The sequence below is a fragment of the Bombina bombina genome, chromosome 3, assembly GCF_027579735.1.
Source record: "Bombina bombina isolate aBomBom1 chromosome 3, aBomBom1.pri, whole genome shotgun sequence".
Lineage (NCBI taxonomy): Eukaryota > Metazoa > Chordata > Amphibia > Anura > Bombinatoridae > Bombina > Bombina bombina.
In genome coordinates, this window is record NC_069501.1 from 891781063 (window position 1) to 891925241 (window position 144179).

The 144179-nt window shown below is 38.2% G+C and overlaps 1 protein-coding gene across 1 annotated transcript; it reads left to right on the forward strand.

Annotated features, from left to right (window-relative positions):
• Positions 1-34263: 34263 nt before the first annotated feature.
• EDNRB (endothelin receptor type B) lies at positions 34264-108689 on the forward strand. Its single transcript, XM_053707851.1, has 8 exons — positions 34264-34401; positions 34929-35434; positions 56153-56265; positions 57086-57290; positions 59792-59941; positions 85102-85235; positions 85437-85545; positions 105947-108689. The coding sequence occupies exons 2-8, from the start codon at positions 35006-35008 to the stop codon at positions 106067-106069; spliced, it is 1263 nt and encodes a 420-aa protein (XP_053563826.1). The 5' UTR covers positions 34264-34401; positions 34929-35005; the 3' UTR covers positions 106070-108689.
• Positions 108690-144179: the final 35490 nt, after the last annotated feature.

Sequence of the window (144179 nt, forward strand, 5' to 3'; positions counted from 1 at the left end):
CGGCAGTAAAGGCAGTCTAAGACTATCAAAGGCCTTAATGGCAGTAGGTGACCAATGGAGTGGATCATTCTCTTTACGGGTCATGTCTGTGATAGGTTTGACCAAGGAAGAAAGGTTTTATTAAACTTTCTATAGTAATTGGCGAACCCCCAAAAACGTTGAATAAACTTTAGACAAACTGGGCGAGGCCACTGCAGAGAGATGAAAGACACGAGAGTGCGGTGTTCCTGGCAGCGTCTGCGGACTCGGCAAGACAACCGGAAGTGATGCCGGTTTCAGTGTAGTCTTTCCATAGGGAGCCAACGGAGTGCCGTAGCAGTGGCGAAACCAAGCCACTATGTAGGTGCAGGAAAAAGAAGAATGTGATTTTTCTGTGTCTATTTTTCTCCCCAGCCTTGCCTTTTGCCGGTTTTGTACCTTTTCCTGCTATCTTTACAGCGGTTGTAGCTGTTCACTTTTTAATTGCTACTCCAATAAAGATTTACCGTTTTAAGATATCCTCAGCAGTGCCTGCATTTCTTTTTTTTCCTGAGGCCACTGCAGAACTGCAGATAACTTGTCAGGATCCATGGAGAACCCTGCAACAGAAATAACATAACCTAGGAAGGTTACTTGAGTCTGATGGAACTCACATTTCTCGAGTTTACAAAACAGGCTGTTCTCACGTAGTCTCAGAAGAACCCGTGTAACATCAGAACGCTGAGCCTCAAGTGTGGGTGAGTGTATAAGGATGTCGTCCAAGTACACCACAACACACTGTTGCAACATATCTCGTAGGACATCATTAATAAATTCCTGGAAAACAGCAGGAGCATTACATAGGACAAAGGGTATTGCAAGGTACTCATAATGCCCGCTCCAGGTGTTAAATGCTGTTTTCCATTCATGGCCCTCCTTGATCCTAACGAGATTGTACGCTCCTCTCAAATCAAGTTTAGTAAAGACCGTAGCTCCCTTGAGGCGGTCAAAGAGTTCTGTAATGAGCGAAATAGGGTATGCATTCTTAATGGTAAGATGATTAAGACCCCTATAATCGATGCATGGTCTTAACTTGCCACCCTTTTTCTTCACAAAGAAGAAGCCAGCCCCTGCAGGAGAGCAGGATTTGTGGATGATCCCCCACGACAGTGCATCGGCAACATACTCCTCCATAGCACAATTCTCCACAACAGACAGAGGGTAAACCCGGCCCCGAGGAGGAATGGCTCCGGGTTGCAGGTCTATGGCACAATCGTAAGACCGGTGAGGAGGCAACGTACCGGCATGCACCTTGTCAAAAATGTCTAGGAACTCTTGGTACTCCTCTGGCAATTGAGATACCGAAGAAGTGCACAAGACTTAAACTGGTTTCTGAAGACAAGTTGAAATACATTGCGGAGACCACGACAAAATTTCGGACCTGCACCAGTCGAGACTAGGATGGTGCTTTTGGAGCCAGGGATAACCCAGAACAACCGGAAAATGCGGAGAGTTTATCACCTGGAACTGGAGGGTTTCAAAATGGAGAGCCCCAACAGCCATGGATAATGGAGCAGTTTTGTGAATAACGAGTGCGAGCTGAAGGGGCCTGCCATCAATGGCCTCAATAGCAAGTTTAACAGACCGAGGCAAAACAGGAATGGAGTGCTTTGATACAAAAGCACTGTCAATGAAATAGCCCGCAGCACCGGAGTCAACAAGAGCCTGGGTGACTATGAGAAGTCCACCCAGGAAAGGACAACCGTGACCAAAGGTTTCTCCTTTAGCAGTTCTGAGGATGAGGATAAACCATCCAAGGTCTGCCCCCAACAGGACTTAGGTGTGAGCGTTTCCCGGCCGTGTAGGACAAGACTTCAAAAGGTGGCCCTGTAACCCACAATAGAGGCAGAGCCCCTCCCTCCTCCTAAAGGCCATCTCCACCGCGGAGAGATGCATGAATACCAACTGCATCAGCTCAGCAGTACCTGGTGACTCGGGACCAGGAGGCATGGGAGGAGAGGGAGGCATGGGTGGGAACAAACACGTAGGAGACAACGAAACAGAAGGCTTCCACAAGTGCTCCTTGAAAGAGGGCCTCTCACTTAGTCTGATGTCAATTAGGATAAAAAAGACACCAATGCCTCAAGATCTTCTGGTAAATCTCTGGCAGCAACTTTGTCTTTAATCGCATCAGAGAACCCATGAAAGAATGCGGCAACAAGGGTTTCATTGTTTCAACCTACCTCAGCGGCAAGCGTACGGAACTCAATGGCATACTGAGCAACAGATCTTGTACCTTGCTGAATGGACATGAGTCGTTTAGCAGCAGAGGAGGAGCAAGCCGGAACATCAAATACCCTTCGAAAGGAGGCCACAAATTCAGGGTAATTTGAAATCACAGGTTTATTAGTCTCCCACAAGGGATTAGCCCAGGCAAGAGCTGTGTCAGAGAGTAACAAGATGAGAAATCCCATCTTAGCTCTGTCAGAGGGAAACACCCGAGGTAACATCTCGAAGTAAATGCCCACCTGGTTCAAAAACCCTCTGCACTGATAAGGATAGCCTCCATAACGCTGAGGTAGAGGTGCAGAACCACACATGCACCTGGTAGAACTAGGTGCAGCAGCGGAAACAGGAGCAGTCATAACTTGCGGGACACTTTGGTCCAAATGTGCAGTGCGAGTCAGCAGGGTTTGCAGGGCTAGTGCAAATTGATCCAAGCGGTGATCCTGTTCATCCATCCTGGAAATTATGGCAGGTAAAGGTGGATTATTAGCAATATCAGGATTCATGGCCCTTGCGTAATGTCAGGGTGTCAAGAATCTAACTGAGACGAGAAGTGCACAAATAATCACACCTTTATTAATAGCAAAAAATAAAAAAAGTCCACAAGTCAAATAACAAGCCAGGAATAAAAACCAGAGCTGGTAATCAGACGAGCCGAGTCAGGAGCCAAAGCGAGTAGTCAGACGAGCCGGAATCAGGAACAAGGAGAACAGCAGAGTCAGGAAGGAACCAGGAGGGACGTAAGACAGCCAGGTAATACACAGGAGCTCTCACAAACAAGTCTGAGACAATGCAAGGGCAAAGCATACTGAACAGAGGCCCTTTAAATATTAAGTGATGACATCACAATTCTGAGACTGCATCCTGTCTCACACGGATGATGTATTCCAGTCTGGCCATAAAAGGAAGTGCAGGAAATGAGCAGCAAGAGAGGTGAGTAAAATGGCTTCCAGCAGCACAGGGCAAACAAAACAGGGAAAAAACCCTAAGAGCATTAAGATTAGAGGTGGCCTTCAAGGTCTAAGAAATTAGCATATGAACCTCCTAGGTTTAGCTTTCAACTAAGAATACCAAGAGAACAAAGCAAAAATGGTGATAAAAGTAAATTGGAAAGTTGTTTAAATTTAAATGCCCTATTTGAATCATGAAAGTTAATTTTGGATTTGACTGTCCCTTTAAATTGTGAAAATACTACAAAATGGGCAAAAGCCACTGTTGGCATCCAGAAAAAATATTTTTATGTGTTGTTTAGTATCTATTTTTTCCCAAAGAAAAATAAATCAAGAGATACATGCATTTTCGTCACCTTGTCATAATCTAGCACTTTATGCAGTACGCATAATAATTTAACCATAAAAATACTAGCTAAAAGCAATACACAATTCTAATTTTACAAAGGGGTGGCAACTCATTTTACCAATGTATGTATGTATGATTTTTCTTCTATTCAAAATAAAAAAAAAGTTTCAATGTACAACAAAAATTATGCTATACAGTTTTCCCCATAAGTAATGCATGTATTTACTCTGAAAAACAAGTATACATAAGCCCTGAAGGTCATGGAATTATGGGATACGTACCTTTCAAATGAAGAATGTTACGACATATAAATATTGTAGAGGGTTGCCATGAATGTTATTAAACTAACCAGGACACTTAAAAAAAGAACAATGCCTTTATGACGATTACCTGGCATTTAGATGGACACAGGGCCACAAAGATGAGAACTGCCTATTTCAGATAAGTAATCTAATTTCCCACAATTACTGTTGTCATGGTGATCCTCCGCTAGACTCCTTGAATGTGTCACTATCATCTCAAAACAAAGACGTCTCCTTTTTTAAAAATGCCCCATTCTAGTGCTTTGGGGCCAACGTACCCTGAAATGAACACAATAGGCATTTACTCCTTATTCTATGGCAATCACTTGCTAACAAGAACACTAGTCATTTGAAATAGGGGGGCTTACTCTTTCATATGAAGGGTATTTTGTCTGCTCTAGATTTTTTTAAGGGTGAATGGTGATTGCATTCTATAACTTCTCTCATGTACAAGAATGTGATTATTGACCTGGAGTTTGTATGGTCACATAATGTAGATCTACAGTGCAGCTTCAGGAAGCTCCAGCAGTCTCGTCTGTCCGCTACACTACAGCTAAAATTAATCTTACAAACTACCTGATTAACACCTTCACTGCTGGGAATAATAGAAGTGTGGTGTACAGTTTCAATTAGCAGACTTTGAATTACCAAAAACCAATGGCAAAGCCACGTATATCTGCTATTTACTATGTAAGATATTTCAGTGAGAAACCCAAATTTTGTGAAAAAGTTAACTTTTTTTTTTTTTTTTTTTTTTTTTTTTTTTTTAAATCATCACATTTGGAGGTGAAATGGTGGCATGAAATCAATACCTTGGGATAGAAACTTAAAAAAATATATAGTTTAAATAGAGTGATAGCAACAATGCTAACAATGTTCTGGTATGTTGGGCAAGTTCTTCTCTGAAATTCCTGGTAGCAAAGGGGTTAAATAAGAGGAAGATTAGTTAAAGTATAAGAGAGAACTTTATCTGGCTATTAGCTTAATTGTTATGTGTTTGTACTACAGGAGCTGCCTCTCCAAGTTGAGCAAATTGTATTGCCTCTTTAGAAGTTTGTATTAGCACACAACAGGAATCAATTGCAACACTGCGTGATATTCATACTCTTTAAAGGGAAATGGTTATTATAGAGCAGAATGTACATGGGAAATGGAGCTGTTGGAAAAGAGAATGTTCAAGGAAGTAGTTCTCATAATTAGAAGAGGGAAAGAGAAGTTCTCAGTTGATTAAAAACAATCAATTTGCCAGAATAAGTATAGATGTTGCGGATGTCAGCTCAGAAATAGAGAGGTCTGTTCTCTCTAACATTCTGAATACTCCTTCTGACACAGCAGGATGCATATTAAATGGGGCACAATACAAGTGCTTAATGTTTGGAAATCTATTATAGGGAAGATTTATGCATCAATTTGTTGACCAAATCCTTTGAATAGATCAGTTTGCTTTCTACTATGTGCTCAGGCTTATTGAGTATCTTTGTATTTGAAGGGTTCTGGGGTTGTCCTACAGTCATCATATATGCTACTATCAAATGTTTAGTAAGCAGGAGAGGGAAAGTTCTTCAAGGAACTGTTATCTGAAATAGTATCAGTGCCATGTTCTAACCCAGGAAGGTATATGGAGCTTTAGGTTGTTAATGCATAGCATTAACATTAGTGTAAAAAAGGGGTTTCACTTTTTATAACACTGGGCTGACTTTTCAGTTGGGTACAATCCCTACAGTAATTATAAACAGCACTTAACGAAAGATTGTCGCTTTTCTGCAGGATAGGATGGTTGCTGGGCTAGAGACATTATTAAACTAGAAAGGGAAAAGAACAATTTAAAGGTCTACTTTAAAATTATTCTTTAAATAGATAGATAATCCCTTTATTACCCATTCCCCAGTTTTGCATAACCAACACTATTATATTAATATACTTTTTACCTCTGATTACTTTGTATCTAAGCCTCTGCAGACTGCCCTCATCTCATTGCTATTTACAAATGTGCATTTTAGCTAATCAGTGGTGGCTCATGCGTAACTCCACAGGAGTGAGCACAATGTTATCTATATGACAAACATGAGCTAGCATTGTCTGGCTGTGAAAAGCTAATACAATGCATTGAGATAAGAGGCAGCCTGCTGGGGCTTACAAATAGACAGAAACTTAGAGGTTTAGAAGTTGGAGCATGGGTAATAAACACATTTACTATATTTTTATACAATACACATTTTCAAGTAGACTGTCCCTTTAAACATAAAATGACAGAGAGTTAAATCATTGGAACAGTTGCATCAGTATCAAGTGAGTGCATGGAAAAGGGAAAGGTAATTTTATAAAATTATGTTACTATAAAAAGTTTGTATGGCAAAACCTGACAAGTAAAATGTGGGTACGTGGAACTCTCAGCAGTAAAGGGGCTACATATTAGCAGCATAACTAAAATATGGTGGGATAAGTCATTAACATAGGGGATTATACTTTACTTCGGACGGATAATAAAATAAAATAGGGGGAATATTTGTTAAACTTGACTTGAAACCTACAGTTAGGGATATTAATTATAAGATAGTTGATAATATAAAGATAGTGTTAATAGCTCCCCAGCATAGAGACAGAGAGAAAATCCAACTGCTATTATAACAGGGAAGCCTCCTAATCATACTTGTGTAGTAATTATAGAAGATTGTATTTAACCTCAAATAGAATGGGACAATCAACTAGTAGTTCAGCTAAGGGAGAACACTTTAAAAAGATTATTACACATCACAATTAATAGAGGGATTAATTTGAAATACATTTATCCTGAATTTTATATTTTAAAATAATACAAACATAGAAGTTAAAAGGACAATATACTTGACAATTTTTATTGTTTAAAAAGAAAGATAATCCCTTTATTACCCATTCCCCAGTTTTGCATAACCAACACTGTTATATTAATATACTTAATATATAAATAACTCCACAGGAGTGAGCACAATTGCATCTGCATGCCACACATGAACTAGCCATGTCTAGCTGTTAAAAACTGTCAAAATTGCTTTTAAATCAGTGTGTGCCTACCTAGGTTTAGCTTTCAACAAAGAATACCAAGAGTACAAAGCAAATGTATTGATAAAAGTAAATTAGAAATTTTAAAATTGCATGTCCTATCTGAATCATAGAGTTTAATTGTGACTTGACTGTACCTTTAAAGATAATTTGCGTGTGAGCACAACTCATAGCACTGATGAGAAATGTTGCACTCCTGAGTAATATAAATGTTTAAACTAATTTAAGGGCATAAGTTATATGACAAGGTGTTGGACTTGGAAGGAGTCAAATGTATATATGTATTTGTGCGGATTTGTATGTGTGTACATGAAAATGTGGATGTATGTATGTATGCACATACTTAAGTACACACACATACACCTTTGAGCCCTTCTCAGCCCAACATCTTGTCATACCATATTCCTGTTAAAACACTTACTAATATTATATATATATATATATATATATATATATATATATATATATATATACTGTAGCAACAAGTGAGTGAAGGTACAGCACAGTGTAGCCAAATCAAATCAAACTATATAAAGTGCACGGGAGAAAAAGGGTCCTGCGGTCCCCCAGATACAGACAGAGTAATGGAATACTCCAGGCACTGTTTCTTTAGGAAAACAACCTTTATTGAAGTATCAAAGAATAAAACAACAGCTACGTTTCGGGCCTACATAGCCCTTATTCATGCTGTACAATACATATATATATAAAAGCATGATCTATTTATCATAAGCTGTTCTTATGCTAAAGCGCAATCTATAGTGCTCCCATTTTTAGTTCCATATTGTATGGGAAAATTAAAATGTTGGTACTCAAGCAAAAGCCTAGGGAACGAAGGAAGGAATGGCTAAAAATATCTGTCTTTGCAGATGATAATAAATTTGTGATTAGAACGGAAAAAGAATGTCATTGCTCTGCAAGAAGATTTGCAAGAATTTAAGTGGGCTGGTAAATGGCAAATTAAGTTAACACTAATTTACAATAATTATTATTATTATTATTAGCGGTTATTTGTAGAGCGCCAGCAGATTCCGCAGCACTAATAAATTCAACAGTTTACATGTTAGAAGCAAATATAAACGTATTAGCTATTACAGAGGGGTAAGATGATTTAGGAATCAACAAACTAAATAGTAGATACATGTGTCACGCAGTAGCTTCTAAGGTAAATTTAAAAATATTTTTAATAAAAAAAGTTTATTGATGCAAGGGAAAAAAGTATAAAAAAGTATAATTCTTACCCTGGTAAGACGTACAGTTTTGGGAAGCTGTTATTAAAAAGACGTGTTGAAAAAAGAAGAATGGAGGATTTAATCTATGAAAATAATTTAGCTAAATTGCCTCTTTTTGCTATAGAAAAGAGGATCTTCAACGGTGATATTGTTTGTGACTAAAGGTTACACTTAAAAAGGGACAGTACACTGTAAAATTGTTTTTTTCCTTAATGTATTTTAAATTACTTGTTATACCAGCTGCAGAGTCTAAAATATATGAGAAATTGCATTTACTGGTTTATGTGTTTATGAATTAGCTAGTCTTGTGCTTTTAAACCACAGCCTGTTTAAATGGGTTGAGCTTGCAGGTAATATCATATATTATTTTATCACTTTATGTACACACACTTGCTTCCTTGTCTTATATTTGTTTGTAAACCAAAGCTCAAGAACACTGGAAAATGTTATTATGTAACTATTCTGCACCCCACTAAGAGTGTAATTTCTTCTACTGGCTGTGTTTTCTTAGGCTTATCAATAGCCAATATAGAAATTTTCAGTGTAGGTAAGAATTCCACGGGCAAAATCAGCTATATTAAATGCTGAAATAATAGTAAAGGAGCTACTTGCAAACAAATTAATTCACTCTAACAGTTAAAATGGATCAAAGGGAGATTTTTTGGGGGGTAAACTGTCCCTTTAGGGCGTGAGGAAAGAATATTTAAAGGGACATAATATCAATATCCCAAATCACTTAATATCTGTAAAACACTGGAAAGAAAATATCACATGATCAGCTCTATGTAAAATAGATTTAATTTCTTCTGTTTTCAATAGTAAGTGCTCTGTGAACAGTTATCCTTCAGGTACATGTTGGGAGAAAAAAAAAGCCAATCAGCATCATCAGTGATTTGCTTTAATGTAAATGGTATTCAGATTTCATAGCAAATTTCCTTAAACTGAAGAGGGCAATAACATGACTGCCTGCATATGCCAGATGCATGCTCCCTTTCAAGTCCCGGGAATAGCATCCTGATTGGCTGCTTAAAGTCCCTTTACAATGAGATATGGCTATAGAGGACATTTTGAGGTAAATATCATCCTTTTTTACATAGAGGTGTTCAGGTGACATTTTCTAGACAGCTTTTTACAGCTATGTTGCATCACTTTCAATTGTTTCAACATTTGGGTATCATGCAACTTTAATCTCTGGCAATTTAAAATTTTTTGTCACTGATAGAGCAATGAAGCTGCGGAAATCTTTGCCTGAGGAGGTAGTGACTTCTTTAAGTAGAAAAATGTAAAAATGTATGTGATATATTTTTGGCTAATAACAAAATCCAAGATAACGATTACTAATATTACATGGGAAGGCTTTTAAATTTGTCACTTTTAGTGCACTCGGCCGGATTTTTATTTAAAAAAACAAAACAGTCATCAAAGAGGATTTCAATTTAATGACCATTTTGTCTAATAGCACAATCCTTCATTTAAATAAACAGGGAATGTTGTGTTGATGTTACAAGTGTTTTGATGATGGTTTTTTGTTTGTAGATAGATATATAAATATTTTATTATATTTTTAATTTATTATCACCTAGATTACAAGTTGTGCGTTCGTGTTTTAACGCTGAAAAAAATGGTAATTTCAGCGTTAAAACAGAACTGCAGCCATTACGAGTCTTGTCGGTATAGCTGTACCGCAAGCCTTTTAGCCTGTAATGCAACGTTAGTCCAGCACACGTAAAAATTACGTTTTTTCATGGGACTTCCATAGCGCTGCCATTACGAGTTTTGCGGTGAGGCTAAAAAGCTTGCGTACCGACAAGATACGTTTCGCCATCTGAGAGCAGTAGTTATGAGTTTTACGCAACAAAACTGTTACATAAAACTCATAACTGTCACAAAGTACACTAACACCCATAAACGACATCTTAACCCCTAAACCGAAGCCCTCCCGCATCACAAACACTATATTAAATTTATTAACCCCTAATCTGCTACTCCCCAATCGCCGCTACTAATAAAATGTATTAACCCCTATTCCACCACTCCCCGACATTGTCACCACTATACTAAAGTTATTAACCCATAAAACGCCACCCTCAGCATCGCAAACACTATTTAAATAGTATTAATCCCCCACTATACTAAAGTTATTAAGCCCTAGAATGCCGCCGCTATAATAAACCTATTAACCCCTAAACCGCAAGCCCCCACAACAAAATATACTAAATTAAACTATTAACCCCTAAACCAAAAGCCCCCCACATCTCAATAAACTAATTTAAACTAGTAACCCCTAAACCTAACGCCCCCCTAACTTTATATTAAAATTACAATTTCCCTATCTTAAATTAAATTAAAACCTACCTGTCAAATTAAAAAAAACTAAGTTTAAGCTAACAATTAAACTAATATAATTATTAAACTAAAATTAATTTAACTACCAATTAAATAAAACTAAAATACGCATTAAAAAATCCTAACACTACTCTAAAAATTACAAAGTATCTAATTACAAAAAATAAAAAAGACTAAATTACAAAAAATAACAAACACTAAATTACAAAAAATAACCAACGAAATTATCAAAAATAAAAAAGAATTATACCTAATCTAATAGCCCTATAAAAATAAAAAAGCCCACCCAAAATTTCCCAAAGTTATACAGCTCTTTTACCTGTAAAAAAATACAATACAAATAGGGATGGGCGAATGTTTTGCAACATTCGAAAAACGGCACGAATTTTAACACATTCGTTCGTTCGAATCGAATTTCGAATGTTTACATAACATTCTAACATTCGATTTTCGAATGTTCGGTTTCGAATTTTACGATTACATTCGAAAATATTCGAATTCGAAAAATTCAAATTTAGATTGTAATAGTATTTCTAATGCTTTTTCTTTAAATGTAATATTCGAATTATGCAATATTCGAATTTGAAAAATTCGAATTTAGATTGTAATAGTATTTCTAATGCTTTTAAATGTAATATTCGAATTATGCAATATTCGAATTTGAAAAATTCGAATTTATATTCAAATTCGAAAAATTCGAATTTATATTCAAATTCGAAAAATTCGAATTTCGAATGTAGACATTCGATATAATTATAAACATTCGAATTCGAAAGTGACATTCGAAAACTGTAAATAACATTTGATTTTTGAATTTTTAAGAATATTCGTTCTTATCGACATTCGAATTTAGAATTCGAATTTCGGTAATAACATTCGTTCTACATTCGAAATTCGAAAATTTGCACATTCGCCCATCCCTAAATACAAACAGTAAAATCCATCACCCAACCAGCCCACCAAAATAAAAAAAACCTAAGTCTAACAAAAACCTAAGGTAGCCATTGCCCTGAAAAGGGCATTTAGCTCTTTTGCATTGCCCTCAAAACGGCATTTAGCGAAAAGTCGAAACCCTAAACTAAAAAAAAAAAACACCCAAAAATTTTAAAAAATCCTAACACTAACCCCCGAAGATCTACTTACAGTTCCTGAAGTCCAGCTTGAAGGATCTTCCTCATGGCGGCTCCATCTTCATCCAAGCGGCAGATTAGGGGTTAATAACATGATGTAGGTGGCGGCGATGTCGGGGGGCAGCAGATTAGGGGTGTTTAGGCTCGGGGTTTATGTTAGGGCGTTAGGTTTAAACGTTATTTTTTTTCCTCCATAGACATCAATGGGGCTGCGTTACGGAGCTTTTCTTTCCGCAATCGCAGGTGTTAAGCTTTTTTCTGACCCGCTCTCCCCATTGATGTCTATGGGGAAGCGTGCACGAGCACGTCAAAACAGCGCTTGGCTTGTGTGCGATTTGGAGCTCAACGCAACCATATATTACACACAAGCCGGCTGTTTCAAAACTTGTAATGGCAGCGCTATAGGGGGTGACATAACGCAACTTTTGTTGCATTCGCTAATTTCCCTATAGCGCGCATAACTCGTAATCTAGGTGTCTGTTATTTCATATTTCATCAATATACTGGTCTCAGCCAGAACAGGTATGTCCAAATATTACAAACAACATTTGTTTGGTTTTAAATATTCTGTTTGAATGTTTATTGCATTTTCTCCTTTGCCTCTCTTTAACGGCCTGATAATCTAATATCCTCCACTCAGATGAGATGACACAAAGTGATCCTCCAGCACTGTGAGATCCCTCACAAGATTGTAAAAAGGCAAATTTTGATATACCTCTGCAAGGGCCCTTCCCTGCATTTCTCTATGTGAAGTAGAGACAAGCACAGTGCAATATAGCGCTGCATAATGAGAAGTTTGCTGCATTTACACTTTGTGCTTTGTATTTTATATCACTTTACACTTCAGATTGTGTACTTTAAGTGTTATTACATTTAAATAATGGACTTTCTATATTGTATTATAATGTATATAGATTCCGTCAGGGCCGGATTGGGCCGCCGGGATACCGGGAAAAATCCCGGTGGGGCGGCAGAGGCTGGGCTGGAGCAGCTGCAGAAGTGTGTGGAGAACAGCAAAGTTGGGACTCACTTGTGAGGGAGCGCAGCAGGCTGCCGCTCGGCTATTTCCATAGCCGCTACACTGGTAAGCAGCACACACATTAAAAAACACTTAGGTGACGACCAGGGGCAATTCACTGTAAGGGTTACTAAAACCCGGGGAGGAGCCTCAGGAGAGACAGAGCCAGAGGAGTGAGGGGGGGTCGAGGAGGAGGGTTCACTCATCACGTACTGCAGCCTGCAACATTTTCAACAAGCATTGCTGAGAGCGGCTGAGCCTATCAGACTCAATGATTCAGCCTCCTCCTCCCACAGACCACCCAGTCCCAGTGGCGTCACTAAGGGTGTGTGGCAGCGGACCACACCAGGCTGACTCTGACACCACCAGGCAGACCCTCCAGTAATCTTCCTACTGTGACTGTAGTATAGCGGCGCTGAGAACCAATAAAGAGCGGATACCAGCCACCTGGGGCTGGGGAGTACTCAGTGATGTCGCGGGTCATACAGCATGCAGTGGCAAGGCTATACCTGCATACAGCAGCCTCAGTGCGTCCGTCACGGTACTGTGCCAAGTAGAATGTTATGAATGCTTTTCTCATTCTAAAAAAATTAAAATATGTAGCTGTAAACTCTCATCCATATGTTAAGAATGTTTAAATGATTTTAAGTTTTAAATATAGTTTTTAGAAGTGCTGTGTTTTCCCACTCTGGCCCTGGATTCTGTATACAGAATTGTATTTAGGATTGTGATTTTAGAAATTCTTATTATGCTTTGACAGTCTTGGTGTAACTTTTTCCAAGTTAGAGTCATACTTTGTATATTGTATATCTTTTACAAATTACATTGCACTTTGTATTGCTTTATTTAGCTTCACTACTTTCTAGGGGCTGAATTGACTGAAATATATATATATTATGGATGTGCAGACCAGACATTTTCTTTTCGGATATTCAAGGAAATATATTTATATATTTCCCGGAATATTCATTGCCTGCACTATTTGTTTTTTGTTTAAAACAAATATAAAATTTTTGTTAAACATTTACATTCATTTTCTTTAAACTAATGTAAATGTTTCGAAGCTACAGGTGAAAAGTTGCTACAAATACCTTTGTGCAGGTCCTGGGAACCGAGCCCGCTAAGCCTCCTGTTAGCGCGGCTGGGGCTCTGGCAACAATAGGATCAGGTTATCACACTCCCCTGCACATTAAGATAAGTATTTAACCCTTAACATTTTTTAAAGGAAACTAATGATTACTAAAGAATTTTGTCACTATTTTTCACTTTCTTTAATTTAGTTGGGGTATTCATTCGGATTTACGAAAATGAAAATCCCATTTTTGTGGTGAATGTACATTCATCCGAAAACGAATGCACATAGATAGATAGATAGATAGATAGATAGATAGATAGATAGATAGATAGATAGATAGATAGATAGATAGATAGACAGACATACAGACAGATGGTGATATGCATAGAATAGAAATATCTATTTAAAAATACTTAGAACACATTCCCCTTTGTGGAGTACATTGGTATGGGAAATATTTACAGTACATACACAGCTAAAGACTTTATTAAATATGAATATTGCATAAATATGACTTTACATGTTTTCAGCTATTTACCTGCAAATAGCTCCAATGCACACATATATATATATATATATATATATATATATATATATATATATATATATATATATATATACTGTATATATATGTATACATATGTATTTATGTGTTTATATGGGTATATATGTCTGTAAATACATATGTACACATATATATATATATATATATATATATATTTAGACATGTGTATGTATACATCTCTATGTTAATGCCCTTTGCACGCCTTTTTTTTCCCTTACACCTGAGATCATATATCTTTGAGCCCTTATAACTTTTTTATGCATTTTTTTGAAGTCATGCTAAACCAACGCTTGTTGAATTAAATTGATTTCAAGTGAACATGTTTAGTTTCCACTAATTAAAAACACTCTACTTCCCACACGCATAATGAGCCACGATAAACCCCTTATCTCTCTCACGCAACAGTTAGCGCACCACTAGTAATCTATCCCATAGTGTAGGTGTAACAAAACTCATGTCATGCAGACTGATGCAGTAATATAGTGAGCTGGGCTTGTTTCTCCTTTACATACAGAAATGCAGAGAACACCCCTTAGACTTAGAGAAGTATAGCAAAATTCCTCTGCCTAGAATCTTGAGAGGTCTTGCAGTGCGGGAGAATCATTTTAGATAATATTAGCTAAGTGGAGAGCTTTATGTGAGGGATCTTTCTGGGACTTCCAGGTTCCATCCTTTTTCTTATAGCACTTAGTGAGCTTGTCACTTTTAGCAAGAAAGTTGTAAGTTGTCCTAAGAAGGGCAAATGCTTTACAATGGGATAATTTCAAACTCAGACCAGGTAGGTTTTATTATTTTTATTGTTGGATTTTTGTGGATAGTGAAACTTGGGACTAGTTGAAAGCATTTGTCATTAATCTCATTTGACCTTTTTCAACTGACTTTGAGGATATGTCCAAACTGTTCTTTATTTTTACAGGACAGCTCTTAGCTACAACCTTAGTCTTTTAGCTCTGTCCTCTTGTATTAATGCTCTGTCTTCTTAAATGTGCTGCTAGTCTCAACTCTGAAAAGCTTAAAGCAGCCTTTCTTTCAACACACGTTTCATTGTAATGTGCCTTGAAAATGTATGGTGTGATTGTATAGCCCCAGGATTCTTTTGCCTTCCATGCCCTTTTGGTATACATGCAGCTACAGAAATCATTAGTGCAGGGTTACTGACCTATCAAAAGAAATGTCCTGGAATATGATTAAGCTTATTTATTTAAAGTTGCCCATGATTGTGTGCATTATGTTAATTTGCATGTAATTGTATTTAGTATAGTTATTACAGTTTGACATCAGATAAGTGGAATCAGGGTCGGCTCCAGAACGAATAAAATGGGGGGGCATTTTTTTTTTCACGAGGGGGCACGCATTTACAAAGCATGTATGAGAGTCAAAATAAGAGCAGACCTACATATTCTGCAGGAAAGTGTAGCCATCTTGATATTTAATTTATAGCCAATGCCAGTATTAAAGGAATATATTGTAGAGGAGATGGGAATAATTGAGTCTGGGCAACTTTTCTCTTTTGGCACACAAACTTGTGTGTCGTTAAATTCCGAACTCAGGTACAACTACAACAAACGGTCTGTTATTGTTGCTCAAAACCGAATACACAAAATGAAAATATATACAGGTAACCACATGAGCAACAGCAAAGAAAGGTTTCCTGAAAACAAGTTCCCTACAGCTCACCACACCACTGTATCGTATTACAACAAATATTTTTTCAGTGCAACCAGTGACCTTTACGTCTAGAAATTAACAGTTAAAAGTGCCTTTAGGTTATATAATAGGTCTGACACTTACAATTACAACAAGGCACCAAGGCTGGCATTTACATTCAAACATGGCATCAATGCAAAATCAAACAAGCTCGACTCACCATTAGTATAGTGGAAGTCGACGAGTGTCCGAATGGAACCTCTTCAAAATAATGTCTTTCCACTCATACTCGGTATGCGGGCCACAGTGGTTATAGAGACTTCCACAATCACAGGTAAGATGACGACCGTTCACGCCACTCTGGATCCCCTATCTTCTAAACCTCAAAACAACAATCAGTCTGATCTCCAGTAGACCAAACAGATCTCCTGATTGCCTGTTGATTCAATACCTGATAAAGCAAACAAGATAAATTAAAATCATCTCCTAAGGGGACGGAGCCAACTACCTAAGCGGCCGGATGCGCACGGCAAGAGCTCCGGCTCTCAATCCTGATATTAGGGGTAAAATCATAGTCTAATATATCATTTCACAGCCTTACTGAAGACCCCTACAAGATTGCCTCATAAAGTATCCTGCTAATCAAGTCTGGGCATCTGCATATCACATTTAATCCTAACCTAAGCCTTATAAGGCAGCCACGATGGTACAGACTGCAGGCGTAGTCACTGGAAGACCAGAGATAGCTATAGCAAGACTAGCAGCTCATACCACCCACACGGCGGCTCACTATTTACACCCAGCCTACTGAATTAAGCTTTTGAAGCAGCCTTAGAGGTCATACCAGCTGCGGTTCTATTTCCTCTGAAAAAATGGCTGTTGAGGACTGGGAGTCAATAGCTTTGGGCTTTATTGAGACCACCTTCTGGCTCCTAGAGGCGCAGCTGATCAAGGTTTTTGCTGAGACAACCCATAGCTGTATTCTAACTACTCAGGCCATACAAGGACGAGGAATACATACCATGGGAGAAGATATACTGGACACAGCTGCTGACACATATACTGCCAGTGTGGAGGCACTACATTTTACCGTAAAGCCGTACCAGCAGATTCAAGCCCAAAGATGGAGGACAGTGGACCAGCAGAAATCCTGTTTCTCTCTTGTTTCTGGGAACCCCTGTTCACTTGGTTTTAGCTGCAGTCCTGGAGCGGCATCGGAACTTAACCTGCGGAGCGACATTAAGCTGCTTTACCCATGTACCCCAGAGGAGGCCTAGTGTGAGCCCCAGAACACCTGCAGTAGCGAGATGACCTTTTCTCTAAACGCACAATCAGATCTGCCTATGGAGTTCCATATAATGAGAGGAGATGTGTATAGCTGGCCATTACAGTCAGCCCAAAGAGTATGTCCAGCCTTGCGATATGGTGTGGGGTGAAATATTTCCTCTATTGGAACACTACATCACTGCATTATCACTTACCCAGATTAAAATTTGTCAGTGGGGTCGTGTATGAAAATAGAAATCCTACCATAGTAGGGCAAGATAGAGCTATTTGGGTTTTATTGCAGACTAGTAACCTTATGATAGTCATTGACTTGATGCTGGGGTTTACAACTTCATCAGGCTGTTTAACCCTATTTTATTTGCATGGTTAAGTTTTCTTTTTACTTGCTATCTTATACTGTCTCCAATATTTTAAATATGAAAGCCTGCCACTTATAATAATAACATTTATATAGTCAGAGAGCTACCTAGCTCCAGACCGCCAGATGTGTATAGTCCTCCAGAAAGCCCTAATAAAATTAATACCTAAAACTGGAGTGGGATTTTTTATATAGCGATATTCCATCATTATTCTACACAATATAACAGACTGCTTGCGGCCGGAGCATATAGTAAGTAATTTTATTTCTATATATGGGTAGATCCCACATCAAACTACCCTAGTTTCTCAGGTGTCATTTATAACATAAATGTGGCTGAACAGTATACAGTTGAGTCATACAAAACCCTAACATAATTCAGCCTATTTCAACCGCTATATACGAACTTGTAGCTTGGAGTTCTGTGGTGGACAATTGGTTGGGCTTCTATTAACACTGCATTTGTTTTCTTAACATTTTGATTGTTCTTAAGGCTAAATCTTATTGTTATTTTCCATTTTTAGGGTGTGACACAATGTGCAAAACTCATAACCTGATGTTATGGTCATCGCTATACTGTGACGCATAGCTTTACTTCAATGCATCTGACATGCTTCTAGCGCAGGCTGGACCTGCACTACTGCTATTATTTATGGTCTCCTTACTCATAATATCTTAAATGAGCTACATAAACCATGTCACATCTAAGAGTTTAGAACTTAAGGCTCCACTATGCCAGGTATAACATTAGTTCAGCATGTAATCAGGTCATTTCTATTTTTCCCCTAGTAACTCATATGCATTGCTCATGAGACTTTCTACATGGATATGTCGCTTTGCAATGTTGAAGCTTGTTTATTCTGAGTCATGATGCGACAGCATAGTATATGCTACCTACCGCACTTAAATAACCACCTCCCCCCACATAATAAGCCTCCTAGATTAGGAGGAATACCTATGCTGTTTATCTAGTATATACAGCAACTTTAACTACTCTCTTAATAGTAACTCTTACATTATAACATAGTGTTGACCTTATTTTCCCTACCTAGTTCAGCAAGACTGATCAGCATCACTTACAAGTTGAGTTTAAAATCTTAAATCTATTAATTCATATTTACATATTTCAGCATACCACTCATACACAATAAAACTTGTTTTGTTGCTTTTTGGCTACTGCCTACCATGCTTTTTGTTTATGAGTGTATCCTTGTTTTTCTTTTTCTTGTTTGTATTGCTCCTTGATGTATTCCTTAAATAATATGTCCGGTTTCTTTTTTAAATATAATGCTCCTGTTTTTTAAAATTGATGCTTGGTAACGCAAATGTACAAACCTACTCAGCTATGCCTTGAATATTTGTTATGTTACCCTCAATTTGTCTTGTATATGCATTTACTTTTTCCTTCAATAAAAAATAAACTTTTTTTTAAAAAAAAATAATCTCCTAAAATTCTTATTATATTCACAAATTTGGACATGAAACCCCAGGAACTAAGCCGTTCATTTCAAGTTGAATAGATTCCCTTAATTTTGAGACATGCTCGGTTCATTATCTGCTATGTGTCTTATATCTGTGGTGTGATCTATTCAGTTTTATGGTCAGGTAATTTCTCTCAATTAATTACTCTGGAACATTCTGGTACCTACTTTGTTTTTAGACAATAGCTCTCATTAGTATATTACTTTGGAAATATGTTTGAAAATAATAGAATATTTAGTTAATATAAGTCATGGCAGTTGGGTACAAGCAATTTCAGAAAAGGGACTTTTTTTTAGAAAGCACAGCATACATGCTATATGAATGTCAGTATTAAATGGTAGGTAGGATCTGGCTAGCTTATCTCCCAGTATTAACATTTGGAGAATATGTGCTAAATCACTAGCTAAAAGAATGAAGTCTAAATCCTATGCAGTGCACTAAAACAGGGCCATTAAACTTTAGACCCCAAGTGCAATAGCTCATTTAAAGCAATTCACCCCTTAATCACCATGATCCAATACCCTTAAACTCATTATCAATCATGTCCCCTAAACAGCCATGCACCCCAAACCCCCCAATGCAATAGCAGTGAGGATACTAGGTTTTCAGGTACTAGTCACTTTGTAGATTAGATTTAGCTATACCTGTTTCGCAATAACTAAAGGATATCAGGCCGGGCCTAAGATCACAGTGCACTTTTGAGGCGTCGATAGAAACTGGTAGCCTTTTATAGACATATTTATATGATACAATCATATTCTTATCATGGTCTATTGTTTAAGAAAATGAGTAACTCACGCTAGTTAGATAAAATTAATAGGGTTAAAGACAAGTCCAAAAAGTCTCTAATTAACTTCCAATTCCAAATAAGAGGTTAAGACACGGAGCTCCTTGCAGATGTGTGATGCGACCTCACAGTTCTGCAGATAACTCCGCCCTCAGCATGCAGCATTACATAACAATTCATTATTTTATTTATTATTTTCAAAGTGTATGATCATATCAATATTTTTTGAGGGGGCACAGCATTCTATTTGGAAAGCATTGCCCGTCAATGCCCACCTTGGAGCCGACCCTGAGTGGAATAACTGAACACCACATTTTAACTGCAAACGGGCATTGTAATGATTTAGAGTTGCACATTAGATCTTAAAGAGACATAATATTAAAAAAATGTGACACCAGGAGAACGGCTGGTCTCGTCATATCTGAGTCACGTGACTAGCACTGTTTATTGGATCAGCTGTGGTTTTCTTCTCTGAACCAGATGTGCTTCATGGGTTCTGAATAGCACTTCTACTGTGTGTTTAACTCCTTTGCTGTGGTTAAACACACAGTAGTGTAGAGTCGATAGTCTTAAAATGACATGCTCTAACAAATCAGAGCATATCCTTATGTATTATTTTGGTCTTTATAATTCTTCTACACTATTGAGCAAAAACCATTTTGTTTGACAAAACATCATTTTGTGAGTCCATACTTTAAATAAATAGGAAAGTTCCTCCGTCCATTCTCTTCAGATACTAGGGCAGTGGCGACCAACCAGCATAACTTTTTAAATTTTTTGACGGCAGGAAAGATCCAGAAGCCACATCAAGTCATGTTTAAGTCTCAGGATAGCCTCATTATTCAAAGGTTCCATATAAAGGCTACACTATACTACTAAATAAATGTTGTACTAAAAAAATACATTATGCAAATGAAAGAGCAACATTTAGTTGAAAATATTTTTTAAACAAAAAAAAAATGTTATGCCAAAGTGGTTAAATGAATACAGCAGTATCGGATGTATACGTCCAACTAATTCTCACTGGCTAAAAAGGGAGTTCCCATTACCCTGTTGGAGGTGACTAACATGCTTCTTCATGCCTGATAAAGTACAGGAGCATTCATGTTGAAATGTTTCTTTAGAGATTAAACAGATAATTCTAACTATTTTTCCTATAGCAATATTGAGTTAATCTACTGTTTTTGGTGAAATTAGTGGATTAAGAGGACAAGGGGAAAGTAGTGGGACAACAGGTGTTTTCTAGGAAAAAATAGATGATAGATGTTTTTAGTGGTACTCGTGGCCACCAGCCTGCACGACTGCAGAGACTAAAGATAGAAAACACAGAATCAATGAAAAATAAAGTAACACATAACAAGATCACAGAACAACAAGCACTGGAACATCAAAGTCCAGAAAGCAGAAGAGCAGCTAAATCTATTTTTCTGATCTTGGCCATTAGATTACAGAATGTTGTTGGATAACCTGAGTCATTTTTTTGCATACTACAGGGAAATCCACGTTATAGATACCTCTAACAGGAGCAATGGCAACAGGTATAAATCATTTTACTAATGTAATGTGCAGGAATTTTATTCAAAGTCCAATATTTTTTACATTTTCTTATAAAATGGCTTTAGCTTCATTCCCATAAAAAGTAAATTTATGCTTACCTGATAAATTGATTTCTTCTATGATACGATGAGTCCACGGATTCATCCGTTACTTGTGGGATATTATCCTCCTGCTAACAGGAAGTGGCAAAGAGCACCACAGCAGAGCTGTCTATATAGCTCCTCCCTTGACTCCACCCCCCAGTCATTCGACCGAAGGTACAGGAAGAAAAAGGAGAAACTAAAAGGTGCAGAGGTGACTGAAGTTTTAAATCAAAAAAATATAATCTGTATTAAATTGACAGGGCGGGACGTGGACTCGTCGTATCATAGAAGAAATCAATTTATCAGGTAAGCATAAATTTACTTTTCTTCTATAAGATACGACGAGTCCATGGATTTATCCTTTACTTGTGGGATACAATACCAAAGCTACAGGACACGGATGAATGGGAGGGACAAGACAGATGGCTAAACAGAAGGCACCACTGCTTGAAGATCTTTTCTCCCAAAAATAGCCTCCGAAGAAGCAAAAGTATCAAATTTGGAAAAGGTATGAAGTGAAGACCAAGTCGCAGCCTTACAAATCTGTTCAACAGAAGCATAATTTTTAAAAGCCCATTTGGAAGCCACCGCTCTTGTAGAGTGAGCTGTAATTCTTTCAGGAGGCTGCTGTCCAGCAGTCTCGTATGCCAAATGGATGATGCTTTTCAGCCAAAAAGAAAGAGAGGTAGCCATAGCTTTTTGACCTCTACGTTTTCCAGAATAGACAACAAACAGAGAAGATGTTTGATGGAAATCTTTGGTCGCTTGAAAGTAAAACTTCAAAGCACGAACCACGTCCAAGTTGTGCAACAGAGGCTCCTTCTTAGAGGAAGGATTAGGACACAGGGAAGGAACAACAATTTCCTGATTAATATTCTTATTAGTAACAACCTTAGGAAGGAATACAGGTTTGGTACGCAAAACCACCTTATCAGAATGGAAAACAAGATAAGGCGAGTCGCATTGCAATGCAGATAGTTCAGAAACTCTTTGAGCCGAAGAGATAGCAATTAAAAACAGAACTTTCCAAGATAGAAGCTTAATATCTATGGAATGCATAGGTTCAAACGGAACCCCTTGAAGAACTTTAAGAACTAAATTCAAACTCCATGGCGGAGCAACAGGTTTAAACACAGGCTTGATTCTAACTAAAGCCTGACAGAACTACTGAACATCTGGAACATCTGCCAGACTCTTGTGCAGTAAAATTGATAAAGCAGATATATGTCCCTTTAGGGAACTAGCTAATAGCCCCTTCTCCAATCCTTCTTGGAGAAAGGACACAATCCTAGGAATCCTGATCTTACTCCATGAGTAGCCTTTGGATTCGCACCAAGAAGATATTTACGCCATATCTTATGATACATTTTCCTAGTGACATGCTTTTGAGCCTGAATCAAGGTATCTATGACCAACTCAGAGAATCCCTGCTTGGATAAAATCAAGCGTTCACTCTCCAGGTAGTCAGCCGCAGAGAAACTAGATTGGGATGCTGGAACGGACCTTGAATGAGAAGGTTCTGTCTCAGTCGCAGAGTCCACGGTGGTAGAGATGACATGTCCACCAGGTCTGCATACCAAGTCCTGCGTGGCCAAGCAGTTGCTATCAAAATCACCGAAGCTCTCTCCTGTTTGATTCTGGCAATCAGACGAGGAAGGAGAGGAAATGGTGGAAACACATAAGCCAGGTTGAACGACCAAGATACTGCTAGAGCATCTATCAGTACTGCTTGAGGATCCCTTGATCTGGAACCGTAACAAGGAAGTTTGGCATTCTGACAAGATGCCATCAGATCCAATTTTGGTGTGCCCCATTGATGAATCAATTGTGCAAACACCTCCGGATGGAGTTCCCACTCCCCCGGATGAAAAGACTGATGACTTCCGCTTCCCAGTTCTCCACTCCTGGGATATAGATTGCTGATAGATGGCAAGAGTGAGTCTCTGCCCATCGAATAATTTTGGAAACCTCTATCATCGCTAGAGAACTCTTTGTTCCCCCCTGATGATTGATATATGCTACAGTCATGATATTGTCCAACTGGAATCTTATGAATCTGGCCGAAGCCAGCTGAGGCCACGCCTGAAGTGCGTTGAATATCGCTCTTAGTTCTAGAATGTTTATCGGGAGGAGAGCCTCCTTCTGAGTCCACACACCCTGTGCTTTCAGGGAATTCCAGACTGCACCCCAGCCTATAGGCTGGCATCTGTCATCACTATGACCCATGCTGGCCTGCGGAAACACATTCCCTGGGACAGATGATCCTGTGACAACCACCAAAGAAGAGAGTCTCTAGTCTCTTGATCCAGATTTATCTGAGGAGATAAATTTGCATAGTTCCCATTCCACTGTCTGAGCATGCATAGTTGCCGCGGTCTGAGATGCAAGCGAGCAAATGGAACTATGTCCATTGCTGCTACCATTAGTCCAATTACCTCCATACACTGAGCCACTAATGGCCGAGGAATGGAATGAAGTGCTCGGCAGGTGGATAAGATCTTTGATTTTCTGACCTCCGTCAGAAAAATCTTCATGTCTACCAAGTCTATCAGAGTTCCCAGAAAAGGAACTCTTGTGAGAGGGACAAGTGAACTCTTCTTTATGTTCACCTTCCACCCGTGAGATAGGGCGCCACTGCTATGCCCCACGGCCTTAGAACTACCAGAAGGGACCTTAGCACTTTTGTGAAAATTCTGGGAGCTGTGGCCAACCCAAAGGGAAGAGCCACAATCTGGTAATGCTTGTCCAGAAAGGTGAACCTGAGGAACTGGTGATGATCTTTGTGGATAGGGATGTGAAGATACGCATCCTTTAAATCCACGGTGGTCATATATTGACCCTCCTGGATCATTGGTAAAATAGTCTGAATGGTCTCCATCTTGAAGGATGGGACTCTGAGGAATTTGTTTAGGATCTTGAGATCTAAAATTGGTCGGAAGGTTCCCTCTTTTTTGGGAACCACAAACAGATTGGAGTAAAACCCCTGCCCCTGTTCTGCTTTTGGAACTGGGCAGATTACTCCCATGGTATATAGGTCTTCTACACAGCATAAGAACGCCTCTCTTTCTGTCTGGTTTACAGACAATAGAGAAAGATGGAATCTCCCCCTTGGAGGAGAATCTTTGAATTCTAGAAGATACCCCTGGGTCACGATTTCTAAAGCCCAGGAGTCCTGAACGTCTCTTGCCCAAGCCTGAGAAAAGAGAGAAAGTCTGCCCCCTACTAGATCCGGTCCCGGATCGGGGGCTGCCCCTTCATGCTGTCTTGGTGGTAGCAGCGGGCTTCTTGGCCTGTTTACCCTTATTCCAAGTCTGGTAAGGTCTCCAGACTGACTTGGATTGAGCAAAATTCCTCTCCTGCTTTGCAGCAGGGGAGGAGGTAGAGGGACCACCTTTGAAGTTTCTAAAGGAATGAAAATTATTTTGTTTGGTCCTCATCTTATTTGTTTTATCCTGAGGAAGGGCATGGCCTTTTCCTCCAGTGATGTCTGAAATGATCTCCTTCAGTTCAGGCCCGAATAGGGTCTTACCCTTGAAAGGAATGGCTAAAAGCTTAGATTTTGATGACACGTCAGCAGACCAGGACTTAAGCCATAATGCTAAAATGGCAAAACCTGAATTCTTTGCTGCTAATTTAGCCATTTGAAAAGCGGCATCTGTAATGAAAGGATTAGCTAGCTTGAGTGCCCTAATTCTATCCAGAATATCATCTAATGGGGTCTCAACCTTAAGAGCCTCCTCTAGAGCCTCGAACCAAAAAGCAGCTGCAGTAGTTACAGGAACAATGCACGCTATAGGTTGCAGAAGAAAACCCTGATTAATAAATATTTTCTTTAGAAGACCCTCTAATTTTTTATCCATAGGATCTTTGAAAGCACAACTGTCCTCAATAGGTATAGTTGTATGCTTAGCCAGGGTAGAAATAGCTCCCTCCACCTTAGGGACCGTCTGCCACAAATCCCGAATGGTGTCTGATATGGGAAACATTTTCTTAAAAGTAGGAGGGGGAGAGAACGGAATACCTGGTCTAGCCCACTCCTTAGTAACAATGTCCGAAATCCTCTTAGGGACCGGAAAAACATTAGTGTAAGCAGGAACCTCTAGATATCTATCCATTTTACACAATTTCTCTGGTGGAATTACAATAGGGTCACAATCATCCAGAGTCGCTAAAACCTCCCTGAGCAACAAGCGGAGGTGTTCTAGCTTAAATTTAAAAGCCGTCATATCTGAGTCTGTCTGAGGGAACATCTTTTCTGAATCAGAAAGCTCTCCCTCAGACAGCAATTCCCTAACCCCCAACTCAGAACATTGTGAGGGTACATCGGAGATGGCTAATAAAGCGTCAGAGGGCTCAGCATTTACTCTCACACCGGACCTATTGCGCTTCCCCTGCAACCCAGGCACTTTAGATAAAACCTCAGTGAGAGTAGTAGACATAACTGTGGCCATATCTTGCAGGGTGAAAGAATTAGACACACTAGAAGTACTTGGCGTCGCTTGGGTGGGCATTAATGGTTGTGACACTTGGGGAGAATTAGATGGCATAACCTGATTCTCTTCTGACTGAGAATCATCCTGCGACATACCTTTATCAGCTAAAATATGTTCTTTGCAATTTAAGGCCCTTTCAGTGCATGAGGGACACATTTTAAGTGGGGGTTCCACAATGACTTCCAAACACATTGAACATTGACTTTCCTCAATGTCAGACATATTAAACAGGCTAGTAATGACCACAAACAGGTTTGAAAACACTTTATTTAGTGAAAAAAATAACAATCTTAAAAAACGGTACTGCGCCTTTAAGAGAAAAAAAAGCATACACGTTTTGCAAAACTGCTTTAAAACAATCAAATTGTTTTAAATGTGTGATATAAGCATTCAAACTATGCAGCTAAGTTTGCCCCACAAGGAAAAGAACACTTAACCCTTACTGGAAAAACCGGATAATTAATAAACATTTAAATCCGGAAAAAACTCCCCCTGCACCTCGCCACAGCCCTGCTGTGGCGCCTACCTACCCTCAGGGATCAGGAAAATAGGGTTAAAGCTTTGATTTGGCCCAATATTCTCACAAGGGCCCACCGGAGTTGGAGCTTGCTGCTTGCCTGTCAAATACATCTGCGCAACTGAGGCGCGAAAATAGAACCCGCCCATCTCACTCGATGTCTCTCAGCCCAAATGAATCGCACCAGAGCGGTCTCAAACTGGCCATGTGGGTTCCCAAACCCAAAAAGAAGCCAAGTGTACCCTCTCATTTAAGCATAAAAACGTTCCATCCAAAAACGTTATTATCACTCCCAGTTAAATAAACGTTTTCCCACAAACATTCAAACTCAGTATCAACCATTTTTTCTTAGCCCCTATATGCAAGCTTAGTAATGCCCCTCTATATCTTTTAGGATTACTGCTTACCCTTTCCCTCATGGGGATACTGTCAGCCAATTCTGAAATACCCCAGTCTCTCCAGAAAACAATGACTGAACATACCTCACTGCTTATAGCATGAAAAACGTTCCTCACACTGAAGTTACTTAAGTACTCCTCAGCGATTCTGTGGGAACTGCTCTGGATCTTAGTGACAAATGCTAAGATCATCAGCCTGAGCCTCCAGGCAGAAGTCTTCATCCATCTGCTGCCTGAGAGAAAATAGTACACACCGGTACCATTTAAAATAAAAAAACTCTTGCTTGAAGAAAATAAAAACTAACATTTTATCACCTCTTTCACTTTACCCTTCCTAGTACTTAGAGTAGGCAAAGAGAATGACTGGGGGGTGGAGTCAAGGGAGGAGCTTTATAAACAGCTCTGCTGTGGTGCGCTTTACCACTTCCTGTTAGCAGGAGGATAATACCCCACAAGTAAAGGATGAATCCGTGGACTCGTCGTATCTTATAGAAGAAATATGTATAAATATCTGAAAATTAATGTGTTACATTCATTCCCCAAATTTAGAAGGAATTATTTCCGTTTAGGTGATATGGTTTATTGTTTTTTTATATTCTATTTTTTATGAAAGTTAGAATGAAGTCGCTATTTTCTCAAACCATTTCAAAAGAGTGGCCACATTTTTTTTTTTCTAACCAACAGGGCTAGTGATTAAATGTAGTAAATTGAATAATTTAAATTAAAAGAATATGTTTCTTTATAAACAAACTATCGGCTAGATTACGAGTTTTGCAGTAAGCTGAAAAAGCAGCGTTAACAGGTCCTAACTCTGCTTTTTCACTATCGCTGGTATTACGAGTCTTGAAGGTTTAGGGGCCCCGCACACTTTTTTGGCCTTACCGCAAACCGACTTACGTAAAGTTCATAAAGTCTTTTTTCTATGGGACTTTCCATAGTCTGTCCTGGGAGGCCAAAAGTTAGCTAAACCGCTGCACTCCCGCCTCGCAAACACTAGTTAAATAATATTAACCCCTAATCTGCTGCCCCCAACATCGCCGCCACCTACATTATACTTATTAACCCCTAATCTGCCACCCCTAACATCACCGCAACCTACATTATATTTATTAACCCCTAATCTGCTGCCCCCAACATCGCCGACACCTACCTACATTTATTAACCCCTAATCTGCCGTCCCCAACGTTGCTGCCACTATTCTAAATTTATTACTAATATGATTACTATAATAAACTAAATTATTCCTATTTAAAACTAAATACTTACCTATAAAAACTATTTAATAACTATTCTACCTAGTTAAAATAAATACAAACTTGCCTGTAAAATAAAAATAAACCCTAACATAGCTACAATGTAACTAGTAGTTATATTGTAGCACGCTTAGGGTTTATTTTATATGTATAGTATATATAGTATTTAATTTTAAATAGGAATAATTTAGTTAATGATAGTAATATTTCATTATATTTATTTAAATTATTTTTAAATTAGGGGGTGTTAGGGTTAGACTTAGGTTTAGGGGTTAATAAATATAATATAGTGGCGGTAACGTTGGGGGCAGCAGATTATAGGTTAATAAATGTAGGTAGGTTGAGGCGACATTGGGGGCAGGAGATTAGGGGTTAATAAATATAATGTAGGTGTCGGCGATGTTGGGGGCAGCAGATTAGGGGTTAATATGTATATTGTAGGTGTTGGGGATGTCCGGAGTGGCAGATTAGGGTTTAATAAATATAATGTAGGAGTCGACGATGTCGGGGGCGGCAGATTAGGGATTAATAAGTGTAAGATTAGGGGTGTTTAGACTCGGGGTTCATGTTAGGGTGTTAGATGTAAACATAAAATGTGTTTCCCCATAGGAAACAATGGGGCTGTGTTACTGAGTTTTACGCTGCTTTTTGGCAGGTGTTAGACTTTTTCTCAGCCAGCTCTCCCCATTGATGTCTATGGGGAAATCGTGCACAAGCACGTACGACCAGCTCACCGCTGACTTAAGCAGCGCTGGTATTGAAGTGCGGTATGGAGCTCAATTTTGCTCTACGCTCACTTCTTGCCTTTTAACGCCGGGTTTGTAAAACCTGTAATACCAGCGCTGTAGGTAAGTGAGCGGTGAGAAAAAACTGCTCGTTAGCACCGCACAGCTCATAACGCAAAACTCGTAATCTGGCCGTATATGAGCAATATTTTAGTAAGGCTTAAAGTATACTTGTAGGCAAACCACAATTATTCATAAGAATATACATCAGATTATAACAGAAAGGAACACAATGATTCATTTGCAATCTGGCAGATAATGCTCATACACAATAAATATCTTAAAACACCTAAAACTCTAAGCAAAACTTTCAGGAATAAACCACTTGGTAAGTATGCTTATTGCAACTCCTTTGATTATTATCAAGTAGAACTATTTGTGCATACATTTGCAGGACCACCACTAGACATATTCAAGCCCCTTACTGAACCAGTGGTCGGGGTCCCCTCCCCCTAGCTGAGTGGCATTATAAAGTGGTCAGATAGGGGCATATACTGCAGAATGTATATACTGAGTGCACCATAGGAAGATGGCAAGACATACACACCACACACACATATATATATATATATATATACACACACACACATATATATATATATACACACACACACATATATATATATATATACACACACACACACACACACACACATATATATATATATATGTTGTTCTGAAGAAGGGGAGAATACATCCCCGAAACGTCAATTAAAATTTAGATTTTTTTTAAGAAAATCCTGTGACTTCACTGTTTGTGTGTTGGATGTATTATTGGAGTGGACGTACAGGTGGTTGACCCAGGAGGGCGGATTCCGAAATTGAGTTTGTATATATATTTATATATATATATACACACACACATATACACACACACATATATATTTATATATATATATATATATATATATATATATATATACACACACACACACACACACACATGTATATATAAAGGAACCGAGGAGAGCAGTGGCGTATTTAGGTTTTGTGCTGCCCGAGGACAAATATAAGGAAGCTGATCAAATAGCATTGTAATATATGCTCACATGAATTTACACAGTTGTACTCAAGTCCCAAGCAGGAAGAAAAATATTCATTTGCACCACAGATTCATCCCTTGCTTTAAAGCAGCACATGTGAAGTATGGTGCAAAAGCAAAAAAGTAATCATGAGTGTATAATGAAAAAGGAGACACAGAGGGAAATGTGTGAGGCTTTTAAATCATATTATAAATAATATAGCAAAAGAAACGTAAACTACAATATACACCTCACCCATTTTGAAGCCAAGGGCTTACAATAAAAAAAGATTGCATGAAAATCCTGGCCTGGCTCACCTTTATTACAGGTCACAGCATATACAGCAAGAGTGTGTCCTGCATAAGCTGCACTTATTAGTTTAACTGTCAGAAGGAAGGAGCTAACGACTTTTACTTACCATACAGGGAGCCATTTGTGCTAAGCATCTTTCCGGAATGGTAGGCAGACCAGGTGACAGTTACAGCCTTCTGCTCCTCCAGCCACCTACTCCTCCTTACATAAACCTGCGTGCATTACAGCCTACTAGCGTGCACATGGGTAATGGAAAAGCTAGTCAGGCCAAGGTTTAGCTACTCTAGTTGGTAGCTAGATGCACCCAGGCCCCTGGACCCCTATACTCAGTTACCGCTTTCGCACCTGATGGCGGCCCTGTAGGTTTGTCTACTGTTCAAAGCTCTCACTGTTAAAGGGACAGTGTACTGTAAAACTGGTTTCCCTTTAAAGGGACATTGTACTATACAATTGTATCCCCTTTAATGTGTTTCAAATGGCCTATTTTACCTGCTGGCTGGAGTGTATTTAATTGTTAGCAAACAGCACATCACATTTACCATAATCTTGTAATTTGAAATAGCTGTCTGTTGTATCCCCATCTATACAGAAAATACAAATATTTCCTCTGTAGAAAAGCTATGTAAACAGGAGACAAGAAAAAAACATCCTGTTCACATGCAAAAAAAACCCACGAAGGAACAATTTCCCTTACATTTCATACTCTGCAGTAAGTTTAACAAGTTATTTGGAACACATTAAGGGGAAAACAAATTTGAAAGTACAATATCCCTTTAATGTGTTTTAAACAATATGCCAGCTGCAGAGTTTAAAATGTATGAATGTTTTGCTAACTAAAACCACAAACCAATCAAATGTTCTGAGCTTTCAGGGAGAAGAGATCTTATTCCATTATCTCTCTATATGCACGTAGAGTACTCCTTATCTTATCCATCACTATATACACAAAGATTAATACTTAGATATAACAAGTGACAAAATAAAGCTAAAGGAACTTTTTGTAAAACATTTAATACACCCCTAAAATAGATCATTTGTAACACATTACAGGGGAGAACAAAATCACAGTACACTGTCATTTGAAATATGCAGTTGGGCCAGGTAAACTGCAGCATACTTAAAAAAAACTGTGTAAAACTTGTGCTTGTGCCACTCTCTCTAGAAAGCAAAATGCAAGCAAAATATATAGTTCAATGGTATTGTATTTCTACTAATTTACATTACATGAGTGATTCAGTTTTAAGTGTAATGTCCATTTAATCGGTATGAAAAATTTCTATAGTTGTGAACAGTGTGTTAAAGTAACAATTTAAGAGGTTTTCCACTAGACATGTACATGCGGAAAAAGACGGCTGCTCGTGGCATTCGGCTCTTTTTGGAGCTGGATTTATTCTTGTGAGAGTTCAACACACAAAGAAATGTGCAAATCCAGATCTCAGTGTGTTGAACTTTCACAAGAATAAATTTGGCTCCGAAAGAGAACAGCCGTCTTCTTCAACATTCGATCTAAACAAAGGATCCAATTGGACATTTCTAGTTTCCACAGAGCTTTGTTTACACACTCACCTCTATTACCTATTTTATATTTGTTCTTAATATTCCTCAGCAGGACAAATAGATAAAAGGGAAACATAACATGGCTCTGTCCTTGGTCCCCTTCTCTTCTCAAATACACGTCGTCACTAGGTTCCTTAATAAAGTCCCATGGGTTTCAATACCATTTGTATGCTGATGACACCCAAATCTACCTCTCTGCACCAGACCTACCTCCTTCCTTACTAACCCGTGTCACTAACTGTCTTTCTCACATCTCATCTTGGATGTCCTCTAACTACCTTAAGCTAAATCTCTCCAAAACTGAACTCCTTATTTATCCCTCTTCTTCCAATGTCTCCACCCCCAAAATTGCTATAACTGTTGATAATTCCATCATTACCCCTACCCCGCTTGCCCGATGTCTTGGGGTCACACTTGACTCAGATCTTTCCTTCACTCCTCACATCCAGTCCTTGGCTAAAGCCTGCCGCTTCCACCTTAAAAACATTGCTAAAATTAGACATTTCCTTACACAAGATGCAACCAAGATTTTAATCCACTCTCTCATCCTTTCCCGCCTCGACTACTGCAATTCCGTCCTCTCTGGTCTACCTAGCTGCCGCATAGCTCCTTTACAATTATGAATGCCTCTGCCAGGCTCATCTGCCTTACTCATCGCTCTTCATCTGCTGCAACTCTCTGCCAATCCCTTTACTGGCTTCCTCTTGCCTCTAGGATTAAACATAAAATCCTCACCCTGACATATAAAGCTCTCAACTGCACTGCTCCCCCCTACATCTCAGAACTTGTCTCTAGATACTCTCCCTCCCGTCCCCTTCGATCAGCTCAGGATCTACTCCTCTCCTCCTCTCTTGTTACTTCCTCACATTCACGTTTACAGGACTTCTCCAGACTGGCCCCCATCTTGTGGAATTCCCTGCCTCGCTCCATAAGACTCTCCCCTAGTTTTGACAGCTTGAAGCACTCCCTAAAAACTCTACTATTCAGGGATGCATACAACCAACACTAACCTTTCTTAACGCCATTGCTTTCCCCTTGAACCCCTTAGATTGTAAGCCTATGGGCCCAGCTGTTTACAGATCACTTCATAAGAGCCGACTACAACAGTGAAACTCTCGGCAGGGCCCTCCACCCACTTGACCCCTACAAAAGCTTACCTGTACACCGACTATGTTTACAGCACTGCGGAATCTGTTGGCGCTCTGCAAATACCTGATAATAATAATAATAATAATAATGGCAATTCCCATTACTTTATAGACACTCAGCGCAACTGACAAAACCAACAATTTGCAGCGTTAAATTACAGAAAAAAAGGGACACAATAAATAATTAAAGTATATTGCTTTTTTATTTGTTTTTGCCACACATAATTAAACATATTATATTACAATCTCAAACTGTTTAATGTCCCTTTAAAAAAAATAACTACAAAAAGATTTCCTTTTGCTCATACACTGACGTATTTAGATAGTTGTGCTATTATTTTTAGTTAAGATTTTCAAGTGAAATTGCTAAAATATTTGTGTAAAACTGACAAAGCTATTTTATCTGGATAGTGGAAATTAAACATTCTGATCTACATCTGTGCCCTGGGGATGTTTTCTGTTTCATATCCTTTGTAGCATTCCTTTCTGTGTCATCACAGTAAAAGCAGGACATTGTATTACAATAGTCTTATTCAATTTGATTCACAATTATGTGACTTTTAAAAAAAAAAAAAAAATGTTAAAAACATTTAAATAAGCACATTTATTTCATATAAATAATCTATTGCATCTATTGTAACATCACTGGTTTGAAAATTTGTAGTTCCATTAAATTGGTGTAAAAGTTAAATTAGGCATATACAAACACACACTATATATATATATATATATATATATATATATATATATACAAATTGTCATATTATAATACTGTAAAATATTACAATTAAACAATTACAATATCTGAAATTGATTTTGATTAATTTATTTATTGCTTAATTAAACAACAAATAACAACTTAGGGTGTCAAAACAAAGAGTGTAAATGAATCAATACAGTGTTTGCTGAGGGGACAAATATGCATTCTATACTAAATATGATGTGCAAGTCAAATCATTTTAAAACATGCAATGCTAAATAAATATATTCATTACCATTCATAATTTTCTTATCTATTAGTTTGTGATTTTAAAAATATTTCAGTTTTTAAAATATAATTCTAGCATATTGCAGCACATATACTGTAGATGCTATAATAAAAAGGGATTTATTTATTTATTTTCCCCTTATAAAGTGTATTTTTAGAAACCAGGCTTTCATTTGTGATATTCTAAGAAACTACAGATGATGCTGTCCAGGCAATTTAAAACCAGGGGAAAAAAGGTTGTTGATGTTCTGTAGGAGGGAGTAGGTGGAGTTTGTCACTCACTGATGTACAAGTGTTTGACTAATCTAGTGGATTTTCAGACACAGGCATTCCAGGAGCAAAGTCTGAACCAGTCACTACTGACATGCTATGAAACACATCAAAAGAACTCAGTTATAACAAAATTCAGAGCAGCTCACAGCCTAAAATCTTCTTGGATTACTCTATGAAAGTTTCTTAATAGAACCAAAAGGAAGGTAAATAGCATGTGATTTTATTATTATATATTTACTAATTATACATTAGATGTTATTCCATAACTATATTTATAAATCTTGCCTGATTGTGTTTACATGAGCAGAGCATGTATATGTCCATATATATATATATATATATATATATATATATATATATATATACACACACAGACATATATATATATATATATATATATATATACAGTATATATATATATATATATATATATATATATATATACACACACACAGACATAAATATATCCATATCTCAAAAAATAGTACTAAGCATCACATTTTCATTAAATTGATACATTGCATCATTATTCAAGATCCAGGGAGTACTAGTTATTTTGTTTTATTAATCACCAGTAGCTGCTGCGCACTTGGGGTATTAATTACATAGATTATTTAAAAATTGGTGCCGTAGTGCAATAGAAGTTCTTAGGCTACTTATTCCAACTATTTATTATCATTAGACAAATATTGAAATTATGTTTCAACTGACATTGTGCCTCTTTGTTTAGGTTCTGGTTGGACGGACTTTGCATCTTCTTGTAAATATTTACATAGATTTTCTTACCTCTAAACAATTCCAAAAATCATGCAGAATCCAAAACATTGTATAACTCTGACAACATTGCTATTATCGGTATTTGTAGTATATGGAGACAAGAATGAGTCATCTTTAAAACCATCAGTCTTGGAACTTCCAACTACCACTATAAAGCCATATGTCTCAAAATCTAATATATCAATCTATAATCAATTTAAAAATAAAACCGTTCAAACTGGAAGAACCAAATTACCCCCAATGTGTGAAAAGCCTGCTGAGATCACTCATACTTTTAAATATATAAATACAGTTGTATCCTGTGTGATTTTTGTAGTTGGTATTGTTGGCAACTCAACACTGTTATGGATAATCTACAAAAATAAGACCATGAGAAATGGCCCCAACATACTAATAGCCAGTCTGGCACTGGGGGATCTGCTACATATCATCATTGACATTCCGATCATGACATACAGGGTAAGTACATGTTTCTTTTAATGCATAAAGATAATGGGTAATTCTGGGAGCATTGGCAGATAGTGTGCATCATACTTCATTTCACTGACTTTAACATAAAACAGATATTTTTCTCCAACACATTTAAAATTCATTGTGTAGTCCCCCATTTTAGTTCAGATTTAATACATCATTATATACTAAGAATTTTGCTTATAAAGTAAAGGGAAAGTGTAATACTTCATTCATTAAAAATATGTCCTTATGACCACAGGGTGCCCTCCAGTGATCTAAATCAGCCGTCATTTCATTTTCTCATATTACCAATCTACATCTCTGATTTGCAACACACATAGTTCCCCTCTGCCTCACACACTTTATCAGCAGGTTTAGTATATTCTATATCTGTATCATTTTGTAGTTTTGCTGTATTTATCTTTCTGAATTATTGCTCATTTAATGTTTGTTAATATAAAATTGTTTATTATGTTTTGTTATTAAATGTTTAATTATTAAAAGTAATACTCTAGTACCAAAAAAATGCTTTATCTTGTTGGAATAGTTTATTTTACTGAATTATTTTATTTCACATGTGCTTAACCCTTTTAAGAGGTTAAACACATAGGCAATGTTGCATTTTCCTGTGAAGATTTGTAATTAGTGCATATGCCCATATGCCACTCTTGATGGGCTCACTAGCCTTCTCCTCATCTATGGCAACACAAAAGCACAATTATTGTGTGGGTTTGTCTGTGATTAACCCATTACACATAACAGCACTTATGAAATGCTGCAGTATTTTTCCCTCCAATATAATTTGAAAAATGTGATATTTTCAAGTAAACAAATTAAATGTGGCCCCTCCTTTTAAAACAATGGACATCTGGACATCCCCTATTGTCCTTTATATCTGAATTTACACACAGTTTGCTTAAATGCAGAAAGCAAGACAGAAAACACTAACGTTAACATTTCATAAACACTCAACATGACATACTGTAGTTAACATTATCAGTAATTGCAGTGCAAGTCAAGTGTAGTACGTTTGACCCTAGACATGTATGAAACCTTGTATACACTAAGAATAATATGTTAGCTTTTTTCATTTAGCAGATCCCTAAAACTACCTCATTAGTGTTTATAATATTCTCCTCACCCCTACTGTCTATTTATTATAAAATAAATATTTTTAAAATTTTACTAATCCATTATTTATATAAGTGTCAATTATGTTAATATTCTTTAACAGTGTACAAGCTAATTGTACAATTAAGTCATACAGTTTAAGTTTTACTTTTTTATTCTATAATCGTGTTTTCCACTAATTTACACAAATAAAATGTACATGTAAAAAAGTGAATGTCAGAAAAAAATACTTATATTTTCATTTGAAACCGTGAAGGAGTCCTGGGAATACATTTTAGATTCTATTTTTTTTTTATGTATTTATTTTTATTGATTTATAATGTTAGTTTAGAATTTAGAATGATACTTCGCTTTAGCCATGTTGTTTTGTTTGTTATAAAAAATGTTATGAATGGTGAGTAACCCAAAATTTGGGAAATCAATTTTTATAGTCACATTGGTAAATAAACAAAATTGTATAAGGAAATAAAATATCTTTCCTTTGTGTTAATACTGCAATAACCTCCTTTTATACATTACTTTCGTGTGACTATTTTCATATGAATTTGTTTTCAGCTTCTCATGTATATTTCTTAAAATAACCTTTTAACGAATAGTACTCAGAAGCTGTATATATCCAGAATACATTATAAGATACTTTCCAACATACAATCTGTTTTAAAAGGCAGCTTTCTTTTTGTTGTCTGAACTAAGCATCTTTTATTCGCCCCCCCCTCCCGATACTGACCCCAAAGTATGGAAGCTGTTGCATGGTTTTTATGTACAGTACATCTGACAGGCATACGCTTGTTTGTGGAATACTCACCAATCACAAACTACCTGTGCTCTTAGATTTTTATTGGGTGCATGCACAAGGTTAAAAAAAGGTGAAGGTGCCTTTCAGGACAGCTTGTTTATTGCAAAGTATATTAAACAGGTTTGTACTATTCACAAGAAGATCCCAGTGAATTAGCCTTAAGGTTAGAAGGGATACCATCTTCTCTCTTCTATAGCAATTTAACTTTCTATTTGACATCAAAGTAAACACAAATACAATTAATTTATTTGGGAAATAAAAAAGTAAATTCCACATTAAAGGGACATCAAACCATAGTTTTTTTTTTTCTTTCATGAATTAGAAAGAGCATGCAATTTTAAACAACGTTCCAATTTACTTCTATTATCTAATTTGGTTCATTCTCTTGATATCCGTTTTTTAAAAGCATATCTAAATAGGATCAGTAGCTGCTAATTGGTGGCTGCACATATATGCCTTGTGTGATTGGCTCACCCATGTGCATTGCTATTCAAATAAAGGATATCTAAAGAATTTTAACAAATTAGATAATAGAAGCAAATTGGAATGTTGTTTAAAATGTTATTCTCTATCTGAATCGAGATTTTTGGGGGGTTTCATGCTCCTTTAAGTAGAGCACAATATTGACTGATACATCCATATCAATCTAACGTATAGTAAAATCAACTTGAAACTCTGTGGACCCCTAGTTATCTTTTCTATAAATGTTATATTGTTTGTAATTTACAATATGGTTATTTTATGTAAATGTACTGATGTGTTTGCACTGGTAGTGAAATAGCTAAAAGTGAAGATCTCTGCAGCTGAATTTGTGAAAACAAGCATTTTCCGAGATCCCCCTAGTGTCTATTTACATTAGGATGCATGGAAAACAAAGTACAGACATATCTATGGAAGATTTGCTTTCTTGGAAATATGCCAGGTTATGTTGATGCAGTAATGTAATATCACCATGAATATATTGTAAATGTGGTGCAGGAATGTTTACCTATAATTAGTGGGACACAAATATGGTAGGCTTTTTGCTCAAGAAAGCTTCAAAAGCAATGTGAAATTTAAGGCATCCATCTAGTACCTTCTTAGTACATATCAGTTTAGATCAATAAACTAATATATCTGTTACATCTTTAAACCTTGTGTTACCCATATAAAAAATATACCCTTTAAAAACACTAGCAAATTATTCAATGTTGAAAATGAAGCTAGAAGTTGTGTGAATTTTGTTAAATTTGACCAAAACTCCAGATGTTGATATATATTTGCAGTCACAAAATTACGATGGCCAAGTTTAAAAGATGCTGATTTTAAAAAAAATTGTTTTGCTCTAAGCTTTGCTTTTGTTTTAAACTTTTTGAAAAGCCCTTTGGAAATACAACTTTTAAACAGACTTAGTATACAGCACAGCTGAAAATAAAATACATTTATTAAATTAAAATATAATAATGGTGTATTCAAATGCAATAATCATATTAAAGGGACAGTCTACACCAGAATTTTTATTTTTTTAAAAGGTAGATAATCCCTTTATTACCCATTCCCCAGTTTTGCATAACCAACACAGTTATATTAATATACTTTTAACCTCTGTGATTATCTTGTATCTAAGCCTCTGCAAACTGCCCCTTTATTTCAGTTCTTTTGACAGACTTGCAGTTTAGCCAATCAGTGCCTGCTCCCAGATAACTTCACGTGCACGAGCACAGTGTTATCTATATGAAATACGTGAACTAACACCCTCTAGTGGTGAAAAACTGTTAAAATGCATTCTGAAAAGAGGTGGCCTTCAAGGTCTAAGAAATTAGCATATTAACCTCCTAGGTTAAGCTTTCAACTAAGATTACCAAGAGAACAAAGCAAAATTGGTGATAAAAGTAAACTGGAAAATTGTTTAAAATTACATGCTCTATCTGAATCATGAAAGTTTATTTTGGCCTAGACTGTCCCTTTAAATGTAATAATATTAAATTATAATGTGAAAAGCAATTTAATTACAAAAATTCAAATTTGATTTAAATTGTAATATTACTTTTGTATTTCAATGTAATACATGCATTTGTCAGAATAAATCTACACCAATTGTATGCATGTTTTGCATTTTATTAATATTATTTTATTAGCTATCCTTGATCAAACTGATATCTGTATTTGTTAAATATCTTAACATCTGAGGTGTTCTGTAGTTCCTGAATAGACCCTTAAAGGGACATGTTTTTTTCCTTTCATGATTCAGATAGAGCATATAATTTAAACAGTTTTCCAATTTAATTTTATTATCAAATTTGCTTCATTCTCTTGGTATCCTTTATTGAAGAAGTAGCAATGCACTAGTAGGTGCTAGCTGAACACATCGGGTGAGCCAAGGACAAGAAGCATGTATGTGCAGCCACCAATCAGCAGATAGCTTCTAGTAGTGTATTGCTGCCCCCAGATCCTACTTAGGTATGCTTTTGGTCAAAGAGTACCAAGAAAATGAAGCAAATTAGATAAGAAAAGTAAATTGTAAAGTTTTTTTAAATTACATAGTCTATAAGAATCATGGTATTGTAAAGAGATAAGCCCGCAAAATTACAATAATGGTCAATGAAAAAGTGTTAAATTGTAGAATATCTTTTTTGACATATCTCAGTACATTAGCCCATTAGCCAGAAATTTACAGTCTGTTTTTGTCAAATTTGAAAATTATGAGTGCAGGAGTTTTTGACATAAGCTAAAAATGTCTCAATAAATACATTATTTTTTTCTTAGACTTGTTTATTGTCCCAAGATCCAACTGTTGCAGTATTATCCTATAACTCTCCTCTCTGCAGTACATCCACTATTGAACCTTTGTCCCTTATCTGCTTTCACTCTCACATCCTTCCACTGGTTCCAATGTACACTAGAAATATATTTCCCACATCCAATATATTTAACAAACGATCCTCTAACATTTTAGACCCCGTTTTCAAATACACTCCCTCCTACCTCATTTGATGCACACCCTGTCCTTTCTTCTAAAAATACCTCTTCTAACCGATGCACATAATACATCTCACAATTTACCCCATATCTGTAACTCTCTTCCATCCACAATAGCTCTCCCTATCACATCTACATCTAGGGCCTGATGATCAAATACTCGCTGCTATGGAGAGAAATCGCACAACATTTTGGTGATTTTTTTTTAGACTTTATATTTGAATATAGGAGTCTCTTCTTCACATACAGAACCCTGCATAGTAAGATAAACATCTCTCAATGTAAAACTTGTGTTTCTAAAATGAATTAAATGACCTCACCATACTGGCAAGACTTCTTAGATCATCTCGGCTGCGAAGAGAGCTTGAGATCATTGGGCTCTAAGTCACAATGCTCTAATTTACATATCTCTAAACCACCCATCTCAAAGCCTTAAAAGGACAGGAAACTCCAAATTTGGATAAGAACATACAATTTTAATCAACTTTACAATGTTATTCTATTATCAAATTAGCTTCATTCTCTTGTTATCTTGCAGGCACCAATCAGCAGCTAGCTCCCACTAGTGTAGGATATGTGCGTATTCTTTTTCAACAAGGGACTTTCCTATCCCTTTAACTTTTTGGCAACCCACTTGATTACACTCCATAATAACTCATTTTGTTTTTAATCACTCTTTTGTGTAAAGTTCTCCTTATCCTGAAATGTCTCAGCTTTCTCAATTGAGCTTTTCTGTACAGTAATTAAATATCAACTAACGAAGTGTAATGTGGTCTATCATTATTATTACCTTCCATAGTTATTGCTTTAATACTTAAAAAAATCCTATCCTGCGCACTCTCAGGGATTTGTATTAATAAGACAAATTATTTCCATTACCACATAGATAATTTTCTAGATGTATTAATCAGATTATTTATTTTTAGCCTTTATTGGAGCAGAAATACTGTGATAATTAGACCCATACAGAACTCTTATAAAAACATTTCTTCTGAAATGAAATTATTTTAAAATAATTATGTTAATCATATTTTTTCCTGCCACTTCAACTGGTTATTTTGTATTTTAATGATGTTCTCCAAAAACATTATCACGTATTTAATATGTGATTTTAAAAATTCAGAAAAATTACAGAAAAAAATAATCATTATTACTATATTTATTTACTTATGTATTTTTTTGCTGGTGTAATGTTTCTGAATACCCTCTTAATATCAATCTGTCTGTAATGATTTGCACTTGTACAATATACATTGCCTCCCTTATCAGATGGCCTAATCACAATGTCATTGTTATCACTTAGAATTTGTAAAGCTTGTTTTTCTTTGAAGGTAATATTTTTGGTACTTCTGTTTGATTTTTTTAAGTTTTTCATCTAGATTTCTCAGTTTCTCTTCAAATGTTTTCTGAAAGACATCCAGCACTTTTGGTCTTGCATGGACCGTATAGAATTAGCTTTTTGTCCTTTTATGTAAATGTTTTATATCCTTATCTTGAATTAAATCAGTGCCATCTTGTGTGTTTTCACTTGCAAGATGTTGTAAATCTTGTACTGCACATAAATCAGAAAACATGAGAAATTCATCATTTGAAGTCTCTTTAATTGTTTCTGCTCTCATTTGTGTCGTCTGTTCATTTATACCAAAGAAAAAAATTTTTAACGTAATTTTACGAACGAATTTGTTTACATCTAAAATAGTCTTGAATAAGTTGAAATGAGTGGACGGCACAAAATGTAACCCTTTGGACAGTAGTTTTACATCAGATTCTTTTAATATGATGTCTGATAAATTAACTACATTTTGATCTAGATGTATTTTTGATTCATTTGCCCTTGTGATCTGGTTGCATATTTATTCTGTATTCCCTTTTGATAAGACTGTTGTGGAGTAAAATACTTTTAAGTGTTGAAACTGCTTTTGTTTTTGCCTTTGTTTACGTTTGCTTCCTTTACCCCTCCCTCCTCTGTGTGTTTTTTTCTTGTAGATAATGTCCTGGGATCCCCGTTTTTTGACTGTTGACTAACAGATGTATGTGACTCTATATCGTGTGGTGCTTGTAACACTGTGAGAATGGGTTCCTCATCTATATTTTCGTTATTAGAAGAATCAATGTCGTAAGGGTACAGGTCTCATACATACAAAATGTATTAGGTCATTTCAGTGAAGAACTTGATAATGAATATGAACAAATAGTATATACATTAGATAGCTTATTCTTTGAAATAGATATGTTAAGAAGAAGAGAGACATCAAACTGGAATTGGATATTACATCATTTATGCTATACAGACATGATAAACATACCTAGAGGATTAAGAATGAGAAAATGTCCTTCTTTCACAGTAAATGATTCTGAATTCATAACAAAATGGAATAACATTTTGGATATGTGTATCTTTGACCTAATAGATCTGTTAATTGAATATAAAAGAAAACAAAGAGCAGAATTAATTAATGAAATGAAGGATGTACAGGCCAAATGAAAGGATTTCCAAAAAGACGCAGAATTCAGTAATTATGATAAACAATTTGAGGCTAATATGAATTATTTTAAACAAGAAATGTGGCAATTTAAATCACGAAAAATGCAGAGAGATAAGAGAGATTATGATTCAAAACAAGTATATAAGTGGACTCATAATGAACAAGCCAAAGGGAGATCTAGGTTTTTCAGAGGGAACCAGAGGAGATTTAATAATAAGAAAATTGAAAAAAACAGACATTTTCAGATACAGATTACGACATTGATTTGTCTGATAACGAAAATATAGATGAGGAACCCATTTCTACAGTGTTACAAACACCACAAGATATAGAGTCACATACATCTGTTAGTCAACAGTCGATAAACTGAGATCCCAGGACATTATCTACAAGAAAAAAACACACAGAGGAGGGAGGGTTAAAGGAAGCAAATGTAAACAAAGGCAAAAACAAAAGCAGTTTCAACACTCAAAAGTATTTTACTCCAAAACAGTCTTATCAAAAGGTAATACAGAAGAAATATGCAACCAGATCACAAGGGCAAATGAATCAAAAATACATCTAAATCAAAATGTAGTTAATTTATCAGACATCATATTCAAAGAATCTGAGGTAAAACTACTATCCAAAGGGTTAAATTTTGTGCTGTCCACTCATTTCAACCTATTCGAGACTATTTTAGATGTAAACAAATTTGTTTGTAAAATTAGGTTAAAAAAGCATTTCTTTGGTATGAATGAACAGACGACACAAATGAGAGCAGAAACAACTAAAGAGACTTCAAATGATTAATTTCTCACGTTTTCTGATTTATGTGCAGTACAAGATTTACAACATCTTGCAAGCGAAAGCACACAAGATGGCACTGATTTAATTCAATATAAGGATATAAAACATTTACATAAAAGGACAAAAAGCTAATTCTATCCCGTCCATGCAAGACCAAAAGTGCTGGATGTCTTTCAGAAAACATTTGAAGAGAAACTGAGAAATCTAGATTAAAAACTTAAAAAATCAAACAAAAGAAGTACCTAAAATATTACCTTCAAAGAAAAACAAGCTTTACATATTCTAAGTGATAACAATGACATTGTGATTAGGACATCTGATATGGGAGGCAATGCAGTTGTTTTAAATAAAACTGACTACATTACAGAAGTAACAAAACAACTTAGTGATTCAGAAGTCTACATGAAATTGAAATCTAACCCTACCCAACAATTTAAAAATGAAATGGTTGGTATAATCATATTGGCCAAACACAGTAATGTTATTGATCAACAAACTAAAGAGTCACTCATACCCCAATTCCCTGTCACTCCTATCTTTCATTATTTTCCTAAGTTACATAAAGATCCTATACATCCCACAGAGCGTCCCATCATTGCAGGGATAGATTTCTTCAATGAACCCCTCTCTGAGTTAGTTGACACCTTTCTACAACTCCTAGTAAAAAATCTTCCCAGTTACATTCAAGATACCACCTTATTATTGTGAAAATTGAATAAAATCAAATGGAAACCTACATATAGATTGTTAGCCATTGATGTGGCTTCACTGTACACTTGTATACAACACACAAAGGGAATTACAGCTTTGGAATTTTTTCTGGATTTTCAAAGTAATTATGAACCAGCTACTAAGCGTTTTTTAAGTGCCATGGAATATTTACTAACACATAACTTTTTCATGTTTGGAAGTGATTTCTTTCTACAGAAGCGTGGAACAGCTATGGGGGCAAAATTTGCCCCCTCCTACGCCAACCTGTTCATGGGTTGGTGGGAGCTGTTCCACGTTTTTGGAGAGAAAAAAACATACAAAACTAATGTCATACATTTTTATAGATATATTGACGATTTGTTTTTTATTTTTGATGGTGACAGTGACCAAACAGAGTCATTCTGTCAATATTTGAACGATAACCAATGTGGAATTAAACTGGTGGTAGAGCATAACTCTGATCACATAAATTTTCTTAATGTTACTATCTATGTAAGTAAAGACAGACAATCAGTAGAAACTAAACTTTACAGGAAACCCACATCAGGGAATACAATATTACAATTTGATTCCTGTCATCCTAGGCACATAGTCAGAGGTATCCCAAAGGGGAATATGTAAGAGCTAAGAGAAACTGCTCAACCAATGAGGAATATATTGTACAAGCGCAAATCATTACAGACAGATTGATATTAAGAGGGTATTCAGAAAATATATTCAGTAAGGCAAAAGAAAATGTAGACACAATGACTAGAGATCAACTACTAAAATACAAGCAACCAACCAATACTGATAAAAAACAGAAAGTTAAATTCATCACTACTTACAGTACAGAATTTAAAACCATCTGAAAAATAATTAAAGAAACTAGTCATATTTTGCACTCAGATACAGTAATCAAACAGGTGACACAAGAAGGTTTTGACTTTGTTTCAAAAAAAGCCAAAACATTGGCAAATTATCTTTCTCCCTCTGAATTACCTAAGGATACCAAAACAACTTGGCTTACAGGTAGAAAGGGTTTTAACAAATTTAGAAAAGGTACATGTAAGACTTGCCAATATATATCTGAAGGGGATTCATTCAAATCTTGTACAACAGGACAGAGATATAGTGATGGTGAATAGTTCCCGGCGAACATAGCATGTTCGCGTTCCCCGTGGCGGGCGAACATATGCGATGTTCGATCCGCCCCCTATTCGTCATCATTGAGTAATACTTTGACCCTGTACCTCACAGTCAGCAGGCACATTCCAGCCAATCAGCAGCAGACCCTCCCTCCCAGACCCTCCTACCTCCTGGACAGCATCCATTTTAGATTCATACGGAAGATGCATTGTTAGTGAGAGGAGGGACAGTGTAGCTGCTGCTGATTTAGTAGGGAAATCTAGAGCTAGGCTAGAGTATTCAGTGTCCACTACAGTCCTGAAGGACTCATCTGATTTCTGCTGTAAGGACAGCACCCCAAAAAGCCCTTTTTAGGGCTGCTTTTTTTTCTGTGTAATCTAATTGCAGTTGCCTGCCTGCCAGCGTGTGTGTCAGGCTCACAGCGTATACTGTGCCCACTTGCCCAGTGCCACCACTCATATCTGGTGTAACAGAAGTTACACTTTTTTGACTGCGTTAAATAATAGCAGTCAGTTTCCTTCACACGTGTGCGTTTAAGTGCCTGCCTGCCAGGGCACAGTGTCACCCCAGTGCAACTCATATGTGGTGTAACAGTAGTGTAGATTTAAAAAAAACAACACTTTTTTGACTGTGTTAAATAATAGCAGTCAGTTTCCTTCACACGTGTGCGTTTAAGTGCCTGCCTGCCAGGGCACAGTGTCACCCCAGTGCAACTCATATGTGGTGTAACAGTAGTGTAGATTTAAAAAAAAACAACACTTTTTTGACTGTGTTAAATAATAGCAGTCAGTTTCCTTCACACGTGTGCGTTTAAGTGCCTGCCTGCCAGGGCACAGTGTCACCCCAGTGCAACTCATATGTGGTGTAACAGTAGTGTAGATTTAAAAAAAAAAAAACAACACTTTTTTGACTGTGTTAAATAATAGCAGTCAGTTTCCTTCACACGTGTGCGTTTAAGTGCCTGCCTGTCAGGGCACAGTGTCACCCCAGTGCAACTCATATGTGGTGTAACTGTAGTGTAGATTTAAAAAAAAAAAAAACACTTTTTTGACTGTGTTAAATAATAGCAGTCAGTTTCCTTCACACTAATAATAATAAAGGGATTATCTATCTTTTAAAACAATAAAAATTCTGGTGTAGACTGTCCCTTTAAACGGGGAGTTTGGTCTGTCACTGTGAAGCGGGCGTAACCCTTACACTACCTGATCGATACAACATAATACCTGATGTTTTCAAGCACGTTGTTCCAAACAATTTAGCAATGTTAGGTGATTTATGCACTTTATGGATTAAAACCAGACTCTGCATCAACTATGTAATTTTCCATGGGAGTTTTGCCATGGATCCCCCTCCGGCATGCCACAGTCCAGGTGTTAGTACCCTTGAAACAACTTTTTCATCACTATTGTGGCCAGAAAGAGTCCCTGTGGGTTTTAAAATTCGCTTGCCTATTGAAGTCTATGGCGGTTCGCCCGGTTCGCCCGTTCGCGAACAGTTGTGGAAGTTCGCGTCCGCCGTTCGCAAACACAAAATTTTAGGTTTGCGACATCACTACAGAGATATAATATTAAATAGTATATCAACTGCCATACCACACATGTGGTCTACTTATTAACCTGCCACTTATGTCAGATACAGTATATTGGGAAAACTAAAAGGGCCTTAAAAGACAGATTTCTGGAACATTCAAGATCCATAGAGGATCCAGAATCAGATACACCTGTCTCTAGACATTTTAAAATCATGCACTCTTCTGATACATCCTCATTAACTTTGCAGGGCATTGATCATGGCCCTGCAGGGAAGAGAGGGGGTAACAGAGAGAGCAAACTAAACAAAAGAGAGGTCTACTGGATTTTCTCCCTTAAAACATCCAGCCCTCTAGGAATCAATATGAGGAGGGATCTTGATCTTTTCATATAGCACGTCACTTAAGTTAGGAATGGATAATATGTAGTACTCAAGAATATTAATTAGTACCATTAATAATAGACTCAGCATTATTTTTTCCAATATGTCTATTTAAAATAGAAATTTCCTGCACTCATAGAGTATACTAAAGTAGCTTGTATTTTCTATTAATTGTTAGGGAGATATAGAATTTTTGGGAATTTAATTTTAATTTTATGATATTAAATAGAAATCCCTCTATTTCTCTATTTATTGTTATGTAGGATTAATATTATAATGTAAACTTATGATGTGACCACACATTATGTGAGGACTTAAATATTGTGTATAAAGTAATTTTCATATCAGTCTAAAACTATTTGATCATATAAATTTATATCATAAGATATTACACTGTACAATGTTTACACTTCATTTCTTTTCACACAGGTATTATATATAATTGGTATAAATATACCTTTAAATGTTGAATATTTAAATCTGAATAGTCCAGTCACCGGTATGCATTGACCAAGTGCGCATGCGCACGAAACATGTCTGCGTTAGGACTGTACTACACTTACCTGTGTGTATACTTGATTGCTCTTATGGAGTTTCAACTCGTATGTTTTTAAACTGGATTAATAAATTTTGCGCCGCTAACTTCTCTTGTTTGGCTGGAAGTGAGCAGTTCACCTAAAAGAATCTGTGTGGGAAAGCTCCTTCAAATATACTTTCTCCCCTCTAGCAAAGGCCACTACATACTCTTTACTGTCATACCACACAGCTCATGCCTCAACTCAGAAGCACTCTCACCCTCTTTTTACTCCCTAATTTCCAATATGATAAACTCAAACTCGTTACTTAAAGGGACAGTACACACATTGTAATTACAAGACATATGTATTGTGTTGCTATAGAACAACTCAGCAAAGTCTTAATGTTTTTAAAACAAAATACCATCCTTTTTTACTGCAGTAAGCCAATGTAATATCATTAGTATAAATATCATTGTTTTGTAGTTGTAAGATGATAAAGGGCCAGATTACAAATGGTGCACAAATTAACGCTCCTGCTTGAGGGTTAATTGAGCTAGAAGTAAGCTTTCTGAACCAATCAGGTTGCGCTCGTATTATGAGTTGAAAGTAAACTGTTTTCGCTTGCACACTAACCCAACGAGCATAAAAGCCAAACTTACAATATCAAGTGCACATTCACGTATTCCCCATAGAAGTCAGTTGAGCAAAAAAGTGGAAAAAAAACTAACACCCCACTCTTGCGTAAACCTGATCACATTTTATCATGTGCGCTAACCCGACATGAAAATATGAATATATATGAAGTTTTTTGGTATAAAAAAGCCTAATTTCTTTTTCTGAAAACAGTAGAATGATGGGCCTTACCAAAAAGCTGTAATTTTGTTTTGTCTGTCCACAACACATTCTCCCAAAAAGGATATTGGTTTTCTCGGGTAAGTTTTGGCAAACTCCAAACTGGCTTTTTTATGTTGCTGTGTCAGCAGAGGGGTCCTCCTGGGTCTCCTACTATAGCATCCCTTTTCATTTAGATAGCGACGTAAAATGCAAGCTGACACAAGTTGATTGAGGTTCTTTATCCACCATTCGAACAATCCTTTGTTGCAATCTTTGATCAATTTTTCTCTTCCGTCCATGTCCAGGGAGATTAGCTACAGTGCCATGGGCTGTAAACTTCTTGACAATGTGGCGCACAGTGGACACAAGAACATTAAGATCTCTGGAGATGCAACTTTGAGATAGTCCATGCTTTTCCATAATTTTTGTTCCTCAGAAATTTTTTTTGCTGCTCTTTCTCTTCTCCATGCTCAGTGTGGCACACAGAGACACACAGCAGAAAGGTTGAGTACATTTTTCACCATTTTAACTGGTGGCGATGTGATTTCTATATTGTCAGCACCTGTTTACTGATACATGTGAGTTTAATAACAAACTACAGGAGCATCACAATCTTAGAATGAAATTATTACTTGCAATTTTGAGAAGGTGCCGATAATTTTGTCCAGTCCATTTTTGGAGTTTTGCGTGGAATGTGTCAGATTTGGCTTTTTTTCTCCACTTTTTCGTGTCATACCCATACAAACCAAAAAAAACATGAGAATGCCTAAAAATTTGTAATTGCAACAATTTTCTGGGCGAAGTGGTACATTATCTAACAGAAATGCAGGGGTGTCAATATTTTTGGCCATGACTGTATATATACAGGGAGTGCAGAATTATTAGGCAAGTTGTATTTTTGAGGATTAATTTTATTATTGAACAACAACCATGTTCTCAATGAACCCAAAAAACTCATTAATATCAAAGCTGAATAGTTTTGGAAGTAGTTTTTAGTTTGTTTTTAGTTATAGCTATTTTAGGGGGATATCTGTGTGTGCAGGTGACTATTACTGTGCATAATTATTAGGCAACTTAACAAAAAACAAATATATACCCATTTCAATTATTTATTTTTACCAGTGAAACCAATATAACATCTCAACATTCACAAATATACATTTCTGACATTCAAAAACAAAACAAAAACAAATCAGTGACCAATATAGCCACCTTTCTTTGCAAGGACACTCAAAAGCCTGCCATCCATGGATTCTGTCAGTGTTTTGATCTGTTCACCATCAACATTGCGTGCAGCAGCAACCACAGCCTCCCAGACACTGTTCAGAGAGGTGTACTGTGTAAATCTCACATTTGATGATGGACCACAGGTTCTCAATGGGGTTCAGATCAGGTGAACAAGGAGGCCATATCATTAGATTTTCTTCTTTTATACCCTTTCTTGCCAGCCACGCTGTGGAGTACTTGGACGCGTGTGATGGAGCATTGTCCTGCATGAAAATCATGCTTTTCTTGAAGGATGCAGGCTTCTTCCTGTACCACTGCTTGAAGAAGGTGTCTTCCAGAAACTGGCAGTAGGACTGGGAGTTGAGCTTGACTCCATCCTCAACCCGAAAAGGCCCCACAAGCTCATCTTTGATGATACCAGCCCAAACCAGTACTCCACCTCCACCTTGCTGGCGTCTGAGTCGGACTGGAGCTCTCTGCCCTTTACCAATCCAGCCACGGGCCCATCCATCTGGCCCATCAAGACTAACTCTCATTTCATCAGTCCATAAAACCTTAGAAAAATCAGTCTTGAGATATTTCTTGGCCCAGTCTTGACGTTTCAGCTTGTGTGTCTTGTTCAGTGGTGTTCGTCTTTCAGCCTTTCTTACCTTGGCCATGTCTCTGAGTATTGCACACCTTGTGCTTTTGGGCACTCCAGTGATGTTGCAGCTCTGAAATATGGCCAAACTGGTGGCAAGTGGCATCTTGGCAGCTGCACGCTTGACTTTTCTCAGTTCATGGGCAGTTATTTTGCGCCTTGGTTTTTCCACACGCTTCTTGCGACCCTGTTGACTATTTTGAATGAAACGCTTGATTGTTCGATGATCACGCTTCAGAAGCTTTGCAATTTTAAGAGTGCTGCATCCCTCTGCAAGATATCTCACTATTTTTGACTTTATTGAGCCTGTCAAGTCCTTCTTTTGACCCATTTTGCCAAAGGAAAGGAAGTTGCCTAATAATTATGCACACCTGATATAGGATGTTGATGTCATTAGACCACACCCCTTCTCATTACAGAGATGCACATCACCTAATGTGCTTAATTGGTAGTAGGGTTTCGAGCCTATACAGCTTGGAGTAAGACAACATGCATAAAGAGGATGATGTGGTCAAAATACTCATTTGCCTAATAATTCTGCACTCCCTGTATAGATGATTATATATAGGTATAGATATATACAGATATATATAGGAATATCTATTTATAAATACAAAGAACATATTCTGCTATGTGCAGAATATAGGAATGTGAAATATTTTTTACAGTAAATACATAGTTAAACCCTTTATTAAATATGAATATTGCATAAATATGGTTTTACATGCTTTCATCTACTAAACGGCAAAGGGCTCCAATGCACTTATATATATATGTCTATATATGTATACATATGTATTTATGTGTTTATATGTGTATATATGTCTGTAAATACTTATATATACACATAGAAATATATAAATACATATGAATACATATATAGACATATCTATATACATACAATCCATCTTTAGTGATATATGTATGTATCTCTATGTTAAATTCCTTTGCCTTCCTTTTTTTCCTAACACCTGAGACCTCATATCTTTGAGCCCCTTTAACTTTTGTGTGCAATATTTTTTAAATAATTTTATTAGACAGTGTTATTATGAGCGTAACTATACTTTGTAATGTATTTGTGATGAGTTTTGTACAACTTTTTGTTTCATGAAACAGTTAACTAGAGCTTTGAAGTTGCAGTAATCAATCTAGCATAAATAGCTCAAGAGATCACATTTACTTTCAACTTGTAATATCAGCAGTAAGCATGATGAGCTCAAACAACAGAGATAAACCAGTTATCGCTTGCGCACAAACATTTGTGCTCCACTTGTAATCTGGCCCAAAGCTAATACAGGGGAGATATGTAGCAGGGTAGGTCTTGAGAAGTCAGCAGGTGCATTTCATGTTCTGAGAATAAGAAATTGACAAATTTAGGGTGCTAAATTAAAAACTTAAAGAAAATATATTGTAAAGTTATTTTATTATGCATAACTAAACACTGTATATAAACGCTATCAAGGTGTTTACTGTCACTTTAAAGCAAGGACTGTCATAGCTTTCCCTACAAGGCAAGTAGATCACATCAGGTTTCAGCACATTCTCCTTAACACAGGAGGAGCTACCTTCTTACACCAGGGAGCAGCACAGCCTCATTCCATAGGGGTAATTAACCATTGGTCCTGAGCTGAACATGGCCCGTAGCTAATCACAAGTAACATATGTGCATATCTGCCAATCCCCAGGCTGTGTTTAGCTCTGGAAAGAAAATGTTTTGCCTTTGAGGGGCTTAAAACCTAGGTATATGCAAACAACAGTTCAATAAGAGAATTAGAGCATTTTGATATTTCACTTTTATGTCCCTTTAATATTTTAGTTTTTTTAAAACATAAACCACCATAAAACCATCACAAAACAGAAAATGATAGAATCAGGGAGAGTAATGAAATGAAACAAAGAAGATAACTAGAAAAATACTGAATTTATTTTAAAACTACTGACAGAGTAAGTTGGCATAGTTTTAATTATTTTGCTGTAAAAATACCTGTTGCTCACCATGGTTATGGAACAGGTCAAGTCCTGTAAAGACAAAAGCTTTCCAAATTAATAAAATGCAAGCAAACATTTTTATTCTTCATTTAAGAAACATATCCAATGTTTTTTCAGAACATACGTCTTTAGCAAATCGTTATAATTGCCCTATCTTGCTTCAGTTGCAAATAATAAGCCCTCCATATTTTAACATAACATAAAAATCTGTGGACATTTTCAGAAAGAACTATAATGGATGTTCACTTGTAGTTCACTATTCCTATTCACTGTAATTAATCATAGTCTTCATTGTTATTATAACTAACTCATATGACTTTCCTTGAAAGGTTTGTTATAATTGTCACTAATTGGTTTATATCATCTGGTTAATAAATAACTTTTTTGTATTTTAAGTTTTATTGCTCATATTTTATACTCTAGAAAAAAATATATCAAAATCTTCATAAAGGAGAAAATACAAGTCAACAGCTGTCTAGATTTGATTCAAGGCATTACCACTGTGAATTAAGCAAAATAAAGTGTCTATATTTTACTGAGTGCCTTTTACCATAATTATTAAAAAAAGAACTAGGCAACCTGTAGTAATTTATTAGTTTCTTCTGGTGATATGATGCAGTGTTAGAAATCTTCTGCACCCCAAATCTACTAAATGAGCTCCCACTAATTCAATAACCACATATTCCCCTACCATAATTAATTATTAACCTCCTGGACACTTTACATAAATTGACATGTAACCCTAACACCCATCACCCTATGATCCCTCCAAGCAAAATTTACATAACAACTTTAACACAAACACCCTGAATGCAACACTGCAAATAATTCTTTGAGAGTTGTCTTTTACTGGAAATAATCCCTTGCCCCCTAATCATTTTAGCACCAGGATTTGCATGTAAGTCGTAATGTGTCCCAACAGGAGTCTTATATTATTGACTTAGAAGCTAATGATTACACATGTATTGTTATCAAGGCCAATGTATTTTCATACATTAGGAAAATAAACCAGATGTTGGTGATCACTGTTCTTTTCAGTGTAAAAAGCACATCATAATTTACTTCCAACTGGGAAACAAAATCCATTGAATTATTTTGATTGCCAATAATTTGCTGGTTCTCATTTCATAACAGTTTACTAAATCAAATTTCTCTCTTTGAAGCAAACCTTTGAAGATACATTGGTTTAAAATGTATTGCATGATTTAAACACAATCCCTTTGCTACTTTCCTATTTCTCATATTACATTTTGCAGGAAAAAGGCAAATACAGATCACTTTTTAGTAATGTCTAAATCCCAGCTTGGCTAACAATAATGAAAACATGAACACATCCTTTTTAGTATACACTCCAGAGTGCTGAAATAAGATATGTTATGTATAATTTGCTAAAAAAAATAGTTTGTTTTTTTGTATATTGAAAATGTTATGGAAAAGAAAATCAAAATAATATTTAATATATGGTTACTAATGATGATTGTGATATCTGCCAAACTTTTTTGCACTTTTGCCACTGACCAGTTCATTATATAAGAACATAGTATAACTATTGTACCAGGTTAGAGGAGCATGATGATCACCCTATAAACCTGTTGTCACTGCTCCCACTGTGTGTGTAGGGTTTTGTAAAAGCAAGTATGGTCAGTGGGTCTAGTAAGCAGTCACCAACATAAAAAATAACCCAGTAATATATGCAGCAGAGTAATCAAGTAAGCAGGTTACAGGTATGTTAAACACTTGATGGTCTCTACTCCAAAACACCAAAAGTAAATTGCACACAATATGCTCAAAATGTTGCCTTATTCAATCTATTTTGCAAACTGCAGGAGATTCACAGATTTTAGCTCATCAATGTAGATATCTTATTATTCTACTGTCCTGTAAATATTTAAATTGAATTCATTTTTTGCTCAATAGGTTTGTGTAATTTCAGCTGACTATATAGACACTAAAGGTCAGATGACTACACAATCCCTCAAAGAATCTTAGTCAACTTTTAGCTTCAGAGCTGTTTATCTTGCTATGCAGAATTTTGGACATAAAGGAGAGACACACATTACAATATAATGTAAAAAAAAAAAAAAAAGATTCTGTGATTTCTCTCCATGCTGGCGAGCTTTTGATTATCAGAACCTAACAGAGTTATAGATAATACAGAATATTCATCCTGAGCAGTGCATGATTTGCTGTTTTGAGCAGGGTCGGCTCCAGAGTGAATGAAATGGGGGGGCATTTTTTTTTCACGAGGGGGCACGCATTTAAAAAGCATGTATGAGAGTCAAAATAAGAGCAGACCTACTGTGGCAGTCCAGGGGTTACATTTATCAGATCTCTGGCTGTGCAGGAGTTTATATTTCTGGAAGTGCAGCGGTTACATGTGTCATATCTCAAGGAGTATAGGGGTTACATTTATAATATATCTGGCAGTGCCGCAGCAGTTACATTTAACAGATTTATGGCAGTGCAGGGGTTACATTTGTCATATCTCAGGAATGTCTCCCACATATGACACAGCCAGTGGACACATATACACACACACACATACACACGGTATATATGTATATACACACACATATATATATATATATATATATATATAAACACAAACAATATATATATATATATATATATATACACACAGTGTGTGTATTGTGTGTGTATATATATATATATATATATATATATATATATATATATATATAATTATATAATAAAACAACCTTGGGGACAAATAGGAGATGTTTTGAAACATGTAAATAATAAACATAAGGCTATTTCACTCATTGTCCCACAGCTACATCTGAAGCGTGTGTATTTGAGCACCTATAATCTGACACACATTTTACATTGATCACTGCAGATAAAGCAGGCACAATGCACACTTGTTTTGTGTGACCTGCAGTGGGGAAACCAAGGAATTCCCAATTTGCTTCTTTATCTGTGGCTGCCAAGATATAAAGCACAATAGGGAAGGGATACTACTCACACACACACATTGGTTATATGGCTGTGTTTTCACAAAATTACTTCTGTCTTCCCTCTCACTGAATGTTAGCTTCTCCCAGCACTTCCTGCAGAGGTCTGATGATGTCATCATCTCACTTCAGCTCTGTATTAAGTGGGCTAGCAGGAGGAGGGGCATTGCAAGCCCTAGGTTAACTGTGAGAGCACCAGCAGGGAAATGCAACTTTATTTGTTATCTGGTTGTAAATAGAGGAGAGTAAAGAGATTATCTGGGCCCTCCAGTGGCGGATCTCCAGGGTCCAGTGGCTGCAAATGGTTGATGTGACATTTGGGACCCTGGACGTTCCGTCACTTTTAAAATGTAAAAAAAAAAAAAAAAAAAAAAATTTTTTTAAAAAATCACTTCTTTTGCCCTGGGGGGCACAGCATTCCATTTGGGGGGGCATTGCCCCCCAATGCCCCCCCTTAGAGCCGACCCTGGTTTTGAGACAAAATATATCTCACATCTGTACCCTATAAATTAATGGATTTCATATTATAAACCATAGTTTTAAATGTTAATTACATGTATAAATATAGTTTATCAAATTATATTTATGATATTCATTTTACCTACATTTTCTTCATTTTCTCTTTGAAAAGCTTCTTACTCCAGGATGGCCCTTTGGAGTCGAAATGTGCAAATTAGTGCCCTTCTTGCAAAAGGCTTCCGTTGGTATCACTGTATTAAGTTTATGTGCACTAAGTGTTGACAGGTAAGATTTAGAATCTTTAGTATAGGACTACATTTTGTTTATGTTCTTTCCTTTCTAAAATATTCTTTGACATACAATAGTAAGACAAAAATATATGTTTTAACTATGGTTTAAACTGAATAACATTTTAGTTGCTTATATATTTTTATACAGGGGTTGAAAAATTCACCCATGAGCTAGTGGTCCCATGAAATTTCTTAAAAGGTTCTCTATTTTTCACTTCATATTTTCACGTTTGGGAATGTGTTAAATTCGGGTTAGGGCCAGGGAGATTTATTCATTTTTTAACAACTGGATTTTTTAAGCTGTCTGTGTGTATACAGTATATATATATATATTTATGAATACATTGCCTAGCACATTTGTCCATCAGACATATGTCCGATAGACTATGTTCTGAGTTCGGCCGAGGGCAGATACGCTCTAGAGTGCTCTGTTCTAATCAGAGCCTCGGGCACCACAACCGCCTCTGGTAACCTAATCATGAGTCCCACCCGCCATGTCTTGTGGTTCTCTGTCTGGGTAAAACTATATCTATCCTTATCTATCTATCAATTTAGCTAATCTATCTAATCTATCTATTTATCTTGTGGCCGGATTGTTTGTCGGAATATTATCCATCACACAAATATCAGTCGGACAAATGTTCGTTGGATAACAGTCCGGCCACGATACAGAATATACTGTATATGCTTATGGAGTAGGGTGCTGATTTTTTTGTTTTTTGGGGGGTTTAATAATTAAACAAGGCTAATAATACAATATGTTATTATGATTATTATGATTATAATGATGATGATGATGATTATTATTATCACAGGTATCGGGCTGTTGCATCCTGGAGTCAAATTAAAAATACAAGTCTTTCAAAATGGACAGTAGTGGAAGTTCTTCTGATATGGGTTGTATCAGTTATATTAGCAATCCCAGAAGTTATAGCTTATGATGTTATAACCATTGACTACAAAGGACAGTCCATCTCATCCTGTATGGTTCATAATATACAGACAACAGCTTTCATGCAGGTAAACTTCAGTATACAAAGGTCCTAACTGCTTTTGTTTCTTCTAAATTCAAAATGTGAGTGTAGGAGGCTCAGAATTCAATGTTACATTTCAGGTTTTACAACCGGAATTGAACGTTGTAAAGATTTGTAACATTTAATTTGATTGTGAAATCAGTGGTGTGTTGAGGCTGTGAAACCACAGCATGCCGTTTTAGATCACTTCCAATATAAAATGCATATAAAAAAGATTTCTTTAGCCTTAATCTATGAGATTGCCGCTTTATGCATGAACAGGTGCATATTGGTGTGTGCACATTGTGCATTACCTTGTCTGCCAATTAAGCTTTTGCAGAAAAGCAGCTAAAGACCACACAATTAGAAGACTTTTCTGTTGTCTATAAATAAATTAACATTTCAGCAAAGTGTAAAAACCTTTTGAATGCACTAACACATTGTTTGCTGCATTAGTTTTTTGATGACCAAACTCCCATCCACTGTATTTAAAAGATCCAGTCCATACTTGTTATTGACTTAGACAAGACTGCAGTGTGCCCGAACATTTCTCAGAATTTGAAAACCCATAATTTAGAGTTACATTAAAAGGGGGCAAAATAATGGAAATATACTACAAAGTTTGTATTTTTAATACAAGTTATTAAACACTTTGGGCCAGATTACAAGTGGATCCCTAAATTTCGCATTCACATTGCTTCTATGGGAGCCTCGTTCTGATCACTTCAGAGACGGCATCAGAACTTCAGGGGTAAGTAGTGCAGCGATGGCAGCAAATATAAATATATATGTTCATGACTTTATACATATATATATATATATATATATATATATATATATATATATGTGTGTGTTAATATGCATATATACACATATTAACACATATATATTTGTATAAGCATATACATATATATTTACTGGGAAACACAGTTCCCATAGGCCGCAATGTAAAGGCACTTTTCAGTGCCATTTTTTTTCTAACACCCCACTCCAACCAACTTTAAAGTCTCAAAACTGCCTAGTGCAGTTTATTTTATTAACAAATATATACACTACTTTTTTTTTTTAAATAAAAAACTATAATGCCCTCTATTTTTAGGGCATTTTGGGGCACTTTTAGAAAATTAGCCAGAGATCAGATCTCTGGTTAATTTTCTGAGCGCTAATTGCTACCGCAAGCTAACGGTAGCAATAAACAGCCACTTGTAATGGCTGGTTAATTATCGCGCAACAATTTAGAGCTTTACTTGTAATCTAGCCCTTTCTATTATAATATCAAAGTGTTTCATGTTATACAATGTACTAGTCACCAGTTACTTTTCCCATTTCTAAATGCATGTGCATATTTTTAATACATAAAATTAAACTAATAATTTATAATACTTATTAAAATGATAACTTCAGTGTTTAGACACTTCTGAATTTATAGCAGCGTAAAACTAAAAATGTCCTTGTGCTATTCACTCTGGGCATTCTGAAATCTAAAACAACAGGCTTTAAAGATTTGTTTTTATTATTTGAAAAAAACATACTTAGAAGGTTAAAATATATATTTAGTATCTAAGAAAGCATTGGCTTTTTAGAATCTCTCACTTAGGTTTTTTATATGTAATGAACTGAATCCCCTGTTGTTGAGAAGTCTAGTTAATATGTGTTTAACTTGAATATTCCTAGTGGGAAGGGGAATGTTAGTGTTATAGTATTGTAATGCTCAAAGTTTCTAAGATTCTTTTATGATTTAGCATTAAAACCATTTCTTTTACTTAAAGGGACATAATACTCATATGCTAAATCACTTGAAACTGATGCAGTATAACTGTAAAAAGCTGACAGGAAAATATCACCTGAGCATCTCTATGTAAAAAAGGAAGATATTTTACCTCACAATCTCCTCAGCTCAGCAGAGTTAGTTCTGTGTAAAAAGTTATACTCAACTGCTCCCAGCTGCAGGTAAAAAAAATTAAAAAAAATGAAGAAATGAACAGCAGCCAATCAGCATCAGCAGTGCTGAGGTCATGAACTTTTACTGTGATCTCATGAGATTTGACTTAACTCTCATGAGATTTCATAGTAAACTTCCTTTACCTGATTGGTGAAATAAGATGAGAGTGCACGATGCTCATCCCTTCAGATGTCCCAGGACAGACACACTAAAATGCTGCTTTGAAATCCTTTACAATGGGAGGTGGCTACTGAGGAACTTTTGAGGTAAAATATCTTTCTTTTTTACATAGAGATGTTCAGGAGATATTTTCTAGTCAGCTTTTTACAGCTATGCTGCATCACTTTCAAGTGTTTAAACATTTGGGAATTATGGCCCTTTAATTAAAAAATATATATATTCTTGCAATAGTCATAATAGGACTACATTTATATAATTGCTCATAATTTAAGTATGTAAATACCTTATATAATGTGTTTAAAACAAAAGCACAATATGTGAAATGAAATTTGTCTTTATTTTATGCATCTAGCTTCTAAATACTTTGTTATTTCCTTATTTTACAGAATTACCGGAGTTATAAAGACCTGTGGTTATTCAGTTTCTTTTTTTGCCTGCCTCTGCTTGTGACTGCTCTATTCTACACACTTATGACATTTGAGTTGCTGAGAAAGAAGAGAGGAGCGGCAGTAGCTTTAAATGATCATGTCAGACAGGTACTAAAATCAGGGTATGATGTACTTTAAGGCTTTATGAAGGCCCAATGCTTTGCACAATTATATCTGTGCAGTTCTTAGATTATGGTTGTTCTAAAAACATGTTGGAATTAACCATTTTTAGAGGGTGGTGTTTTGTTTTAATTTGTTTGTTTGTAATAATTTAATACATTTTTGTGACGCCACTCTCCTGCACAGTAAAACTTATTCTGTGGAGTTAGAAGTTAGCGGATGTGGGATATAAGTGTCTTAACTGATTTCAATGGAGATGATGTCACCACTGGCCAAATCAATGAGAGGCAATACACATCTCTTAATCTCACCATTTTCAAGCAGCTTTGTTTTAACAAGATTTTGGAAAGATATGACAAATTTGTTTTTATGAATCTAGGCCATCAACAAGAGGCATATTTGTGTAGCCACCAATCACCAGCTAGCTCCTAGTAGTGCATTCATTATTTTTTGACTATTTATGAATACCTATATACCAATAATTATGAATATTTAATATATTTAAAAATGATTATATATTAATATGATAACTTATTAAGTCTTATTTGTATGACTGTATCGTTTAAGTCTGACATAGATGTGAATTAATAAGTTTATTACATACTTAAAATGTACTTGTGTGTTTATTGAGAGGGGAGTCAGCTGAGTCGATCACAGGGGAGGGTTGCAAGTACAAAATCAGTCTTTTAAACCATCTTGTTAGGGTTGCTAAACAACATACTATGACAAGCTAATTTTCCTCTAAAATTTATCAAGTTGCTGAAAATAGAGGGAGAGTTATTTTTCAAACCTTTTAACATTTGTATAGAATTGTAAAATGTAATTAGAAAGAGTGTAAATGTTGTCTGATAACACTTTACAGCACAAGAAAGAGTTTATGCTTTCTGTCTCAAAGTTAACACCACCAATGGAAATTTAGCTTTAAAGGGATGGTAGATCCAAGCATTTAACAAACGCTAGGATTTATCATCACTAAAAATCAAGGGGAGTTTCATTCATCAGCCTTGTAAAAAAGGTGCAAAACTCGCCCTTTCTGTGCACGGCACAACAATCCTCTACAAATGAGGTGCTGCTTGCAACTCTGAACCAATAGCGGTGCCTAAATACAGAATCCTGTCAGTTGACATGCATCGCTATTGGTTCAGAGGTGCAAACTTCACCTCATTGAAGGAGAACATTGTGCCTTGGCCGACCTGCACCACTGAATTTAGTGCTGTGCAACAGCACAGAAAGGGTGAGTTTAGCTTCCTTTATTACAAGGTTGATGAATGAAACTCCCCTTGATTTTTAGTGATGATAAATCTTAGCGTTTGTTAAACACTTGGATTTACCTGCACTTTAAAGTAGAATTCAGTTTTGAGTCTAAAGTCCTGGTATGCTGATTGAGCTTCCTTGGGAATTACATATAAGACATTACTTGATGTTTAGGATATGCATTCAAACATTGATATTCTTCATGGAATAAACCTCCATTAGAGGTGGTAAAGATACTGGGCTAGATTACGAGTGACGCGCAAGCGATAAGGGTTTTATCTCAGCTTATTGTGCGCGTCAGAAGTAGTGCACATATTACAAGTTGAAAGTAAATGTCTTCACTTGAGCACAATTGAATTTAACTTGTGTTGGGATAACACAACTTCAGAGCTCTGGTTAACTGTTATTCAAGTTAAAAAAGTTTCACAAAACACATCAAAAATACATTTAACAGCACAGTTACATTCATAATAACTGTCTAAAAATAAAAGGCTTGTAAAGGGCATTTAACATATATATATATATATATATATATATATATGTGTGTGTGTGTGTGTGTGTTTGGGTATTACATATATTTACAGGCATATATACACATGTAAACACATAAATACATATGTATACATGCAGACATATTATATACAGTGCCTTAGTAGCTGAAAACATGTAGTATTTATTTTTCAATAGATATTCCTATATCTATTTATCTATCTATCTATCTGTCTGTCTATCTATATATGTGTGTGTTTTTTTTATATATATTTATATATATATATATATATATATATATATATATATATAATTTTATTTTTAATTTTTTTACCAAAAAACATATAAACATATGTATTTAAGAATACATAGAACATATTCTGTTATGTGAAGAACATTGGATTGTGAAATATTTTCATTGGGTTAGCGCACAAATAAGAGACAACGCATTCGGGTTTGCACACAAATAAGGGTGTTAGATTTTTTTCCACATTTCGCACTCTATTGAATCCTATTGGGGAAATATGTTAACACGTTCATGATATTCAAAGTTCGGCTTTTTGCACGCTTCGGGTTACCACTAGTGCGAAAAGTTTTCACTTTCAATATGCAAGCTCCCCGACGCGTGCAAAAATCTTACTTCTAGCAAATGTATCGCTTGAGCAGGAGCACTAAATAGTTATCTAGCCCAGCGGTCGCCAACCAGTGGTCCACGAGAAGATGTTGGTGGTCCTTGACACCATTAAGCAGGAATAAGTTTCCCCTGATGGTGTTGCCCCCGTCACCCCGCAACTCCCTACAGTGCCTGGCTGGACATCAGTGTAAACCGATGGAGGAGGAGTTAAATTACAATCTCCCTACGCATGTTGCGTAGTACTGCGCAACTTGCGTAGCTAGATTGTATTTTGAACTCCTCGTGCACTGCTCAGAGGAAGATGCTTCCATTCTAAAGCAAGCAGAGTTTGGTATAGTCTTGGCTTGAAATTAGACATGTGCGTTTCGATTCGTTCCGAATTGAAATTCTGCCGAATTTGTTAAATTCAGATATTCGGATAAATTCGAATTTCTGAATTACGGTAGTATCGAATCTACCGAATAAATACGAATTAGTTCGGATTTATTAGTTACATTCGGATGGCCATGGATTACACTAGTATTGTACAGTATATTAGGTTATATCACTCTGCTATAGGTTACACCTAATATACAGTACATAATACTAGTCTAATACACAGCACATCCCACCTAACACATACCAAAATTCAGAATTTCCGTATCGAACCATACCGAATCCAGACAAATTTATTTGAATCCGAATGAATCCGAAACGAATCCGAAAAACGAATTAATTCGAATTTTTCCGAATTCAAATCGATCCGAACCGAAATTCAAAAACATCCAAATCGATCCGAACCGAAACAAATTTTTCGGCCATGCACAAGTCTACTTGAAATAGTGGAATTAAAGTATATAAAAAAGATAGGTACATTAAAATGTGTGGAGGGTGGAGTTCCGGAGGAGGAGCCTGCGTTCAGGTTGTGCAACGCAAGCACCTGTGTCCTGCAGGTAACCCACTGGCGGTGATTTCATCGCGCGCCACGGCCCTCTGCAACCGAGGGGAAGACACCTGCATCTGGCTCGAACTGTGTACCGAGCCCTGAGGGATTCCCGCAGTGCCCGTCACCTGCGCTGTCTTAACACAGCTTATTAAGAAAAAAGATGCTGGAGTCGCAATTGTAAAGTGATTACAACTTTTATTTTCATCCGGTAAAACAGGTCACAAAAGTAACAGCCCTTCCATGGTGTACAAGCTTACGCGTTTCAGCAGTTATGCCGTAATCATAGCTTAATCACTCCCTCCTTACCTTGGGCCTAAAAAGGGGTTAAAAACAAACTATTGGTTGAGAGGCTGTGACCAGTTTAACTCTTTCTTAACTGGTGTACTTGGTGTCTCTGTATATACTATGTTAAAGACCTATCTATGCTGCCTGTAATAATTGAGTGTGTCAGTGCTCAGTGTGTGATCTACTTAAATTGATCTATGTATTTATTTGCTTACTTAATTAAAGTGTACTTTTTATAATGTCTAATTTACTCATCCTATGTGGGTCCTAGTATATGTATCAACTAAAGTACTAGACCCTGCTGCTGACCCTAAAGGTTCCTACATCTCCTATTTCGTTATCCTATGTTTGTTCTTTTAGGATTCCTTCTTACTGCAACCACTGCATATTCTTAATTTCAAATAGTGTATTCCTATCACCTTTCATATTGAAAATAAGATCTAATTATATAATTCTCATTATTAATATCAGTGTTGGTACTGTCCTAAACCAAAGGGATTTTATCTTTGGGGCAGTTAGTCCTACTGAGTAAAGAACAATTTAATAGATAAAAAGTGGGGATTATTTGGACAAATAGCCTTGCCTTGCCTAAGTCTTCAATGTGACAGTATATATAATTAAACTGTTTTAGATCCAATGATTAATGAGATCGTAAGCTGAATTAAGTCCTGTGGGGTATCTTGTCTTTAATTTAAAGATCCAGAAGACTTCTTTTTTTGCAAGTACGGATTTTCTGTCACCACCCCTTCGCCCAGCTTCCACTGTTTCTATTATTGTCCATTTAAAGTGTGTACCATCCTTATTATGGAACAATTTGAAGTGCTGGACGAGTGGGGTGGTCAGAGAGCCCGCTTTGATGTCCAACAAATGTTCCCTAATCCGCTCCCTTGTCTCTCTTGTAGTCATGCCCACATATTGTAGGTTACACATGACACAACCTGCTAGGTAAATCACAAAACTGTTTCTGCAATTCATGCACTGTTTGTGATTGAAAAGTGCATTGGTGGCACTGCATCTGAATCCCTCTCCTATTAGGAGATGTTCACATGCTTTGCAAGATTGATTGCTGCACCTATAAACTCCTTTGAACCGGAGCCAGGAGCTGTTTTGCTCCCTCCGTGTGTTTTTTAATTGTGTCGGAGCTAATAGATTACCCATTGTGACTCCCTTTCTGAATGAGCATTTACAACCTTTTTCCACCACATCCGCTAGTGCGTTGTCCGCAGCTAGCAATTTGTAATGTTTTCTTATTATTTGACAAATCTTGTTGTATTGGGTGCTGTAGTCTGTTACAAAATAAGTCTTTCCTCCCTTGTCTCTTTTTGGTTCTGCTTTCTCTAGCAGCTTTCTTCTATTGCAGGAAGTGACTTCCTCCCTTGCTTTTCGAATGACTGATGATTGGTAACCTCTTTCTTTTAAGCGTTCCGCCAATTGATCAGCGTGAAACTCAAATTGCTCAGAATTGCTACAATTGCGCTTCAATCGGGTAAATTGACCCTTAGCTACTGATCTGAAAACCGGTTTTGGATGACTGCTCCTGGCGTGGAGTAGTGTGTTTCCCGTTATTGGTTTTCTGTAAACTTCGGTTTCAACCCCAACCTTGGGAATGCCTCTTAATGTAAGATCCAGGAAATTAATCTGATTCCTGTTTAGTTCAAAAGTGAACTCCAACCCAAGGTCATTGTTGTTTAACCATTGCACAAAGGTCTCAGCCTCCGCCTCTGTGCCCCTCCACACCAGGAGCAGATCATCTATGTAACGCCGGTAGAATTGAATATTTCTCCTGAAGGGGTTCCCATCTCCATAGATGCGGGACAGCTCCCACCACCCCATGTAGAGGTTGGTGAAAGAGGGTGCGAACTTGGCACCCATGGCTGTCCCGCATCTCTGGAGATAGATTGTTTGTTTTTTTCCCTACCTGGAGGAACGGACTATCGATCCTTAACACAGCTTATCTCAGAAGCCCCACGCAGGACACTGCGTGCAGGAGCTACTCTGAGCCCCACCACCTTTAGCGGCAGTCCCCCCTCTCCCACCGAAGCTGCGTGAGAGGGGGTAGATAGCCCGAAGATACCCGTCTGCTTAGAGGATATCGAGCAACTCTCTTCAGCCCTCCCCCCCCACCGGTGCTGCGCGGGGGGAGAGGAAACTTGAAACAAATACAGCACGGTCTGTTTGCAGCCCAGGAGTGTGCCCGTTCGCCTTGCGGTTGGGTCCGGCAGGACCGGCGGGACTGGCGGGTCCATAGGTATCTGTCTCCTCACTGGCTTACTGCCCAGGATCCCTCCTCTACCATCACTACACCTTTTCAGAATCTGGAGCTTTGGAGGAAAGGGAGCAGAATCGCCACTGTCTCTTGCCCCCCTGGATGAAGAGGCCGGCCACCTGTGATCAGCGTTCACAAGCATACAAGAGTCAACGGCTAACATTGAAGGTGGTATCCTCGAAGAGGGGTGAGTGCAGAACAGTTATAAGCCTGCTCTCTTATCTTATTCTACACACATGCACCTTGTGAGCGAGTCTGGCTGCAAAGGCACCTAAGGATTGTTGACTTCTCTTTGTTTCCCTGTTAGCAGTTAACACTAAGCTAAAAAGGCAAAAACTGGATGGAACTATAAACAGGCACAAACTGTGGCCCTAGTTACCTGTTTAAATTTCTTCAACTTGTAGGTGAACTCAAGGGGGTGTTTTTGTAAAATTCCCCTTCAAAATAACTTTGTTTGAGCCAAGGCCTGTATCTACTGGGTTTCAGTGTCCGAAGGTTTGGATTCTTTTGGAAAAATCCTATCTGCCCCAAAGTTAAAGCTATTGCCCTAAAAAGGGTGATCTGGGTCTTTGTAGCACTATCTGCAAATATATGAGGAACATTATTGTGTAAAAATAACTGGACAAGTTTTTTGGACACGGCCCAGGGGGGACTATTCCTCTTAAATCTTTACTCCTTAAGACACAATGATAACATGATACAGCTTTGCTAAGATAAGCATGTTCTTAAGCTATTGTTTTTTTTTTTTCTTTGCTTGAAGTAATTAGTATTGGAGTACAGGCGTTGTGTTTTGATATATTAATTCAGGTAATAGCTCTGAAGCACGAACAGTTAAAACTATACTGAAAGTATATAAGTATATAACTCTCCTATTTTCTTTTCTTTGCTCTCATACATGTATTGTGAGGTTGATCAATATATCTCAAATTGAGGGTGATTATTAATTCACTTTTTCCTTTAAATAACAAATACTCTTATATGTCTTAAAAGGTCAGTGCCATCCTTAGGGTTAAAACTAATATAGGCAAAGCTAATATTACCCTGTGCACACTGTACTCTATCTGAGATATCTAAGCCTAGAAGGCTCCCATTGGGGAAAACCTTAATAGTCCAAAAGGTGCATTAAATCACTAGAGGGCTCTGTTCTAGTTTAAACGTAGCAATCTTATAGTTTATTTTCTGGGAGAGAATAACCCTGGTCGGCCTAGATCACTTCTTTTCTTCACAGCCACTACTAGAACACTTCTTTATATTTTTCTTGGATCCTTCACTTTTTTCTTCACCCCCTTATTTTTTTTTTTTTTTCTCTTCACTTAGGCACTTATCCACTTGAGCTCACTGCGTTATTATCACCTTAAGTCACAGCACATTTTTTCTCCCCCACAGGAGGGAGGGAGACGGAGGAGAGGGGGGATTGACCAATTGGCTCTCTCGCTCTCTCCCCCACTCTGCCTCCCCCTCCTCCCCTTTTTTTTTTTTCTCTTCCCCCTTCCACTCACTCCTCACTTAAGTCCTTAGCCGCACTTATTTATGGATAGATTTTTAATTCCACCAACCACTCACAAAAGCAGTCCGCCGGCCATGGCTTCCAGAGCCAAGGATAGGAAGAACAAAGCCCCGTTAGAAACCTCGGTTGAACTGCACCCTGAACCTAGTTCTACCAGAAGGTTCAGTGTGGGCACAGACTCGCAAGGGCTAGTGAATAGTATCTCGGAAGCTCTAAATCCAAAATTTGAATTACTTCAGGTAGAAATAAAACAAGATCTTAACTTGCTCGCTAATGAGGTTAAGCAATTTACGATGAGAATCGAAGAAGCGGAGCAAAGAGTCTCCGACCTCGAAGATCTCACATCAGTTCAAAGCACTAAAATACAGGCAAATACTAGTTCTATTAGGGAATTACAGAACAAGATCGAAGATCTAGAAAATCGATCAAGAAGGAATAATGTCAGGATAATAGGGGTCCCTGAAACTTCAGATTATTTAGATCTTCAGAAATTTGCAGCTGAATCTCTCCCTAAGCTACTAAACTTCCCACAAGAGTTGCTACCCCTGGTAATAGAGAGAGCCCATAGACTGGGGAGAATAAGGGACGTAGAAGGAAACAAAGCTAGGCCCAGACCTATAATTGTACGATATTTGAGCTATCAAGATAAGCTCAGAATCATGCAATTATCACGTAAGAATTTGCCTGTGCTTTTGGATGGGACTAAAATATCAATCTTTCAAGACTTCGCATATGCTACCTCTCTGAAAAGAAGAGAACTCACCCCAATATGCGACAGACTAATTAAAGAAGGCATTTTTGCCACTGTACTATACCCGGCCAAACTTAAAATAGAATTTCAGGGCCACATATATTTTTATGAGACCGCTGCGGAGGCAGAAAAGTTTTTTATGGAAAAAGTTGCTAAATAGGATAACAGGTTTATTAGTAGTCTAAATATACTTACTCATATTTCTGATAAACAAAAATGATTGGTTCTGTTTTCTTTTCTTTTTCTGCACTAAGTCTTAAGGAGAATTATTTTTCTGGGGACGGGGATGGGAGGGCAATACATTTATTTTTTCTTTTAAGAGGGATAGAGAGAGATAAGAGAGAGGAGGGAAAATTTCCTCCCTTCTCTTTTTCCCCCCTTTTTTTTTTTTTTTTTTCTCCCTCTCCTTCAAATCTATCATGTTATTATTTGTTTATATGTTAATTATTTACATCCTATCCTCAACTTTGCGATGTCTAAAATAGGTAAATTCATTTTAACGTCCTGGAATGTTGGGGGTATCTCCTCTCCAATAAAGCGCAAGGCTATAGTTTTCGCAGCTGAGGAAACATAACACCGATATATCTTTCATACAAGAGACTCATCTTAATGCAGATGAATCGACTAAACTAAAAACCTCTTGGGTGAAAGAGGTATTCTATGTACCTAGCATTGGTAGGAAGCGGGGAGTGGCTATTTTACTGGGGAAGAGACTATCCTACGAAATATTAGCGAAATATCTTGACTCAAATAGTAGAATTTTAATTTTGAAGATCAAACTGGCAAATTCTGTCTATATACTCTGTAATATTTATGCCCCCAATAACTTTGACTCTAAATTTTGGGACTCGGTCCAAACTAATATTCTACAAATGGGGGAAGGGATTGTCATATTAGCAGGGGACTTCAATATGGTACCTCGAATACCCATTGACAGGCATAGGGGAAAAAAAAATACCTGCTCGCAATCTAAGAGAGATAAGCTAGAGGCCAGAATGTTTAGAACTTTAGAGAGCAACTTGGCTCTTAAAGATTTATGGAGATTACAACATCCAGATCAAAGAGACTATACGTGCAAGGCCAGAAACGCCAACTCTCTTTCAAGAATAGACTTATTTCTAGTTAGTGATAAAGTTATAAAGATAGGCTCTACTACTAAGATTGCACAAATAACCATTTCAGACCATGCCCCAATCTTACTAGAGATCCCTATCTGTGGTAAAATGCACCCCTCACGGCGGTTTTTCTTCCCAAAATTTTTATCATGCAATTTAAAGTTTAAAAACTGGCTAATGAATAAAATGAACGAATTTTTTTCTTTAAATTTGGGCTCAGTCAATAATCCAATTTCTTTATGGGAAGCGGGTAAAGCCGTAATGAGGGGGGAGATTATTGCATATATGGTCAAACTAAAAAAGAAAACCAGTCTTAGACAGAATCAAGCATTTAAAGCCTTGACCAATTCTTATAACAAATATTTATCCCATCCCACCCCTCTAAATTGAAGACAATACTCTAATGCCAAGAGAGAGAGAGATACCTTACTGATCCACAACACGGTCCAAGCTGACTTATGATCTAAAGCAAAGTTCTATCGCCATGGGGACAAAGCCGGTAAATTCTTGGCCAGTCTATATAAGAATGTACAAGGGAATTCCTCAATTGACTCATTGCTAGAATCTGACTCTCTGATTAATGATTCGAAAGAAATACTAGAAACTTTCTCAGATTACTATAAAGGAATTTATTCCTTTAAGGAATCTGATATGGTAGCCTCAAGAGGTTTCTGGGAAGGCCTGGACCACCCAGTTCTTACGGAAGAGGCAGTAAATAAAATTAATACCCCTATATCGGACCAAGAGATCCTTCAAACCATTAAGGAACTTCGACCAGACAAAGCTCCTGGGCCGGACTCATTGCCTAATGAGTTTTACAAGTTGCTGGCATCGATTGTCACCCCACACTTAAAGACACTCTTTAATTACTTCTAAATAGAAAGGAACCCTATCCCTATATCCTTCTCCGCCTCCACGACCTCACTGATCTTAAAGCAAGGTAAAAATCCTCTAAAAAAGGAGGCTTATCGGCCCATAGCATTACTAAACTCTGATTACAAACTATTGACCTCGATCCTAGCCAAAAGATTACAGAGTGAGATTGGGCCTCTCATTAATGAGGACCAGGCGGGGTTTCTAAACAAACACAACTTAACAGCTAAAATCAGAGAACTCTTTCTGATCCTTGACTATTTCAATAACTCTGTGGAAACACCATCTCAAGATCAAGTGGACCTGGCGGTAATAGCCTTAGATGCAGAGAAGGCGTTTGACTCAGTACATCATCGGCATATTCTGTCTTCCTTGCTATCCTTTGGTTTTAAGGATAACTTTGTACATTTTATTAAAAATCTCTGTGAAAACTCATCAACCAAGCTTTCCATTAACCAGCTAGAATCTGGTTCAATTAAACTTCAAAGGGGCACCAGACAAGGCTGCCCCTTATCTCCTTTGCTCTTTGACCTAGCCATTGAGCCTCTTGCCCTTAAAATAAGAAAAGATCTCCAAGGTATTCAGATAGGGTCAGTGGAACAAAAAATTGCTCTGTATGCCGATGATGTATTGGTCTACGTCTCAAATACCAGATCCAATATCCCCAAATTACTCTCGATTACAAACTCTTTTGGAGCCTTTACGGGTTATAAAATTAATCTGACCAAATCAGAATTAATGTGGATTAGGAAAAGTGAGACATCTATGACTGACTTACCTTTTAATGAGGTTAGATCTCACTTCAGATATTTAGGCATTAACGTTTCCCCCAATCCACGAGAGTGGTATGATCTTAATATCTCTCCAGTCCTACTTAAGGTAAAGGAGTATATGAAGAACTGGCAAAATTTCCCCCTCTCATTGACGGGTCGAATTGCTCTTTTCAAGATGGTCCTTCTTCCCAAGATCCTCTTCCCTTTGCAAAATGTACCTGTTATCTTGAAAACTAAAGACTGGAAGAGTCTATGTAAGGCTCTTCGGTACTTCCTATGGAGGTGCAAAAGGCCCCGAATTTCGATCTCTAGATTGCATCTGCCCAGGAGATATGGTGGCATGGCTTTACCAGATCTCACTAGCTACAGCTTGGTCTTTTTAGCTCGAACTGTGATAGATTGGCTATTAAATAAGAATTACTTCACGAATAACATTCTTGAAATAAACATATTATATCCGTATAAGCCTACAGCGTTAATTCACTGCCCACTGCACCTGATTCCTAAGGAAGTGAAATGCCTTAGCTCTATATACACAATATTACAAGCTTGGAGAAAATTAGGACACAAATTAGGCATAGACCTATCCATTCCGAGATTTCAAGGATTATGTGGCAATCCGGAATTTCAAAGAGGTACCCAATCGCAGGTCTTCCAGGGATGGAATAGCCTCGGATTGACTTACCTCACACAATTTATAAATCAGGAGGCCTGCCTAATTAAAACTTTTGAGACCTTAAAACAGGAATTTGAACTAAGCAATAAAGACTTCTTCGCGTACCTACAGGCTAGGCATTATCTTTTCTCGCTTATCAGCAAATATGGCTGGTCCTGGTCTTGGGGGAAACTAGATAGCTGGCCTATTCTGGTTAAAAATAACCTATTCTCCATCTCAACTTGGTATAACTTGCTGGTCAGCCAGAAAGGTGAATCTAATCTGGAGTATATAACGCAAAAATGGAATTTACTATCGCAAGATCTAGACATAGACCCCAACCAGGTTGAAAAGTCTATAGCTACAATAACACAAACTACCTTGTCTGCTAGCTGGAGGGAATCACACATCAAGCTATTGTATAGAACTTATTATACCCCGCTCAAAGGATTTAAATGGCATAACTCCAACTTTAATATGTGTCCAAAATGTTCCCTCCCAGCGGCGGACTTAGTTCATATGATATGGACCTGTCCCCGATTAATGCAGTTTTGGCGGAAATTAGAATTTTGGCTTACTAGGGTGTTGAAAATTCCTCCTTTCTCTCTCTCCTTGGCAGAAGTAATTTTCTTTGCTGAACCCCCGTCCACTCATAACTCTAAAAAAATAATAAACATGACAATTCTGGCTGCAATGAATTTAATTCTTAATAAATGGCGAGACACTTCAATCCCGAGTATATCAGAAGTTAAAAACTACATGAAAAAGCAATGTCTCATCGAGCAGCTGGACATAACTCTGGCTTCCGAAAGAGACATAACTCTCTTTTTTCAGAAATGGTCTAGATTCATCAAAATCTTCCCCCAGAAAGAAATAGATAATTTAATATACCCCCTTAGAAATACAGAGACAGTCTTATTAGGACGTTGGTAAGAAAGGCTTTCCCCCTTTTCTTTTTCCGTTTTTTTTTTTTTTCCCCTCTCTCTCTCTCTCTCTCTCTCTCTTTCTCTCGCTCTCCCTCTGTGCCGCCCCCCCATCCCCCTCTTCCCGCAGATGTCGAACAGATAACGGTTAAACTGAAACCTGGTTTAAAAAGTTTATGCCTTTAATTATCTATGTGTTAACAGGAGACCTCCTCTCTTCTTTATTTTTTTTGTATATGTATTTCTGCTGAGAATTGCTGATTATTGTTTATGTTGTAAATTCAAAACTGAATAAAAAAAAATTGGAAAAAAAAAAGTATATAAAAAAAGAAAATCTTAAAAAAAAAAATTCTCTCATATTTAATTTATTTTCTTCCCTTTTACCTGTCTCTTTGACCTAGTTTTCCTAAATCCTTCAGATGGACTTACATCACTGTTTGTCTTCCTCCCCTCCATCTTTTTTTTTTTTTATTAAATATTAATTATTTTTCATTCTAATAATTTCCCTGCGCACAAAGCCATTCCACCTGAATTCCAGTAATTGCCATCCTGCAGATCAGCCATATCCCACCTGTAATATATTAATTGCCAGTAACATCAGTCGTGGTTAGCTCACATTCATATTGAGAGCTTTTTGATATAAACTTTATTAATGACTCCAATGTCTGTCCATGATCATAAGTACTTTGAATAATTCCTAACTGGGGAGGTAACTTGGAAATCGTGTGTTCCTCTTAAACATAATTCTTTTTTTCCCCACTTTCTGCCTCTCTGTTTCCAGCTCAAAAGTTGGCACTAACCCTTCATCTGCCATTTGGAAGCATTCTCTCAGTTCTGTCATTCAGTTAGTTAATTCCAAAAAAGAATTCTTAAAAATGTGTTAATATATACATAATGTAAACTTAGCTATGGTTATACTAGTTATGTACAGTATGTATATATATATATATATATATATATATATATATATATATATATATATATATATATATATATATATATACAATATATATATATATATATATATATATATATATACTGTATATATACATACAGACACATTATAGAGGTTTGTACCTTTTAAAAAAAAAAATCATGTAAGTTGTCCACGGGATTCAAAATTGTGAGTTTAGTGGTCCCTGAGGTCCGAAAGGTTGGCAACCCCTGATCTAGCCCACTGTTTGGTAACTTCAATAATGCCTAGGATAAGCATAATGCTATCCTCTGAACTAATTAAAGGACCAGTAAATACAGTAGATTTGCATAATCAACAAATGCATGATAAAAAGACAATGCAATAGTACTTAGTCTGAACTTCAAATGAGTAGTAGATTTATTTCTGACAAATTTCAAAGTTATATGACAGCCATCAGCCAATCACAAATGCATATACCTGTATTCTGTGAATTCCTGCACATGTTCAGTAGGAACTGGTGACTCAAAAAGTGTAAATATAAAAAAAATTGTTAATGAAAGTAAATTTGAAAGTTGTTTAAAATTGCATGCTCTATCAGAATCATGAAAGTTTAATTTTTGACTTGAGTGTCCATTTAAGCTTACACTTTATAGGAAATATGGGCAGACTTGATGGGCCTATCATTCTTATCTGCCCTTTAAAGGGCCAGATTACAAGTGGAGCGGTCTCCCTCTTGCATGCTAACTCCGTGCACAAAAAGCTGTATTCCCCCATAGAATCAATTTAGTAAAAAAAGTTAAAAAAACTGGACTTCCGGTGGGCGGGCTGAAGAGTGAGCAGCCTGGAGAAGGAGCTCCGGAGCTGAAAATCTTTTAAAAGTGGCATTGCCATCAAAAATATACTTATACAAGTGAGATTTCTGCTCCCTACAAGCCCAAGTGCATACTGGCCTTGGTACATCTGGTGCCTGGCGTTTTCGATGCTGGTATATTTCATCTACCCCCACCGCAAGCACGTTAGCACAGAGAAGTGCATTTGTAAATAGTAACCCCAGTGCTTCTGATAACAGCGGAGGCAGCTGAACAAACCCCTGGAGGCGATTTAGACACTAAGGACTGGACTCTTAACACTCAGGGCAAGAACTGGACTGAACAACTAAGGCTTAATTGTCCCTTGGTCACCGGTCAGTGGTACCGGTGGAGATCGCCCCTTCAACTACCTGAGCTGAGTGGATTGATCTGCAGCCGCCTGCTACACTTACCGGAGGAGCTCCGAGGAGAGTGGTGAGACTGGGAGGCTGGAGGTGGTGACCGGAGTCATCTTTGCCGGCAACATCAAGCGCATATTAGTGGCGCGAAAAGTCCGGTCGCCATCTTGACGGGCAGGCAGTGGAGTGTTCTCCTTCCCCACAGGCTGCGGACTTGTCGAGGCACATGAGAAGTGTCTGTCAGAACGAAACGGACTGCTTCTCCAACAGGCTCCAGCACAAGAGGATCGCTTCCTGGCATCAGCAACTGAGAAGGCAGGGTAAAGTAGCACACACGCTCCTACACATGAGTCCCTCTCACGCAGTTGTGAAGCATATTCTTATCTGACACTGGGGTTGGGGAATCACAGTCTGCTCTCATCATTAACACAGCGCAGCAAGGAACTGGGCCTGCTGCACCTCAGACAATTTTGTGTTATATGGGATCCTGGACATTAGGTGTGTGGCAAAGTACAGGAACAATGCACAGAGAGATTTTGACTTTTTGACCACTTTTTGGGGATAAGGCTACATCCCAGACCCAAGTTACACTAGCTTGCTACTCTACTAGTCTCAGTTATCCATAACTTGACACAGAACAGGAGAGACGCAGAGAAACACTGAACTGTAAAAACTGGGACTTTGTACAAGGGATCCCAGAAGGGTGGAGAGCTAAACTAAATACTTGTGAATGTTGTGAATATTGTACTTCTTTTTGGCACTTTTGTCAATCACCTTCCTTTTATGTTTGTTGTCTTTCTCTTGTTCATTGCCTTATTTACTTGCTACTAAACAAAGTGTGTTATTTTGCACCAGTACATGGATAGGTTTCTGTCTAGTGGCAGAATGTCGGGCAAAAACAAAAATGTAGGCAAGGGTAGGGGAGCTGCTGACCAGCTGCAGGAGGCACCTTCTAGTGTGCTGGAACCCAATACAAGCTCCATTGACACACACGTGGTGGTTCAGCAGCTCTCCTCCATCTTCCTTCCAAAAATAGAGAGTTTGCAAAAAGGGCTGGACCATCTGACAGGGGAAATGAAGCAGTTCTCAGTTAGATTCACAGAAATGGAGGATAGAGTGTCAGGGCTAGAGGACACTTCAGTAACTCATGACACCCAGCTAGACGCCTTGTTGAAACAAAACATAAATTTACACCAGAGGTTGGAGGATCTAGAGAATAGGTCACGCCGCAATAATCTGCGCATTGTAGGTATACCTGAAAACGTTAAGCCTAAAGACCTCATATGCTTTGTGGAAGACACTCTGCCTAGGCTTCTCAAATTGACCCCAGCAATATTTAAGGGTAGTGTGGAACGGGCGCACAGGGTGGGCCCAGAAAGGCAACAAGAGAGGGGAAACACACAACCTAGGCAGGTTATGGTTAAACTGTTACACTTTCAGCTTAAAATAGAGTTACTGCGTGCATACAGAAAGACCTCCCCAGTTTTGTTTGAAGGCACTAGACTCCTGATTTTTCAGGATTATTCCTCTGAGCTTATGAGGAAACGCAAGGAATTCTCCCCAATCTGCTCAGAGCTAAACAGGAAAGGTAGGAAGGTGTACCTCTTGTATCCAGCTAGACTAAAGCTATTGACCTCCTCTGGCCCCAAGTTCTTTGATTCCCCGAGAGAAGCCACAGAGTACCTAAGAGTCAACAGGGAGGGAGAGGGAGCAAACTCACCTAGATCACCCCGCTCAGATCCGGGATGAAAATCAAGAGTGAATACCTAGAGTAATATCACAGCTTACACCCTAAGGGGGGTTAGCCCTAAATCTGATCACTGGTTCTAAATGTTATATTGTTATGTATACTTTTACAGATAAGTTTGATTATTTTGCTATTCTTCTGTGTATAGTGCTGGTTGCACTCAGAATAATGACCCCTCCCTTTAAGTGTTCTTCAAAAGAAAGATTCTTGGACAGGCTCCCTAACAAAATCAGAATTCCGACCCCGAGCTCAAAACCTCCTTATGGGGTACCCCAGAGTTTACTTTTTCTTTGTTTATCAATAGAACAGCAGGAACAGCTCCTGCGTCAACCACACCCATATGGCTGCTACTTACCTTTCTACGCCTGTAGAGCTGGCTGCAACCCATCACCTACTTTTTATATCACAGCTAAACTAATTAAGGACACTTTAAGGGGTGGCACTATAGCTCAATGCCAAAATGGGGCGTACCTGGAACCTAACAGCTTAAATATTTATGATAATATAGGTAGAAAAAGAAACCCCCACTCCAAAGAGCTGTATACTATAATGTACTCAAGTATGAGGCTTCAGATTTCTGGTATACGATGTAGTGAAATGCTAAGGGCAGGGGAGGGAGTTTGGAACACAAATACTGCAAGGGCCCTGAAAAGGGTTAACTTTGAGCCAAACTAACCATGCCTATGTATTGCATCAATATGTTTAATTATGCAGCTAAGATTGTTTATCATGTTTTGTTTTTATTTTATGTTATGTTGGTCACTGGTGATATGGTCACTCATTCAACTATTAGCCTCTGTGAGATTGAACTGTTTGCTCTACACTTCGAAGGGACTGACTCCCAGTTGTTTACCCCAGGGTTGCATTATATTCAGCTAAAGAGTATTTTTCCCCTACTGTTACAACCAAGGGAACAACAGAATCCAACTTTATACCAATCATATTTATTCAACTGTTACATACCCACTTATACCTATAGAATTGTCTGGAACTCATTGCCCAGTTTTCAAATAGACATGTTAGTCCATTATACCTCAAGGAATGGTACACTGAATCATCAGCCGGATGTGGCGTGTCCGGAATACATTAGTTTAAATGCACATGACAGTAGAGATGTGATACAAAATCCCCATTCTAGAGAGTGTTATACCCTACTAGCTCCTGAAGCTGGGCTGTGTGTGACTAGATTGGTTGATGTAGGGTACTTTTTTGTGTTTGTGGAAGAGATGGAAATTTTTTTTTTTTTTTTTTTTTTTTTTTTTTTTTTTTTTTTTTTTTTTTTCTCCCCGCCCTCTATCCCTCAGATCAGGATATGGAGGAAGTCGGAGACCTAGGGCCACTCCCTGATCACTAAATGACGATAAGACTTATGTCCTGGAACGTGGGGGGGATTAACTCCCCCACTAAAAGGAGCATGATCCTGACACATTTGAGACGCTTAGGAACGGATATTGCGTTCCTACAGGAGACCCACCTCTCCGAGGAGGAACACGAGAGATTGAAAAGGGATTGGGTGGGCTCGGTGGAATATGTATCACACACTAGAGCTAGCAGAGGCGTAGCAATCTTACTGGGAAAAAGAAGCCAGACTGAGATACTGACTACCCACAAGGACCCGGAGGGGCGATACTTGATAGTGCAGGTGAAAATTCACCAAAGAATATTGGTACTTTGCAATATCTATGCACCAAATTGCAAGTCAGTCGCATTTTGGACCAAACTTGTCCAGGACTTGACCCCATATGTAGGCATGGATGTGGTATTAGGGGGGGACTTCAATCTGGCCCCAAACCCTTTATGCGACAGAATGCAAGACCCGGATCGCCCTAGGGCAGGGAAGAGGCCTAACGGCAAGGGAACCTTTGAAAAGAAAGTGTTTTCCAGACTCACTGACTCCTTACAACTGGTAGACATTTGGAGGTTGAGAAACTCGGAAAGCAAGGATTTTACTTGCATATCCAGAGCGACCCCAACACTTTCTCGCATTGACCTCTTTATGATCTCCCCCAACATAATTCCGAAGGTCACTAGAACCAAAATACATAGCGTGGTGATCTCAGATCACGCCCCAGTCGAATTGGAATTCTCTGTGGGCCCTACTATCACGAACAAGAACACGCTTAGATTTCCGAGTTATCTCTGCACCTCAGATGCCTTCATCAAATATTTGGTCCATGCATGGAATGATTACTATACGGATAATCAGAACCATTTGGATACACCCGAATTGTTTTGGAATACAGCCAAAGCGGTGCTAACGGGAAACATCATTTCCTATGTTGCCACATTACGTAGGAAACTTCAGGCTAAGCTACAAAGCTTACAAGAGAACTTGACGGGGTCCTACCAGACCTATTGCAGGGATCCTAACCCCTCAACAAAAGACAAATATCTTACTTGTAAAGGGGAATTGGATGCATTTTTGCACCATCAAGCAGTGACACAGCTTCTCAAAACTAACGCCAAGTATTACCGAGGAGGTGACAGATCGGGCAAACTACTGGCCTCCCTGACATCTCAACGGGAAACGCGCAAGCCTATTGCAGCTCTTAAATACGGCAATAAAATTCATAAGTCTCCCCAAGCAATCGTGGATGTCCTGGCTAAATACTTCACCGATGTATACTCTTCTCAGAGGGTTCCTTCCGAGGAGTTTATCTCTTCCTTCTGGGAGGGCCTAAACTTACCGCAGATTAGTCAGGAACACTTAGAGGCTTTAAATGCAGCCATCTCTCCTGAGGAGATACTGAAAACAATCTCCTCTTTATCTAATGGTAAAGCGGCAGGCCCAGACGGGCTGCCCATAGAATTTTATAAGACGCTGAAAACTCAAGTCACCCCTATTCTGACTAAACTGTATAACTCATACTACAAAGAGTTGACTCCCCCCTCAAAATTATTCACCATGGCGCATGTATCCCTGATACCGAAACCTGGGAAAAACCTGGAATTACCTGAATCTTATCGCCCCATTTCCCTGCTCGACTCCGACTACAAGATTCTGATGAAAATCTTGACGGACCGGCTAAAATTTATTCTTACAGAGATCATACACCCCGATCAGACTGGGTTCATGTGCAATAGATCCTCGGTGACCAATGTCAGGCGTGTTTTACATGCGATTGCACATTTCAAGGGTGGGTCGATAACGGAGAGAATACAGGATGAATCAGAGGCCTTCCTGCTGTCACTTGACGCAGAGAAGGCCTTTGACAGAGTGGTTTGGAGCCACCTGTTCGACTCATTACGGCGCTTTGGCTTCTCAGGCTCCTTTTTAAGATTTATCTGCAATGTCTATGAGACACCCTGGATTCATGTCATGGCAAATGGGCTATTCTCTCCTCGCATTGTTTTACAGAGAGGTACTCGTCAGGGATGTCCCCTCTCTCCCCTCCTCTTCAATCTGGCTTTGGAGCCTCTGGCTATCAAATTGCGAACTGTATTTCCTGGCATCGCCATAGGCGAAGCAAACCTGCATTCAGCTATCTATGCTGATGATATGCTTCTGTTTGTAGAGCACCCGGCAAAACATATTCCGAAAATTTTAGCAACAATAGACGCCTTTGGATCTTTCTCGGGGTACCGAATAAATGAAGGCAAGTCAGAGATTTTATGGCTACGAAAGCACCCTGTGCAGACTTCTGCCTACCCATTTAAAGATGCCACCCCCAATATGACCTATCTGGGGATACATTTATCGACAGACATTGATACCTTATATCATAGTAACTTCTCCCGGGTTTGTAAGGACATCCAACAAACGCTAGAAGGATGGAAACGGCTACCTGTTTCCCTATCGGGACGAGTGGGCCTGATCAAGATGGTGATTCTACCACGAATCTTATACCCCATCCTGATGTTACCCTTCCTATTAACAAAGCAGGACCTGGCTATATATACCAAAGCCGTCACGAGTTTTCTTTGGAAAGGGGGTAAACCAAGAATAGCCATCGCAAAATTATACGCATCCCCGTCTCAGGGAGGACTGGGACTACCCAACCTTAGACTATATAATTGGGCGGCCTTGGACCGCCTAGTGTTAGATTGGCAACTGAACACTTGTCATTTTTATGACACTGCACTAGAGGAGTCTGCCACAGGTGACCACAGTCTAACCTACCTAACACATGCTCAACTCAGCAAGATTCCACTGGAAATAAAAGGCAACTTTCTTTATAGAGACACGCTAAAGGCTTGGCAGCTAACGCTGCGCCATATGGACCGGACCTATATGTCATCCAGAATGATCCCGCTGAGGCGGAACGCGGACTTCCCCCCGGGGATAGACACCTCTCCCTTTGCGTTATGGGAGGCGGTGGGCCTGCGCTCAGTAGGAGACTCCTTGGAACTGAATACAAAGAGCATTAAATCATTTACCGACCTACAGAATCAATTTCAAATACCCAAAACTCATTTCTATGCCTATTTACAGATGAGGCACTATGTCAATCAACTAATATCCACGGACCCTCACTTTTGGGAATCCCATGCTCTCAACCCCTCCGTGGTCTCCTTTCGGTTAGGCAGATTTACAATCTCAGGTATATACAAATCATTAATTGGGAAGACCGAAACTAAAAATTTAGAGACCCTAGTAAACATATGGAGTAAGGATGTAGATGTAGAAGATTTAACAACCATGATTCAGGGCAGCTTAGAAACAGTACGAAGGGCGACACTGTCTATGACGTTTAGAGAATCTCAGGTCAGAATGTTGCATAGAGACTATCTGACGCCTCGCAGATTGACCAAGTGGCACACTGACATAGCAAATGAATGCAGCAAATGCAGATTGGGAGACCCCGACTTCCTTCACTATTTCTTTAATTGCCCCCGAGTGAGACAGTTCTGGGGCAGGGTGGTCTTCTGGATAAACAACACCCTAGCAGTCAGAACTGATATTGGAATCAAACAAATTTGCTTTCTCGACTGGGAAGAATTAAGGCCCAGGCTGAGGCCGCTACTCACTACAATAATTCTGGTGGCTAGGAAAGTCATTCTGAAAGTATGGACCCTGACAGAGGCTCCATCATTTATAGTGTTCAAACGATGTATACACCATCAGCTAATGGTAGAACAGCTAGACACCAAATTAGACACGAACAGACGACTCAAACATTTTCTGAATAAATGGCGGGAATACATTAGCACGTTGAATATTGATCAGCAAAAGCAGATTCTGAAGCCATTTGCTCAAACTGAGTATATGCTGACTGCTTCACTGAGAGGGGAGTGGGGATTCTTATACCAGTGAGGGGGCGGGGGGCGGTGGAGACCCTTTTTTTTTTTTTTTTTTTTTTTTTTTTTTTTTTTTTTTTTTTTTTTTTTTCCTTCTTTCATCCACACCACGTACATTACACTCAGACCTTGCAATAAAACACAATGGCCACTGAGAAGCTGAAGACGAAGAGGTGACTAATTTTTGCACTGTTTTGTTTTGTCTCATTATGTTTATTAAAAATTAAAATGAGGAGAAAAGAAGGGAAAGAAAAAGCTAAAGGCAATGTCATAGCGAGTTATCAGTGACGACTGTAAATTATATTGGATCATTACTTTTATATTGTCTGAAATGTATCTTGTATGTTATGTTATCTATTCTCCTCAATAAAAAATATATTTAAAAAAAAAAAGTTAAAAAAACTAACACCCTACTCGCACGCAAACCCGATCGCATATTCTCAAGTGTGCTAAACCGACAGTAAAATATAAATATTTCACTTTCCAATTTTCTTTACATAGAAGAATATGTTCTATTTATTCATATTTTTTCTTCATATATCTGATGGTATTTTGGTAAACTATATATCTATACCTATATATATATATATACAGTGGGGAAAAAAAGTATTTAGTCAGCCACCAATTGTGCAAGTTCTCCCACTTAAGAAGATGAGAGAGGCCTGTAATTTTCATCATAGGTATACCTAAACTATGAGAGACAAAATGTGGAAACAAATCCAGACAATCACGTTTTCTGATTTGGAAAGAATTTATTTGCAAATTATGGTGGAAAATAAGTATTTGGTCACCTACAAACAAGCAAGATTTCTGGCTCTCACATACCTGTATCTTCTTCTTTAAGAGGCTCCTCTGTCCTCCACTCATTACCTGTATTAATGGCACCTGTTTGAACTTGTTATCAGTATAAAAGACACCTGTCCACAACCTCAAACAGTCACACTCCAAACTCCACTATGGTGAAGACCAAAAAGCTGTCGAAGAACACCAGAAACAAAATTGTAGACCTGCACCAGGCTGGGAAGACTGAATCTGCAATAGGCAAGCAGCTTGGTGTGAAGAAATCAACTGTGGGAGCAATAATTAGAAAATGGAAGATATACAAGACCACTGATAATCTCCCTTGATCTGCGGCTCCACGCAAGATCTCACCCCGTGGGGTCAAAATGATCACAAGAATGGTGAGAAAACATCCCAGAACCACACGGGGGGGCCTAGTGAATGACCTGCAGAGAGCTGGACCAATGTAACAAAGGCTACCATCAGTAACACACTACGCTGCCAGGGACTCAGATCCTGCAGTGCCAGACGTGTCCCCCTGCTTAAGCCAGTACATGTCCGGGCCCGTTTGAAGTATGCTAGAGAGCATTTGGATGATCCAGAAGCGGATTGGGAGAATGTCATATGGTCAGATGAAACCAAAATAGAACTGTTTGGTAGAAAGACAACTTGTCGTGTTTGGAGGAGAGAGAACACCATAACTACTGTGAAGCATGGGGTGGCAACATCATGCTTTGGGGCTGTTTCTCTGCAAAGGGAACAGGACGACTGATCCCTGTACATGAAAGAATGAATGGGGCCATGTATCGTGAGATTTTGAGTGCAAACCTCCTTCAATCAGCAAGGGCATTGAAGATGAAATGTGACTGGGTCTTTCAGCATGACAATGATCCCAAACACACCGCCCGGGCAATGAAGGAGTGGCTTCGTAAGAAGCATTTCAAGGTCCTGGAGTGGCCTAGCCAGTCTCCAGATCTCAACCCCATAGAAAACCTTTGGAGGGAGTTGAAAGTCTGTGTTGCCCAGCAACAGCCCCAAAACATCACTGCTCTAGAGGAGATCTGCATGCAGGAATGGGCCAACATACCAGCAACAGTGTGTGACAACCTTGTGAAGACTTACAGAAAACGTTTGACCTCTGTCATTGCTAACAAAGGATATATAACAAAGCATTGAGATGAACTTTTGATATTGACCAAATACTTATTTTCCACCATAATTTGCAAATAAATTCTTTCCAAATCAGACAGTGTGATTGTCTGGATTTGTTTCCACATTTTGTCTCTCGTAGTTGAGGTATACCTATGATGAAAATGACAGGCCTCTCTCATCTTCTTAAGTGGGAGAACTTGCACAATTGGTTGCTGACTAAATACTTTTTTTCCCCACTGTGTATATATATATATATATATATATATATGTATAGATATATTCACATATATTTAAGAATATCTATTTACAAATATTTAGAACATATTTTGCTATGTGCAGAACGTTGGAATGTGAAATATTTACAGTGAATACATAGTATGACACATATGAATATTGCATAAATATGTTTTTCATGTTTTCATCTTCTTGACTGCAACAGGCTCCAATGCACACACACACACACACACACATATATATTAAGTTATCAAGGTCTGTCGGACCTGATCCGACAGTGCGGATCAGGTCCGACAGACCTTGCTGAATACGGCAAGCAATACGCTCGCCGTATTCAGCATTGCACCAGCAGCTCACAAGAGCTGCTGGTTCAACGCCGCCCCCTGCAGACTCGCGGCCAATAGGCCGCCAGCAGGGGGTTGTCAATCAACCCGATCGTACTCGATCGGGTTGATTTCCGGCGATGTCTGTCCGCCTGCTCAGTCTTTGTGACCGCTGCTTTATAACTGCTGTTTCTGGCGAGTCTGAAGACTACCCAGAAACAGGGGCCATCAAGCTCCATCCGGAGCTTGATAACTAGAGGCCTATATATGTATTTATATGTATTTATGTGTTTATATGTATATTTGTCTGTAAATACATATATATACATAAATACAAATGTATACATATATAGACATATATATACATGCATACATACACATATTTGGACATGTATATGTATGTATCTATGTTAAAGCCTTTTGTCTGCCTTTTTTATTTAAATACCTGAGGCCTCATATCTTTGAGCCCTTATAACATTTTTGGGCAATATTTTTTAAGATTTTTTTTATTATATAGTGTTATGAGTGTAACTGTACTTTGTAATGTATTTTTGATGTGTTTTGTGACATTTTTTTGTTAACCACAGCTCTGAGGACGCTTTAATTGCGCTCAAGCAGTCAGGTTTACTTTCAATTTGACATGCACAAACACCTGTGATAAACCTCTTTTCGATTGCGAGTAACTGTTAGCACACCACTCGTAATCTAGCCCAAAATGTTTGTTATTATATTTCATTCATATACTATATTTAGCATTGTTACAAATATTTTTAAAGGGTATGTGTTTAATTACTAGATATGTGCATTCAGATACTTCATTAGTATCCGAATGTGTAAGAAGGCTTCCTCTCATGGCGTTCAGCTCTTTTCGTAGTCGGATTTCTTTATTTGAAAGTGAAACACACTAAGATCTGTGCAAATCCAGCTATTAGTGTGTTGTACTTTCAGAAGGAGAAATCCAGATCGGCAAGCAGCCGCCTTCTTCCACATCCAGATACTAACATAGTATCTATAGTATCTGAATGAGCATATCTTAATTACTACATTGTTTGACAATAAACCCATAATTATAAATGTTTATCACTTTTTCTTTTATTCCAGAGACGGGAGGTTGCTAAAACGGTTTTTTGCCTTGTGCTTGTATTTGCTATTTGCTGGCTTCCTCTGCACATCAGTCGTATGATTAAGTTTTTCTTATATGACATTAACAGTCCAAATAGATGTGAGCTTTTAAGGTAAATTATTATTTTGAGAAATCAAACTAGAATAACCTTAAATTTTGTCACCACTTTACCAGTTTTTCTTCTATACATTTTTGATTATTTTCTTTCTAATCTAACTTATTCGTTATCAGATTCCATTTTTTTATTCTTTGTAATGTTTATACTATTATGAAATCTAATAGAATCTCCAAAAATTGTCTTTATTTTTTACAGTTTCCTCCTCTTTTTAAACTACTTTGGTATAAACATGGCTTCTCTAAATTCCTGCATCAACCCTATTGCACTTTATTTTGTCAGCACGAAATTTAAAAACTGTTTCAAGGTAAGTCCTTTGTTTTACAGCTAATTTTTCTCTGACATAAGAGTTTTGTCTGCAATATCTATCTGGTGATCATTTTTGTCAAACTTGGTTGAAAAACGATAGAACAAGTTTATTACCAATGTTGGACAAGAGGATTATTAGAATGCCCAAGGATGGTAAAAAAAAAAAAAAAAACTTTACATTGATATCTGCGTATATCGCTAAGGGCTGTAACCAATGTTCCCTCTAAGGCCAGTTTTGTGAGCAGCCCAGCAGTGAAACAGTTAATTAGAGCAATTAGCAAACATTACATAATGCTGACTGCAAGGTGTGATTCCTTTATTAACCGTTTCCCTGCTGGGCCGCTCACAAAACTGGCCTTAGAGGGAACACTGGCTGCAACCTACATGTTTTTATACAAAAGATACACATGTGGTACTGTAGGCAATAAAAAAATAAATCACTTTAAAAAACAGTACAATGTAAAATTATGCATTATAACACATAATAAGCATCAAATGTGAATTTACCTTGTGCTATAAAATGTGTATTTAAAGTACAGGAAAATTTATATTTAATGCATACAGTAAAATCATATTTAATGTCCAACATAGTTTTAAATTAAAAAAAAATTGTACCTAAAAGTATAAAATGCAAACCTATCTCCTTTTGTAAAATGATTTTTGCAACGTTGGTGAGTGGGCTGAACAAAAGCATTCCCGTCTAAGGGCGCGCTTCTATTGAGCAATAATTTGTTTGGTGCAAGGTAGTAAACCAATAAATATGCTGTCTGAAGCAATTTCGTGTATCGACTGCTTCCGATGGTGCGTTATACCTCAATATCAACATTTTCACATCCCATAGAAAGTATTAAAAGCCGTTGAGCAATAACTTGTACCAGGTTTCCGATAAAAGTGCAAACCATTAACACACTGTCAGAGTCTGTCAATACATCGAAAACAATTACACCCAGCTCAACTAGGCGTAAAAGAGGAAAAATTTACTTTTTGAGACCTATTTCCCATTGAAATGTTAAAACTTGCAAACAATGCAACTGTTTCAATGTTAAAAAAAAATTGTAATATGTAATATTTATTATTGTCCCATGTATAGGAATAGTTCCACTTTTGTTCTTATATAAAAATACATGCAAACACATCTACAAAATTCAAACTAGACCTATGCCTAGGGCAGCAATACATAGTTCTGCACATTTACTCACTGTACATAATGACAACATGCCCTAATAGTGACCTAACCTGGGTTAGCCCCCCCATATTCAAAATTTTTTACAAACGATCATTCCATTTGTTAGATCTTTGTTATATCAGGTTAGATCAACTGTTTTTTTCATTAGATCTACTCTAAAATATGAAATATTAACAATCTTTTTCAGGGGGGCTAACCCGTAGACAGCCCCCCTCAACAAAAATGTTGACAAAATGTTATTGATTATGAAAGTTCCACGTTAGATCAGGTTTGATCAGCCAAAAGTTTTGTTAGATCTAGTCTAATTACTGAGATATTGCATTTTTAATGAGGGGGGTAGCCCCCCTCAACTGAAATCTGGACCAAATTTGATTGATTTTTATAGATATACATTTGATCAGGTTAGATCAACTGTTTTTTTCATTAGATCTATCATGCAAGAGGCAGTATTCACAATCCAAGTTTGTGTGTGGGGGAGGGGTGATCACGGGGTTAGTCCCCCTCTACTGAAATCTGGACCAAAATTTATTGATTTTGATAGATACGTTAGATCAGGTTAGATCGACTTTTTTTCTGTTAGATCTATCATGCAAGAGGCGATATTCACAATCCTAGTTTGTGTGCGGGGAGGGGTGATCACGGGTTAGCTCCCCTCAACTGAAATATGGACCAAATTTGATTGATTTTGATAGATATACTTTGGGTCAGGTTAGATCAACAGTTTTTTTTTGTTAGATCTATCACGCAAGAGGCGGTATTCACAATCCTAGTTTGTGTGCAGGGGAGGGGTGATCACTGGGCTAGCCCCCCCTCAACTGAAATCTGGACCAAATTTGATTGATTATGAGAGATATATGTTAGATCAGGTTAGCTCAGCTGTTTTTTTTGTTAGATCTATCACGCAAGAGGCGGTATTCACAATCCTAGTTTGTGTGCGGGGGAGGGGTGATCACTGGGCTAGCCCCCCCTCAACTGAAATCTGGACCAAATTTGATTGATTATGATAGATATATGTTAGATCAGGTTAGCTCAGCTGTTGTTTTTTGTTAGATCTATCACAAAAGAGGCGGTATTCACAATCCTAGTTTGTGTGCGGGAGAGGGGTGATCACTGGGCTAGGCCCCTCTCAACTGAAATCTGGACCAAATTTAATTGATTTTGATAGATATCTGTTAGATCAGGTTAGATCAACTGTTTTTTTTGTTAGATCTATCACGCAAGAGGCAGTATTCACAATCCTAGTTTGTATGCGGGGGAGGGGTGATCACTGGGCTAGCCCCCCTCAACTGAAATCTGGACCAATTTTTATTGATTTTGATAGATATACGTTAGATCAGGTTAGATTAATTTTTATTTTATTATTATCATGTATTTGTAGAGCGCCAACAGGTTCCGCAGCGCTATGAACATGGGTGGTATATAAAAACGATTACAGGGATCAAATGGGTGAAGGGTCCTGCCGAGAGTTGCACTGTTGTAGTCGGCTCTTATGAAGGTGAACTACAAACAGCTGGGCCCATAGGCTTACATTCTATGGGGTTTTAGGGGATAGTAGTGCTGATAGGAAGGTTAGTGTAGGTTGTAAGAATCCCTGAAGAGTAGAGTCTTCAGGGAGCACTTGAAGCTTTTAAAACTAGGGGAGCAAAAAAACAGATTAACTGTTTTTTCGTTACATCTATCACGCAAGAGGGGGTATTCACAATCCTATTTTGTGTGTGGGGGAGGGGTGATCACGGGTTAGCCCCCCTCAACTGAAATCTGGACCACTTTTTTTTTATTTTGATATATATACGTTAGATCAACTGTTTTTTTTTTTCGTTAGATCTATTACGCAAAGGCGGTATTCACAATCCTAGTTTGTGTGCAGGGGTGATCACTGGGCTAGCCCCCCTCAACTGAAATCCCTTTCTATCATTTAGCTTAGCATAGCATTTCCATAGAAAAGGCTAAACCAGGGCCAGACTGACATACCAGGATACTGAGAGAATACCCGGTATGTCAGTCTGGCCCTGGTTTAACAAAAATGTTGACAAAATGTTATTGATTATGAAAGTTCCACGTTAGATCAGGTTTGATCAGCCAAAAGTTTTGTTAGATCTAGTCTAATTACTGAGATATTGCATTTTTAATGAGGGGGGTAGCCCCCCTCAACTGAAATCTGGACCAAATTTGATTGATTTTTATAGATATACATTTGATCAGGTTAGATCAACTGTTTTTTTCATTAGATCTATCATGCAAGAGGCAGTATTCACAATCCAAGTTTGTGTGTGGGGGAGGGGTGATCACGGGGTTAGTCCCCCTCTACTGAAATCTGGACCAAAATTTATTGATTTTGATAGATACGTTAGATCAGGTTAGATCGACTTTTTTCCGTTAGATCTATCATGCAAGAGGCGATATTCACAATCCTAGTTTGTGTGCGGGGAGGGGTGATCACGGGTTAGCTCCCCTCAACTGAAATATGGACCAAATTTGATTGATTTTGATAGATATACTTTGGGTCAGGTTAGATCAACTGTTTTTTTTTGTTAGATCTATCACGCAAGAGGCGGTATTCACAATCCTAGTTTGTGTGCAGGGGAGGGGTGATCACTGGGCTAGCCCCCCCTCAACTGAAATCTGGACCAAATTTGATTGATTATGAGAGATATATGTTAGATCAGGTTAGCTCAGCTGTTTTTTTTGTTAGATCTATCACGCAAGAGGCGGTATTCACAATCCTAGTTTGTGTGCGGGGGAGGGGTGATCACTGGGCTAGCCCCCCCTCAACTGAAATCTGGACCAAATTTGATTGATTATGATAGATATATGTTAGATCAGGTTAGCTCAGCTGTTGTTTTTTGTTAGATCTATCACAAAAGAGGCGGTATTCACAATCCTAGTTTGTGTGCGGGAGAGGGGTGATCACTGGGCTAGGCCCCTCTCAACTGAAATCTGGACCAAATTTAATTGATTTTGATAGATATCTGTTAGATCAGGTTAGATCAACTGTTTTTTTTTGTTAGATCTATCACGCAAGAGGCAGTATTCACAATCCTAGTTTGTATGCGGGGGAGGGGTGATCACTGGGCTAGCCCCCCTCAACTGAAATCTGGACCAATTTTTATTGATTTTGATAGATATACGTTAGATCAGGTTAGATTAATTTTTATTTTATTATTATCAGGTATTTGTAGAGCGCCAACAGGTTCCGCAGCGCTATGAACATGGGTGGTATATAAAAACGATTACAGGGATCAAATGGGTGAAGGGTCCTGCCGAGAGTTGCACTGTTGTAGTCGGCTCTTATGAAGGTGAACTACAAACAGCTGGGCCCATAGGCTTACATTCTATGGGGTTTTAGGTGATAGTAGTGCTGATAGGAAGGTTAGTGTAGGTTGTAAGAATCCCTGAAGAGTAGAGTCTTCAGGGAGCACTTGAAGCTTTTAAAACTAGGGGAGCAAAAAAACAGATTAACTGTTTTTTCGTTACATCTATCACGCAAGAGGGGGTATTCACAATCCTATTTTGTGTGTGGGGGAGGGGTGATCACGGGTTAGCCCCCCTCAACTGAAATCTGGACCACTTTTTTTTTATTTTGATATATATACGTTAGATCAACTGTTTTTTTTTTTCGTTAGATCTATTACGCAAAGGCGGTATTCACAATCCTAGTTTGTGTGCAGGGGTGATCACTGGGCTAGCCCCCCTCAACTGAAATCCCTTTCTATCATTTAGCTTAGCATAGCATTTCCATAGAAAAGGCTAAACCAGGGCCAGACTGACATACCAGGATACTGAGAGAATACCCGGTAGGCTGTCAGCTGCTGTGGCCAGATTCACAAGCATTTTTAAAAAAATGTTTTTATTTCTCATGCTGCACCTAGCCCATGAGTCCTCAGGTGTCGCTGCTCAATAATAATTCTGCCCCCAGTGGTGGCATGCAGGAGAGCATGCCTATGCACAGCCACAGACCTGTCAGTGCTCCTGGACACACTGGGTTCATTTGGCCTGTGAGGGGCATTATTATAACCCTGGCCTAAAGCTCTGCACAAGACCAAGAGACATTCAGCAGTTACCTTCAACCACACTCCCCAAAACCATAGTGTCCCTCTTTGGACATATGAAATGTTGGGAGGCATGTAATAATTTGTATTCTTTATCACCATATGTGTGTGACAGGGTTGGGTGAATGTGACTTGGTTGGAGAAGGGAGTGTGACAGAGCGAGGGGAGGTAAGTGTGACAGGATTTGGAGAGTTAATTTGACAGCATGAGTGTGGTAGAGTGTGACAGGTTTAAAGGTGTTAATGTGATAAGGTAAGTCTGACAGGGTTGGGGTTGAGTGTGGCATGGTTGGAGGAGGTAGTGTTACAGGACGAGGGGAGCTGAGTGTGGGGAATTGGGAGGTTTATGTTACAGGGTGAGTGTAGCAAGGTTGGGGGGATGAGTGACTGGATTGGAGGGGTTAATGTAGTGGTGCTCAAACTTTTGGCCCTCCAGATATTATGGACTGCATCTCCCATAATGCTCTTACAGCCATAATTTTTTCAAACCATCATGGGAGATGCATTCCACAACATCTGTAGGGCCAAAGGTTGAGCACCCCTGGGTTAATGTGATAGTGTGAGTTTGGCAGGGTTGGGGGGAGGGGAATGTGACAGGGTTGTGGGGTGAGTGTGACAGTTCGAGAGAAGGTGAGTGTGACAGGATTAGTGGGTTAATGTGATAAGGTGAGTGTGGCAGGGTGAAAGGGGTGTATGTGACAGAGTGATAGACAGGGCCAGAGTGGGACCAAAAATAGGCCCAGGCATTTTAAGGCAAAGCAGCCCACCCCCATTTCTTGTCAACACCAGATTTTTTGTTGTTTAAAAAGATAGATAATCCCTTTATTACCCATTCCCCAGTTTTGAACAACCAACACAGTTATATTAATATACTTTTTACCTCTGTGATTAACTTGTATCTAAGCATCTTCTGACAGCCCCCTGATCACATGAGATTTTATTTATTATGTATTGACTTTTTATTTTAGCCAATTAGTGCAATGTCTGCCATAAGCCACGGGCGTGATTACAAAGTTATCTATATGGCTCACATGAACTAGCTCTTCCCTGTTGTGAAAAGCAAATAAAAAAACATAACAGGCGGCCTTCAAGGGCTTAAAAAAAATTATCATAAGAACCTTCCTAGGTTTAGCTTTTAACTAAGAATACCAAGAGAACAAAGCAAAATTGGTTATAAAAGTAAAATGGAAAGTTGTTTAATATTACATGCCCTATTTGAAACATAAAAGTTTTTCTTTTTTAAGGCACGATGAGTCCACGGATCATCTTAATTACTAATGGGATATTCACCTCCCGGTCAGCAGGAGGAGGCAAAGAGCACCACAGCAGAGCTGCCGAACAGCTCCTCCCTTCCCTCCCACTCCAGTCTTTCTCTTTGCCTATGTTATTGATAGGAAGAGGTAAAGTGAGGTGTTAGTATAGATTCTTCAATCAAGAGTTTATTATTTTTAAAGTAGTGCAAGATTGTACTGCTTTGTCCTAGGGTGTAGTCATAGTCCATATCAGTCTCTTCAGTAGCTTTGGTGGCTTTAAAGCAATGGGAACTTGTGGGACATAATTATCACTGCGCCTCTCATATTAGGATGCTGCCCTAACTGTTATAGTCTGAGGTGTATTTATTTACTCACTTTTTATTTCTCCACAGGTCGATGTGAGGGATAGGACCTCTCAAGCCTGTGAGCTGCCTTGCTGTCAGGCAGATGTAAGGTAAGTGCTGCTTTTTTTATTTTGGGGCCTAAAGACAAAAAGCTCAGAGGAAATGTGGGCACTTTTATTTACTCAGAAACATTAAAGCTCAATTGACAGAGGCTCTTTATGTTTGGGACATCAAGCTCTATTTATTTGGAGGGTATTTCAACAGGCACTGGGGCTGGGAGTTAAGCTCATGATTTTTTATATGGTGGTTTACTTTTCCCAACGGCTTGAACAAGTAAATAAGCCGGTCGAGAGATGAAGATACATTAACGTCCACAATGGGCGGGGCTATCGAGTTTGCACGCTTCCTGTAACTGTGCAGTATTCAACACATCTTCTGTTGCAGAGACGACTGAAGAGCGTGTCACTAGAACCGCATGGTTTTATATACATTAAGCAGGCGGTTCTAGTGCTATTTGTTCCGTTTTTTTGTTGCTTTAGTCCCGGATCGTTCCAGTTCCACAAGTGGGGATAGTGAAGTCCGGTTGGCAGGTAGGCGCCTCAGCAGAGTTGCTGAGGTGTAAGGGTGTCTGAATAGAAATTAATTCATTTTTATTAGTTTATAGCCTTTTTGGGTACGTTTTTTACACATGCAGTAAAAAATTTGCACTTTTAAATTTAAAGGGACAGTAACGTTTTTTGCATTCAAACTTTTTTGTGTCAAATTAAAGTTTTTATTGCATAATTATTCTATTGTGATTCAGAATGGACCAAGGAGACTTGCAAAGTGTTACTTGCTCTTTGTGTTTTGATGTAAATGTGGAACCACCAATGCCTTTCTGTCCCTCATGTATTGAGAGGACTTTAAATTATAGGGAAAAGATTTCTTCTGAGCAAAACTTTTCAAAGGCAGATGCTGTCCAAGAGCCTAATGACGAGGTTCAAGGAATGCCGCAGCTTTCTCCCCAAGCGTCCCAAAATGTACCGCCCGCACAAGCAGTGCCCTGCACTTCTGCTCTAGCTCCTGCTGGAGTTACCTTAAAATACATAGCTTCATCCAAGACAGCATGAAGGGCATGACCCCGATCCGGGACCGGATCTTGTAGGGGGCAGACTTTCCTTCTTCGCTCAGGTTTGGGTTCGGGATGTTCAGGATCCCTGGGCAATAGAGATTGTGTCCCAGGGATACAAACTAGAGTTCAAAAGTTTTTCTCCCAGGGGCAGGTTTCTACTTTCAAGATTATCTGCAAACCAAACAAAGAAAGAGGCATTCTTACATTGTGTAAGAGACCTCTCTGCCCTGGGAGTAATTGTTCCTATTCCAGTAATGCAACAGGGTCAGGGTTTTTATTCCAATCTGTTTGTGGTTTCCAAAAAGGAGGGAACCTTCAGACCAATTTTAGACCTCAAGAGTCTAAACAAATTTCTAAGGGTTCCGTCCTTCAAGATGGAAACTATTTGTTCCATCTTTCCCTTAATCCAGGAGGGTCAATTTATGACAACAGTGGATTTAAAGGACGCGTACCTACATGTTCCTATTCACAGGAATCATCACAAGTTCCTAAGGTTTGCCTTCCAGGACAAACACTTCCAGTTCATGGCTCTTCCTTTTGGTCTTGCCACTGCTCCCAGAATTTTCACAAATGTTCTGGGGTCTCTGTTGACAGTGCTTCGGTCACGGGGCATTGCAGTGGCGCCTTATCTGGATGACATTCTAGTCTAGGCGCCATCCTTTCAACAAGCAAGATCCCACACCGACATACTGTTATCCTTCCTGAGAACTCACAGGTGGAAGGTAAATTTGGAAAAGAGTTCCCTAGTTCCAGACACAAGAGTCACATGCTTGCAAACCATTATAGATTCCCTGTCTATGAAGATTTTTCTAACAGAAGTCAGGAAATCAAAGATTATCAATACTTGCCGAGTTCTTCAGTCCACTCCTCGGCCGTCAGTGGATCAGTGCATGGAGTTAATCGGGCTGATGGTGGCGGCAATGGACATCATCCCATTTGCTCGCTTCCATCTCAGACCTCTGCAGTTAAACATGCTCAGGCAATGGAATGGAGATTATGCAGACTTGTTTCCTCGATTAACTCTGGAACAGGAGACAAGGGACTCTCTTCAATGGTGGTTGTCTCTGGATCATCTCTCCCAGGGAACCTGCTTTAACAGACCATCTTGGGTGATTGTGACAGCAGACGCCAGCCTTCTGGGGTGGGGAGCAGTCTGGGGCTCCCTAAAGGCTCAGGGAGTTTGGACTCAGTCAGAGTCTGTTCTTCCTATAAACATTCTGGAACTGAGAGCGATCTACAATGCTCTTCTGGCCTGGCATCAGTTAGCCACGGTCCAGTTTATCAGGTTCCAGACAACATAACTTCAGTGACTTACATCAATCATCAAGGAGGAACGAAGAGTTCCTTAGCGATGATGGAAGTAACCAAGATAATTCAGTGGGCGGAGGCCCATTCCTGCTGTCTGTCAGTGATCCACATCCCAGGGGTGGACAACTGGGAGGTGGACTTCCTGAGCAGGCAGACATTTCATCCGGGGGAGTGGGAACTCCATCTGGAAGTGTTCTCTGACCTGATTCTCAAGTGGGGTCAGCCGGAATTGGATCTCATGGCATCTCATCAGAATGCCAAGCTCCCAAGATACAGGTCGAGGTCCAGGGACCTCCAGGCAGAACTGATAGATGCTCTGGCGGTTCCTTGGACCTTTAGTCTAGCATACCTATTTCCTCCGTTTGCTCTTCTTCCTTGGGTAATTGTTCGAATCAAACAGGAGAGGGCTTCGGTGATCCTTAAAAGCACTGGCCTGGCCTCGCAGGATTTGGTATGCGGATCTGGTGGAGATGGCATCTCTGCCACCTTGGAGATTTCCGTTGAGGAAGGACCTTCTGATTCAGGGGCCCTTCCTTCACCCAAATCTAGTTTCTCTGAAGCTGACTGCTTGGAGATTACACGCTTAATTTTAGCCAAGCGGGGGTTTTCTGACTCGGTCATAGAGCCCATGATTCAGACTCGTAAGCCTGTAACTAGAAGGATTTATCATAAGATTTGGCGTAAATATCTCTATTGGTGTGAATCCAAGGGCTACTCATGGAGTAGAGTTAGGATTCCTAAAATGTTGTCTTTTCTCCAAGAGGGTTTGGAGAAAGGAGTCATATAGACAAATGTCTGGCGGATGTCCCAGATGTACAATCATTTTGTCAGGCCTTGGTCAGGATTAGGCCTGTGTTTAAACAAGTTACTCCTCCATGGAGTCTTAATTTAGTTCTCAAAGTTCTTCAAGGGGCTCCGTTTGAGCCTATGCATTCCTTAGATATTAAGTTGTTATCTTGGAAAGTTTTATTTCTTGTTGCTATTTCTTCGGCTCGTAGAGTGTCAGAGCTCTCGGCATTGCAGTACGAATCTTCTGACCTTATTTTCCATTCAGATAAGGTAGTTTTGCGTACTAAATTAGGATTTCTTCCTAAAGTTGTTTCTGATCGGAACATTAATCAGGAGATTGTTGTTCCTTCTTTATGTTCTAATCCTTCTTCTCAGAAAGAATGACTTCTGCACAATTTAGACGTGGTCCGTGCTTTAAAGTTTTACTTACAGGCGACTAAGGACTTTCGTCAGTCTTCTTCTTTGTTTGTTATTTTCTCAGGAAAATGTAAGGGACAGAAAGCTATGGCTACTGCTCTTTCTTTTTGGCTGAAAACAAGAGGGTTATGGCTCATTCCACAAGGCTGTCCACATGGGCATTCAAAAATGAAGCTTCTGTGGAACAGATTTTCAAGGCTGCAACTTGGTCCTCTCTTCACACTTTTTCAAAATGTTACAAATTTGACACTTTTGCCTTGGCTGAGGCCGCTTTTGGGAGAAAGGTTCTTCAAGCAGTGGTGCCTTCCGTTTAGGTTCCCTGTCTTGTCCCTACCATATTATCTGTGTAGCTTGGGTATTGGATCCCATTAGTAATTAAGATGATCCGTGGACTCATCTCATCGTGTCTTAAAAAAAGAAAGAAAATGTATGCTTACCTGATAAATGTATTTCTTTTTTGACACGATGAGTCCACGGCCCACCCTGTTCTTGTAGACAGGTTGTTGGTCATTATAAACTTCAGACACCTCTGCACCTTGGCTTTTCCTTTCTATTCCTAACTTTGGTCGAATGACTGGAGTGGGAAGGAAGGGAGGAGCTGTTTGGGATCTCTGCTGTGGTGCTCTTTGCCTCCTCCTGCTGACCGGGAGGTGAATATCCCATTAGTAATGAAGATGATCGGTGGACTCATCGTGTAAAAAATAAATACATTTATCAGGTAAGCATACATTTTCTTTTTACGGACTTGACTGTCCCTTTAACACTCGCTTGTTCAGGATGATTGAAATGCTGTGCTATAGTGCAACTGTTTGCACCACAGCAGGGGATGGCGTTGCACAAGAATCCTCTTGTGCAAAATTAAATTTTACCTTGCTATGAAACCTGGCCGCCTGCAGGGATGATAAATATCCCCCAATGTGTAACATCCAGCACTACAGAAATACACTTGTATGAACGCAGACCCCACATACACACACTCATTTGCACGCACATCACACATACACACACTCATATGTAAGCAGATCACACATACACCCACTTCCAAACACACTCATATGCACGCACATCCCACATACACCTTCTTACACACACATTCATATGCACGCACATCACACATACACCCACATATATGCAAGCACATCACACATACACACTTATATGCAAGCAGATCACACATACACCCACATAGACACACTCATATGCAAGAACATGACACATACAAACACTCATATGCACACACATCACACATACACCCACTTAAGGCTGTGAAACACTGCAAGCTCTGAAGTAGCTGTGCTGCTGTCACTGTACCCCAAGAAACGGCCCTGTCAACTAGTCAAGAAAATAACAAAACAAAGTGTTCACCTTTAACACAATTTTAAAAACACTGACTTGATGGCTCTGAAGATCACCGGTTATGATCACCCCTCCCCCGCACACAAACTGGGATTGTGAATACCGCCTCTTGTGTGATAGATCTAACGAAAAAACTGTTGATCTAACCTGATCTAACGTATATCTATAAAAATCAATAAAATTTGGTCCAGATTTCAGTTGAGTGGGGGCTAGCCCAGTGATTACCCCTCCCCTGCACACAAATTAGGATTGTGAATACCGCCTCTTGAATGAAAGATCTAATGAAAAAAACAGCTGATCTAACCTGATCTAATGTATATCTATCAAAATCAATCAAATTTGGCCCAGATTTCAGTTGAAGGGGGCTAGCCCAGTGATCACCCCTCCCCTGCACACAAACTAGGATTTTGAATACCGCCTCTTGCGTGATAGATCTAACATAAAAAACAGTTGATCTAACCTGATCTAACATATATCTATCAATAAAATTTGGTCCAGATTTCAGTAGAGAGTGGGCTAGCCCCATGATCACCCCCAGCACACAAACTAGGATTATAAATACCGCCTCTTGCGTGATAGATCTAATGAAAAAAACAGTTGCTCTAACCTGATCTAATGTATATCTATCAAAATTAATCAAATTTGGTCCAGATTTCAGTTGAGGGGGGGCTAGCCCAGTGATCACCCCTCCCCCACACACAAACTAGGATTGTGAATTCCACCTCTTGTGTGACAGATCTAATGAAAAAAACAGTTGATCTAGCCTGATCTAACGTATATCTATCGAAATCAATAAAAATTGCACGCTTCCTGTAACTGTGCAGTATTCGACACATCTTCTGTTGCAGAGATGACTGAAGAGCGTGTCACTAGAACCGCATGGTTTTATATACATTAAGCAGGCGGTTCTAGTGCTATTTGTTCCGTTTTTTTGTTGCTTTAGTCCCGGATCGTTCCAGTTCCACAAGTGGGGATAGTGAAGTCCGGTTGGCAGGTAGGCGCCTCAGCAGAGTTGCTGAGGTGTAAGGGTGTCTGAATAGAAATTAATTCATTTTTATTAGTTTATAGCCTTTTTGGGTACGTTTTTTACACATGCAGTAAAAAATTTGCACTTTTAAATTTAAAGGGACAGTAACGTTTTTTGCATTCAAACTTTTTTGTGTCAAATTAAAGTTTTTATTGCATAATTATTCTATTGTGATTCAGAATGGACCAAGGAGACTTGCAAAGTGTTACTTGCTCTTTGTGTTTTGATGTAAATGTGGAACCACCAATGCCTTTCTGTCCCTCATGTATTGAGAGGACTTTAAATTATAGGGAAAAGATTTCTTCTGAGCAAAACTTTTCAAAGGCGGATGCTGTCCAAGAGCCTAATGACGAGGTTCAAGGAATGCCGCAGCTTTCTCCCCAAGCGTCCCAAAATGTACCGCCCGCACAAGCAGTGCCCTGCACTTCTGCTCTAGCTCCTGCTGGAGTTACCTTAAAATACATAGCTTCATCCAAGACAGCATGAAGGGCATGACCCCGATCCGGGACCGGATCTTGTAGGGGGCAGACTTTCCTTCTTCGCTCAGGTTTGGGTTCGGGATGTTCAGGATCCCTGGGCAATAGAGATTGTGTCCCAGGGATACAAACTAGAGTTCAAAAGTTTTTCTCCCAGGGGCAGGTTTCTACTTTCAAGATTATCTGCAAACCAAACAAAGAAAGAGGCATTCTTACATTGTGTAAGAGACCTCTCTGCCCTGGGAGTAATTGTTCCTATTCCAGTAATGCAACAGGGTCAGGGTTTTTATTCCAATCTGTTTGTGGTTTCCAAAAAGGAGGGAACCTTCAGACCAATTTTAGACCTCAAGAGTCTAAACAAATTTCTAAGGGTTCCGTCCTTCAAGATGGAATCTATTTGTTCCATCTTTCCCTTAATCCAGGAGGGTCAATTTATGACAACAGTGGATTTAAAGGACGCGTACCTACATGTTCCTATTCACAGGAATCATCACAAGTTCCTAAGGTTTGCCTTCCAGGACAAACACTTCCAGTTCATGGCTCTTCCTTTTGGTCTTGCCACTGCTCCCAGAATTTTCACAAATGTTCTGGGGTCTCTGTTGACAGTGCTTCGGTCACGGGGCATTGCAGTGGCGCCTTATCTGGATGACATTCTAGTCTAGGCGCCATCCTTTCAACAAGCAAGATCCCACACCGACATACTGTTATCCTTCCTGAGAACTCACAGGTGGAAGGTAAATTTGGAAAAGAGTTCCCTAGTTCCAGACACAAGAGTCACATGCTTGCAAACCATTATAGATTCCCTGTCTATGAAGATTTTTCTAACAGAAGTCAGGAAATCAAAGATTATCAATACTTGCCGAGTTCTTCAGTCCACTCCTCGGCCGTCAGTGGATCAGTGCATGGAGTTAATCGGGCTGATGGTGGCGGCAATGGACATCATCCCATTTGCTCGCTTCCATCTCAGACCTCTGCAGTTAAACATGCTCAGGCAATGGAATGGAGATTATGCAGACTTGTTTCCTCGAATAACTCTGGAACAGGAGACAAGGGACTCTCTTCAATGGTGGTTGTCTCTGGATCATCTCTCCCAGGGAACCTGCTTTAACAGACCATCTTGGGTGATTGTGACAGCAGACGCCAGCCTTCTGGGGTGGGGAGCAGTCTGGGGCTCCCTAAAGGCTCAGGGAGTTTGGACTCAGTCAGAGTCTGTTCTTCCTATAAACATTCTGGAACTGAGAGCGATCTACAATGCTCTTCTGGCCTGGCATCAGTTAGCCACGGTCCAGTTTATCAGGTTCCAGACAACATAACTTCAGTGACTTACATCAATCATCAAGGAGGAACGAAGAGTTCCTTAGCAATGATGGAAGTAACCAAGATAATTCAGTGGGCGGAGGCCCATTCCTGCTGTCTGTCAGTGATCCACATCCCAGGGGTGGACAACTGGGAGGTGGACTTCCTGAGCAGGCAGACATTTCATCCGGGGGAGTGGGAACTCCATCTGGAAGTGTTCTCTGACCTGATTCTCAAGTGGGGTCAGCCGGAATTGGATCTCATGGCATCTCATCAGAATGCCAAGCTCCCAAGATACAGGTCGAGGTCCAGGGACCTCCAGGCAGAACTGATAGATGCTCTGGCGGTTCCTTGGACCTTTAGTCTAGCATACCTATTTCCTCCGTTTGCTCTTCTTCCTTGGGTAATTGTTCGAATCAAACAGGAGAGGGCTTCGGTGATCCTTAAAAGCACTGGCCTGGCCTCGCAGGATTTGGTATGCGGATCTGGTGGAGATGGCATCTCTGCCACCTTGGAGATTTCCGTTGAGGAAGGACCTTCTGATTCAGGGGCCCTTCCTTCACCCAAATCTAGTTTCTCTGAAGCTGACTGCTTGGAGATTACACGCTTAATTTTAGCCAAGCGGGGGTTTTCTGACTCGGTCATAGAGCCCATGATTCAGACTTGTAAGCCTGTAACTAGAAGGATTTATCATAAGATTTGGCGTAAATATCTCTATTGGTGTGAATCCAAGGGCTACTCATGGAGTAGAGTTAGGATTCCTAAAATGTTGTCTTTTCTCCAAGAGGGTTTGGAGAAAGGAGTCATATAGACAAATGTCTGGCGGATGTCCCAGATGTAAAATCATTTTGTCAGGCCTTGGTCAGGATTAGGCCTGTGTTTAAACAAGTTACTCCTCCATGGAGTCTTAATTTAGTTCTCAAAGTTCTTCAAGGGGCTCCGTTTGAGCCTATGCATTCCTTAGATATTAAGTTGTTATCTTGGAAAGTTTTATTTCTTGTTGCTATTTCTTCGGCTCATAGAGTATCAGAGCTCTCGGCATTGCAGTACGAATCTTCTGACCTTATTTTCCATTCAGATAAGGTAGTTTTGCGTACTAAATTAGGATTTCTTCCTAAAGTTGTTTCTGATCGGAACATTAATCAGGAGATTGTTGTTCCTTCTTTATGTTCTAATCCTTCTTCTCAGAAAGAATGACTTCTGCACAATTTAGACGTGGTCCGTGCTTTAAAGTTTTACTTACAGGCGACTAAGGACTTTCGTCAGTCTTCTTCTTTGTTTGTTATTTTCTCAGGAAAATGTAAGGGACAGAAAGCTATGGCTACTGCTCTTTCTTTTTGGCTGAAAACAAGAGGGTTATGGCTCATTCCACAAGGCTGTCCTCATGGGCATTCAAAAATGAAGCTTCTGTGGAACAGATTTTCAAGGCTGCAACTTGGTCCTCTCTTCACACTTTTTCAAAATGTTACAAATTTGACACTTTTGCCTTGGCTGAGGCCGCTTTTGGGAGAAAGGTTCTTCAAGCAGTGGTGCCTTCCGTTTAGGTTCCCTGTCTTGTCCCTACCATATTATCTGTGTAGCTTGGGTATTGGATCCCATTAGTAATTAAGATGATCCGTGGACTCATCTCATCGTGTCTTAAAAAAGAAAAGAAAATGTATGCTTACCTGATAAATGTATTTCTTTTTTTACACGATGAGTCCACGGCCCACCCTGTTCTTGTAGACAGGTTGTTGGTCATTATAAACTTCAGACACCTCTGCACCTTGGCTTTTCCTTTCTATTCCTAACTTTGGTCGAATGACTGGAGTGGGAAGGAAGGGAGGAGCTGTTTGGGATCTCTGCTGTGGTGCTCTTTGCCTCCTCCTGCTGACCGGGAGGTGAATATCCCATTAGTAATGAAGATGATCGGTGGACTCATCGTGTAAAAAATAAATACATTTATCAGGTAAGCATACATGTTCTTTTTACGGACTTGACTGTCCCTTTAACACTCGCTTGTTCAGGATGATTGAAATGCTGTGCTATAGTGCAACTGTTTGCACCACAGCAGGGGATGGCGTTGCACAAGAATCCTCTTGTGCAAAATTAAATTTTACCTTGCTATGAAACCTTGCCGCCTGCAGGGATGGTAAATATCCCCCAATGTGTAACATCCAGCACTACAGAAATACACTTGTATGAACGCAGACCCCACATACACACACTCATTTGCACGCACATCACACATACACACACTCATATGTAAGCAGATCACACATACACCCACTTCCAAACACACTCATATGCACGCACATCCCACATACACCTTCTTACACACACATTCATATGCACGCACATCACACATACACCCACATATATGCAAGCACATCACACATACACACTTATATGCAAGCAGATCACACATACACCCACATAGACACACTCATATGCAAGAACATGACACATACAAACACTCATATGCACACACATCACACATACACCCACTTAAGGCTGTGAAACACTGCAAGCTCTGAAGTAGCTGTGCTGCTGTCACTGTACCCCAAGAAACGGCCCTGTCAACTAGTCAAGAAAATAACAAAACAAAGTGTTCACCTTTAACACAATTTTAAAAACACTGACTTGATGGCTCTGAAGATCACCGGTTATGATCACCCCTCCCCCGCACACAAACTGGGATTGTGAATACCGCCTCTTGTGTGATAGATCTAATGAAAAAACTGTTGATCTAACCTGATCTAACGTATATCTATAAAAATCAATAAAATTTGGTCCAGATTTCAGTTGAGTGGGGGCTAGCCCAGTGATTACCCCTCCCCTGCACACAAATTAGGATTGTGAATACCGCCTCTTGAATGAAAGATCTAATGAAAAAAACAGCTGATCTAACCTGATCTAATGTATATCTATCAAAATCAATCAAATTTGGCCCAGATTTCAGTTGAAGGGGGCTAGCCCAGTGATCACCCCTCCCCTGCACACAAACTAGGATTTTGAATACCGCCTCTTGCGTGATAGATCTAACATAAAAAACAGTTGATCTAACCTGATCTAACATATATCTATCAATAAAATTTGGTCCAGATTTCAGTAGAGAGTGGGCTAGCCCCATGATCACCCCCAGCACACAAACTAGGATTATAAATACCGCCTCTTGCGTGATAGATCTAATAAAAAAAACAGTTGCTCTAACCTGATCTAATGTATATCTATCAAAATTAATCAAATTTGGTCCAGATTTCAGTTGAGGGGGGGCTAGCCCAGTGATCACCCCTCCCCCACACACAAACTAGGATTGTGAATTCCACCTCTTGTGTGACAGATCTAATGAAAAAAACAGTTGATCTAGCCTGATCTAACGTATATCTATCGAAATCAATAAAAATTGGTCCAGATTTCAGTTGAGGGGGGGCTAGCCCAGTGATCACCTCTCCCCCGCACACAAACTACGATTGTGAATATCGCCTCTTGCGTGATAGATCTAACGAAAAAAAACAGTTGATCTAACCTGATCTAAAGTATATCTATCAAAATCAATATCTCAGTAATTAGACTAGATCTAACAAAACTTTTGGCTGATCATACCTGATCTAACGTGGAGCTATTATAATAAATAACATTTTGTCAACATTTTTGTTGAGGGCGGCTGGCTATGGGTTAGCCCCCCATGAAAAAGATTGCTAATATTTAATATTTTAGAGTAGATCTAAAGAAAAAAAAGTTGATCTAACCTGATCTAACAAAGATCTAACAAATATAATGATCGTTTGTTAAAATTTTGAATATGGCGGGCTAACCCGGGTGAGGTCTAATAGTGCTGCACGTTTACACACTGTACATAATGACACCACACCCTAATAGTGCTGCACATTTACTCACTGTACATAATGACACCACACCCTAATAGTGCTGCACATTTACACACTGTATGTAATGACATCACACCCTAATAGTCCTGCACATTTACACACTGTTCATAATGAAAACATGCCCTAATGGTGCTGCACATTTACACACTGTATGTAATGACACCACACCCTAATAGTGCTGTACATTTACACACTGTACATAATGACACCACGCCCTAATAGTGCTGCACATTTACACAGTATACATAATTACACCATGTCCTAATAGTGCTGCACATTTACACACTGTATGTAATGACACCACGGCCTAATAGTGATGCACATTTACACACTGTACATAATGACACCACACCCTAATAGTGTTGCACATTTACACACTGTATGTAATTACACCACGCCCTAATAGTGCTGTACATTTACACACTGTACATAATGACACCACACCTTAATAGTGCTGCATATTTACACACTGTATGTAATTACACCACACCCTAATAATGCTGTACATTTACACACTGTATGTAATGACACCACGGCCTAATAGTGCTGCACATTTACACACTGTATGTAAAGACACCACACCCTAATAGTGATACACATTTACACACTGTACATAATGACACCACGCCCTAATAGTGCTGCACATTTACACAGTATACGTAATTACACCATGTCCTAATAGTGCTCAGGGGTCAAGTCCTACAAAACTAAGTGTGGAAACTCACCAAGACTTCCAACCTACTCGCAATTAATTTTGTTTTATATATACACACACACACAATTACATACACACACACTGTATTAATTAGTATACAATCTATACACTCTGGTTATTGAAAGCAATTAAAAACCAAAGAAGTGCTGAGAGGTTGCCTTTGGGCCTGAGGATGGGCACCTATGCATACATTTTACATGCAGGGGTGAAATTGTTTTTGTAATTTAGGATTCAACTGATACTGAGAGCACATGAAGGGGCATTTGTATATAGATGATGTTAAATAATCCAAAAAGCTAAGAGCCTTAATAAACTTTTAGGAGATGAAGCAGGAGGCATCAGGGCACAGTAACATTGAAAGCCAAACAGGTTACCTTTCACATTTGGATGAAACTGGTAAGGTTGAATCTGCAGCAAATATTTTATCTTGCACAGGTCAACATTCTGGAGAGAATCTGGCCTGCTGACCATAAATTGATAGACATACAGACACCAAGATAGATAAACAGACTGTATATACTATTGGTGTATAAAATAAAGTAATTGGGCTTATCCTACTACAAGATGTTTCACAAACACCTTTAATTGCAAGAACTATTTTCCTTTGTGTGTAGGAACTAAAATATTCAGAGGTATTTTACAGTAGATAAAATACAATATTAAGTAAATTCATTTGTTTTGCAATAATTTATTTTCTTTAAAGGAATTCTTTATGGAGATTAAAGTGATGGTAAACAAAGCATGAATCAAATATACATATGAAATCATGGTTGCACAGAATGTATACTTTTACTTTGTTGTAACATCGTTCCTGAAAGGGTTAAAATCAAATTATTGCTGTATGACTCACACAAACGTTGGATGAGAGGGTGAATATGTCACCGCTGGAAAAAAAAAACTATGTTCAAAAACAACAAAGTAAAAGTTCTGCTATACATTTTATGCAACCATTATTTCATGTCTTTTTGAATCATTCTTCGTTTGCCTTTGAGTGTAATGTCCCTTTAAGTAACAAAAGAGCATTACACTTTATAAAATGCCTCAAATTCAAATTTTAGTTTACAAAAATCTTTCAATGAACGGTAGTTATATGGTAAGATTTCAACATTTTCCTTTATAGAAAACTGTTAAAAGTATTAAACTAATAATGTATACACATATGCTATTGCTGCAGTTAAGGACTTCTTCTTTTCTTTATACTCAGTCATGCTTATGCTGTTGGTGCAATATTAAAGAGACGGAAGATAAGCATTCCTGCATGAAGTTCAAAGGTCATGATCATGGATATGACAACTTTCCAGATATTAGCAAAGACAGCTCTTCATAAAACAGAAGATTCATCTATGTGTTTATTCCACTCATTCAGCTAAACACAATTACCATTTGTAAAAAACCAAGAGGAACCTCGAGGGAAGCCAGCATATACAAAGGGCTGATTATTTACAGTTTTAGAACATTTTCTACCCACACAAAAGAAGCTTGCAAATGCATTGTTTAAGCACTTAAACCAATTAGAGGCTGTGCTTCCAGGTCATCCCAAACAACTACTCGCACCACACTACTGGTGCCATTCAATAAAAAGTGTCTTGCAGAGTTTGTCACGCCAGAAGATTAGTGAAGTACAGATAACAATACCTTTGTGTCATGTTTATGACAGCATAAAAATGTTTGATATAATCAGATTACTACAGAAGGTAAAGTAGGATTTTAACTAGATTGGGGAGGAAATAACATTTGTATACAGTACAGTGTTTTTGCATCTTTTATACAAACAGTACTGTTTGCATTTAGCAAATCTGAAGGACAGTAAACACTAAATACATTTTACGCACATTCCGCTAGCAAAAGGTGCTGCTGTTTTGAAACCTAGTTTTTACTGCAGGCTTCTGAAGGAGAATAGCTGCACATGTGGAACACGTCAGTACTGGAATGCGGTAAAAGCTAGATTTCAACATGGCGGCAGCCATGACTAGAGGGAGGCGGAGAATAACATCAATTCTATGCTTATAAAATGTATTTAGATTTTAATGTCCCTTTAAAATATAACAATTGAAATAACGAACTAAAATACAACAAAGCACAAACAACCCTTAAACTGCAGATAATGTTTTAAACACAGTCAGGCATTTTTAGGCATATACCTGCTGGACTCATACCTAGGGCCAATAATTATGAAATATATAGCAGATCCTCATCTAAGGCTAGGTTGTGTGTGTGTAAAATACTAACCTATAATGAGATATAGAAAATAATAGACTGGGCCTTGTTATCACAATATGGAATTGTGAAATAATTTGAATGATCTTAAATGAGAGAATTCCCGTTGATTAATAGTAATAGGTTAAAACATTAATTTGCTTTAAAAATGATAATATATAATATAAGAAATTTAGTTTATTACTTTATCATTAATAACAATGAAAGTGCAGCCTATACTTACAGTATATTAAGTACCAGTATCTAGCTGTAAAATGTTAAGTGTCATGATAATTCACTGTCAAATATATTACTAAAAATCATTGTATAACATTCTAGGGGGCTGATTTATCAGTCTGTCTGACATGATATGCTGTAGCGTATCATGTCCGACAGACATCGCTGAATGCCGACAGCATACGCTGTCAGCATTTAAAATTGCACAAGCAGATTTGTGGCCGCTAGCAGGGGGTGTCAATAAACCTGATTGTATAGGATCAGGCGGATTGATGTCCGCAGCCTCAGAGGCAGCGGCCAGTTAAAGGGACACTGAACCCAATTTTTTTCTTTTGTGATTCAGATAGACCATGCAATTTTAAGCAACTTTCTAATTTACTCCTATTATCAAATGTTCTTCATTCTCTTGGTATCTTTATTTGAAATGCAAGAATGTAAGTTTAGATGCCGGCCTATTTTTGGTGAACAACCTGGGTTGTTCTTGCTGATAGGTGGATAAATTCATCCACCAATGAACAACTGCTTTCCAGGGTCTGAACCAAAAAATTGCTTAGATGCCTTCTTTTGCAAATAGAGATAGCAAGAGAAAGAAGAAAAATTGATAATAGGAGTAAATTAGAAAGTAGCTTAAAATCGCATGCTCTATCTGAATCACAAAAGAAAAAATGTGGGTTCAGTGTCCCTTTAAGGAGAAGCTGTCTTAAGACCGCTGCTTCATAATTGTTGTTTCTGGCGTTTCTGGCCTTAAGGCTCGTGCGGAAACAGGGGCATCAGGGGCCATTCGGCCTTGATAAATCAGTCCTTTACAATTAAAATGTATACGTCTATATAATATTTCAGAAAGGAATACTGCATTTTAATTGGCTACACTGAATTGTAAATGCTATTTATATTATGACTGATCTGAAACCACGAATATTGAGTTCAGATCATCAGAACAACTTTGAAGGCAATTATATTGTATTGTATTGCATTATATAAAGACTTTTATTTTACTTTCACTTTGTAGAAGGAGGTTCATACAGAGGAAGTGGATCAGGGTAAATATAGAAATACAATTTACTGCACTAGCTTTATTAAATTGAAAAGTAAGCATTTTAATAATGAAAAACTACTAGATCAGGCCACAGTAGTTTAACTTTTGTTTTCAATTTTCCTTTAAAGCTTTTGAATTAATTTTCATTATATTAGGTGACTGATTTACACTTAAATCCAGTATTAAACACACCAATATTAACTTACCTTAAGTTATGTGTTGGTTAGTATGTATATTCTTGTTAATATTACTATATTTTTTATCTTGATTAATGCAGTTTTATATTAAAAACGGGTAAGCAGATAAATGTATAATAGCCAATGTTATATTTCATTGTATATTATTATTTTATTATATAAATAAAAAAACATTTAAGTTAGGAAGACTATACTTCAATTTATATATATATATATATATATATAAAAAAAAAAGTTCTGAGGCTATACTTGTAAAGACTAATAAAACTATTTTAGTTACATTTGTTGTCTGTTATTCCATATTCTATTGTGATGGTTTTGAATATTTGAATTATGAATACTCAAAATTGAATATTTGAGTTTTTTTATGGTTTTATATTAGCCATTGTCAAAGAAGTACATAAATATGTTGGCAGAAGAAATTGATATTGTTTAATCCAGTAAAAAATATATATTTAATAATTTCTTGCAAGTTTTTTTTGGCAATCACATAACTTACAGTTTTATTAAAGGGTATAAAAATGGTGTAATTGCAAGATTTACTTTTAAACAAATGTTTCGAATACAGTAAAACATTGGCTTGTCACTGCCATTTTGTTAGCAAAAGTCCCATTTGCTTGAAGTTACATAGCAGGTTTGGATTTGGGAAATCTGCAGGGTGCTCGTGGGGCACATTATGATTGGAGGAAGCCAGATTCATCATTGGTCTGCAAAATGAAGTCGGAGTTGTGGGCAGATAAAAGGTGGTATGTTTACAATCGCAACATTTTAAATACTTGATCAAAAAAGCATAATTTCCAAATTTCATGAATGAAAGTTCCACTTTTTTGAATAACTTTTTATTCAAAACCCATAATACACCATAAATAAACAGGTTAGATTAAACACAGTCCCTGGGCTGCCTGTATTATTCCTCATATCAGTGACTTCTTGCAACACTCTATACACAACTCTGCCCAGCACTCGGTCACAGTGTATATAAATATCAATTCATATATAATTATAGAGTTGGAGATTAGATATTAATTTATTTCCTTTGGTTAATAAACCTTTTTATTCAACTATGATTAATTGAGCCAAAACCGTGTTAAACAGCGCTAAAACACTTTAAAGGAAGAGAAGAGGGTTTCAATATATATGTCACTTTAACACTGGAATTTTAAGTAGGCAATTACTACACAGTAGAGAAGAGGGTTTCCTGTCTCCATCTATTACTACACATGGGAAATACAATGAGCATTCATACCATATCCATATGAACAGGCATGTCATTTTTTTAGTAATGGTCCTTTTGTTTTGGTAAAGGGAAATCCATGAAAAAAAAAAATATTTATTTGATAAAACAAAGCTGCTTTATTAGTTGCAAAATCCTTCTCACAGATAAAGTTGCAGTTTCATCCTTTCTAATGTTAACTGCTTGTATGTTAAAGGGACACTCGGGTTAAAATAATTTTCATGATTCAGATACAGCACGTAATTTTAAACAACTTTCCAATTTACTTCCATTAAAAAAATGTGCACATTCTTTTATATTTACACTTTTTGAGTCACCAGCTCCTACTGAGCATGTGCAAGAATTCACAGACTATACGTATATGCATTTGTGATTGGCTGTTTTCTATCACATGGTACAGGGGGAGTGGAAATAGACATAACTTTGAAATTTTGAAATTTGTTAGAAAAAAATCTACAACTCATTTGAAATGAGTAAATGATATTGTATTGTCTTGCTATTTTGCATTGGTTGTTTATGCAAATCTACGGTGTTTACTGGTCCTTTAAGGACAACACATTATCCTCCTCTATGTTAAGCTCACAGTGCAAAGGATGATAACTTGGCTTTCTCTCGGTGAGTCCTGTGGAGTTATAATGTATAACTTCAGCATTAGAATAGTATGTTAGTTGAGAATAAGACAGTAATGAGTTAAGCATTCTTGAAGGACATTCATATTCATAGATATTCAGAAAAGCTGCCATTGCCAATCAAAGCAGTTGGGAGATGTGGGTTTTATATAAAATTTGCAAAACTAAAGTTAACTTTATATTATGTCATGCTGTAGTACTACAAAAGTGTAGAATTAAAATAGTATTAACTAAACGTCATGCAGATTGGTAAAATTCATATGTGGAAACTAAAGTATAGATTTGGACTGTTAATTATGATATGGAACAAGCTGATTGGTCTGAGAAGAGTATAAATTTTGTAATATAATTAGCTAAGATTGTTACTTCCTGGATCTTTAGGTATTATATTAATTGTTTATACCTATTAGTATTTATGATAAATAAATACATTTGTGTTAACTAACATTTGATAGTTATTGGTATTATTTAATCTGTTAAATAACCCAGATTAAATGTTGTCTGAACTTATAATATAATTGGGACATAAGATACCTATAATTAATGGAAAGAATTTTCAATAACAACTCTGTCCTCTCTCTTCCATTTGAGTGACATTGTACCACCTGTAATTGGTAAATCACTAAGGGACAGGCCCAAGACTGAAGATTTAGATAATAACAGGCCTTCTTCTAATACAGATCCTGGAGATCCCCCACACTGCAATTACCTTCCCTATCACCAGCTCTACTTAGGCCACCCCCTGACATCACCATGTAAATGATGATGACATCACAGTGAATAGCTGGAGGGATATATTTATATTATATTTGATATAAAAAATACATCTTTTTTTAAAATTTTAATTAAAAAGTGGGTAAATGTGGGGGGCAGAGCTACGCCGTGCAGGTGCATGGATGCACTCTGAGAAAGCTCAGGAGCTGTCGGCTCCTCTAGGAAGAAATATTAGTGGCTAAAATAGTCAGGCTGCATCGTAGATACTATACATCAGCAGCCTAAACCATCCTGACATTTTGCTTGCACAAAGTGAACTGTACAAAAGAAAACTTGACAGATCAATAGGAAAGAGAGGATCTAAGGGGCTGAGATAGCGGTCGCCATCTTGCCTGTGTCTCGCAGGCCCAGAAGCTCACCCGCAGTGTCCTGGACACCGGACGAAGGTGCGTCCCTGAGTTTTAACAGGCATACAGGGCTGGTCCCTCGTGGTCTGTCAGTGAGACAGAAAACCGGAGAGCAGCTAAAGCCCATCGGAAACCTTTTGTGATTACCGGGTAAGGCCCAAGTCGACACATAAGTGACTGTGAAGACACAGGGACAATAACGTAGGCCCAGATGAGGCAAAACATCAGTAATTTAAGATTCAGGAGATAGACAGGTCACTTATCCTATATTATCAAGTGATTTTTTTATATATGACTTCATCTTTGTGTTTTTATGAGATCTTTTTACATATTAAAAAAAAAAAATACTATGGGAAGTGATATCACCCAAAAAACAATTAGTCCCAACAATAAGACATTTTTTATACCAATTTTTACTATTTTTATGAAGTTGCAACTCTAATTCCCCCCTATGTATTGATTATGTTCATGTTAGGATAAAGTGTTTAAAAAATCTAGATACAGGTTTACTTTCTGCTGCAATTAGTAACTGTTTCAAATATACTTGAAAGGTATTGAATGTGAGTTATATAAACTACTCAACTGTTATAATTTCATCCATCATTTTATAATTTCATCCATCATCCTATAGCTTTGAGCGCCCTCTATTTTTGTTTAGTAGTAATGATTTGCACTTAAAGGGACAGTCAAGTATAAATTAAACTTTCATTATTCAGATAGGACTTTTAATTTTAATCGACTTTCCAATTTACTTTTATCATCAAATTTGCTTTTTTCTCTTGGTATTCTTAGTTTAAACTAAACATAGGTAGGCTCATATGCTAATTTCTAAGCCTTTGAGGGCTGCCTCTTATCACAGGCTTTTTAAATCTCTTTTCAACACAAAGAGACAGAAAGTACACGTTGGCCATATAGATAACACTGTGTTCAGGCACAGGGGGTCATTTAAGATCTAGCACAAAACAATGCTAGATTTAAGACAAAAGATAATAAACAGTAACAGTCATGTGATCAGGGGGCTGGAAGAAGGTTCCTAGATACAAAGTAATCACAGAGGTAAAAAGTATATTAATATAACTGTGTTGGTTATGCAAAACTGGGGAATGGGTAATAAAGGGATTATCTATCTTTTAAAACAATAACAATTCTATGGTTGACTGTCCCTTTAATATCTTGGAAGGAGATATTTATTTGAGAGTGGCCATATAGGTTAATTTGCGCTTTAAACTTTTAGTAATCCCCTAAACACGTATCCTATAAACACACACTAAAGATCCCTGACATTATCGCATTATCTGGGGTACATATAGAATCCATACCAAAGGCTAATCTGCCAGCAGAAGGGCGTTACTGATACACGTTTTACCCCTACAACCTATATTCAAGAACTTTGTTAACAATTTCAAGAAAGTGGTTAACCCACACATGTGATATCAACCATATGATCTACTGTACAACGAGTGGGATCCTTCAAGCTTAAATTTAAGATGAGGGGTGGCCTTCCTGATTTTTATTGTGTTTAACCATTGATCTCCCACCTGCCACAATATTAGATATGGCAGCCAGAAAATGGAATAGGCCTGACAAGCAGATAAAAGCGCCATCCTTGGCCCCATCGGTGCCTACCTACTTTCAGTAACAAGAACATATGGGTTCAGACACAGCACAATCCCAGGAGACTTCCTCCTCTAATTCAAGGACCATAATCTCTGATAATCCTCAGGACTCACTGAAATCTATTCAAACATAAATAGCAAGCCTTTCCTCTAAAACGGATATTGAATCCCTAAAATCATTCATAAAAGAAGAAATTAGGGACCTGAAGAAAGATCTCAATGATTTGGGATCCATAATGGAATACCAAGAGGAGGGACAAGATCCCCTAAACAATTTTGTTAGCTCTAACTCACAGCAGTTGTCCATTTAGGACTCTATGATCCAAAGTATGCAAGATAAAATAGAAGACCTTGATAATCGTGGAAGGAGGAATAATTTGCGGATCAGGGGAATCCCTGAAGATGTCTCCCATGACCAACTCAAAACATTTGTAAAATACTTTTTTCACTATCTGATCCCACGGGCCCCACTCATCCAGAATGAAGACACAGAGAGAGTACATAGAGCTCTTAGACCTCCTGCTAAGCCACCGGCCCCACCCAGAGATGTTATCCTCAAGATGTTAAAGTACACTACTAAGGATGAGATCTGGCAGGCGGCAAGGTCTAGGCAGACAATACAGTTTCAAAATCATAATCTACAAATCTATCAAGATTTATGCCCTCAAACTATATAGAGGAGAAAAGAGGTGTGATTCATCACAAAAACACTTCAAGAAAATATTATTCAATACCGATGGGGCTTCCCCTTTAGCCTAATCGTCACCCATAATGGCGCCCAAATATCATACAAAACTTCAATGATCTGGACACTCTAACCAAGAGACTAAACCTCACTTTTGATCCCCCACCAGAAAGAATTATAGATGTTCCTACCCGGGCGGATGATTCAGATAGAGACACCCCGAAAGAGCAGAGATCCAATTGGATCAGAGCTGCCTCAAAGAGACGTAAGACCGGTCCTACATCCTCATCTAATGACACCTGAAAAGGGCAGTTTGCTAACTCCTATGGACACCGCAAAGTTTAATCTTTAGAAGTTGCTGAATAGGCCTATATCCCACCTTGGAGGACTTTGGGAAATTTATCTTGGAAAGAAAATCCAGAGTGGCCTCTTGTCTGGTTGAAGCCTGTGGTACAGTATGGATACTGCATACTTATGCAGAGATGCTATTTTAATTTTGTATCCTGTCTACTAATGCAGTGACTTGTACTTTCCCTGGCAGCTCAGGGTGGGATCGGGATGCCTTTCCTCTCTACCCCATATATTATGATCCCCAGTTATAATGTTACACTTGTTTTACCATCAATGTTTTATATTCTGTTTATGATATGCCGTAGCTACTGTTAATCAAAACTAGAGTACCCTAGAAGGTTAACTGACACCAATCCACCCCCTAGAATGGTGTATATTGGGACATTTTCATACACCAAAAATTGTTGTATTTACTTTGATCCTAAGTTGTTTACTTTTTTCACTTTTACCGCAGGAGCTACATCGGTTGTAGACGTTGACAGTTCTACTGATTACAGCTTCAAAGATTACCTCACAGTTTATGTAAGAGGTGCAATTACAGGTTGTAGAGGAATATTTGTATGTTTCATAATTCTAGATTGTCCTATTTTGATCCAGAGCCTGACACGAATAGGTTGCTTCATTGTAATTAAATGTTGTATAACTTAATGAACTATTGACAGAGACCCACGATACATGCTTACCAATTTAGCCAGGTGTGACTCCTCATACAATAGATTCCCACCTAAGCATAGTCCCTATTGCTACTTTAGTACATATTTCCCCCCCTCAAATAACCAATGGCTGACGACCCAATGACCATTAAGATACTCTCCCACAATGTTAAGGGCGTTAACACTCCCCAGAAAAGATCCATGGCAATAAGAGATTATAAAAGACTCAAATGTGATATTATTCTTCTTCAGGAGATGCACTTCAGGAAGAGCCGAGAACCTTTGGGGTCCCTTAGAAAGTTTGGTCAGGTTTACTTCCTGTATCACAAAACACAATGGGGTGGGCATATTAATTAAAAAACACATACCATTCCATATCGCAAATATATTCAGGGACAAGGAGGGCAGACTAAGAGGTTATAACTGGATGACTCTATAATAAAATTATAACCATAGCTAATATATATGCCCCTAACGCACATCCCCTGCAGTTTTTTCATCAAGCTTGCAATATAATCTCTGAATACTCTAGAGGAAGTTTGATAGTAGGAGGAGACCTCAACTTGGCCTTAGACCCCGAACTCTATTGCTCGACGGGAATATCTTCTGTTTCTCATAAAACACTGAAACAGGTCAAATCACAACTTTCGAAGCTGACTGTACACAAGGCCTGGAGACTTTATCACCCCCATGCAAAGGACTATACGTTCTACTCCCACCCTCATCAAAAGTATTTAAGAATTGACTATCTTCTGATAGACGTCACAAGTTTGGCCCTGGTTCAACACACTGATATATCCTCCATAACATGGTCTGACAATGCCATGATTAGCTGCACCATCAAATGGCCCACATCTCAAAGGCATGACCGTACTTGGAAACTTGATGAGACCTTACTGACAGACCCACTTACCAACCTCCAAATTAATAAGCTATTAGACACGTATTTCAAAGACAACACCACTATAGACGTAGAACCCCATTATATTTGGGAAGCACAATCAGAGGGGAGCTCATAGCTATAAAAGCGGATAAGAATAAACAGAGAACATTAGTTTTAAAAGATCTATTAGAGGAGTTGGAAAAATTGCAAAACATCCACAAGAGATTCCCCAAAGCTTATTCACTTTTGGAAACTTTACAGCATACAAGAATTCAACTGAACCTTCACCTAGGTGCTGAAGTCAAACGCAGGGCCCTTTTTCTTAAAAAGAGATTCTATGAAGGTGGAAACAAACAGGGTAAATTTTTAGCCAGATTACTAAGACACAGAACCTGTAAACGATATATCATGTCAATAAAAGATAAAATGGGGAAGGTATGGTCCACCTCTAAAGATATAGCAGACAAATTCAGATGTTATTACGAGGACTTATATAATCTTGATAAAACAAGCACTCCCCATAAGCAGGCTGACATATCTGACTATCTCTCCCACTTTCGACTCCCTTCACTCACTGAACAACAAAGGGTAGACTTAGAAGCTCCTTTTACTCTTGTGGAACTCTGGAAAGCCATACTATCTTTTCCATCTGGAAAAACCCCAGGCCCGATTGGTTTCGGACATGCTTATTATTCCAAGTTCATAGATATTGTTGCCCCTCATCTCCTTGCTCATTTCCTAGACATTGATGATAATAAAACTTTTATTCCTCAAGCCCTCCAAGCCCATATTACAGTAATACCAAAACCCAATAAAGTCCCGGATCAGATACCTAACTACAGGTCAATTTCCCTGCTGAATGCAGATGTTAAAATATATGCTAAGGTGATCTCCAATAGACTAAACTCCATCCTCCCATTAATAATCCACCAAGATCAGGTTGGTTTTGTCCCAAACAGAGAGGCTAAGGATAATACTGTACGTAATCTACACCTTCTTTGGCATGCCAAAAAACAAGGCACTCCAGCGGTGTGGCTTTCTACCGATGCGGAGAAGGCCTTCGACCGGGTTAGCTGGTCATGTCTAAAAGCTATACTTCAGACATTTGGTATAGGGAAATCTATGATTCACAGAATCATATGATGATTACGAAAGGCACGAGGCAGGGATGCCCCCTTTCCTCTCTACTATTTGTCTGCCTCTTGGAGGCACTGGCTGCCAAAATAAGACAGAATCAGGAAATAAAAGGCATAGTGGTTGGCGAAGATGAATATAAATTATCCTTGTTCGTGGACGATATGCTGTTCATATTAACAAGTCCAGATAAGTCAATTCCCTTCCTATTGGAGGAATTAGAACTCTTTAAAAAGCTAACACATTTCCTGATTAATGCCTCCAAGTCGGAGATCCTTGGGGTCTCTCTTTCTCCCCATATGGAACAACAGATTGCACTAGACTGCCCCTTCCGTCGTTGCAAGAACTCCCTAAAATATTTGGGTATATACCTGGCCGAAGACTTAGACTCAGTTTATAACTTAAATTATATCCCTATCAAGCTGGCACTTACGCGCAATCTATCCTCATGGCATGTTAAACACCTTACCTGGATAGACAGGATCAACGCTGTCAAGATGACGGCTTTCCCCAGACTTCTATACATTTTACAAGCCCTCCCCATTCCGTCCCCCATCCCCCTGATACACTATGAACCTCCAACAAATATTTAGCTCCTTTATCTGGAAGGGAAAACCCCCTAGAATAAACAGGACAATAATGATGAGCTCTAGGAATCATGGTGGGTTGGGGGTCCCCAATATAGATTTGTACAGATTAGCAATATTCATACAGAGAGTCCTTGATTAGAGGATACATAAAGGTCAGTGTGATGAGAGCAGGATGTGATGTCACTAGTTTGGGGGCGGGGCTTAGGTCCGGTGTCTGTGTCGCAGTTAGTTTAGTACAATCAACCTGACTAGATGTGTATTGCTATGCTCTGCAATAAAATAGAGTTGTACCATCATTGCTGTGTCCTGCATATGTCCTGCATCTCATGACATGGTGTCAGAAGTTCTGGACTGCGCTTCTGTTCCTGATCGATTGCAATGTCAAAGTTTACCCCACCTGAGCCTTTTGACTTCTCTCAGCCTGCAGCTTGGCCCACATGGCGTCAGCGGTTTCAGCGCTTCAGGATTGCTTCCAAACTAAACAAGGAGAGTGGTGAAGTACAAGTTAATTCTCTTTTATACTCTATGGGGAAAGATGTGGAGCCAGTGTTCAATGCTTTTACTTTCCAAGAGGGGGAAGAATTTGACTTTGATATAGTTATGGATAAACTCAGTGCCAACTTTGTGCCCAAAAGAAATGTGATTCATGAGAGAGCTTGTTTTCACAAGCGTAATCAGCGTGTGGGAGAATCTGTGGAGTCTTTTGTGAGCAGCCTGTATGAACTAGCTGAATTCTGTGAGTTTGGTGTTGCTAAAGAAGAGCAAATCAGAGACAGAATAGTTATTGGGATTGCAGATGCTGAAGTCTCACTGAAGCTGCAGTTAGAGCCTGATTTAACATTAGATGGGGCTATTAGGATGGCCCGCCAGAGTGAACTGGTGAAAAAGCAAAGTGCTGATCTGAGGTCTGAGAGTATTGTGGATGAAGTGCAACAGTCTAGGAAAAATGCTAGTGAAAGGCACAGTGTGAGCGGTAGATCTAAAGTACTGGAAAGGCCTAGAAATGGATGGGCGCAATATGCCCGATGCACGTGAGCTACCGTGCTCATGATCAGAGTGTTATATGCCCGGCCAGGGATAAAAGATGCAGAAAATGTAACAGAATGGGCCATTTTGAAGTGGTGTGTAGAACTGAATACATTAAGGAGATGCAGGTGGACGGTGACCAGGAGGGTCAGGAAGTGTCTTTTGTGGGGTCCGTTGTGGAACGGCCAAGCTCAGAGGAAGATTGGAAAGTTACTTTTACTGTAATGGGAGACAAAGTTGATTTTAAGATTGACACAGGAGCAGATATCACTGTAATGTCTTTTGCTGAATTTATGAAACTGCCTCGACAGCCCCAGCTGGCAAAGGTTACTATAAATGTCCATAGTCCTGGTGGCCGCATTGATTGTGCGGGGAAATTTCTTGCCAGCTATAAGTACAAGCAAAGAAAGTTCACCATGTGGGTGCATGTGATTCGAGGTCAGTGTGTTAACAATTTATTGACAGTGGAGGAGCATGATCAGTGTTTGAGTTGTGTGCTACAGGCTATCAAAGAGTCTGGGCTGAAGCTGAATAAAGAAAAATGTCATTTTAGGAAAACTGCTACTTTGGGCATATCATCAACGGGGATGGCATCAAGCCAGACCCCGAGAAAATTTGTGCTATTGAACAGATGAAAAGCCCCTCTGATGTACATGAGCTGAGACAGATATTGGGCCTTGTAAATTACGTGGGCAAGTTTCTTCCGGATTTATCAACAGTCTTACACCCTATCACAGAGTTGCTTAAGAAAGATGTTGCCTGGGTCTGGGGACCTTCACAAGAAAAAGCTTTCCTGCATGCTAAGTCCCTGCTGGGGTCTGCCCCAGTGCTGGGGTTCTACGACCCTTCAAAAAAGACTGTGGTTAGTGCCGATGCAAGCAGTTATGGGTTGGGGGCTGCACTCCTGCAGCTGAACGAAAATAAACTACGACCCATCGCCTACTGTTCCCGCACACTGACGGCTGCAGAGTCAAAATATGCTCAAATTTAGAAAGAGTGCCTGGCTGCAGTTTGGACCTGTGAGCGCTTCCAGCGCTATCTAGTGGGTTTGGAGAAATTTAGTCTGGAAACTGACCACAAACCGCTAGTCCCTCTAATCAACTCCTATGACATTGACAAAACACCCTTGAGATGCCAGAGACTTTTAATGAGACTGCTCAGGTTCAATGTTCAGGCAGTGCATGTGCCGGGGAAACAACTGGTTGTGGCGGATATACTATCCAGGCTCCCGCTGGCTGCTGCTGAAGAATCCTCCACAGAATCGGATGTGAAAGTGTATGTTGATTCAGTTCTGGCCTCTAAGTCCATTTCTTCAAGGAAACTGGAAGAGATAAAGAAAGAGACATATTTGGACACAGATCTGCAAGAAGTTATAAGGTACATAAAAGAAGGCTGGCCCGAGAGCCGGGCAGCCTGGATGTCTTTAAATGCTTACCAGCCAGAGAGGTCGCAGCTCATGGAGCTGGAGGGGTTGGTGCTGTTCCAAGACCGCATTGTAATTCCTGTCAGCATGAGGAAGGAGATGTTAAACAGGATTCACGATGGCCACTTAGGCATTACAAAGTGCAGAGAAAGGGCAGCTACAGCTGTGTGGTGGCCTGGGATCAGCTCCAACATTGCAAATCACGTGTCTAAAAGTGCCTTTTGCCGGGAACGCCAGCCTACTCAGAGAAGGGAGTCCTTGATGTCTACTCCGCTGCCTGCGGGGCCGTGGCAGAAAATAGCTGCTGATTTGTGTGAACTGCACGGGAAAAAGTTTCTTGTTGTGATCGACTACTATTCCAGGTATTTGGAAATTGCACCCCTGAATGATATCACAAGTCAGGCCGTTATCATTCGCCTGAAGAGTTTGTTCGCCCGCTGGGGCATTTCAATGTAGCTGGTGAGTGATAATGGTATGCAGTTCGCTTCTACAGAGTTCAGTGCTTTCAGCAGGGAATATGATTTTGTACATTCCACATCAAGTCCACATTATCCACAGGCCAATGGAATGGGTGAAAGGGCAGTTCAAACAACAAAATTCATTCTAAAGCAATCTGAGCCGTACCTAGCCCTCTTGTCATACAGGGTGACTCCCATTCAAGCCACCGGGTTTAGCCCGGCACAGCTGATGCTAGGACGCCAGATTCGCACCACTTTACCCTCAGTGGGTGTCTTCAAGCCGCCTGGCCCTGTTCCTCGGGACGAAGTCCTTAGGAGGGATGAAGAGGCCAAAAAGGGTTATTGTTTCTTCTATGACAGGAGACATTCTGTCAGGCCCTTACAGGAACTGAAAGCGGGCCAAAGTGTCAGAATTAAACTGGACGATGAGAAGAAATGGAAGACGCCTGCTACGGTAGTTGGCTGCTCTCCAGAACCAAGGTCTTATACAGTCCTTACTGAGGGAGGGACGGTTACACACCGTAACCGAAGACATCTTCAGCCTGTACCTTAGAGTCTGGAACTGGATGCTTCAGTACCACCGCCGGTGGGATCCCCTGTTCTAAGAGAGGTGCCTTCCCCTCAGCAAGATCACAGCGGGGATATGTCTTTGCCTCCAGCAGACTCTAATTCCCCACCTTCTGTATCAGAGGACAGTTCATGCAAAGTTACATCAAGCGGAAGAGTGGTGAAACTTCCGGCCCGATATAGGGACTGACTTTAGCTAGAACAGTGACCGGAAGTATGGGCAGAATAATCCCATGGTCACTGTGGACTAGGGTAGTCTACCCCGATGTTCAAGTCAGGATGTAATTTATTTGTTTATGTTTTCTAACCTATTTGTTCATATAATGTTCTATAAAAAAATGTTGTTGTATACTCTGTTCATATACCTTGTTATTTGTTATATGCAAATGTATACTTCACCTTTAAAAAAGGGGAAGATGTGATGAGAGCAGGATGTGATGTCACTAGTTTGGGGGCGGGGCTTAGGTCCGGTGTCTGTGTCGCAGTTAGTTTAGTACAATCAACCTGACTAGATGTGTATTGCTATGCTCTGCAATAAAATAGAGTTGTACCATCATTGCTGTGTCCTGCATATGTCCTGCATCTAATGACAGTCAGAAGAGGTGGATCCAGTTGGAGGAACACTTGAACGAGGGGCGGTGTCTACAAGCCTTCTGTTGGCTCCCTAACTCTGAAAAATTAATCAGAGACATAGCTAACCCGATAACTAGGGAAATATTATATCAATGGGAACTAGCAAATAGGATAAACCCATATCTTTCCTTACAACCCTCTCCTCTCATCTCTCTGATTCATAATTGATTCATCATTACAACCTGTTGAGACCCCTGACCACCATAGAAAAGTTATTCACCTCTAAAAGCCTGATGAAGCACACACTATCCAAACTGTATAATATTATCGCCCAGCCTCCCCCGGACAACCTACCACATTCCATAGAATCTTGGGAAAGGGAATTGGGGGATATCATTCTCCCCCAGACTGCATCCACCATATTCAATAACACCTAGAGGCGGACTGAGGGCCCCCGGGTAAAAGTGTGGCAGGGCCCCCCACCCACCTACCTCCTCTGCCCCTCCCCCACCCTAATGCCCCTCCCACCTATTGTACTCCTCTCACCTCATATGCCCCTCCCCCCATAATGCCCCTCCCACCTCATATGCCCCTCCCCCACCCTAATGTCCCTCCCACCTCATATGCTCCCCCCACCATAATGCCCCTACCACGTTTTTAATTGCAATATAAATAGACATTTTGTTACCTTAAATATTTTATTAATAACAAAATATGAATTAACAAGTGCTTACATTGTGCTTACTCCTGTGGAGTTACCTACAAGTAAGCACTGAATGGCTAAAATGCAAGTCTGTCAAAAGAACTAAAATAAGGGGCAGTCTGCAGAGGCTTAGATACAAGGTAATCACAGAGGTAAAATGTATATTAATATAACTGAGATAAGGGGCAGTCTGCAGAGGCTTAGATACAAGGTAATCACAGAGGTAAAAAGTATATTAATATAACTGAGATAAGGGGGCAGTCTGCCGAGGCTTAGATACAAGGTAATCACAGAGGTAAAAAGTATATTAATATAACTGAGATAAGGGGCAGTCTGCAGAGGATTAGATACATGGTAATCACAGAGGTAAAAAGTATATTAATATAACTAAGATAAGGGACAGTCTGCAGAGGCTTAGATACAAGGTAATAACAGAGGTAAGAAGTATATTAATATAACTGAGATAAGGAGCAGTCTGCAGAGGTTTAGATACAAGGTAATCACAGAGGTAAAAAGTATATTAATATAACTAAGATAAGGGGCAGTCTGCTGAGGCTTAGATACAAGGTAATCACAGAGGTAAAAAGTATATTAATATAATTTAGATAAGGGGCAGTCTGCAGAGGCTTAGATACAAGGTAATCACAGAGGTAAAAAGTATATTAATATAACTGAGATAAGGGGCAGTCTGCTGAGGCTTAGATACAAGGTAATCACAGAGGTAAAAAAGTATATTAATATAACTGAGATAAGGGGCAGTCTGCAGAGGCTTAGATACAATTTAATCAAAGAGTTAAAAAGTATATTAATATAACTGAGATAAGGGGCAGTCTGCAGAGGCTTAGAAACAAGGTAATCACAGAGTTAAAAAGTATATTAATATAACTGAGATAAGGGGCAGTCTACAGAGGCTTAGATACAAGGTAATCACAGAGGTGACGGTGAGTATATTAATATAATTGTGTTTGTTGTGCAAAACTGAGGAATGGGTAATAAAGGGGTTATCTATCTTTTTAAACAATAACATTTTTGGTGTTTACTGTCCCTTTAAGGTTTATATTGTTAATTTACTTAGTAATAGGTTTCATTTTTCAACTATAACCTGGGCAGTAGTGACTTTCTTTTGTCTCAATATAATCACTATCCCTGTTAGAATATGTCAGCCTCATACATATGGATATAAAAGGAAATGATTTTTCAGACAAGATTGGTATGGACTGTACTACAAAGGACTCTTAAAAGCTTAAAAACATTCATAAAATGACCTCTCTGTCCTTTGAGTAATATCTATGTTACCAATGCTACCAGTACTACTATATTGATCTTGCTTGAAATAATATCAATAAAAAAACATTATTTAAAACAAATAAATAAATAAAAATTAGGTTCCCTGTCTCCTGCCCACCCAAACCACCGAGTTCTATTGAGGGCCTCTAATGACTCAGTGTGGTTCTAAAAGGAAAATAACATTAATTTAATAAAGTATCTAAAAAGTGCCCAAAACTGCTGCTGGGTAGGTGTGAGGGATTTAAATACTTCCATACCCAGTAGAGACCCTACATGAAGCTAAGGCTATTTAATTAAATAAATACCTACTCTGCAGTTAGGCAAAGTCCCCAGGCTATGATCTACTACTTAGCTTAGCCTGTGGCCCGTGGGTTGTGCAAGTGCACTTACTTACTGAGAGAAGCTCCTTCCACTGAGTGTACCATGCATGATGCAGTTGTCTGTGTAGGTAGCTGTATCAAAAATTCCAACTGCTGCCCAAATAAGTTTATATAATAATATATTGTATTAGAATTGAAGTAGTACAGCCCCCTGGCCCCCCTCCAACAGCAACCGGCTCTTTCACTTGACTTACCTTACCTGGCTCAGCTGGCTTAGTCGACTGACACCACTCCGCTCGTCGCCTTTGCTTGCCGCCTTAGCCATCCTGTCCTGACCTGTCCTCCTCCTTGGCTCTATCACGTGTGGCGACACCGTCTGCTTCAGCTCCTGCCACCTGAGCCTAATGCGCAGTTAAAATTGTGTGCACACGGCGTGTGGAGGCGGAGCTGAGCAGCCAGACACAGCCAGGGCAGGAGGTGGGAGTGTAAAATGTGGACCGGATTCCGGACATTGGATATACAGACATGACACCGGCCGGTCCATATTTTATGTGCAGGGCATCAATGCCGCCTTACTTACAGGCTCCACTGCTCCAGGACCAGAGTCCAGTCTTTTTTTCACAGAGACACTCAGGACTTGGACTAAGTTGTTAGTTGTCAGTCATCACGGTGACGTTTCCGCTAAGGCTAACCGACTCCTGCCTCCTGGGCCTGGCCCTGCTTAAGTTAACATACAAGTGAAGTCAAGTCACGACACGCTGCAGAGCCCCCCCCCCCCCCCCCAGACGCAAAAATAAATAAAAAAAATTATAAGGCAAAAATAAAATAATCATAATACATTTTTTAATAGAGAAAAAAAAGGCAGCTACTTGATGCATGGGGCGGGGCCCCTTTTAGAAGTCAAGTCATGGCCGATTTGCCCGACTTGTCAGTCCGCCCCTGATAACAACAAGTCGTCCACATCCTCAGCGGCCATTCTAGAATTAAATTATAAAATACTTCATAACTGGTATCTCACCCCTAGGCGCTTATATAAATTGTACACTTCAACTAGAAACCGTTGCTGGAGATGTGGCCATGTGGGAAGTGGAATGGGACACGTGGTGGTGTAACAGCATTAACAAATTTTGGAGAGCCTTAATAGGAGAGATAGAGGAGGCCTTCCAGGTATTAATACCCCTAGACTCCCTAATATTTTTACTCAACAAACACCTGAGACTTCCATCCAAAGCACACAGTATATTGTTTAGAATACTAACAAACAGCGCAAAGATGCTTATTGTCAGAAACTGGAAGGCTCGTGCCCCCCCCCCCCCCCATTACGGAAATGTGGAGACAGAAAGTCACTGACCTCATTGAACTTGAGGAATATAGATCATACAGGGCAGATACTAGACACTCTTTTATTGTAGCACAAACTATATGGGAACAATACCTGAAGCGCAAAAAAGACAGTAGACATACATATTCTAGTCACCCGACCTAGACAGAAGACAGACAAGTTAATACTGAATTGGATAAAAACCGGGACAATAGAAAACAACTATATATGCTTAATTGCTATAGAACTGAAAACACTTATTTGATAATTTTGTATATCCAGATTGTTAAGCTCATTCGAATTTTAAAATTGAGAACAGACATTTGTTAACAATCACATGATATGTATTATTTTCCATTACTGGTGCGTAAATGTTTATCTGTTTCTAAAATTGTGATTTCTTAAGTTTCTCAATAAAAAAGAGAAATTTGGAATAAAAAGTGGGTAAATTTAAAAGCCAATTCAATCAGTCTTGTTTTATAGGCAATTAAGCAATGATCTTTAGAGTTGAATTATATTTCAATTGAGGTATTAATATAATTTGTGTAATCTAAGTGGTATTTCTTTAATATATTGGTGTATTATTTACAGTATACAGTGTTACACCTGTCTGTATACCTACTGTCATGGAAACCTCATGATTTTAGGTGCAAGGGGTTAACTTCTATTTGTACTATTCTGTTTTATTTGAGAGGTTTTATGTCCCTGTGTATTTTCCTTAACCAAACAGGTCTTTCTGTCATAAACAGTTTCTAAGTTCCATTTGACCAAATGTTATTGCATATGTATTGATGCATCACGTAAGTAAAAATATCAGCACAGAGATAAAAGCAGTGCCCGGAGCTAGATAAGGTCAATCAGAGGACACTAGTAAAACTTGAGACAGGCTTTTAACCATATTATGAAACTAGATGATGAAAATATGACAACCATGTCATATATGGTACCAAACTAATTATCATGATGTTACTGGGAAATTGCTTATATAGGTGTATGCCCTGAATATGTAAAACAGAATTTATAAGATGTTATATAATTTCGCCAAAGATTCTGAGCTTTATGGCATGTCGTTAAAAGAGAGGCGTGAATATTTTGCAAGGGTCCTCTAGAAAGAGGTTTGGTCAAGCAATTTGATATCAGAGAAACAGGTATAAAACTTTGGGCTCTATTTAACAAGCTCCGTATGGAGCTTGATGGCCCCTGTTTCTGGCGAGTCTTCAGACTCGCCAGAAACAGCAGTTTCACAAAGACCGCTGCTCCATAACCTGTCCAACTGCTCTGAGCAGGCGGACAGACATCGCCGGAAATCAACCCGATCGAGTACGATCGGGTTGATTGACACCTCCCTGCTGGCGGCCCATTGGCCGCGAGTCTGCAGGGGGCGGCGTTGCACCAGCAGCTCTTGTGAGCTGCTGGTGCAATGCTGAATACGGCGAGCGTATTGCTTGCCGTATTCAGCGAGGTCTGGCGGACCTGATCCGCACTGTTGGATCAGGTCTGCCAGACCTTGATAAATAGGGGCCTACTGTCTAACAATACAGGTTGTTTATTCTACATGGGGGCTGTATACCAACACAGTGAGTGACCATCTTTTCTTGCCAATTTCCCTGGTGCAGACATCTAAGTTAGTAAAGTATTAGGTCTGTTATTTCTCTTTTTTATTTTAAAACTGTTTCCTGGTGTATAATTCTATTTGTTATCATATTTTTATTAATAATGCACTATGCCTCATTTTTTGCATGATAAATAATTCCTTTATTAAGTTTTTTCCTTTGTCTTATATTTGAACCATGTTACTGAAAGAGACTGGTAGTATTAATACTGTGTTTTTAGATTATTGTTTTGCTAAAGTGTATTATGGGATTTAATTTAGTCTAGATTTTCCTTAAGATTTCCCATAAAATAAATCTTAAGTGGTGGCAGCTTAAAGATAGTTTAATGTGGGTGGCATTAAAGGGGAGTTTGGGCATTTAATCGAAGTCTAGGACAGACTAGAGAGTGTTGTTAACCCTTGCATCCACTGAACTAAGTCACAGACGTGCCTGGAGTGGCTAAACTGTGACAAATGGTCTGTTAACCCTTTCTGTGCCAAACACATGACTGGTGCAGGGTTGGCTAACCCTGGTCATCACACCTCCTTGTCAGATTATTAAATTATAATCAAAAGGAATATTGCCCACTCTTATAGAAATAGTCAATGTCTTAAAACATATATTAGGCCTCAGACCACACACAGGGATTAAAGAGAGTCTGGCCTGTAAAATGCATATGATGATAGTTGTTTACGCCCCCAATTAGTGCTTCTTTGAAATGAGAAGTTGACTTGCCTCTAGGATACAGCTAACCATTAAATTTTCACCTGATCCACTGGAAAACAAGTAATTTCAAGTGGAGAGAAGGACTATTTTAGAGCCCATTTCTCTCCTGATTTAAGTAGAGGGGTATGAGAACCCTCATATGAAAGTAGGAATTCCCACACAGTGTTAATGGTGATCCCCTACCCCAAGCACAAACCCATACTGTGTTTAAAGAGGTGGAGGGCACATACAACACACTCAATAACCCTCACATAAAATAGGGGATTACCCATTTTCAAATAAGGGGTCTTTTGCACCTTCAAGTGGTAGGTGATTGCACCTAATAATCTGTCTGTTAGGTGCCTTTTAAATTGCTTTGGGCTTTAAAAGGGACCATAGCACCTCAAAGTAAAAACTACAAACATTTAGTAGCCCTCTTTTGAAAGAGGAGAGGCCCCTCTTTCAAAGAAGAAGTCACATGCCAATGTGTCTATCAGTTGATTAGTTATCATATGACAGAACTATAGTCACTTGGAATAACATTGGGGATAGAGTATCTCCTATGTTGATACTTACAAAATATAAATAAACCTAAGAACCCTTATTTGCAAGGCCAGATTGTCCTACCATGATACCAAGAGATTTCCTGGTGGGATGCAGCAACTGAGGCTAGAAAACTACAATTTGGGTGGTTAATGGGTGCAATTGGGTTGTAGGGTGGTGCCTATATAACAACAATCAAGCACTTATTTTAATACAAACTTATATAATATAATTCTAAAACAAATATTAGGGGTAGGAAAAATGTGCATTCTTCTGACTCAATGAAAATTAGGGCTGGTCTTCAAAGTTTTCAGGGCTGCTTTTTATGGCCCTGCTTATTTGAAAGCAGCAATCCTGCTGTTTTAAATTACTTGTCCTGTGTCCATCCAGCTGTCAGGTGATTGCCATAATGATGACAAATATCTCACAGCACTGATTCCATTTTAGGGTGTCTGGTGATTTTTAAGAGACTTTATGAACTCCTTATATTCCCACAGGCCTTATATCTGTCAAATGATCATCATACTAATAACGATCACCTAGCAGCAACCACTATCCTCAATTGTTGTATTTTTAATGCTAGGGCTCATAGATGTATGTTTCTCCAAATTAATTTTAAAAAATAATAATACAAGAATCAACATAAATAACTGGGTAAGTGTAAAAATAGATGTTATACTGTGACATTCTATATTTATGGTTCAACTATATATGATGTTTTTGTTTTTTAATATATTGTTTTTGCTACACTGATATTTACATGTATACATTGTCAAAATGGGTGAAGCAGTCCCTCTGAGAAGTCAGAATTTTAAATAGTTTTTAAATGTAGCTAAAACTTGTAAGGCTAAATATTTTATATCTACTCAAAGGGAAAAAATGTTACATTTTATCTCCTAACTTTAATTTTTTTTTTATTGAACAATATAGGTATAAAATCCTAAATTCTGGTGTTTTTAAAGGCAAACGGATGCTTAATATGACACCATAAAATGTGTGTTTTAAATACTTACGGCTAGATTTAGAGTTCTGCGGCCAAAGGGCTGCGTTAGCTACGCATGGTTTTTTTCCCCCGCACCTTTTAAATACTGCTGGTATTTAGAGTTCACAGAAGGGCTGCTTTAGGCTCCAAAAAGGGAGCGTATAGCATAATTTACCGCCACTGCAACTCTCAATACCAGCGGTGCTTACGGACGCGGCCAGCTTAAAAAACGTGCTCATGCACAATTTCCCCATAGGAAACAATGGGGCAGTTTGAGCTGAAAAAAAACCTAACACCTGCAAAAAAGCAGCATTCAGCTCCTAACGCAGCCCCATTGTTTCCTATGGGGAAACACTTCCTATGTCTGCACCTAACACCCTAACATGTACCCCGAGTCTAAACACCCCTAGCCTTACACTTATTAACCCCTAATCTGCCGCCCCCGCTATTGCTGACACCTGCATTATACAATAAACCCCTAATCTGCCGCTCTGTACACCGCCGCAACCTACGTTATCTCTATGAACCCCTAATCTGCTGCCCCTAACCCCCGCCGACCCCTATATTATATTTATTAACCCCCAATTTTGCTGCCCCCAACGTCGCCACTACCTACCTACAATTATTAACCCCTAATCTGCCGACCGGACCTCACCGCTACTCTAATAAATGTATTAACCCCTAAAGCTAAGTCTAACCCTAACACCCCCCTAAGTTAAATATAATTTTTATCTAACGAAATAAAATAAATCTTATTAAATAAATTATTCCTATTTAAAGCTAAATATTTACCTGTAAAATAAACCCTAATATAGCTACAATATAAATAATAATTACATTGTAGCTATTTTAGGATTTATATTTATTTTACAGGCAACTTTGTATTTATTTTAACCAGGTACAATAGCTATTAAATAGTTAATAACTATTTAATAGCTACCTAGCTAAAAGAAATGCAAAATTACCTGTAAAATAAATCCTAACCTAAGTTACAATTAAACCTAACACTACACTATCAATAAATTAATTAACTAAACTATCTACAATTATCTACAATTAAATCAACTAAACTAAATTACAAAAAAAAACACTAAATTACAAAAAACCCCACTAAATTACAATAAATAAAAAAAGATTACAAGAATTTTAAACTAATTACACCTACTCTAAGCCCCCTAAAAAAATAACAAAGCCCCCCAAAATAAAAAATGTCCTACCCTATTCTAAAATAAATATTTTACAGCTCTTTTACCTTACCAGCCCATAAAATGGCCTTTTGCGGGGCATGCCCCAAAGAATTCTGCTCTTTTGCCTGTAAAAAAAAACATACAATACCCCCCCAACATTACAACCCACCACCCACATACCCCTAATCTAACCCAAACCCCCCTTAAATAAACCTAACACTAAGCCCCTGAAGATCTCCCTCCCTTGTCTTCACCACGCCGGGTATCACCGATCTGTCCAGAAGAGGGTCTGAAGTCTTCATCCAATCCGGGCGATGTCTTCATCCAAGCGGGGGCTGAAGAGGTCCATCATCCGGCTGAAGTCTTCATCCAAGCGGGGGGCTGAAGAGGTCCATCATCCGGCTGAAGTCTTCTATCAAGCAGCATCTTCAATCTTCTTTCTTCCGGCTCCATCTTCATCCCGCCAACACAGAATATCCTTCCTCCACGACGAACTCCCGACGAATGAAGGTTCCTTTAAGGGACGTCATCCAAGATGGTGTCCCTCGAATTCCGATTGGCTGATAGGATTCTATCAGCCAATCGGAATTAAGGTAGGAATAATCTGATTGGCTGATGGAATCAGCCAATCAGATTGAAGTTCAATCCGATTGGCTGATCCAATCAGCCAATCAGATTGAGCTTGCATTTTATTGGCTGATCAGGAACCTTAATTCGTCGGGAGTTCGTCGTGGAGGAAGGATGTTCCGCATCGGCGGGATGAAGATGGAGCCGGAAGAAAGAAGATTGAAGATGCCGCTTGATAGAAGATTTCAGCCGGATGATGGACCTCTTCAGCCCCCGCTTGGATGAAGACTTCAGCCGGATTATGGACCTCTTCAGCCCCCGCTTGGATGAAGACATCACCCAGATTGGATGAAGACTTCGGACCCTCTTCTGAACGGATCGGTGATACCCGGCGTGGTGAAGACAAGGTAGGGAGATCTTCAGGGGCTTAGTGTTAGGTTTATTTAAGGGGGGTTTGGGTTAGATTAGGGGTATGTGGGTGGTGGGTTGTAATGTTGGGGGGGGTATTGTATGTTTTTTTTACAGGCAAAACAGCAGAATTCTTTGGGGCATGCCCCGCAAAAGGCCCTTTTAAGGGCTGGTAAGGTAAAAGAGCTGTAAAATATTTATTTTAGAATAGGATAGGGAATTTTTTATTTTGGGGGGCTTTGTTATTTTTTTAGGGGGCTTAGAGTAGGTGTAATTAGTTTAAAATTCTTGTAATCTTTTTTTATTTTTTGTAATTTAGTTTAGTTGATTTAATTGTAGATAATTGTAGGTAGTTTAGTTAATTTATTTATTGATAGTGTAGTGTTAGGTTTAATTATAACTTCGGTTAGGATTTATTTTACAGGTAATTTTGTATTTCTTTTAGCTAGGTAGCTATTAAATAGTTATTAACTATTTAATAGCTATTGTACCTGGTTAAAATAAATACAAAGTTGCTGGTAAAATAAATATAAATCCTAAAATAGCTACAATATAATTATTATTTATATTGTAGCTATATTAGGGTTTATTTTACAGGTAAGTATTTAGCTTTAAATAGGAATAATTTATTTAATAAGATTTATTTTATTTTGTTAGATAAAAATTATATTTAACTTAGGGGGGTGTTAGGGTTAGGGTTAGACTTAGCTTTAGGGGTTAATACATTTATTAGAGTAGAGGTGAGGTCCGGGCGGCAGATTAGTGGTTAATAATTGTAGGTAGGTAGCGGCAACGCTGGGGGGAGCAGATTAAGGGTTAATAAATATTATGTAGGTGTCGGCGGTGTTAGGGGCAGCAGATTAGGGGTACATAGGGATAATGTAGGTTTCGGCGGTGTGCGGTCGGCAGATTAGGGGTTAAAAAAATTTAATAGAGTGGCGGCGATGTGGGGGGACCTCGGTTTAGGGGTACATAGGTAGTTTATGTGTGTTAGTGTAATTTAGAGTACAGTAGTTAAGAGCTTTATGAACCGCGTTAGCCCCGAAAGCTCTTAACTACTGGCTTTTCACTGCGGCTGGAGTCTTGTCGTTAGATTTCTAACGCTCAGTTCAGCCAAGACTCTAAATACCAGCGTTAGAAAAATCTTATTGAAAAGAAAGGATATGGAATTGACGTAAGGGGATCTGCAGTATGGAAAAGTCGCGGCTGGAAAGTGAGCGTTAGACCCTTACCTACGAGACTGTAAATACCAGTGGTAGGACAAAACCAGCGTTAGGACCCCCTAACGCTGGTTTTGACGGCTAACACAGAACTCTAAATCTAGGCGTTAGAAAACAATAACTATGGTGCTGCTTTTCACAATGTACACCCTAACAAAGACACAAAAAAGTTTGTTTTTACTTTTTGCACTTTCTATAGAGGCGTTTTCCATTATTATGATATTTTTGCAAACTTAAGTTATTTTCTAAAAATGGTTGGTCTACTAAAAAAATCTACCAAAAAAGTTAAAATAACCTAAAACTTTTAGTGAACCCACACATCTGAGGTTATGATTGACAACATTATGAAAAAAAAAGATGTTCCTACTATACGATATAGGGAAGAGTGTAAAAAAGATGTTAGCTTGTCTTGCTTTGGAAAGTGTTTTTAATCTGAGATCTCTTGACCTGGATTAAATGGGAAATGAAAATGGTTAAAAAAAAAAAGGTTGCTGTTTAGTGTGGCAGCCAAAATAACTATCTACTAGTTCTTACATAAACATATGTTTAATATTATTTTAATTGATGTCTGTGCCTTCTATGAAAAAAATATATCTCCAAATAACCAACAATCAGCACTGAAACAATGAATGAAAGTTTAAGGGACAGTCTACTCCAGAATTAATTTTTGTTTACAAAGATAGATATTCCCTGTATTACCCATTCCCCAGTTTTCCATAACCAACACGGTTATATTATTATACATTTTACCTCTGTAATTACCTTGTATCTAAGCCTCTTTGACAGACTTGCATTTTAGCCAATCATTGCATACTCTATGGGAGTGACCACAATGTTATCTGTATAATACACATGATCTATTGCTGTCTAGCTGTAAAAAACTGTCAAAATGCACTGAGATTAGAGGTGACCTTCAAGGCCTTAGAAATTAGCATATGAGCATATTTGTGTTTCCAAGAAAACATATAGCCCCTGTACCTATTCTCTGATCCATCTAATACATTATTCTTGTCCAATTTTAAGAGCATATCAATTTTAAGTCAATCTTTGCCAATCTTAGTTGTAAAGCTGACTATATTCAATTCAAAATAAGGAGCTATCTTTTTCTCATATAATGTTGGACAAGATAATGAGCCCCTGATTTATTTATCACAGGGTATGAGTGGGGTTTTCATTTGTCTAAAAATGATTCAAAAGATTTAGAAGAACTTGGATACAGTATGAGGTTAGTGACCAAACATGAAATCTTACCAGTATCAATTATCACATTTTTTTTTTATGTATTATATGAAGTGGAAGGAATATACTTTGGAGAGTAAATAGTCATTATCACATGGAATGTATGTGAATCAGATTTATTTAATACATTATGCAATTTATTTGGCTCATGCTCATGTTTAGAACCTACCAACCTAGAGGTAAATTTACACCTATTCATCTTCAGGAAGGAGTTAAAGACCCACAGATGAACTCCACATCACTTAGGGCATAAACATTAGAAATATGTTTTATTTGTCTCAGCCTCCTTTTTGAGAAGGAACATTTTGTAACTCAGAAGTCTGAATGCAAACACAATCCTCTATTACAAATACATTTGAGAACAAGACATACTGTCAGAAACTTACCTCCAAATGATCCCGTGATGGGCTCCTGTCTTGGCGTTTCACCTGGAGGAATGCAGAGGTCTGTCTTCTGCAGTAGTGGCTGCTCTTCCTAGGCACATGCAGCCACACACTGTGATGATTTAAAGGGACCATGCACAATTACAATAATTCCAACCTAAATGGCTACAGGTGTGAAAGTTCCAATATAAATCCACTCAGCCCTTCACTCTGGGTTGAGATATTGTAAGTTACACCTTGTCCTTATCTGCTCTCCTTGTTCCTGTGCCTGCTGAGTCCCAAGCTGTTACTTATTCCTGTGCTTTCTGTACAAGTGGCAGCTTACCTGAATCCTGCTATCCCGTGGCAGCCTCACCAGCAGTATCCGCTGGGTATCCTGTGCCTGCTGAGTCTCCTGTATCCTACTGTACCAATATCAGTTTACTCTATTCTGCTGTGCCTGCTGCACTCACCTGGTATCCCATGGCAGACTCGCCAACAGTATCCACTGGGTATCCTGTGTCTGCTGAGTGTCCTGTATCCTGATGTACCAGTGGCAGCCTACCTGTTTTCTGCTGTACCCACTGCACCTGCCTGGTATTACATGACAGCATCACCAACAGTACCTGCTGGGTGTCCTGTGTCTACTGTACCAGTCCCAGCTTACCTGTATCCTACTGACCCTGCTGCACTCACCTGGTATCCCTTGACAGCCTGTTGAGTCTCCTGTATCCTGCTGTACCAGTGGTAGTTTACCTGAATTCTGCTGTACCCACTGCACCTACCTGGAATCCTGTGGCAGCCTCCTCAGCAGTACCCACTGAATATCTTATGTCTCCTGAATCTCCTGTGCTTGATGTACCAGTGGCAGATTTCATGAATCCTATTTTCACTACTGCATCTATCTGTTATCTTCTGGCAATCTGTCCCCTATACCTGCTGAACATTACTCCTTCCTTTCCCCTTGGAACCCAGGATTGATCTCATGATACCAGACCTTAGGCCTGTTTTTGGACTCTGCTCTTGTTTGCCCCTTGATACCTAGTTGCAGGACTGATCTCATGATATCAGACCTTAGGCACGTTGCTGAACTTTGCTCTTTTTTAACCCTTGATATTGATCAATTCTTAGTTTGTTTCTCTTGCTTTATTAAAGCCTTGCAAAAGACTTTTGGTTTCCTGTACATCTATTCCTGCATATTGAGTTCTGCTCATCCTAACCCTCATACATACTTTGTTCTAGTATTGTTCTATGTGTGAAATGTCATGTTAAAGGTGAGATATCATTGGAAGCTATGTGCACAAATATATATATAGAAATTGATATCAAATATGAAGCTAATGGTATCAAGTTATTACTGTAAGTTTCAAACAGGTGTTCCAATCTACAAAGAGTCTGTGTGCAATAAATTTGCTCAATTAGTGAAGGCAGACTTCTTCAAAGGAAGCCTATATAAGGATTTTTCCTATCTGTAGACAACAGTCGCTAGGTCTAGAGCTAATCCTTTGAAGCAAAAGTATATGCAAGAGTTAATTACCCTAAGCTGAGTTGAATACACGTAAGCCTAGACTACTCATCTGAGTTTAAGGATCTAAGAAAACCTTTTAAAACATGAGTTCTTTGAAAGCATATCAGAATTTAAATCTTGATTCTAAAAGGGGAAAATTAGAACTTCATATAAAATGAATTGTGTAATTTTCAAATATTTCCTTGATACTCATACTGTATAAATAAATATATATATATATATATATATATATATATATATATATATACACATTTATATATGGATCTAGGAAATGCATTTCAGATTTGTAATATATTAAATGAACAACTATATAACCTTATTTTAAAGATGTATGAAACAAATAACATCTTCTTGATTTTTCCAGGAGTATAGTGAACCACTCAGAGGAGATAGATACTGTCCAAATAAATTGCATAAATGTGTAATTGTGGATCTGAGAAGAAATGCCTTATAGTAACATATTAGATAATTATTTGCTGAATTTAATAAGTAGCTATATAGTCAATTTAAAATGTCCAATTTATTTAAAAATAAATAACCTATTCTTATATTTTTCAGACATCTAATAAGTGCATATGTAATTGATTCTGTAAATTATACCATATATTTTTATACACACAGCAAGAGATATACAGATATACAATATTTATATTAATATGGGATAATAATCAAACGTAACTTTAAAGGCATCTTCTAAAATACTATAAGTAATATACCCATGTTTAGTATGATAATACTCAGGGTAAATAGTATAAAATAATCCCATACAGATTGAACATATAATGTATTGATACTGGAAATTAAAGTGTATTTAATATCACTTTAAAAGTTAGATATTAAACTGTTAGCAGTATTGATGGTGAGACTGCATTTCTGGTTGTCTGTTGCCATCTAGAGGTTTATGCAAGAATTGCAACCAAAAGGAGATGGTAGTGTCGGATAACAACATACATTCCCAGTAAACCAATTAAATGTTCAGCTCTGAGGGCCAATGGAGAGACAAGCACCGTGGGGCATATCTGAATATTCACCAATAATTACAAAACAGAGGCGGGCTTATCACTTGATAAAAAAGCTCATGCAAGAGGAAAGAAGGGGTCTTTGGTCTTTTTCTGGAATTTTGACTGACTCATGACTGCTGCTGGAACACAGTCTCTATAAGCAAAACTTGGCTAACCTTTATTTTTCCAAAATTGCAAATACCTCTCTTATTTATGAGGTGAAATGGATTTATCTGAAAAAGCTGAAATTTTCAAATTGGTTTAACTGGTGACGTATACAATTGATCTATATTTTATATTTAATACATTTTAACAAAAGTATTCTAAAGCGTTTCAGAACTGTACATAAATTGGTTATTGTGGTTAAATCTCTGGTAGTTATTAATTAAGCATTGTTAAGCTAATCATCCATAGTCTGATATTGGAGTGAACTAAGCTGGATAATTATAGACTGTTCTGGGATCCTCATTTGGGGTATATTAATGTGATTCATTGTGAGTAAGGTAAATTTTAGAGATATATTTTTTTATGATCTGTTGTATAGAATATTGTAACGGAATAAGCGTGTATAATTTATTTATAATCTAGTTATTACATAAATATAATTTAATGTGTCTATAAATTTAACTAATCTACGAACTAAGGAATAAATATTGATTTTAATAAATATATTTTTAAGTATATATATATATATATATATATATATATGTATGTATATATATATATACTGTATATACATTTTAATTGGAGGTTACTTTAAAGATAATAATAAATAAATTATATTGTAACCCTGGTATATACCGACAGAAAATTGCTTTGATCCTGATTTATTAAACCCTTTAATATACTCAACTTCCTGCCATGATCCTTTCATGCACTCAATGGCTTATAAATAGTTCACCACCCAATACAAACCTCTCTGCACCAGAGGTCAGTACCTTATGTCAATAAACAGCTGACAAAGAGTTAACACAGCTAAGTATGAGGTATATTTTACTTTAAGTTCATTAAGCTTTAAAATATAATATATGTTGAACTGAAAAATTGGTGTTATAAATTAAGCATTTTCATATATAGTAAGTCTCCCTTGCACTATTTTGGATTCATTTTAACTAACTATAGCTACATAAATTCTGTATGTGAAAGCAAACTTGAAGTATATTTGCAGCATTCATCATAGATTGTAGTTCTCTTTAATTCCCTTGACAGCACTTTTGTAGTATGAAAATAACACTAGCATTTAAAAAAAAAAAAAAAAACACAAAAAAAAAAAACAATGTTTATTTTGTTCTAAATAATTGTTAGCTTTATCTGGTTAGAAATACATTGCATGTATTATCAGTTAATCCTGACTTCCAAGTGCAATATTTGGGTAATCAGTTTTCTATAGAATATTTGGGTAATCAGTTTTCTATACAATATTTTTAAAAATTCAGGGGCGTAACTAGACCTTACTTGGCCCCAGGGCAAAGGCTGTGAATGGGCCCCCCATTTCAACAGTGTCCATTTTGGCTTTTTGCAATAAACAGGAGCTTAGCAGGCAGCTATATAATAGAAAGAACAGCTTCTCTGTTACTCTGAGTCTTCCTTCTCCTTTGGTTAGTCTATGCCAGAGTTGGGAGTTGGGAGACATTTGTTTAATTAACCAGAGGTCTAAGTGCAAAGTGCTCCCTCAAGCTTGTGGAAGCACTGAACAGCCACTTGTAATGGCTGGTTATCTAACGTGCGCTTGGAAACAGGCAAATGTATCCCTTTACGGGCATACGTTAAAATAGCGCTTCACTTGTAATCTAGCCCAATATGTTCTATTGACCATAGTACAAAGTATGCAGCGTGCATTCCTATTTAATTTGCTTGTTTTTATGGTAATTTACCTTGACATGTTTTTTACTTCTCTACAGAGCCTGCAGTGCTTCTGTTGCAAAGAACTTTAAATATAAGTATAGCTTGCAACATATATCAGCGCAAGCTATGTAGGGTTACTGGCTCACCTTCTCATATAGCAATATACAAAGAACAGAAGCACATCAATATAATAGGCCGACCTTCATTCTTTTTCTATTCTTTCTAAGATAGAGTCCCAGCTTGTAAAGAGCTAGAGAAAAAAAATAAAGGAATGTTTTTAATAAAATGATGCTGCAGAGCTTTTTTGTGTTGCTACCACTCACACAGGCACACTGTAATTAGTTTAGAGTAGTAAAGCAAAAATGTGTTGTTCTTGTTATTATTATAATTTTTACAGTACTAACTATACAAAATGATGTTACCTAATTGATTAGACTGTTTATAGAAATTCATCTGTTCACATTTCATCATTGATTAAACAAATGGCACGGCTGGTTTGTACAGCTTCATGCTATTATGGTTCAATTTTCAACACAACTAATTGGTTCAAGCAAGGAAGTAAAATATTTATTTCCATTGCACTTGTCTTACAAACAGAGACAGCGATCAAGGGAAAGCCATGCTCTGACGAAAGAAATGGGAAAGTATTAAGTAAACATGTAAAGCACACTATGTACAGCACAAGTCAAAATAGCACTGTTTATATTGTTTTTAAATATCAGTTGTGTCTGCTATACTTATTTTGTTAAATCATTTTATAATAATACTACTTTTTTGGATTAGATCAGTCAAATTATCAAGACAGGGAGGTCCCAAAAAAAAACAACTCAACTGTTTAGCCATTTCCACATGTGCTGATCTGTGTGGGAGTTTTTAGATGCTGCTCACATTGAAGCTCTACTGTAGGTTATCTTTCAAAACATTGAAAGACGGACGAGAAATTGCCTGTTTGGGTTGGCCAGGCTCGCAGTCCATTGGTCTGTTGATACATAGTCTAAAAAAGTGGGCTGATCCTCTCTGTGCTGACGAGTGGGTTTGTGTATCTTACAGGATATAATGGGGACTACAATTTCAGTAAAAGTCCGCTGGCATCACCACTGAGCTGCAATGTAGTCAGCTGGGGGGGGGAGCTGCCTTAAAAGCGTGTTTAGATATAGATAAATATATTAATATAGAACAAGTTTGTGATTGCAATATTATGAATAAAACATGATCGCGCAATTGCGACTGCAATACTATGAAATATGAATATAGAAAATGTTAAAATGCGATCACAATATTGTGAAATATGGAAAAGCAAAAACACAATTGCAATATCGTGAAATATAGAAATGTAAGAACACAATCACAATTTTATAAAATATGAATATTGCGATCGTAAATTAACATTCTCAATATTATGTAAATATGAATAATGAGTAGCGCAATCTTAAAATAAGTATTAGAGCAGCACCCACTGAAATGTGTATTAAGATGCCTACCGGCAATGCTGCTTTTAAACAGTACTGTCAGCTTTTTGGAATATTTTGCCGGCTTTCTAAACATTGCTACAGATCCCTTTTGAATATGTCGCCGCCTCGATCATCAGGTCCTCAGAGAGAAACTCACACATAATATATGTATATATTTTTTTACCAGACACAGCAGATTCAAACTATACAATTATTTATTTATTTATGTATATTTATGTATATTTTCTAAGCACTATAGTTAAAAGAAGAAGGGTTTATCCTTATACAAATAAGCGCCTGTGTACTGTTACATGCCTAAAGATCCTCTCATAGAAAATATATATTCATGTTTGAATACACAAGGTTGTAAACAATGGTGTGTGTGTGTGTTTTTTTTTTTTTAACCTCTTAAGGACATATGACGGAATTTTTCCGTCATAAAACAATTGAGCAAACTGAAAGCTGTGTCCTTAAAGGGTTAAACTCTATAGTCAAAACAAGAAGGGCTTATCTTCATATAAATTAGGGTCTTTGTGCACATAGGGGCTCTCATGAACCTCTTTTAAAATAAATACACATTTATTCATACCAGGTAATTACTATTAACACAGTAATCACCTTGCGACTAAAACGTATATAGAGGCTTCATTTAAAAAAAGCACTTATGGGCTTTATAACAACGGTAAGCGCTAGTTGAAACCCTTGCTACATATACTTCCCTGTTCTCACAACAGCAGAGACGTCCACTCATAAGAGGCAGGGGAGGCAGTGCCTACCCTGCCATATGTGGCCAAAGCTTAATTAAATTTTAATTAAAAACAAAAACAAAAAAAAGTAAAACAAAAAAAATCCCCCCCCCTATGTAATGCTATGGAGAGGCAGGTACAGGAACGCTTCTCTCCATTGCAGTACATGGGTCAAAGGAAAAGCTGTGCTGCAGCGCCACCTGTGTTCTGTCAATATATTAGCAGCAAAAATTGGGACCAATAGGAGGCACCCCTCTTGATGCCTCCTAGCAAGTGAAGGATATATAGATTAATCAGAAGGAGGATGCATGTGACACAACTGGAAGCTGAGGTAACCTAAGAAAAGATGACACCAAGCAGAGGAGTAAAGTAGTATTCTACATCTCTTGTGATTCACAAATTGTGTTCAGATACAGCTCATTAACAGGAGGACAGTAAGTGAGCATAACTCAAGCAGAAGAGTAAAGTAGTATTCTACATCTCTTGTGATTCACAAATTGTGTTCAGATGCAGCTCATTAACAGGGGTGGACAGTAAGTGAGCATAACCCAATACTGACAGGAAGTCAAAGGGTCAATTCAAATTTAAATCCATAATTTAAAACCCAGAGTTTGAAGTTAAATGTGCAGTGTCCACATTATTTAAATTAAAGTTTTTGACATTGAATATTGCTAAGCCTTCCTTTTTCATGGTTATTTTATTTAATTTGGTACAAACTCCATATATGTTATGTCTGTTCAGTCAGAGGATGCAGTATCTATTTTTATTTTTCTCTGTGTCTCCATTTATTTAAAGACTGCTGTTAACTTGTAATTCACAAATCAAATGAAAGCTTTTGCATTGTGTTTTTAATATGTGCTGCTTTTATACAAGTTTATATTAATAAGAAGGAGATAATGAGTCATTTAAAAAAATGTATGTAATTATTGCAGTTAAATGTTTTTAGAAATAATGCCACTGTAAAGTAACTGGTTAAACACATAGTCAAAGGGAGACATTTAAAATTAAACTTTCATGATTGAGGTAAAGCATGCTATTTTAATAGACTTTTCTAGTTATTTATATTTTGAGAATTAGCATCAACTGTTACTGGCCCCATGTCAGCAAATCAAATTAGTTTTTGAAAGGAACATGAAAGTCATAATTACATTTCCATAATTCAGATAGAAATTGCATAATAATAATAATAAACTTTCTATTTTACTTTTATTATTATGTACTTCATTCTTTTGGTATCCTTTGGTGTCCTTTATTGAAGAGCATACCTAAGTGGGATGTGCACGTGCGTTTCTTGAACACCATATTGCAGCAGCTGTGTTGACAGTATTAATAACTTGTCCTTTGTGTAAAACTTGTATGGTAAATTATTTCTATTTTTACAATACAGTAGTGAGTAGAGAAGAGATAGTGTATCATTCTAATTGCTTAGTAACTGGCACTGTGCCACAGAATTGTGTGAGTGTGTATGTGAGCAGAGTGTGTGTGGGTGTCAGTGAGCAGAGTATGTGTGCTTTATTCTCCAGGTAATCAATACATGTCCGATGAGCTGGTGCTTTAGTGCAGTGTTTCTCAACAATGGTCCTCAAGTACCCCCAACAGGCCAGGTTTTCATTATAGCTGAATCAGTGCACAGGTGAAGTAATCAGCTGATCAGTAACTCAGTGGTTACTAACTTAATCTCACCCATCACCTTATTATGTCACCTGTGCACTGGTTCAGCTATCGTTTAAACCTGCCCTGTTGGGGGTACTTGTGGCCCTCTGTACATGTGTTTCTCCGGCTTATCATATCTAGTGCCTCACCAGCCTCTGACCTCACTGCACGTCACTGCACAACAGAAAAAACGTGATTTTTTTGGATAGAAAATAGTGTATATGTGCGCTAGAAGAAAGCTATAGGGTTAATTGTAATTTCAAATATTTGATGTATATCAAATGATCATAAGTGAAATGAAAATATTTGCAAAATGTTTGCAAAAATTTGTGCAAAATGTGTTTCTAAATTATTTGCCGATATAAAATAGAAAATAATCAAATAGAAAATAATTTAAAAATGTGTTATTTGTGCTTGCATGAAACAAAATCTTCAACAAAGAATAATTATGTTATCAAAAAATTTGCATTTTCAACAAAGGATAACTATGATATCAAAAAATAGGTGAAAAAAATGTGTTATTTGTGGTTTCATGAAACAAAATCTTCAACAAAGGATAACTATAATATGTTATTTTGTGCTTGCATGAAACAAAATCTTTAACAAAGGATAACTATAAAAAATTATAGAATTTTCAACAAAGGCTGACTATAATATCAAAAAATAATTGAATTAAAATGTGTTGTATGTGCTTACATAAAACAAAATATTCAACAAAAGATATCGAAATACCAAAAAAAAACAGTTTAATAAATATTTATAACAATCTTATGATTGTATTGCTCATCATTTTTTTTTAAATTTACATAATATGACCGGTCATTTCTTTAGTTTGATTGCACTATATTAAATCAAATACAAAAATACAAAAAATATAAAAAATATAAAATTACAAAATATTGCAAATACAATCAGTCTCAAAGCGCTTGAAAAGTCTCCTTTTGGGAATTCTCCTTTTGCAAAATGGAAACACCTGTATCAGTTAAATCATTGAAGCTCTGTTCATATTATCAGGAAAAAGTAAATAACTAAAGAGCAACATCAAGCAAAAGGTAGGCACTTTAACAAGGGATGTAAGAGTCCGGACGTTGTGTGCTAGCATACCGCTATCAGCTGTATACAAAGTCTTATATGAACTTTTAATGTGAATTCCAAGTACACTCTTATAAAAGGTATTTTAGAACATCTCACCTACTACTTGAATTACGTTTAAAGAGTTAACCGGCGCCAATAGTATGCGAGCTCAATCGGATTGGCTGATTGGATCAGCCAATCGGATTGAACTTGAATCTGATTGGCTGATTCAATCAGCCAATCAGATTTTTCCTACCTTAATTCCGATTGGCTGATAGAATCCTATCAGCCAATCGGAATTCGAGGGACGCCATCTTGGATGACGTCATTTAAAGGAACCTTCATTCGGACTTAGGACGTCGGAAGAAGAGGATGGATCCGCGTCGGCTGCTTCAAGATGGTCCCGCTCCGCTCGGATGGAAGAAGATAGAAGATGCCGCTTGGATGAAGATGTTTACCAGTCCGGATCTCCTCTTCTTGCCGGATAGGATGAAGACTTCGGACCCTCTTCTGGACCTCTTCTTGCCGGATGGGAGGAAGACTTTGGACCCTCTTCTGGACGGATCGGTGATACCCGGCGTGGTGAAGACAAGGTAGGAAGATCTTCAGGGGCTTAGTGTTAGGTTTTTTAAGGGGGGTTTGGGTTAGATTAGGGGTATGTGGGTGGTGGGTTTAATGTTGGGGGGGTATTGTATGTTTATTTAAATGCAAAAGAGTTGTTTTCTTTGGGGAATGCCCCGCAAAAGGCCCTTTTAAGGGCTGGTTAGGTAAAAGAGCTGTTAAATTTTTATTTTAGAATAGGGTAGGGCATTTTTTTTATTTTGGGGGTTTAAAATTCTTGTAATCTTTTTTTATTTTTTGTAATTTAGCGTTTGTTTGTTTTTGTAATTTAGTGTTTTGTTTTTTTTGTAATTTAGTTTAGTTGATTTAATTGTAGATAATTGTAGATAGTTTATTTAATTAATTTATTGATAGTGTAGTGTTAGGTTTAATTGTAACTTAGGTTAGGATTTATTTTACAGGTAATTTTGTAATTATTTTAACTAGGTAACTATTAAATAGTTCTTAACTATTTAATAGCTATTGTACCTGGT

Coding starts and splice junctions, on each gene's coding strand:
- EDNRB (XM_053707851.1), top strand. CDS start 35,006: ATGCAGAATCCAAAACATTGTATAACTCTGACAACATTGCTATTATCG. Junction 56,266..57,085: donor TGTGCACTAAGTGTTGACAG/GTAAGATTTAGA, acceptor TTATTATCACAG/GTATCGGGCTGTTGCATCCT. Junction 85,546..105,946: donor AATTTAAAAACTGTTTCAAG/GTAAGTCCTTTG, acceptor CTTTATACTCAG/TCATGCTTATGCTGTTGGTG.